We start from the raw sequence: 142862 nt of genomic DNA, 5'->3' as shown, positions 1-142862 counted from the left end.
AACAATCATCTAAGGTTAAAAGGAAATTCAAAACCTAAGAATCCATAATCGAACATGGATTGATTGATAAAGAATGAAACCCTAAAACTCTAATCTTTATGAATCAAAACCATAGGGTAATAGATCAAAAATCCTAATTGAGTAAATCGAAGCTCTAAAAGTTCAATACCCCAAACCCTAAATCTTGTTCCTACATGATTAAAACCCCAAATCGGTTTTTACAAGTTAAAATCCGATAAACTCTAACCCTATATCTATAAACCCTAAATAATATAAGTATCAGAATTAATTATACTCAAATCACATATTAAAACCCTAATCGAATATTTTGAAATCAAAACTGTTTTCGGTTTTGATCATTGAGGTTTTAAATCTGACTGAATCTGATGCTATGTTGCTAGAATTGTTTGACCGTTAAATTGATAGATTTATTTTCTCATCCTGCTTGGTTAATTATTCATCTGATTTAAAATTGTTTAAACCGACCAGCCTGTTAAAACATTGATTGAATTCAATAGGTTGCTAGGTTGCTTTGCTTATATAATTCGATAGGTTGATAGATTGATTGAGGTTTACTTGTTTAAAATCTGAATGATCTGATTGCATGATTCTTGAGGTTTAATATCATCTGCTATGATTGATAGTTTTGTAATCTGATCTGTTTTAAATAGATACCCTAAATAATCTGTATGATAAGTTATATTGATCTGATTTGGATGTCTTTGAGAATTGAGAATCTGTATGCTAGGTTGATAGATTCATGATAAAATCTAATGTCTTGAGGTTTAAGATTGTATGCTAAGTTTGATTAAATTGATTGATCGGATTATATGTTTTCGAAGTTTGATAAATTTGGGTACTAGATAAATTATTTACACATGGTTTATGCTAAATACCAATCAGCCTTGAAACTGATTCATTGAAATTCATGCTTGAAATCTATATTCTAGTATTGCTAAAATCAGCCTTGAAACTGATTCAATGAAATTCATGCTTGAAATCTATATTCTAGTATTGCTAAAATTAGCCTTGAAACTGATTGAGTGATTAATAAATCTTTTTACTAGTTTTGCTAAAATCCATTGATTGTTAAACCATAATTGCATGATTAATTGAATCCGTTTTTGCTAGTCTTGATAAACCATAATATTATGAGCACATAGAAATAGTATTGCTGAGACTTGCTAGAAATTGACTGACTGATTAAATGCCTTTAAGATTGATAGTCTCATTGTCCTCACAAGATTGAAATCTGAATTGATTGTTTTTAAGAGTAAGGCCGCATGAAAATTATACCTAAATATTGAGTGATATATGATTTGAGATGTCGAAAATCAACCTGGATTTTGCTGCCCTAAATCTCTCTGGAGATAACTATTTACGGTGGGCATTGGATACAAAGATTATCCTAAAGTCAAAAAGACCTGGTGAATGTATCATAGAAGGCAATAATGCCAATGAGAAAGATTGATACAAAGCAATATTAATTATTAGCCATCATCTTATTAAGAGTCTCAAAGATCAGTATCTGACTATAGAGAATCATCTAGACCTTTGGACAGAGTTAAAAATCGAGATATGATCACCAAAGAACGGTGTTATTACCAAATGCTCTATTTGATTGGAGAAATCCCAAAATCCAGGACTATAAGTCTGTGGGTGAGTGTATTGCTAGCTGGACAAAATAATGGATTACTGATGAGAAACATTGAATTTAGACTTCCTGGATTAACCCCATTACCTGATACCAATAAGGCCGCATAATAAAAAAAAAAGGTAACCACGTCCAGAATGATAGACCACACGGTCATGGCCGTGGAGGGTGGAAAGGACGTGGCCATGGCCACTATAACACATTTGGCCGTGGGAATCACTATGGCAGAGGCCAAATCAGTGTGCCATAGATGTGGAATGGGGAACCATTGGACTAAGATATGAAGGACTCCCAAACATTTTTGTGACCTCTATCAAAGAGAGTCTGAAAGGGAAGAATCTTGAAACCCACTTGGTCTATAAAGATGGTGAAAATAATTTCGAACATGATCAAGATGATCTTATGGAATATGAGACTTATGATTGCCTAAAAGAATCAAGTTGATAATCTGATTTCGACATCAAACTTGTGTGATTTCTTTGCTTGTATGCTTTCTCTGATTTTTATCTCCTTGAATTTATTTCTATTACATTGCCTGCTTAGATTAAATGAATGAATGATTTTTCTATATGAGTACACTGAAAAACGCCAATATAAGTACTAAAGCAGGTATCGCCAGTCTGAAAGAAGACTATGGCTAGGCTAATATATTATTGCCTAAGGGTATGCTTCTAGAAATCAATGATGCCTTATATTCACCCAGCTCTAAGAGCAAGAGCTGCCTATTAAGTTTTAAATATATAAGAATGAATGATTTCCATATTGAAACAATGGGCGAAGAAAACAAAGAGTTCCTTCAGATATATGTATAAAATCGCCCAAGGCCATAATAAGTCTTAAAGACTATACCTGCATTCTCTACTGACCTAGACTATGCATAGATCAGTATGATAGAGGCTAAAAGCCTGCAAAAATATACACTTTATGGCACGACCAGATTGGCCATCCTGGTCCAAATATGATGCAAAAATTGATATTCAAAAGGCACACATTAAAAGATAAGAAGAGTTATCCCAAAGAATCTCACGTGTGTAGCATGTACACAAGGGAAACTCATTAGGCCATCACCAGTAAAACGGCTACAAGCCCTTTTTTCATAAATAAAGACTATATGTCTAGATAATACTGGTGAATACATGTCCCAAGCGTTTAAATGATTATGGTATGTCCATGGGGGTAAGTGTGGACAATTCTGTGATACATGTCCATACCAAGAACGGCTTGGCCGAAATCTTTTAAAACACAAATAGATGATTGATAGACCATAACTTATGAGGTCAAAACTCCCATTCACAGCTTGGGCCACACGAAATTTACATGCACCTAAGTTAATACACATCAGGCCATTTAGTGAGCATAGATATCCCCTATCACAATTATTAACGGGTCAAGAGCCAGACATACCCCATCATAAAACATTTGGATGTGTTGTGTATGTACTAATTTCTCCATCACAGAGAACTAAGATGAGACCTCAAAAGGAGGATGGGGATATATGTTGGATATGATTCTCCCACAATAATAAAGTACTTTGAGTCAACTATGGGTGATTATATTTGAGGCCAGGTACACTCATTATTTTAAGACCAGGAGGAGAAAAAAATAATAAAGCTGGTAAAAGAAATAGAATGGAATCAACCATCAATGTCTTGGCAAGATCCTCGGACTAAAGAATGTGAAATAGACGTCCAAAGATTATATATTTACAAAGCTAGCTAATCAAATGCCAGACACATTTGCTGACCCGAAAAAGAATGACTAAGTCATATATAAACCAGCTTGTAACGCACCAACGAATTTGATGTCCAAGAATAGACACAGTCAAGTTGCTACAGAGTCTAGACAACGTATGAAACGTGGTAGACCAAATAGGTTCCAAAAGATAAGAATCCCCAGAAACAAAAGAAAGGTGCAGAGAATGATAATCAAAATCCAAATCGGAGGTTACTAAGGAAACCATCCCAGACATGGAGATAAGGCCTGCCGGCTCTAAGGTACAGGTACCAAACAATGTAGCTTAGGACGCCAAGTTGCAAAGTATTAAAGGTCCTGATAATAATGAATCTCAATCGATTATATCATGTCTGGAACATAATGGAACCAATAAGGAATGTCGACATAAGATGATTTATTTGCATACAATGTAGCACTTGAATTTATGAATATAAGCGAGGATCATGAACCCACTTCAATATAAGAGTGTGCACTCGTAGAACAGATTGGATTGAATGGAAACGTGGGGTTAAATAGTTTAAGGTAGAAAGGTGTATTTGGCCATATGATTAAGACGCCATATGATGTTAAAACCAGTGGATGTAAATGAGTCTTGTGAGGAATAGAAATCGTGAGATATAAAGCTGATGTTGCACAAGGATTCTCACAAAGACCAGTAATAGATTATGAGGAGACATACTCCCATATGGTGGATGCAACTACTTTTAGATTTCTCATAAGTCTGGCTATATAAGAGAGAAAATTAGACTTGCAGCAAGTTGATGTAGTGACTGCATATTTATATGGTCCACTGGATAATGAAAGTACTAGAGGGTATTGAGCTGAAAATACAGCAAGTTCTCGAGAACAATATTGATAATCATCAAAGTATATGATCTGAATATCCTAGAAACCTCTGGATACAATTTTCCAAACAGTTGAATATCTCAAGAAAGAGTTTGAGATGAAAGATCTTGGAAAACAAAGTTTTGTTTGGGATTACAGCTTGAGTACATTAACAATGAAATCCTTGTGTATCAAATAGTATATACAGAAAAGGGTACTCAAGAGATTTAATATGGACCAGTCTCACCCATTATCTAGTATATGGGCGTTAGATCACTTGTTTTGGACACTGATCCATTCAGTCCAAAGGTGGACGATAAAGAAGTCCAATTAGTCCTGAGATAGACGATGCAGAAGTCTTGTTTTAGACACTGATCTGATTGGTCCATAAGAAGGACGATGAAGAAGCCTTTGATTTTGGTTTATTTTATACTAACCAGCCCAAAGAGGGGTTATTTGGTTTTGTTGATTTGTTTTCAGACAAGTTATGTTTTACACATGGTGGTACACGCATATCACAGCAACATCATCCAAGATTTCGTGTGTGTGTATTTGAGGTCGATGACTCAATATGTTCGATCAGATTATGGCAAGGCCGATGGTAAAGAAGAACCAACTATCATGTTCGAGGACGAAGCATATTCTGCCCAAGATCTTCATCACCCACGGATTGCAGAAAATTGGAGAGGTCCAATGGACCTTCAGTAATGTCCAAATCAGGAGGGGTAATGTGTGTTGTACTCTTTTTCCTTCACCATGGTTTTGTCCCAATTGAATTTTTCTGGTAAGGTTTTAATGAGGCAACATTAAAGCACATTACAAGCTCTAAATGGTTATGGCATCCAAGGAAGAGTGTTATGAACCAGTTTGTGGATGACTCATAACCAAAATATTATGATTTGTAATATTTCCATTTATCTATGACGGTGTAATCTCCTATATAAGGAACCTCTATGTTATGAATAAAGATAGACTTTTTCTTTACTTTTATAACAATATCATATTAAACACATCTATTTTGGTTTGGTTCATTTTATATACGGTCGGTTTTCGGTTTATTCATTTTTTTACCAAAAAACTTGAACTATATATATTTTTATAACATATTGTCAATTTAACTTTGTATGATTAAAAACTGAATTTATTAAAAAATGCTCTAATTTTTAAATAGAATATATTATATTTTATTTAACTATTAAAATAATTATTAAATAAATGATAATTATTATAGATTCGTAAGATGAAAATAAAAGAGATTAATAATATACTAAATTTTAACACAAATGTATGTCAATGAAAGCCTTTATTTAAAATTAACCAATTATTCAAATTAGTGTCTTAAATATCAAGATCATATCAATAAAGTAAACTATGTATATATAATTATATTATGTAATTTACATATATACTACTATGAATAATCAACATAAACCATATAATTATAATATGTAATTTACATACAACTATACTACTATATTTTAACAAATCTATTTATTTGGTTTATATGGTTTGAGCGGTTTATATACCGAACAATATCCATATACCACGAGTTTTTAAAATAAAATCAATTTGGTTTATACAATGTTATCAAATCCAAACCACTTTTTATATTCGGTTTTCCCCTAAGACAATGCAGTTAGATTCCATTGTCGTATTAGACAAGTAAAACTATAAGAAACACACAGGAGCAGAGGTAGAAAGTTAACATAGTTGAATAAATAGAGGAGAAAGTTGGACAGAAAACCTAAGAGTAAGAGCACTCATTAGAAGTATCTCACACAATTTCTGAAAGTACAAGTGTTTAGTATGTTTGGGTTATTTTGTTCATAAACAATACGATAATATATATGCATGGATCGTTGTTCAAACAAAAAATGCATGGATCATCTGGTCTCTAATACTAGACATAAAAACTTTCTAATGTTTTGAAGTTCAAATGAGCGACTAAACTTGTGTACAAGTAGTAGAAACACTAGAACTGAGAGTTGAATGACACACAAAAAAAACTTACAGATGGTAGTAAGTAGTGACCGAAGTGTTACATAACGACTGATAACGTTTAGAGTTATTCTTGGGTTCACCCCCTAGGGTGAACCTTTAGGTTCACCAACCAATAGAAAATTGTCATTTTAAATCTAGTATCTTTTAATTAAGGAAACCAAATAACTTGTCAAATTATATTATTTTTTCAAAATAAAATTTAAAAATAAATAAAAATAATATATAAAAAACGAATTCAAAAAAAAAAATGTTGTCAACAAAACACTAAACCCTAATACTAAACCCTAAACTCTAATCCTAAACCCTAAATCCTTGGGTAAACCCTAAATCTTTGGGTAAACCCCTAAACCCTTGGAAAAACACTAAACATGTTGTCAACAAAACACTAAACCCTAAACTCTAATCCTAAACCCTAAACCCTTGGGAAAACCTTAAACCCTTGGGTAAACCCTAAACTCTTGGGTAAATCCTAAACCCTTAGGTAAACCCTAAACCCTTGGAAAAACACTAAACATTTGGATAAATTCTAAATTCTAAATCTTAAACACTAAACTCTAAATCTTAAAAATAAATATTTTTTTTAAATAATCTTTTTTTAGAACTATTGTTATTTCTCTTTATTTAATTTTTTATTTTTTATTTTAAAAGCATAATATAATTTGGTAAGTTATTTTGTTTCCTTAATTAAAAGATATTAGATCTAAAATGACAACTTTCTATTGGTTGGTGAACCTAAAGGTTCATCCTAGAGGGTGAACCCAAGAAAAAGTCTAACGTTTATAGTATTACAGTTTGCTGCTGACAAAAAAAAGTATTAAAGTTTGCATATATCAAACACATTCTACACAAGAAAATGTATTAAGTTAAAGACTTAAGAGTTAAAAATATGACCATCATCTATACGAAAAGTACGTCATCACATACCACATCACATATTAATGCATCGAAAATAAGTGACGAAGATGATGTTTAAGTAAAATAAACATATTTCAAATGAAATATATATAAATAATAATATTTTCGTGAATTAATTTTAAACTTTTACGGTGAATAGGGAAAAACAAAAACTAAAAAAATGATTAGTTTTGTGTTTGACCACAATTTTTACGTTACTTTTTAGAGAAACCCCATGATCTATGCCATGAATAATATAATTTGTATGCCATAAATAATATAATTTTTAAAATTATGATCTTGCACTATAGCCAGATTAGAACTTCAAATAAATCTTCGACTTCTATTCATAAATTTATAATCAAAAAGCTAGAAATTTGTATAGCTATAATTGGAAAATGATAATTGTAATAAATGATTTCTTATCAAATTATATGTATAGAAACAATTAGGAAATGTGTGAATCTAAGAATTAAATTCTGTACAAAAATTAAAAATACATAAAACATTGACAAATTAATAATTTCCGTTCAATATTTTTTAATCAATAGAAAAATAATTTTGCGATTACAAAGAGTATGTAAAAATCTAGCTACTATTGAATTCGTTTTAATATTAAGTTGGAAATTAATTCTCTTTAAAGTTTGGTTAGTGTGTACATATTTGGTTTTAAGTTTTTATTAAATTTTGATTCGGGCTTTAAGAGTGCATGGTTAATTTTGTACAAGAAGTATTTATTTAAATTATGAATTTTATGCATGTGTATTTTAGTAAAGTTTGTACATTTTTTTAAAAATAAATGAAATGTGCATGGTTTTTTTTGTTGGTTTTGGTTTAAGCAAAGGCAATAGAGATCTCCATTCACTTTCTAAATGGGATACCGTAAGTCTTGAACCACAAGGTTACTCATTTGTTTTGTGTTTTTAATAACCTGAACCACAAGCAGGGGCGGTCCTGGAAATTTTGGGACCATAAACAAAAATAAAATTGGGGGCCAAATCTATAACTTTATATCAAAGAAGAAACTCGGCTGAAAACAGAAAACAAAAAGGAAGATGAATAAAGAATCTTGAGATAGAGAAATAGAAAGAAAAATAAAGCTTTTATTAAATATCTTAAATTTTTATTTTATTTTTTATATTAATCGTGGATCCTATTTTTTGGTTATGATATTACTGAGTTTTTTTTCATTTGTTTCGTAGCAAAACTTCTTTTTACATAGCATAAGACTTAGTATAATTTTGAAAAATAATTATAACAATTTTTCAAACAAAATTTGGAGGGCTTTTATGAATGGGGTCCCAAGGCCTAAGCTTCAACTCGCTTTGTCCAGGAAAGCCCCTGACCACAAGTTTACTCCTTTGTTTTGTTTTCATATTAAAATTGCCATATTCTATTGCAAGTTCTGATTTGTCCAAACTTAATATTAAAATGCAAATGACAAGAGATAAGAGAGAGAAAACGAGAAACAATTATCGAATTCGCCAACTTTTAAAATATTTTCTTGCGAGTTGTTTTTTTGTTCGTTGGTTATATTTCGCTTTCTTTAGATTTTTATTAATAAAAAATAAAATATACTTTTCTTTTGTCAACGTTTTTGTTTCATAAAAACGAAAACCTAAAAACGCAATTTTACAAACAGACCCAATTACATTTCGGCCCAAACAAAGCCTGTAATTTTAAAGATAATGATGAAGAGCATGTTTGACACGTAGTCGACGCGTGGCTTCGTCTCTTCAACCCATGGAAAAAAGGGCGGTGCCGGAAAACTCACCGGAATCCTGACCATTTTCATCCCAATTTGATTGAGGCTGCTTGTATGTACTTCTCGCCTTCAACCGCCGTCAATCTCCAGATTTTCTTCTCTAGTTGTTAAGAGCTTTAGATGAAACAAGATTAGAATCTTGTCGGAACGCTGACCCTTATGGCAACTCCAACTCTTCTAGATTCCGGTTTCAAGCTCCAAAGCAAGATCCAAATCTCAGGTCTTGAATCATCGCAGATACTTCACTTTAATCACGAAGCGAAGCTTGACACCACTTTTGAGTCAAGAACTAAGCGTTTCTAACAAAGAGAGAACTCCAACCTGTCAATCTAACAGAGTAAAACAATAATCCAGAAGGAGAAGAACTAAGTTAGATCTTTATTTGTGTTCAATCCAAACTAGAGAAAGATAAGAGTGAAAAGCTAATCTTATTTGATTGAAACTAACATCCCAAAATCGTCTAAACGAAAAGAAAATTCGCCAATGGGAAACTAAAAATAGCCTAAAGCTAAGAACAAAATCGATCTAGAGATCGAAAAGATATTTTACAACAAAAAGAAAGACTTTCTCCTCTAGAAAATGTCTCTCTTGTGAAAGATAATATTATAGTATAGTCGAAACTCAAAACTGGTGCTCTTATCCCTAAAAGACAACTCACAGTAAAAATGACGTTCCCACTTAATATTTTGTTGATTTTCTTCTTTTCATCTCTGTGGGGTCAATCAAGGAGTATGCAGCTGAACTTTCGGTGTGATCCAGATCGGTAATGTGAGGAGTGGGAGAGAAATCGCCGGCCAACCGTTGTGAACAGTGACAGTGATGGTGATCAACACGTGCACCTCTCTTCAGGAGCACGTGACTCTGTCTTTTAGTGTGTTTTTTCTTGTGAACCCTGTCGTGTCGAGCCATGGCTTCTACTCCCACAAGGACACACGTGTTTTCTGATTAAAGGGCAGACTATTCCAACGGGAACCACCGCTCACTTCACAGACGCCGGCCAGTCTTACATCTTCAGACCAGTTGGTTCCACGGTTGAGACAAGTAACCATCAGAGAAGTAGAAAAACGTTAACTAATGCAAATTTCATCTCTATATATAAACATCATCATCAAAAGGAGGAGTATAATATCACTTCATAGAAATATAATAGTAAAAGATAACAAAAAAAAAATAGAATGGCGCTACATGGAGATTCTTCCGGCGAGTTTGACACCAAGTCTCCGGCGGACAAGTTATTTACATCTTTCACCGACGACATAAACAACACTTTTGACATCATATGTAAATCATTTTTAACTCTTTCACGTTTCATTCTTATTTATTGATCTTCTTCATCAAAACCCTTAATTATTTGATGTTCTTTCACCTTAGCGAATGAGAAAATCACTGAGTATGTGGGGTGGGAGAAAAGAACAGTGACGCTGAGTATGAGTGGAAATCTTGTCTCGGATAGCTACAAGAAGTTCAAAGCAACCATCACGGTAACTCCCAAGGCATACGAGGCCGATGGTAGCCGCGTGTTGTGGACCGTCGAGTTCGAGAAGATCCGCCATGACGTCGAAGATCCAGTGTGGATCATCGACAGTCTTATCAATTACTTAAAGGAGATTGATGGAGTCTTAATATATAGTCTTTTCTAAATGAACTGGAACCTAAATATGTGTTGTCTACGTTCGCCATATTGGGATGTATGAACTACGTTTGAAGATTTGTAATCCTTCATAATGAACAAATGATTTGGGAATCAAAGACCTCCTTTGTTATCTCCTCTTGGTCTTAGTCTCTTATAGTTTCCATTTTCCATCTCCGTCGGACTAAAATCTGAATTAGAACCAACCCTCAATATGAAACGGCCGGTTCAAGTACCTGGTAAACGTTGTATTACTATATCTGAACCGAATTCAAGGAACCCAAACTGAAGGATTATGTTTCTTACTATTGTTTACTAGGGGTATAACCCCCGCGCAAGCGCGGAGCCGGATAAGTTATTTATAGTTGTGTAGTTTTGTGTACGGGATTTTGTCGTTTATTTTTTTTTCCACTTTTGTTTTCCCGTGTTGTATATAATGGTGATGAACATAACATTTGGAAGTCACACAGTTTGATTAAGTTGATATAAGAATGACCGGCGAATTCATATGCATTATTTTCGTAATGATTTGATCGACCATTAGCTTTATTAGCGCTTTCATGTTCAAAATATAAAGTTTATGAAGTTGTTTAGTATTTACTTAGGTAGTTATTAGTATATAAAACAAATAGTGTAAGGAACAAAATATAAAATTTGAATTCAAAAAATTAAACAATTTATCGAACAATAAATTAAATTATTTTCTTATTTTACCTAAATTAATTTCAAAAATATAGAATTGTAATAAACTGTTTTTTAAAAAAAATTAATAACTCTTGAAAAATTTATAAAATTATACGGTTGCAAAATTATTTATTTTTAGAGTTTTACTCGACTTTGTTAAAAATAGTTTATGGTGGATAAAAAAAATGTCAGAAATAGGTAAACCAAAAAAATACACCACTGGCAAATCTTGTATGAGTTAGAACTCGTCGACGTTTCATTAATAATCCAAAATAGAAATAAAATCTCCGAACAGAGAAAACATGCAAGGGAAAAAATATCCAAAGTTTATGATGGAAAACAAAGATAATAGCAGTTTTTAAAAATGCATAGAAAAGACGTTGACGGGCTGATAGGAATATAATAGATATTTCCAATCACTCACGGCAGCGCTTGCGGTTGTTCTGAGCGTCTGAAATCTCTGGAGGATCTGCTGCAGCACATTCCTCATCGAACTTGTCTCCCAAAACAGACGGGCCCGATGATGCTGCCAATCATACGTCACCTTCACTGCTTGGAAGAATGTTCTCACTGTGCTCCTGAAATACATGAACGTGATGACAAGTAAAATTAGACAAACTTGCCATGGTTCTCTATGATGGTATCTTCAGTGATGGTGGAGATAGTGAAGGTACAGTGATGGTTATTAATGGCTTCCATCAATTTGAGAGCTCTCCATGTTTTGGGCTGGATCTTGGCAAGTAGCTATGAATACATCAAACACTATGTTGCTGGCATGAGATTTGAATCGACCTAGAGAGCCTGCAACAACATAGACGGAGAAGTTCTTGAGTATATTGAGCTCCACCAAGCCAGACACACTCGTTTTCAACACCTTGTTTCCTATCTCTCTTCTAATTATTGCCATGTCCCTCGATGCAGTTCACCGCAGCAGGTTTGTTAATGTCGGAGAAGAAGTTATCTGACCAATAAATTTCAAGTTTTTAAGTCTCAAGATGACACTAAGCTAAAAGGCATTGTTTTAAAATCAAACCAATAACATACAAAAGGAACTCACCAGATATTCCGATCACATCCATGTCAGGGGAATCATCGCTGAGGAACTCAATAACATTATGTACTTCTCGCCTTCAACCGCCGTCAATCTCCAGATTTTCTTCTCTAGTTGTTAAGAGCTTTAGATGAAACAAGATTAGAATCTTGTCGGAACACTGACCCTTATGGCAACTCCAACTCTTCTAGATTCCGGTTTCAAGCTCCAAAGCAAGATCCAAATCTCAGGTCTTGAATCATCGCAGATACTTCACTTTAATCACGAAGCGAAGCTTGACACCACTTTTGAGTCAAGAACTAAGCGTTTCTAACAAAGAGAGAACTCCAACCTGTCAATCTAACAGAGTAAAACAATAATCCAGAAGGAGAAGAACTAAGTTAGATCTTTATTTGTGTTCAATCCAAACCAGAGAAAGATAAGAGTGAAAAGCTAATCTGATATGATTGAAACTAACATCCCAAAATCGTCTAAACTGATATCTTGCATATTTACATTGTCTTATCCATTCACCCATGTGCATTTTGATCATATAAACTAGGATTTAGCCATGTTTAGGTTGCATTTTGCATACATGAGTCCTTATCAGGTATTGGAGTACCACATGGAGTTCTTGGAGACATTTGGTTGCATTTGGAGCTCAAAAGAGGTGATAAAGGTGATCATTGGACGAGCAGTGCATGGGAGCGATCTCACCGGAGCGACACCGTGAAGTCGCTGTGATACCCTTTCAGAGCGACTTGGCCAGAGCGACACCCCGATGTCGATCGCGTCTCCATCGCTCGGAGGCACGAGAGCGACCTTGTAGAATCCCATAAAAAAAATATATATATATATATATATGGAATGGTCGAGTATCTTTTGGGTGGTCGAGTCGCGGACGATCAGATTGTTTTTGTCTGAACCATGAGTCAAGCATACCACTAGACAATGGTTAGACAATGTGGTATATTTACTCAAAGGACGTTTGAAGCATGACACTTTTGGAAGCACAACAGGAAGACCGGAAATTAGGCGAAAAACCCTAATTTCGGTATTATGAAATTTTTCGAAGAAACCGGAAACTCGGGAAATATTTTCCATCAAGTCAGGATTCATTTTGAGTTTATTAAAAATAATCAGATCATCAGAACGGGCGTCGAAAAATATTGGGATTGATCGCGGGACGAAAAATTCACCGGAAATGCCAAAATTGGACGAATGGACCGAGAAGCTCGAGGTGGCTCGATCTATGAGATCAGGACGTCGTAGCAACTGCCTGGAATGGTATGTGGCAAGAGAAGCATGAGGTGTTACAGTAAAAATAATCACAGCATGCGGAGTGACACATAGAAGCACGAGGTGGTTCAGCCAAGCACGAGGTGTTGCAATGCATGCGACCGGGCCATACGGCCAGACATGTGGAGGACGTGGTGTCACCTTGCTTGTGAGCAGGCCATGCATACAGATAGAGGGTGTGGTGTCATCCTGCAAGAGACTGAGACATGCAGCCAGCCATGTGGAGCACGAGGTGTCGCCGCGCATGCGTCCGGAGCCATGCGAAGCGACACACGGGCTGCCACACGGCTTGTTCCTGATTGGTTACTGTTTTATATAAATAGCCCACGACCCCCTCTCATTTGAACACATTCAGAACACTTGAAAGTCTGTTCAAAACGTGAGAGAGAAAGCAAAGAAAGAAAGATCGAGTTTCGATAGTTTTCGAGCGATTTACGCAGTTTTCGAGATCTGCCGATTTTGAGTCAGCACCTGGAGAAGGTTCTGTTCAAGTGAAGGGAGATCAGATATAGTGGAGACAAGTACAAGACCAGTCTGGACGTGGGTCTACTTGAGAAGGTCGAGAAAGGGTTCGGATCGCAGAAGTCGGGTTTGGGGTCAAGGCCACAGTCAACCAAAAACTGTGAGTTATAATCGATTGATTGCTGAGTTGTTTTCATGCAGGATCCCGTTACTTGGAAGTTGGATCATGGCAGGTGACCGGGTCTAACTAAGTAACGGTTTGAATAATTGAGGTTATGTTGATTGAGTTGATGGCATGCTTGTTATTTGAGAACCGTAGTAGCATGCTAATGGTTAGGTTTATTGGTTAGTTAGCGAATGCGGAATGCTTAGATGATATCGCTAAGTTGTGGATAGTTAGGTATTCTGGAATTAGTCTTTATGCTAGATTCTGGAATATGATTGATTGTGTTAATTTGCAATTAATACTAGGAACCTTGTGTTATTTTTACCGGGTTTAGTATTAATCATATTTTGGCCATATAGCATTTGTGTAACCCACAATGCTAGGCATATTTGAGGTGGAATGTGTTGATTGTGTAGTGATTAATTCTAGGAACCTTGTGTTATTTTTACCGGGTTTAGTATTAATCGTATATTGGCCGACAGCATTTGTGTAACCCACAATGCTAGGCATATTGGGGTGAGTTAGTGTTCCTTCAGACCTCGTACCCGGTGGGTTCAAGGAAACCCCTTATTCGCTGGATCGAGAAGACTCAGATAGACGGGATCATGGCCTATGTCTGAGTGATTACACGACTGTGTAATGTGGCAGTGACCCGAAGGACTGTGGGCTGTCGCGCGGTGACCCGAAGGACTGTGGGCCGCGGTCGGTTGAAAGTTCCTTCTTCTGGCCTTTATGGAGAGGTTACGGAATCAGAAGCTATTTGCCAAGTTCAGCAAGTGCTCGTTTTGGAAGAGAGATAGGATTTCTGGGTCACATAGTATCAGGAGAGGGCGTGGCTGCTGATCCAGAAAAGGTCCAAGCCATACGGGAATGGCCTCGACCTACCACTGTGACGGAAGTAAGGAGTTTTCTCGGACTTGCGGGCTATTATCGGAAGTTTGTTAAGGACTTTTCCTCCATTGCAAAGCCTTTAACTAAACTTACCGGTAAAGGAGTTCCTTTCTTATGGGTGGAAGAAACCGAGAGGGCTTTCAAGAAGTTGAAGGAAGCTCTCACGACCGCACATGTGTTAGCTTTGCCCGAGCAAGGTAAACCTTACACGGTTTACACGGATGCTTCACGAGTTGGGTTAGGTTGTGTTCTTATGCAAGATGGACGAGTCATTGCATATGCTTCACGACAACTACGGAAGCATGAGGATAACTACAGTACACATGACTTGGAGTTAGCGGCCGTGGTGTTCGCTTTGCGAATGTGGAGATCGTACTTTTATGGAGAAGAAGTGGAGGTATACACGGACCACCAAAGTCTTAAATACCTCTTCACTCAGCCAGACCTCAACCTGCGCCAGCGTAGGTGGATGGAGTTTGTGGCAGACTACGATATAAGGATTCGCTACCATCCTGGTAAAGCGAATGTTGTTGCGGACGCCTTAAGTCGAAGAAAGTTGGACGCAGACTTAGAGAAAGAAGTGGAGCTGTTGAACCAAGAATTGAAACAAGTAAAGTTGGTCGTTTTGGAAGGGCAAGCGAGCGAGCCATTGGGACTTCAAGCGGTGAACCATGCAAGCTTGATTCAGAGAATTCGAGAAGAGCAACTTAAGGATGAGAAGCTATTGAAGATTGCTGAGGAAATCAAAGGACAAGGTGGGCCAAATAGTACTGGATACTACTTGATGAAGGATGGAACCTTGCTAATTAATGGGAGGATCACGGTTCCTCAAGGAAAAGGGCTGAGAGATGAGATACTAAGGATTGCTCATCATTCTTTACTTAGTATCCATCCTGGAAGTTCGAAGATGTACCGAGACGTGAGAAAATACTATCATTGGCCGAGAATGAAGAGATTAGTAGCGCAATGGGTCACGCAGTGTGCAACTTGTCAACAAGTTAAGGTCGAACATCAAGTTCCAGGAGGATTATTGCAGAGTCTTCCGATACCTCAATGGAAATGGGACTCTATTTCCATGGATTTTATCACTGGATTACCCACTGCTCCAGGTAGATCGAACAACTCGATATGGGTGATTGTGGATAGGTTAACCAAGGTTACACACTTGTTGCCTATGCGGGACACTGATAAAGTTGAAGTGTTGGCCGAGCTGTACATCGACCAAATTGTGAAGTTACATGGTGTACCCTCAGACATCGTCTCAGATCGCAATCCAAGGTTCACGGCATCATTCTGGGAAGCACTGCAAGAAGCCTTGGGAACTAAACTATTCAGAAGTACGGCGTTCCATCCAGAAACAGATGGCCAAACGGAGAGAACCATTCGGACCATCGAGGACATGCTTCGGATGTGTACTCTCGATTGGGCAGGAACTTGGGAGAAGCATTTACCGTTGGTCAAGTTCTCGTATAACAACAGTCATCATTCGAGCATAGGGATGTCACCTTATGAAGCGTTATACGGAAGGCCATGCAAAACGCCTATGTGTTGGACGGAAGTGGGCGAAAGAAGAATGTTTGGGTCACCTATCGTCCAGGAGACCATGATTAAGCTGGAGACGATTCAGGCCAACATGAAGAAGGCTCAGGACCGCCAGAAGAAGTACGCAGACCAGTCAAGAAGAAAGGTAACTTTTGAGATAGGAGATTGGGTCTATTTGAAAGTTACTGCACAGAAAGGGAAGGACAGATTTGGCAAGGTCGGGAAACTTGCGGTCAGGTTCATTGGTCCATACAAGATCATCGGGAAAGTTGGTGAGGTAGCTTACCGTTTGGATCTGCCAGCGGATATGCATCTGCATCCTGTATTTCATGTTTCCATGCTTCGGAAACATATACGGGATCCAAGTACTGTTGAACCCGAGAGACTAGAGGAGTTGAGGATAAACCTTACGTATCTGGAAGGACCAATCAGATTGGGAGAACGGCGTATTCGGAAGCTGAAAAATCGTGAGATTGCTCAAGTACAAGTAATCTGGGGAAGACAAAACAGGATTCATGTTACTTGGGAAGATGATGCGCGATTTAAAACCGATCACCCGGAGTTCTTCCGAGAGGATGTTGTGATGGAAGAAGGAGACCCCTCAGAACCTTAGAATTCGAGGACGAATTCTGTTAAGGGGCGGGGAGAATGTAGAATCCCATAAAAAAAATATATATATATATATATGGAATGGTCGAGTATCTTTTGGGTGGTCGAGTCGCGGACGATCAGATTGTTTTTGTCTGAACCATGAGTCAAGCATCCCACTAGACAATGGTTAGACAATGTGGTATATTTACTCAAAGGACGTTTGAAGCATGACACTTTTGGAAGCACAACAGGAAGACCAGAAATTAGGCGAAAAACCCTAATTTCGGTATTATGTAATTTTCCGAAGAAGCCGAAAACTCGAGAAATATTTTCCATCAAGTCAGGATTCATTTGGAGTTTATTAAAAATAATCAGATCATCAGAACGGGCATCGAAAAATATTGGGATAGATCGCGGGACGAAAAATTCACCGGAAAGAACAAAATTGGACGAATGGACCGAGAAGCTCGAGGTGACTCGATCTATGAGATCAGGACGTGGTAGCAACTGCCTGGAATGGTATGTGGCAAGAGAAGCATGAGGTGTTGCAGTAAAAATGATCACAGCATGCGGAGTGACACATAGAAGCACGAGGTGGTTCAGCCAAGCACGAGGTGTTGCGATGCATGCGACCGGACCATGCGGCCAGACATGTGGAGGACGTGGTGTCACCTTGCATGTGAGCAGACCATGCATACAGACAGGTATAGGGTGTGGTGTCATCCTGCTTGAGACTGAGACATGCAGCCAGCCATGTGGAGCACGAGGTGTCGCCGCGCATGCGTCTGGAGCCATGCGAAGCGACACACGGGCTGCCACACGGCTTGTTTCTGATTGGTTGCTGTTTCCTATAAATAGCCCACGACCTCCTATCATTTGAACACATTCATAACACTTAAAAGTCTGTTCAAAATGTGAGAGAGAAAGCAAAGAAAGAAAGATCGAGTTTTGATAGTTTTCGAGCGATTTACGCAGTTTTCGAGAACTGTTATTCTGCCGATTTTGAGTCAGCACCTGAAGAAGGTTCTGTTCAAGTGAAGGGAGATCAGATATAGTGGAGACAAGTTCAGGACCAGTCTGGACGTGGGTCTACTTGAGAAGGTCGAGAAAGGGTTCGGATCGCAGAAGTCGGGTTTGGGGTCAAGGCCACTATCAACCAAAAACTGTGAGTTATAATCGATTGATTGCTGAGTTGCTTTCATGCAGGATCCCGTTACTTGGAAGTTGGATCATGGCAGGTGACTGGGTCTAACTAAGTAACGGTTTGAATAATTGAGGTTATGTTGATTGAGTTGATGGCATGCTTGTTATTTGAGAACCGTAGTAGCATGCTAATGGTCAGGTTGATTGGTTAGTTAGAGACTGCAGAATGCTTAGATTATATCGTTAAGTTGTGGATAGTTAGGTATTCTCGAATTAGTCTTTATACTAGATTATGTAATATGATTGATTGTGTTAATTTGCGATTAATACTAGGAACCTTGTGTTATTTTTACCGGGTTTAGTATTAATCATATTTTGGTCATATAGCATTTGTGTAACCCACAATGCTAGGCATGTTTGAGGTGGAATGTGTTGATTGTGTGGTGATTAATACTAGGAACCTTGTGTTATTTTTACCGGGTTTAGTATTAATCATATATTGGCCGACAGCATTTGTGTAACCCACAATGCTAGGCATATTGGGGTGAGTTAGTGTTCCTTCAGACCTCGTACCCGGCGGGTTCAAGGAAACCCCTTATTCGCTGGATTGGGAAGACTCAGATAGACGGGGTCATGGCCTATGGCTGAGTGATTACACGACGGTGTAATGTGGCAGTGATCCGAAGGACTGTGGGCTGTCGCGCGGTGACCCGAAGGACTGTGGGCCGCGGTCGGTTGAAAGTTCCTTCTTCTGGCCTTTGTGGTAGGAAGATAGGATATTGCCGATAGTGAAGGAGGAACATAACGTCACCACGGCCCGAGTTTGTTATATATATTATATCGTGTTTCGGGTTGTTAAACCCTGGTTTAAGTCGAGTTTGAGTTTGGTGATGAGCTTGTAATTAGCATAATACTAGTTATCTTGCTATCGTTTACCGCTGCGTATTTCTGATATTGCTTATTGTTATTGAATTGTGTTGTTAGGTGAACCTCTCGCTTTAGATTGTTTGGGGTGGGATAGCGAGTAATGCTAGATTACTCACTCCTCACTCGTTGTTGTTTCAGGTGACCAGTAGCGAGCTTGTAGAGGTCACGGGAGGCAAGGCTGGCTGGTGTAGATTGCATCTTTTTGGTTAAAGCGTTTCAGATATATAAGTATGTACTTTCGCTTTCTTGGCATGCCACCGCTTGTATATTATGTTGTGTGTTTTGAACCATACAATATATAAAATAAATAAAGCGAATGTTTTGTGTAAATGCCTTGTTGTTCTGATATTAGCTTGTCCAAGCTAACACAACGTCAGATCGGAGTACGGGTTGAGAAGCCTTAGGCTTTGGTCTGACGGGACGTGTTAGAGGACGGACTGGCCTAATCACGAATTGCACTTTTCGTGACCATGGCCGGATCGGCCGTTAACCCGTCATGTAGCGCTCCCGATCCTTGGTAGACGGTCGGCCCGTCGGTCATGTTCTTGTTTGATTGTTGGCCGGTGGTTTGACCTATGCCTAGAACGGTTTGGGGGTGTTACAGACCTTACAGCGACGTTCCGGAGCGACACCATAAGGTCGCTCCAACTGGGAGCGACGTGACCGGAGCGACACAGCGAGGTCGCTCGCAAAGAGCGGCCCGGAGCGATGTCTCGCAGCGACCCCTCCAGGTCGCTCCCGAAGCCTGGAGCGACCTCTCGGAGAGACTACTGGAGGTCGCTGCGCGCCTTCTATTTGCTCGATTTCATTTCTACTCAAGGGCCTTTTGGTCATTTCATTATGCACGTTTTTACTTTTGAAAAACCTATGTTTTAAGTACCTTTAGCAGCCACCAGACAGATTATCTTTTGTTCTAAGAAAAACCTTTGGAAAGTTCATCTCTTGAATCATCTTTGTTCATCTAGTTATTGCAATTCTGTGTTTCCAATTCATTGTTGTATCCATTTGTATGATTAATCTGAAATCCAAAATCGGTTTAAGAGGAATCATGAAGAGCAGTGAGTAATCACCATTTGAATTCATGGGTTAGGAAGATTAAGGGTGATTAGGTTACAGCTAGGATGTTTTAGAGTAGATCATTCCAAAACCTTGCTAGTAGAGTAATCATAATGCATCTTCTGAGTTAGCTTCTCAAAAGTTGATCTTTAGGCATTTCCCACCCAAAAGGTGTTCGATGAAATGCCTGAAACAACTCTTCTAAGCTATTAGCATATTTTGCCAAAGACATTTGTTGTTAGAAGTGCTAAGATAGCCTTAGACCTGTTAGTAATGATTGCTTCCATATTATTCAACCAAAGACATTTGTTGTTTGAAATGTGTTAGTAAATGAACATTCATCTAGACATAGAGTTTGTTTAGGATCGTGTCTAAGCTTAAGGTTGATAGTTTGATTGTTCGTCTGCCATCCTTAGTTCGAAACTTGATCATCCAAGGTCTAATTCCTATGCCCATGAGTTCTCATTTTCCTTAGTTAAGAAAGTCAACTCATTTACCGTTTTTATTATTATGAAACTGCATTAGTATTAATCATTAGTTTAGAAAACCCTTAAAATCATCGGTTACACTTAGATTAAGTAAGTACTTGCATTCTCAGTGCTTGAAATCCCTTAGAATTGGTTCGACAATCATTTATACTACAACATTTGTCTTAGGAGCCTTGAAAACTCCTAACATCAAATTGGCGCTGTTGCCAAATTCTGAGTAGATTTGAACATTGAGATTTAGTCATTTGCTTGAGACTAAGTCATTTTTATTTTCTTTAGTTACTGATTCTCCTTCTTAACTTCCCTTTAATTTACAGGTGTATGAACTTGAGGAGCAGGGGTTCATCAAACCTAGTTCCAAGAGCCGCAGACATCAGAGCTTTAGAGAGAGAGAGTGCTAGAAAGAGAAGAGAAGAAGAGCAACAGTCTCACTTGCAGAGATTGGATACTGATATGGGAGACATACCTCAAAATGATGCCAACAACGTTCCACAAAACCAACAGCGAGCAGCTCGACCCATTGGCACTTATGACCGCCCCAACATTCATGGTCATAGATTGGGAATCCGAGCACCAGTTGTAGCAGCCAACAACTTTGAGATCAAATCAGGACTCTTCAACGTGATCGAGAACAACAAGTATCATTGCTTGGCTCTAGAGGACCCATTTGACCACTTGGACAGGTTCGACAGCTACTGTGGGTTGTCAAAAACTAATGGTGTGTCTGAGGATGCCTTAAAGCTGAAGTTATTCCCTTTCTCTCTAGGGGATAAGGCACGACAGTGGGAGAAGTCTCTACCAAGCGACTCAATCACCACTTGGGATGACTGCAAGAAAGTTTTCTTGGAGAAGCTCTTCTCTACTTCAAGAACTGCTAAGCTGAGAAATGAGATCTCCAGCTTTCAACAGAAAGGCTTGGAAGGCTTCAGTGAAGCCTGGGAGAGATTCAAGGGCTACCAAGCTCAATGCCCACACCATGGTTTCTCTAAGGAGATCTTGCTGAGCACATTCTACCGTGGTGCTCTTCCTAAGTACAGGGCCAGACTGGATACAGCTAGCAATGGGTTCTTCTTGGGGAGAACTGAGGAAGATGCAGAAGAGCTCGTTGACAACATGGTAAAGAGTGATGCAGTCTACAGTGGAGACCACGACAGAGGCAGTAGAACAGATGACAAGCAGACGAGGAAGGAGTTAAAGGCTCTCCAGGATAAGATTGATATTCTCATTGCTGATAAGACCACCCAGGAGCAGATGCACTTTGTTGGTCACCCAAACAAAGAAGCCACACCTGTTGTCCAGGAAGTTGATGGTTTGGAAGGGCAAGAAGAGCTTTGCTTCATCAACAACAATGGTAGCTGGTACAAGAAAGAGCCAAATTTTCAGTACAACAACTACCAACAGAGATCTTACCCCAACAACCAACAGAGTGGTTATCAGCCTCGGAACAACCAGCAAGGCAGCTATCAGCCTCAACAAAACCCTCCTCCCGGTTTCAACAACAAAGAACAACAACCTGCCCAACAACAACCTACTACTTCTACCTCTACTCCTCCAGTCAGCAACACTGATGCCCTACTAAAACAAATCTTAGAGTCTCATACAAGAAGTGAGAAGCATGTTGGCTATGAGTTGAAAAACCTTCACGTAAAGATTGATGGAAGCTACAATGAGCTCAACAACAAGTTCAGAACCTTGGAGAACCAGTTTGCTGCCATGAACACTCAACAAAATCGCCAACAAGGTTCTTTACCTGGAAAATCTGAGCAAAACCCCAAGGAGACCATGAAAGCTATCACCCTCAGGATGGTAAGGAGTTACCTCAGAAAGCTCTCACCAAGGATGTTGAGAAACAAGGTGAGGGGGTTGCCATCAACATAGATGATGAAGCGGTGATTGTTGATGAGAAAATCAATGATGAAATCTTGGAGAAGATTGTGGAAGCAAAAGGTAAAGGAAAGGTTGGGGAAGAGAAGAAAACAGTGAAGGATGGTGAAGTTGTTGCTCCAGCAAGTGAGAATTCTTTTGTTCCTCCTCCCTATGAACCCAAACTACCATTCCCCGGTAGATTCAAGAGGCAGCTGCTAGAGAAGTACAAAGCTCTATTTGAGAAGGAAATGAGTGAAGTTCAAGTCACAATGCCCATCATTGATGCTTTCATGCTGATTCCTCAATATAGCAAGTTCCTGAAAGATGTTGTAGCTGCAAAGAAGAAGGAGATGGAGGGCATGATGATTCTCACTCATGAGTGCAGTGCCATTATCCAGAGGCTTGTTGTTCCAAAGAAGCTAGAAGATCCAGGATGCTTCACATTACCTTGTGCTCTTGAACCTATGGTATTTGATAGATGTCTCTGCGATTTGGGAGCTAGTGTCAGCTTGATGCCTTTATTTGTTGCTAAGACGCTTGGTTTCACTCAGTACAAGAAGTGTAGACTGTCTCTGGTATTGGCTGATCGTTCAGTGAAGTACCCTGTGGGTATCTTGGAGGACCTCCCCGTTATGGTTGGAAAATATGAGATCCCTACAGACTTTGTGGTGCTTGAGATGGGTGAGGAAGCTGCAGATCCTTTAATCCTTGAAAGGCCTTTCTTAGCTACAGCAGGAGCAATTGTTAATGTGAAAGAGGGCAAGATTGATCTCCACTTGGGTAAAGGGCATGTTCTTCACTTTGACATCAAGGAGGTAATGAAGAAACCAACAGTTCAGGGGCAAGTTTTCTACATTGAAGAGATGGACTCCCTTGCTGATGAGCTCCTTGAAGAGTTGTCACTAGAAGACCCTCTACAGCATGCTTTGACGATAGAGAGAGAAGCTGAAGTGATTGAGAACCTGGAGAATGCTGCCTATGGGATGATGATGGATTCACACAGAGGATTTGGTAGTAAGGATCTGTATGAGGAGCTGCCACAAGTGGTTCATCAAGAAACCTGTCATTCAACAAGAGGACGCCCAGCAAGACGACTAGAGCGAGCTTAAGGCGCCTAAAGTGGAGCTTAAACCTCTCCCCAATGGTGTAAGGTATGCGTTCCTTAGTCCTAATGAAACTTACCCAGTCATTGTGAGTAGTGAACTTATTGAAACTGAGTTATCTGAACTTTTGAAAACACTTAAAAGATTTAGAAAATCAATAGGTTACTCTCTTGATGACATCAAAGGAATATCACCGTCTTTGTGTATGCATATGATACATCTTGAGGATGAATCAATGACTTCTGTCGAACATCAAAGAAGGTTAAATCCTAACCTGAAGGATGTTGTAAAGAAAGAGATTCTTAAACTCTTAGATGCTGGTGTTATTTACCCTATTCCAGATTCTAAATGGGTATCTCCTGTGCATGTTGTGCCCAAGAAGGGTGGTATAACTGTAATTAAAAATGACAAGGATGAATTGATACCAACAAGAACAATCACTGGTCATAGAATGTGTATTGATTACCGAAAACTGAACTCTGCATCGAGAAAAGATCATTTTCCACTTCCATTTATTGATCAGATGCTTGAGAGATTTGCAAACCATCCATTCTATTGCTTTCTTGATGGATATTCAGGATTTATTAGATCCCCATACATCCCAATGATCAAGAGAAAACGTATTATATAAATGTTTTTGTTTCTATACTAATAAAAGTGACATTTTGAGGCTCTATAGAGCGTCCACATGAATCATTATTCGAAAAAAAGTCATGTGGCATCATTACTATTATTACCTTTTTACATTAAATTACATTATTACCATTTAAATATATAATATACAAAATATAAGTAAATATCGTTTTAAATATATAAATATATAATATACGAAATATAAGTAAATGTAAATTTGAATTTGTAAATATATAATATACCAAAAAATAATAATAAGTAAATACACAATTCAAAAAATAGAAATAGTACATTAAACATCTATCTTAAAATGTAAAAATTAAATATAAGTAAACATACATTTGCATACGTAAATCTATAATATATGAAAAAATAATAATAAGTAAGTACACAATTTAAAAAATGGAAATACTACATTAAAAAAAGTAATATACAATTTAAAAAATGTTACTACTACATTAAACAAAAAAAATGATCAAACAAATAATATGTAAATACACAGTTAAAAAAATGGAAATACTACATTAAACATATATCTTAAAATGTAAAAATTAAATATATGTAAATATAAATTTAAATATGAAAATATATAATATACGAAAAAATAATAATAAGTAAGTACACAATTAAAAAAATGGAAATACTACATTAAAAATAATATACAATTTAAAAATTTAAATATTACATTAGACAAAAAGAAGAAAAAAAAATATTATATAAATGTTTTTGTTTCCTGAACCATCTTTCATGATTCTTAGTGAAGTTTTTATATGAATGTTAAGATTTATACTATTTTCAAGAGTTAAGATTTATACATCTAATTTAATTTTATACTGCTTTGAGCCTGTGAGCCAAGATTCGCGAGATTATCTTGTAGACTACATTGCAGCAAGCACTCGGTCTAAAATCACTCATCTTCTCAGCGCAGTCAGTCTTGGGTATCAGAGATAGAAGAGTAGCACTACAAGAAAACACATGCTTAACGAGGAAAGTTAACGAGGAAAAACAATCCTCGTAAATTTACGTCGATTTTACGAGAAACTTACGTGGAAAAATAATGTCATCGTTATTTCCTCGTAAAGTAACGACAAAAGCGTTTCGTCGTAAAGTCGATGTAATTTGACGTGTCTTTTACGAGGAAATACTATTTCCTCATAAATACGACGTAAACTTCGCATGTTATTTACGAGGAAATAATTTACATGTATTTAGCGAGGAAATTTTGAATCCACCAACTTTGTAGGTGTTACACGTTTTTTTTTGCCACCTAATTAATTTTCGTCATAAATTTATAGGAAAATTACAACTACCAGATTCGAAATTTCCTATAAATATGGATGTTTGAACATCATTTTAAACACACCAACAACAAAAAACGTGAATGTATATGCATAGAGATGCTAACGGGAGAGTGACGAAAGAATACCTTGCGGGCCTGGAGACATTTATGCATCAAGCAGATTCAACACCGCTCGCCCAAGAAAGTGGTAAGATGTTATGTCCTTGTCCATTAGAATCGCCCAGTCTTGCTCTAACTCCCGTAACACGGTCGATGAGCACGGAAACGGGCCGATGCTTCACACTACGGGCCAAAAACCCCACGCCGGTGTCCGTTTGGAAATGGTAATTAAATATTTTATTAAATAATTTTTTAATATATATATTTTTATTCTAACTTTCTTTAATGTTGTTTAGGCCAAAGAGACGGGACATCTCCCGTCTCTTATGGAACTTTACGAGAGGACCCACAAGAACAAGGCGGGCGTATTTGTAGATGGCAAGTCCGAGCAAATCTACAACGACGTGGTTGCTCGGGTTGAAGACCGCCAGACCCAGCTGACCCAGCAGTCTACCGACGGATTACCCGTCACCTTATCCACACTTGAAGTGGATAAAATTTACGAGGAGGTAAATTTTCTAAAATTTTAATTTTTTATTATTCATTTAATTTAACTTTAAATTTTTACTAACAATATTTATTTTTTGTTTTTAAGGTTGTCCCTGTCAACGATGTTCCGAGAGCGACATCGTCTTATGGTCAGCGATGGGATGATGAAGTCACTGAGCTGCGTAACGAGTTGGCCGCGACAAAATCTCGTATGGGTGGAGTCGAGGGCTTCTTGGACGTTATAGCGGCCACAAATCCCGAATGGGAGTCCATGTTGAGGAACATGCGACAACAACATCCCATTCGAGGCGAGTCATCCGACACACATAACGAGGCGGATGTTGCGAGGAGGAGTGATGAATTCTACCAGGCGATGAACGACCCTTAGTTCTTTCTTTCCGGTTGTTGTATTATAAATTCAAAATTTATTTATATATAAAATATTTTCGTATTGATTTATTTTTATTTTAAATTATAATTTTATTAATAAATTAAATAATTTTAATTATTTTTTAATTATATTTTTAAATTCTGTAAAATAATAAAAACGAAGTAAATTCGTAGCTAATGTATGACCTATTTACGTGGAAACTTTATGAGAAAATGACGAGAAAAAATAAATGAGTATTTTACGAGAAAACATTTACGAGGAAATGATGAGGAAAGATAAACGAGTATTTTACGAGGAAATACTTTCGTGGTAGTTACGTGTATTTTGCGAGAAAACACTTTCGAGGTATTTATGTGTAGTTTACGAGAAACACGTTTCGAGGTATTTACGAGGAAATATAGCGACCTCCTTACGTGGAATATTTACGTTGTCTTTACGACGAAATGATGTACTTCGTCTTTACGACGAAATATTTTCCTCGCTAAGTTACGACGAATTGGCGAGGAAATATGTGTTACGACGTATGAGTAACGAGAAAACGTGTTTCCTTGCTAATTCGTCGTAAAGCATTTATTACGACGAACTCACGAGGAAAACTATCCTCGTTAAGCTTATGTTTTCTTGTAGTAGTGTAGCATTTATACTCTGAGGCAGAAGTACAAACAGAAAAAATGATTGCACAACAGTAATCAAGTCTTTGCCTACCACAGTCCACTCATAAATAGCATGCGTCTGAAAATACAATGTTTCAGTTTAATAATCACTTAATCTATATCTTGCGTCACCACCATATGTATATGATTATCTTCTCTTTTGAGATGCTATACAAAGCGTATATGTCCATAGATAAAGGGGTTTGTTCTTAGTGAAAATCAGACTCATCACTCAGAGTATACTAAGATCATACTCCTAAATTATAGTCAAAATCTGTTACAAAAAAAAAATTATAGTCAAAATAGAATTGGTATAAATTAATCTATCAATAATAGGAAACCAAAAGAATGCGAAAGAAATATCTTTTCATTGAATTATTTTTTATGAAATTGTTAAATTTATAAGGATTTATCCTTTTTATAATTAATTATGTGTTTTTCATATTAAAATTAACTTGACTTATTATTGGAGCCCTATACTAATAAAATTGACATTTTGAAGCTCCATACACCGTCCGCATCAATATAAGAAAACATTTTCCAAAAGAAACCATGTGATATTAAAAAATAAATAATAAATAAACATACAATATAAGTAGTAAGTAAATATATAATATCATATATTAAAATATTTTAATCATCTATCGTAATATTATCATTGGTATAAGAAAAACAAAACAAATAAATAATAACTAAATATAAACTATAAGAAAAAACAATTAATAAAAAATATACAATATAAGAAATAAAAATATTACATTAAAATAAATAATAAGTAAATATACAATAACATAAATAGAAATATTACATTAAAACATTTGTCTTAATATTATCATTTGATATAAGAAAAAAAAATATAAGTAAATAAGTAAATATATAATATAAGAAATATAAATATTACATTAAAAATTTATCTTAAAATTTCCATTTGATATAAAAACTAGAATAAGTAAATAAAAAATATAAGAAAAATAAGCAATAAATAAATATACAATATAAGAAATATAAATATTACATTAAATATGTGACGTAATATTAGAATTAGTAAATATATAATATAGAAAAAATAAAAAATAAATAAATATATGATATAAGAAATAGAAAAAAGTACATTAAGTATCTATCTGAAAAATGTATAATAATATAAATAATAAGTAAATATTACATTAAGAATCTATTAAATATTATCATTTGATATAAAAACAAGAAAATTAGAATAAATAAATATACAACATAAGAATATTTAGAAATGGAAATATGCAATATAAGAAATGGAAATGCTAAATTATACATCGTTCTGAGAAATGTATAGTAAATTAGAATCAATAAATATAAATAAGAAATGGAAATATACAATATAAGAAATGGAAACGCTTTAATTACACATCGATCTGAGAAATGTATAGTAAATTAAAATATTATTTAATATAAAAACAAGAAAATTAGAATCAATAAATATATAATATAATAAACAATAAATAATAAGTAAATATACAATATAAAAATATAAATATTATATTAAGCATCTAGCGTAATATTAGAATAAACAAAAATACAATATAGAAAAATATATAATAAAAAGATATATAATATAAGAAATATAAAAAAATATTAACTATTTGTCTGAAAATGTTAAATAAAATAAATAATAAGTAAATATTGCATTAAAATATATTGTAATATTACCATTTGATATAAAACAATAAAATTGGAATAAATAATTATACAATATAAGAATAGTTAAATAATTAATTTGGAAATCAATATAATCCCGCGCGAGGGCGGATTAATCCCTAGTATTTTGTTGATTTTCTTATTTTCTTATCTGTGGTCAATCAAGGACTATGCAGCTGAACTTTCGATGTGATCTAGATCGGTAATGTGAGGAGTGGGAGAGAAATCGCCGGCCAACCGTTGTGAACAGTGACAGTGACGGTGACCAACACGTGCACCTCTCTTCAGGAGCACGTGACTCTGTCTTTTAGTGTGTTTTTTTCTTGTGAACGCTGTCGAGCCATGACTTCTATAGAAACACGTGTTTTCTGATTAAAGGGCGCCAGACTATTCCAACGGGAACCACCGCTCACTTCACAGACGCCGGGCAGTCTTACATCTTCAGAGCAGTTGGTTCCACGGTTGAGACAAGTAACCATCAGACATGAGAGAAGTAGAAAAACGTTAACTGATGCAAATTTCATCTCTATATATAAACATCATCATCAAAAGCAGGAGTATAATATTAATATCACTTCATAGAAATATAATCGTAAAAGATAACAAAACAAAAAAAATAGAATGGCGCTACATGGAGATTCTTCCGGCGAGTTTGACACCAAGTCTCCGGCGGACAAGTTATTTACATCTTTCACCGACGACATAAACAACACTTTTGACATCATATGTAAATCATTTTTAACTCTTTCACGTTTCATTCTTATTTATTGATCTTCTTCACCAAAACCCTTAATTATTTGATGTTCTTTCACCTTAGCGAATGAGAAAATCACTGAGTATGTGGGGTGGGAGAAAAGAACAGTGACGCTGAGTATGAGTGGAAATCTTGTCTCGGATAGCTACAAGAAGTTCAAAGCAACCATCACGGTAACTCCCAAGGCATACGAGGCCGATGGTAGCCGCGTGTTGTGGACCGTCGAGTTCGAGAAGATCCGCCATGACGTCGAAGATCCAGTGTGGATCATCGACAGTCTTATCAATTACTTAAAGGAGATTGATGGAGTCTTAATATATAGTCTTTTCTAAATGAACTGGAACCTACTACGTTCGCCATATTGGGGTGTATGAACTACGTTTGAAGATTTGTAATCCTTCATAATGAACAAATGATTTGGGAATCAAAGACCGCATCCTTTGCTATCTTCTCTTGGTCTTAGTCTCTTATAGTTTCCATTTTCCATCTCCGTCGGACTAAAATCTGAATTAGAACTAATCCTCAATATGAAACGGCCGGTTCAAGTACCTGGTAAACGTTGTATATATCTGAACCGAATTCAAGGAACCCAAACTGAATCTGAACTGAACTTTAAGGTTATACTAGAATTCGAAAACGTGGATTATGTTTCTTACTATTGTTTATTTACAAAATCAACAAAACAAATTTAATGTGTTGTATTAATTTATTTGATAAAATGTTTAGTTAGCTAGAGTTATTTTTCTTCTTTTTCGAATATTTCATTGTTATGTTTCCTTTGTTTTGAATTTTGTTTGCTTTTTTTTATCCATAACAACAATTTTATATAGTCAATATAAATTATTGTGTTATTTTATTTAATATTTGATGTCATATATTATGTAATATTAATAATTTATATTGTTCAACATTAATTAGAATTAATATATGATAATATTTGATAAGTGATATATGATATTATTTGAATTGATTAAAAATAATTCAATGATATTATTTCAATATCTATACTATATGATAAGTAAGACTATTTAGATTTCTCACTTAGGCTAATCTGGTTTGTATGTGATTTTATTGATATATGATCATATTTGGACTCTCAACGTTATAAAATTCTTTACAAAATATGCATAAAAAGTAAGTTGATCATTTACTGTTGATACAATTTTTTTTAGTGGTTTGTAGCCGAGATTAACGTAGAAGACTAATATATAGTGTATCGTTAACCGGTTTGCATGATAACCGCTTATATAGGGATCGATAAGTAATAAAATTGGATAGGCATTGGTTTCTATAAAAATTAATAAAGGTGGCTTGCACTTGATGATCAAAGATAGTTAACACGATAATTTACATCATTATTTATGTGTGAATTAATATTGATTAGTATTGGTTATAAGAATAGACTAGATCTTGAACCGCACGAGTGTTATTTTTAATTTTATATGTATATATAATTATCTTAGATCATTAGTGGTATACATTTTTAATTTTAATCATATATTTAAATGTTTATATAACTATTTCAAAATAATAATTTATAGTTTACATATTGTAAATAATCAACTGTTTAAAACCATCACATGTATATGTTGCTTTTTATGATATATTTATCTTATTGTATTTACGTTTAGTTATTGAACAAACTAAAATATGCATGGAAATATTTTTTTGAAAACTATTTTGTATTTAATTTATGTTACTTTTTTAACCGTCATTTAAAATTGGATTTAATTTTAGTAATATTTTTACGTTTATTCATTTTACATAATATATTATTGTATATACTAAAATCTAAGATATGTTAATTTTTATACATGTATTGTAGTCTGTCATCATATTATATCTTTAGCATAAATGTTTTATATTTTTGAAAATAAAATTTATAAATCTATCAATTTAATTTAATTTTATCATATGTAGTTCAATATAATAATTTTATTTTAACATGATTGATTATGATTATAAAATAGATACAAGTATATAAATTTTATAAACAATAACTGCATATATATTAATGCATAATAATATTTCATTGCTAATTACGAAATTAGTGAAAATATTTGAATAAACGTTTTGAAAATTAATATATTGTTAAAAAATTTAGATCAACATAATAATTTTCTTTTAATATGATTGATTGTGATTATATAATTGATAAATGAGTATATTAATGTATAGTAATATTTCAAAGCTAATCACAAAATTAGTGAAAATATTTACATTTATTTTTTTTAAACTAAAATATTTTTAAAAAGATTTTTTCAAAACTTTTAATATATATATATATATATTAAATGAAAAGATATCAAAATATATTATGATTTAAGTATTTCAAAGATTCTATATATTATTAGTCTTATTAAAATATATTTATTAAAAACATTTAAGGGTGGTCCAACTTAAAAATCACACATGAAATGAGGTTGTGACTTCTATATAATTTAAGGGTGGTCCAACTTAAGAATACTAGATTTTTATCCGCGCTAAAGCGCGGGATAATTTTTTGGTAAACTTTTTATATAATCGCATTTTTTCTTCATTTAAAATAGGTTTGGACAAAAAATCTGTAACCCAAAGTCCAACCAAACTCAAACAAAAAAAAAGTGATCAGTACCCAATCTGAAATATAAGAAATACATCAAATATCCGAACCCGGAGTATTATTAGCCGAACCCGAATGGAAAACCCGAAAAACCAAAAAAAAAATCCAAAAAACCGACCAAAATTCTAAATCAGTTGCAAGTATAAATATATGAAACATAAATATGTACTTCACATATTCAATTCTATATTTATTTTGAAATTATATATAAAAATAAGTATTTAAATCTTCAATGAGTACCTTAAATATCCAATCCTATTTCTTATGTTTTGCTTTTCAGTTTTTGGATTTAACTTCGGATATATTTGAACCCATATAACCTAAATCGGAACAATATATTGTTACTTTATGGATTTTAGATGTGATACAATTTAGAAGTAAAACCTATGTGTTATATCCGAACTTGTTCTCTACTTACAAATTTAACAGAATGAGACCTAAGATGTGAAATAAATTAGAATCAAATTCCAAAAACCCAATCCGTATCACAACGGGTACCTGAACACTCAAGCATAACTTTAAGTATGTTTTATGTTTTGTTCAATTAATTTTATATTTGATAAATATTTTATACGTGTTGGAATAACACGTTTTTATACGTGTTGGAATAACACGTAAAACTATACTCATAAAAATATCAACGATAACATGTTCCAACATATCATTAAATGTTAACGACTATTACTATATATATATATATATATATATATATATATCTAATTTTAATACTTTATGTAGGAAAATTATATTATTATGTATTTGGTGAGGGTTATGCTAAAATAGTGACTTTTATTTTAATAGAATATAGATAATGTATTGGAGGGTGGTCCAACTTAAAAATAAGTAGTTCAAAGATTCTATATATTATTAGTATTATTAAAAAATTTAAGGGTGGTCCAACTTAAAAATCACACATGAAATGAGGTTGTGACTTCTACTTTAATAGAATATAGATAATGTATTGGAGGGAAGTGGTTATGCTAAAATCGGGAATCTATACGATATATATATCAACAATTTCAACTTTTGTAATGGTATTTATATGTATCATTAATGAAACTAGGTAAACACCCGCGCTACGCTGCGGAAATTGTTTCCGTATGTTTTATAAAAATATTTTCAATTTGATAATCGTTATTTGTTATTTGTTATTTGTTTAAATTTATTAACATTTGAAGATCGTTTTTTTTGTAAGTGTCCAAGATCCAATAAAAATATATATATATGATAAAAAGTTCATAGCTATGTATCATGTCTCTTTGAAAATCAACAACTTTAAAAAAAAAAATGACATGGATGTGGGTTTTAATCTTAAAGAGATCACTGAGATTAGATCATTGATTGTCGAGTTGCTCCTCCTACAGACACCCTTTCCATCAAAGTTGTTGTGGAATTTTTTTAACAATTAGAAACTTCTATAAACTAAAAGCTTATGATACACTTGAGTCACTTAGTTTTAGGTTCATGCCTGACAAAAAAAAGAATTATGAAGTAGGCTTCTTGGGTTTGTTAGGGTCAACGTTTTTGTTCCTCTTATTCTTGGTCTCTTCGTCTTCTCCAAAAGACATGATTATGATCTTGATGCATTTTAGTGATCAGTTAAAAGGGGAAAGTGTGAGTCAATGAGTGACCTTGGTCAGATTGTCCGTTTCTCCTTCTTAAGCAATTGGAGAGCTTCTTGTTTATGGAGTTTCATGGCTCCTCTTCTTCTTCTTTTTTTTCTTTTTTTTTTTTGATTCATGCCCCCTTCGTTCTTTTGTATTCCTCCATTGCTTCCATGTATGTCTTCTTGTTCTTCTTTGCTACCTGTTAAAATACCCCAGTTCATTCACTCTGAAGTTTTTAAATAGCTGTCGATGCAAGCATATATACAAATAAATAAATAAACCTCTTCATATGGTGTTTTTTGTTCATCTGGCAACTTCTTCCAGTTCTCCCGTCATCTTTGTGACCTATTAACAAATCTTTTTTTATGCTCAGAGTGAATTAAAATACTTAAATTTACCTCCACTACATTTTTATTCTCTTCACGGAAAGCAGCTCTCCTCTCGTTAGTATAAACCAGGAAGGGAGATATTGGATGCTTTGACTTCAGAGGATCCTTATGCTTCCTGTAAACCAACAATAGCTCTAGTAAGTTTAACCATTAATAATCTCTTGATTTTGTCAACTGAAGGTAATCTGTAGTTTTATTTGTTCTTCTTCTTATTGTCTTGTTTAGCTTCATGCACAAGCTGGAGATACTAATCAAGTAAACCTATTGCAATTTTCAGCTTATCCTCATAGTCCAGAAGCTTCATGGCCTCTCTCTCTCTCTCTCTCATGTTTTTCCATAGCAATGCTGGTAAGAAGTATTAGGGTCGGTGATTCGCAAATTCAAATGTTTGTGTCCGATCAGAAAACAAACAAAAGATGAGGGACCATCATGCAATAAACATAATCAGATATTTGATAGAAAATATTACACCCAAATGCAGTTTTAAGTTATTTATAACACAATAAGGCATTTTATGCTACATACACATTTTTTTTCTAGCTTCACTTATCGTTCAGTTTTTCAAGTTAAAACTAAACTGTATTGTAATTAGTAGTACCCATTTTCATCTCTCTCTCTCATCTTCTTGACCCACTTTCATCTCTTTTTTATCTTTATTTCTCTGAAACTTTTGCATCTTCTTTATTTTAAAATTTTTGATTTCCAATCTTTTTTTTCAAAAGATTATCTTTACAAACTCTAGACCGAGACACAAATTGATCTAAGTTGACAAGTTTTCCACCGCAATTCACAGATACGACGAGCTCCACTACCATCTCCTTTCTTCTACAAAGATCTTATCTTATGCAGTATCTCAAGTTCCATGGGAAACCTTAACGCGGTGCCCTCAGCCTCTCTTCCATGGTGTCCCAAGATGTCTTTGTGGTGATTTCAGCCTCTCTTCGTGCCTCCGGTGGACCGTAAAGGGAAGCTGCCGCCGCATCCGAGATTAGATCGCCATTGTTGAACCTTGAAATTAAGTTTCCTTAATTTTCATATGTGGTCCTTGTAATTTTAAATAATTTTACTATTGTCTTAAAAATTTCATATTTGCAAATAAGTCCTCTTCAGTTTACCTATAACTTCTAAATTGTCATTTTAGACCCTATTGAATGAAATGAAGAAATAAATTAACCGAAAACCTCTATATACTTCTTTTTAGCAACTATACTCAAAATCATTAAAAGTATTAAAATATCATAATTTGATAAATTTACAAATGAATCCGTGCACATGTATCATTTCGTATAATATTGTACACATGGACAGTAAAATATATGTGTACATGTTGACGATATTTGACATACCGAGTACCTTTCAATTATCATTCAAAATGTGATTTTGGGGTTTTAACTAGACAATGTGATTTGCAGTTTTAGTGGAAAAACATGATATTTGATTGTGATCTAACCAGACAATTTTGTTTTAATTGTGATCTTGTATGCAATTGTGGTGCAGTTTGTTTATATTTAAAGAACATATGTAGTGTACACATGTACACTTTGAAGTTTATGTACATTTGTACACTATGAAATAGATGTACGTATACAATACGAGCACTTAGATATTACTATTGCATTTTAATTCGTTAATTTAGATTATTTAAGTAGCATTTAATTGTTAATATTATATTTACATACATAATTGTATAACGAGGTCTGGAATGCATATATGTGTACATGTGTACATTTGTATACATGTTTATATGTGTTTATGTGCACATCTCCACTTGTGTACATTGTGTATCATTAAAGCAATGTACTGTACAATCATGTTTTCCACTAAAATCGCAAATCACATTGTCTGGTTAAAAAACCCAAAACTCGAAATCACATTTTGAATGATACTTGAAAGCTACTCAGTGATTCAAATATCATCAATGTGTACACATATATTCTATTGTCTACGTGTACAATATTATACCCAAAAATACATGTACACCGATTCATTTGTACATTTCTCAAATTATGATATTTAATAATTTTAGGTACATAAATGTTATATTACATTTTAAATTTATATTTACATATTATAGTAATTGGATTGAACAATTAAAAGTTTTTGGACAACTAAAATGGATGTATATGAAAATTTGATAGTTTGGGCCAAATTGATAATAACCTAACAAATAAATGACCAAATGTGAAAATGTGAGAAAAACTCCATTGTTGCCCGAGCTTCACCGTGCCCGACCATCACACCCACCATGACATACTGTCACAGCGCGAGGCGGATGAGTTGTGGAGTACGACGTGGAGAAGGAAGCTTGGTCGTGTTGATTTATGGCGAAGGAGAAGACGAACCGCAATCGAACTGAGGTTCATCAGAGTCACATATGAGGACTAGGAAGCACGGTGAAGAGGAGCTGTAAAAGAAAAGAAAATGAGATTGTATTTTTGTTTATGAACTGAAAATAAATAAAATCTGAAAAAGAAAAGAAGAGAAAGAAGATGAGAAATTAGTGGGTCTTACATATTATATTCTAGTTATACTTTAGTTAGTAATGAATGTAATATGTTAGGAAAAGTTAAGAGAAAATGTCTTAAGAGCAGAAACTGTCTTATTGTGATATAAAAAACGTAAAACTGTCTTTTAGTGTTAATAACTCTATTTGATATGACTGTGCATGCGCAGAAGTTACTTTTTATTTTCTTGATCAAAATTTTATGATAATGTATAGTGAATTTGTTTTATATATTATTAAAAATCTGGTGCTATATAGTTTTAGACTTTTCAACAATTATCATATTGACACTACAAAAAATGATCTTTCTTAGCGTAAGGAAAGAACTATTATATGTTATTGTTAGTGTTACTGAAACCGCTATGTTTGCCCCGGCTATAATAAGTCTTCCTTCTGTTATATCAGTTTTATAAATGCTATAGTTTATGAATCATATAATAGCATTTATTGCATTTTGCTATTATAAAATGCACATTATAATTAAAAGTAAAAAAATTATAACGAGAATTAATTTATAATTAAAATGAAATAAATTTTATTGATAAATTAAAATCGGTTTACAGAATTTCTGGTTTACAAAACTAAACCAAAATTTAAAAATAAAGTAAACCAAATAAACCTCAACTAAACCAGAGAAACCTAAACCTAATCCTCTTTGCCGTCAATGATTTATCTCCGCCGTCAATCTCAGCAAGCGTCCTCCTCCTTCAATCTCAGCCTGCCTTTACCGCTGTCAATCTTGCCACACCGGAGCTTCTTCTTAGGCGGTTGGCCACCACTGCACCACCGCCAATGTAACTGCTACTCGCCTTGAACACCAATCTTCTCAGCCGTAACACCAACAAACACCATCTTCTTCTGCCTCATCAACTTCTGTGTCAGAATCAAAACACAAAGAGAGAGAGAGAGAGAGAGAGGTGATGACAGAGAGAAGTTGGAGACAAGGTGGATACAGGTGATGAATGAGACCACCTTTACGCTCCGTGAATCACCACCACGAGCACCACTGCGTTTGGTTTGTTGTTGCTGCGTCTCAGAGCACTAAAGGAAAGTGAAGAAGATAAAGTTTTGTTTTGATAAACTTTTATTTCCTTGATTTGTTCTCATACAAAGTTGGTCTTTTTATACAGGAAAATGCAAAACCTTAGAGCACGCACAGGTGTCATCATCAGGTGTCTATGAGATCATCTAAGGCTGAGAATGGATTCGACAGCTCGATCATATGCGCTCGTTCAGTCGTACGAGTAGCAGCTGGCTTGTGTACGCTGCTTTTAGCAATCTTCGACCGTTGGGATCCTTGTTGACTGGATGATGACAAAACCTTGGCGAGTTGGTTGATGGGCTTTTGCGGAACTTGGGCTTTACCATCTGATTGGATCAGAATGGCCTTGCCCTTCTGCTATGCAGTGAAGCGCAGTGGCAAAACAGTGCCGTTTTGCTCACTTGACTGTTGCGTTCCTATAGCCCCTCTCAAACTTTGCGACGGAGGTTCGACGACGCCAAGTTTGTATCGGAGACTTTGAAACGCCGCTGCTGGGAGAGACTTGGTGAAGATATCGGCGAGCTGGAGGCGAGCCGGAATGTGGCGAACGACGAGAGCTTTGAGAGCCACACGCTCTCTGACATAGTGATAGTCAATCTCAAAGTGCTTCGATCGCTTGTGGAACGCCGGGTTAGCGGTGAGATGCACAGATGAGAGATTATCACCATACAAGTTCCGGAGTAGTCTTCATAGGAATCCCAAGTTCACGCATGACAGAACCAATCCAATGGAGTTCTGTTGCGGTTTCAGACAATGATCTGTATTCAGCTTCAGTCGAGCTGCGGGAGACTGAATTTTGTTTCAGAGACGACCACGAGATGAGATTCGGGCCAAGGAAGGTGCAAATGCCTCCTGTGGAGTGACGAGTGGAGGAGCAACCGCCCCAATCACTATCACTGTAAGCCTTCACCGCAAAATCTGTTTCACTTGTGAAGTTAATTCCCAGTTTTGTCGTTCCCCTAATGATTTTGAGGATTCGATTGAGTAGATAGAAATCCGAGATAGATGGAGAGTGCATTTTCTGACATATGTAGTTGACAGAGTATTGAATGTCAGGTCTTGTTAATGTCAGGTACTGGAGCTTCCCTGTGAGACTCCGAAAGTAGGTTGGATCCGAGAACAGCTCCATATGTTGCGGAATCTGATTGAGCTGAGTGGGTAGTGGTGTGGCCACAGGGTTGCAATCTGACATTGCTGCTACAGCGAGTATATCTTTAGCATACTGCTGCTGATTGAGAAAAAGGCCTTTAGCGTGGAAGGTAGCTTGGATACCAAGGAAGTAGTGCATTTGCCCCAAGTCCTTCATCTTCAATTGTTTGCTGAGTTCATCTAGGAATGTCTCCATAACTGATGAGTTGTTTCTGGTGATAAGCATATCGTCAACATAGAGAAGGAGCATGATGACATTCTTTCCATGAGAGTAGATGAAGAGAGAGGGATCTTTGTAGCTACAAACGAACCCAAATTCGATGATATAGTTACTGAACTTATCGAACCAGGTGCGGGGTGACTGCTTTAAGCCGTACAGGGCCTTGTGAAGAAGGCACACATGATTTGGGTTAGCCTTGTCCATGAAACCGGCTGGTTTCTTCCTGTAGACTATTTCATTCAAGTCGCCATGAAGAAAGGCGTTTTTGGCATCAATTTGTCGTATTTGTCATTTCATGACCGTAGCTGTATGCAAGATCATACGAACCGTGGCAGATCACACAATAGGACTGTATGTCTCGAGGTAATCAACTCCTTCTGATTGATTATATCCTTTAGCTACTAATCTTGAGCATAATGACTTAACTGTGCCGTCAGCGTTGAGTTTGACACGATGAACCCAACGATTGCCTAACACATTTGTTCCTTCTTTGTAGGGAACCAAAGACCATGTCTTTGTTTCTTTGCAGTTGCCAATTTCCTCATGCATGGAGTTGTTCCATCCAGGATGATTTAGTGCTTCAGACAGCGTTTTAGGTTCTGAATAAGACGTCTTCTGTGTAAGTAACGCGTAACGTGGATTTGGTTTAACAATTCCATCCATTGCTCTTGTAATCATAGGGTGAGAGACTGGTGGTGTAGTAACCACAACTGGTGCTGTCCTGCCTTGTGTAGGAACATAGATGTTGCCTATAGAAGCAGGGTGAAAGCCTGACGTACACTCAGAACTTTGCCCTACACAAGGAGTAGAACCAGAGGAGGAAGCTACAGACAATGGGGAGATGGGAGTAGCGGTTTTTGAAGACAAAGATGGAAAGTCTGAAGCTGTGAAGGTAGGCACTTGCGTAAACTCTTGCTGAGGAGCAGAGGAGAAAGTCGCACTGGCTAGCATTGGAGCAGGAGATGGCACAAGCAAAACACTCTTCTGCCAAGCCGTTGATAGAGGGGTCTTGGGAGAAGGATGCAGGCCTGAGTATTCTGTACTGAAGGGGAAGTGTTTCTCGTCGAAGATCACATGGCGGGAGATATAAACTCTTCCAGTTGTGGGAAGTAAGCATCTATACCCTTTGTACTTTTCATTATAGCCAAGGAAAATACATCTGAGAGACCTTGGATCAAACTTATGATGAGCATAGTCTCGTAGCATTGGATACCAAGCACATCCAAAAACTCTAAGTGATCTGTAATCTGGTTTTCTCTGATGCATGAGCTCAGAGGGAATGGGGGGGACTTTCAAGAGCCGTGTGAGGTAGAAGGTTGCTTAGAAAATTGGCGGTGAAGAAAGCTTCGACCCAGTACTTCTGAGGTAATTTGATGTGAAACATCAGAGAGAGACCAAGTTCGGTTATTTGTCTGTGTTTACGCTCAACTAAGCCGTTCTGTTGTGGCATGCTGTTGGATTCCACAGTTCTGAAGAAGAGTGAGGAAGGGGTTACTGATGAATTCACCTCCACCATCGCATTGAAATGTTCCAATAGTGGTTTTGAACCAGGGTTTGGAACTTGACAAAGGTATGATAAAAATCTGATTTATTCTTCAGAGGGAAAAACCAACAGAATCTTGTGAAATGATCTACAAAGATGACATAATATCTAAATCCTTGTACAAACAACACCGGTGATGGACCCCAGAGGTCACTATGGATACGCTCTAGCGGTCTTGTTGCTACAAAGGACGATGCTTCAAAAGGTAAACGAGAACTCTTCCCAAGTTGACATGCCTCACAGAGACCCTTGGTGCTTTTATTGATAAAGATAGACTTGTTTGCAGATAGTTGCTGAAGAACGTGAGGGTTGGGGTGTCCTAACCGCTGGTGCCAGATCTCATCTGAAGCAGAGACTTGTCGCGAGGAGAAGAACACTTGCTTAGGAGATTCTGGCAGCTTATAGAGACCCTTATTACGGCTTCCTCGAAGAAGAAGCTGTTTGGTTCCCTTGTCAAACACAGGGACATCATCACAATCAAAGACAAATGCACAAAGATAATCCACAGTAGCCTTTGAGACTAACATAAATGATTTCGCAATATCAGGGAACCCTAGAACATCAGTGAAAGGAAGAGTACCTGACGTGGTAGCAATGGATGCAGAGCCAGTGTGAGTGATAGGCAAGAACTCTCCGTTTCCAACCATTACAGAGTCAGAACCTGTGTAGGCCTGAGAGTACTGCAGGTTGTGAGGAGAATTCGTGACATGAGAGGTAGCACTGGAGTCTGGGAACCACTCGTGACCAGGAGAGTTTGTAACATCTGTGATTCGAAGAGCAGCCAGCGCGTTGTGGACGTCCTCCGTCTGATAGCTATTATCAAAACGGTGCCAGCATTTTAAAGCATGATGTCCAACGCGACCACAGATCTGACAGACAGGTCTGCCCTCAGATTCAGAGGAGACAGAGGAGTTGGAGGAGGGAGACAAATGTTGATGAAAGCCTCATCCTCTTGTGGAGTAGTTTCCTCTGCCTTGACCTCTTCCACGGTGAGAGTTTCCTCGTCCTCTCTTAGAATAGAACACCATATGAGGGCTAACAGAGCTCTGACTTGTGTAGCTCTGAAGGCGGTCATCATAGCTGGTGAGACGTGGAACAACTTCTTCATAGTTTGGGGTTGGGAAAGAATCCTTAGAGCTCTCAATGGTGGTTTTGATAGGCTCATAGTCTTTGTTTAACCCATGAAGTGCAGCAAACACTTTCATGTGTTCTGGAACGGGGCTACCAATGGAGGAGAGCTGAGAGCAGATGTTCTTGATTTCCTTCAGGTACTCATCCATTGGCTTCTCTGCCTTCGACATGGTTTGGAATTTACATTTTGTGGGTTTTAAAAACAATGTGAATCTCGAAATGTTAAAACGGCATACTGATAATTAGACGAGAACAACCGACGCGGCAACTCTAACGTAATGTATCTTTGGACATTGAAGAGTCACAGACACACGGTGGATGAGTTGGCGAAACATATGCAAATATGGGTTGCACTTGCATGCCTTTTTCTGATGTTTTTTTCCTTTTTGAAAATTATTTTCGATGATACTTATGACTTTTTTTGTTGACTATGGATTCAATCAAAGATTCAAGGAGTAATACAAGATCCCCAAAAGCAACACACACCTCCAAAAGGAGGATTGGGGAGTAAAAAAAGAGGAATAAAGGCATAAAGATAAAACACTAGTAGGTGCTGTAAATAACTTCAGAAGATTCGATTGGGTAAATCAGCAAAGGTCCTCCTCAGCTAACTCTCCGCGATTCTACGAGCGAACCAACGAGCTCAGCTCCTCCTTTCGCAGCAGGGAACTCAGCCAAGTATGACCAACTGTAGCCACGTAAGATTGGTAGCGATGATCGCTAGTCACACTCTGCGCAATGGAACTGGCGATCTTGTTTCTGCCAGCAACTACATGTTCCAAAATCACACCATCAAATTCATTCAATAAACCAGTAATGGTATCAATCAGATGTCACCATTCCAGGTGTTCATGAGGTTTAAGAAGCGCCTCTCTAACTTGAATGAGTGAGGACTCAATGACCACAGACTTGATTCTTAAGTCAATAAGTGCTCGGATACTCCACAGAAGAGACTGAAGTTCTGCTTCTATAATCGAAGTATGACCAAAGAACGCTCTTCTACTATGAAAAAGAGGAATACCACAATGGTCTTGAACGATCCATGCTGCACCTCCTTTACGATTATGAGACCCACAAGAAGCACTTACATTGCATTTCAACCAGTTCCTCGGTGGTCTACACCAACGCACATGAGGCACCATAGGAGGTTCAGCTGGGTGACTCGGTAGAGCTTGTGTCGAGTTCAAGCCTTGATATCTTGCATATTTCCATTGTTTTATCCATTCACCCATGTGCATTTTGATCATATAGACTAGGATTTAGACATATTTAGGTTTCATTTTGCATACATGAGTCTTTTTCAGGTATTGGAGTACCACGTGGAGTTCTTGGAGACAATTGGGTGCATTTGGAGCTAAAAAGAGGTGATAAAAATGATCATTGGACGAGCAATGCATGGGAGCGACCGCACCGGAGCGACACCGTGAAGTCACTGTGACACCCCTTCAGAGCGACTTGACCAGAGAAACACCCCGATGTCGCTCGCATAGAAACAACGAAAACGCGCCCGGAGCGACCAGTCGCAGTGACCCCTCCGGGTCGCTCCCGAAACCTGGAGCGACCTTACCACAGCGATGTGGAGAAGTCACTCGCGTCTTCATCCCCCGGAGCGACCAGTCGCAGCGACCTCTCCAGGTCGCTCCCGAAGAAACGACCCGGGAGCAACTTCTCCCAGCGACTACTGGAGGTCGCTCCCGACCTATTGTTTACCCGAATTCATTTCTACTCAAGGGCCTTTTGGTCATTTCATTATGCACATTTTACACTTTCTAAACTATGTTTAAGAATCCTTTGTAAGCCATTTGGAGGCAGATTGATCTGGATCTTAAGAAATACAACCAAAAAAACCTCTTGAAAAGTTCATCTCTTTGGATTCAATCGATTTTCTGTTATTGCAATCTTGTTGTTTTCATATCGATTCTCTGTATTCCTCTACATGATTAATCTGAAATCCAATATGGGTTTAAGAGGAATCATGGAGATTAGTGAGTAATCACCTTTTGAATTCATGGGTTAGGGAGATTAAGGGTGATTAGGTTAGAACTAAGATGTTTTAGTGTAGGTCATTCTTAATCATTGCTAGTAGAGTATTCATAATGATTCTTCTGAGTTAGCTACTCAAAAGTTGACATTTAGGCATTTCCCACCCAAAAGGTGTTTGATGAAATGCCTGAGACAACTCTTCTAAGCTTTTAGCATATTTTACCGAAGACATTTGTTGTTAGAAGTGCTAAGATAGCCTTTAGACTTGCTAGTAATGATTGCTTTCATATTATTCAACCAAAGACATTTGTTGTTTGAAATGTGTTAGTAAATGAACATTCATCTAGACATAGAGTCTGTTTAGAATTGTGTCTAAGCTTAAGGTTGATAGTTTGATTGTTCGTTTTGCCATCCTTAGTTCGAAACTTGATCACCCGATGTCTAATACCTATGCCCATGAGTTCTCTTTTCCCTCCTTAGTTAAGAAAGTCGTTTCATTTATCGTTTTTATTATTCTGCAACTGCATTAGCATTACTCGTTAGTTTAGAAAACCTTTTTAATCATCGGTTGCACTTAGATTAAACAAGTACTTGCACTCTCAGTGCTTGAAATCCCTTAGAATTGGTTCGACAATCTTTTATACTACATCATTTGTTTTAGGAGCCTTGAAAACTCCTAACATCAAATTGGCGCCGTTGCCAAATTCTGAGTAGATTTGAACATTAAGATTTAGCCAGTTGCTTGAGACTAAGTCATTTTTATTTTCTTTTGTTACTGATTCTCCTTTTTCACCTCCCTTTAATATACAGGTGTATGAACTTGAGGAGCAGGGGTCCATCAAACCTAGTTCCAAGAGTTGCAGACATCAGAGCTTTAGAGAGAGAGTGTGCTAGAAAGAGAAGAGAAGAAGACCAGCATGCTCACTTGCAGAGACTGGATACTGATATGGGAGACATACCTCAAAATGATGCGGACGTTAATGGAGCTAACAACATTCCACAAAACCAACAGCGAGCAGCTCGACCCATTGGCACTTATGACCGCCCAAACATTCATGGTCACAGATTGGGAATCCAAGCACCAGCTGTAGCAGCCAACAACTTTGAGATCAAATCAGGACTCCTCAACGTGATCGAGAACAACAAGTATCATGGCTTGGCTCTAGAGGACCCATTTGATCACTTGGACAGGTTCGACAGCTACTGTGGGTTGTCAAAGACCAATGGTGTGTCCGAAGATGCCTTAAAGCTCAAGCTATTCTCTTTCTCTTTGGGGGATAAGGCACATCAGTGGGAGAAGTCTCTACCAAGCGACTCTATAACCACATGGGATGACTGCAAGAAAGCATTTTTGGAGAAATTCTTCTCTACTTCAAGAACTGCTAAGCTGAGAAATGAGATTTCCAGCTTTCAACAGAAGAACTTGAAAGGATTCAGTGAAGCCTGGGAGAGATTCAAGGGCTACCAAGCACAATGCCCACACCATGGCTTCTCTAAGGAAAGCTTGCTGAGCACATTCTACTGGGGTGCTCTTCCTAAGTACAGGACCAGACTGGATACAGCTAGCAATGGGTTCTTCTTGGGGAGAACTGAGGAAGCTGCAGAAGAGCTGGTTGACAACATGGTAAAAAGTGATGCAGTCTACAGTGGAAACCACGACAGGGGCAGTAGAACAGATGACAAGCAGACAAGGAAGGAGTTGAAAACTCTACAGGATAAGATAGACATCCTCATTGCTGATAAAGCCACCCAAGAGCAGCTGCACTTTGTTGGTAACCCAAGCCAAGAGACACCACCTGTTGTCCATGAGGTTGAGGGTTTGGAAGGTCAAGAAGAACTGTGTTTCATCAACAACAATGGTAGCTGGTACAAAAAAGAGCCCAACTTTCAGTACAACAACTACCAACAGAAATCCTATTCCAACAACCAACAGAGTGGTTATCAGCCTCGGAACAACCAGCAAGGTAGCTATCAGCCTCAACAAAACCCTCCTCTTGGTTTCAACAACAAAGAACACCATTCTTCCCAACAACAAGCTAATCCTTCTACCTCTAATCCTCAAGTCAGCAGCAATGATGTCCTACTGAAATAAATCTTGGAGTCTCAGACAAGAAGTGAGAAGCATGTTGGTTATGAGTTGAAGAACCTTCACTTAAAGATTGATGGGAGCTACAATGAGCTCAACAACAAGTTCAGAACCTTGGAAAACCAGTTTGCTGCCATGAACACTCAACAAAATCGCCAACAAGGTTCTTTACCTGGAAAATCTGAGCAAAACCCCAAGGAGACCATGAAAGCTATCACCCTCAGGAGTGGTAAGGAGTTACCTCAGAAAGCTCTCACCAAGGATGCTGAGAAACAAGGTGAGGGGGTTGCCATCAACATAGATGATGAAGTGGTGATTGTTGATGAGAAAATCAATGATGAAATCTTGGAGAAGATTGTGGAAGCAAAAGGTAAAGGAAAAGTTGGGGAAGAGAAGAAAACAGTGAAAGATGGTGAAGTTGTTGCTCCAGCAAGTGAGAATTCTTTTGTTCCTCCTCCCTATGAACCCAAACTACCATTCCCCGGTAGATTCAAGAGGCAGCTGCTAGAGAAGTACAAAGCTCAATTTGAGAAGCAAATGAGTGAAGTTCAAGTCACAATGCCCATCATTAATGCTTTCATGCTGATTCCTCAATATAGCAAGTTCCTGAAAGATGTTGTAGCTGCAAAGAAGAAGGAGATGGAGGGCATGATGATTCTCACTCATGAGTGCAGTGCCATCATCTAGAGGCTTGTTGTTCCAAAGAAGCTAGAAGATCCAGGATGCTTCACATTACCTTGTGCTCTTGGACCTATGGTATTTGATAGATGTCTCTGCGATTTGGGAGCTAGTGTCAGCTTGATGCCTTTATTTGTTGCTAAGAAGCTTGGTTTCACTCAGTACAAGAAGTGTAGACTGTCTCTGGTATTGGCTGATCGTTCAGTAAAGTACCCTGTGGGTATCTTGGAGGACCTCTCCGTTATGGTTGGAAAATATGAGATCCCTACAGACTTTGTGGTGCTTGAGATGGGTGAGGAAGCTGCAGATCCTTTAATCCTTGAAAGGCCTTTCTTAGCTACAGCAGGAGCAATTGTTAATGTGAAAGAGGGCAAGATTGATCTCCACTTGGGTAAATGGCATGTTCGTCACTTTGACATCAAGGAGGTAATGAAGAAACCAACAGTTCAAGGGCAAGTTTTCTACATTGAAGAGATGGACGCCCTTGCTGATGAGCTCCTTGAAGAGTTGTCACTAGAAGACCCTCTACAGCATGCTTTGACGATAGAGAGAGAAGCTGAAGTGATTGAGAACCTGGAGAGTGTTGCCTATGGGATGATGATGGATTCACACAGAGGATTTGGTAGTAAGGATCTGTATGAGGAGCTGCCACAAGTGGTTCACCAAGAAACCTTAGTCATTCAACAAGAGGACGCCCAGCAAGACGACTGGAGCGAGCTTAAGGCGCCTAAAGTAGAGCTTAAACCTCTCCCCAATGGTGTAAGGTATGCGTTCCTTAGTCCTAATGAAACTTACCCAGTCATTGTGAGTAGTGAACTTACTGAAACTGAATTATCTGAACTTTTGAAAACACTTAAAAGATTTAGAAAATCAATAGGTTACTCTCTTGATGACATCAAAGGAATATCACCCTCTTTGTGTATGCATATGATACATCTTGAGGATGAATCAATGACTTCTGTCGAGCATCAAAGAAGGTTAAATCCTAACCTGAAGGATGTTGTAAAGAAAGAGATTCTTACACTCTTAGATGCTGGTGTTATTTACCCTATTTCAGATTCTAAATGGGTATTTCATGTGCATGTTGTGCCAAAGAAGGGTGGTATAACTGTAATTAAAAATGACAAGGATGAATTGATACCAACAAGAACAATCACTAGGTCATAGAATGTGTATTGATTACCGAAAACTGATTTCTGCATCGAGAAAAGATCATTTTCCACTTCCATTTATTGATCAGATGCTTGAGAGATTTGCAAACCATCCATTCTATTGCTTTCTTGATGGATATTCAGGATTTTTCCAGATCCCCATACATCCCAATGATCAAGAGAAAAGGACATTCACATGCCCTTATGGTACCTTCGCATATCGAAGAATGCCATTTGGTATATGTAATGCTCTAGCCACCTTTCAAAGGTGCATGATGTCAATTTTCTCTGATCTAATTGAGGATGTTGTGGAGGTGTTTATGGATGATTTTTCTGTCTACGGATCTTCGTTTTCTGCTTGTTTGTCAAACTTGTGCAGGGTCCTACAGAGATGTGAAGATACCAACCTTGTGCTGAATTGGGAGAAGTGTCACTTCATGGTTAAGGAAGGGATTGTGCTGGGACACAAGATTTCAGAGAAGGGGATTGAGGTGGATAAGGCCAAAATCGATGTTATGGTTGGTTTGCCCCCACCAAAGACAGTGAAAGACATCTGAAGTTTTCTTGGTCATGCTGGGTTCTACAAAAGATTCATCAAGGACTTCTCCATGATCACTAGACTATTGACCAGGCTGCTGTGCAAGGAAGCCACTTTCAGCTTTGATGTGGAATGTCTACAAGCCTTCAAGAAGCTGAAAGGTGAACTCATCAGTGCTCCGACTATCCAGCCACCTGATTGGGATCTCCCCTTTGAGATCATGTGTGATACTAGTGACTATGCTGTGGGAACTGTTTTGGGGCAGAAGAAAGATGGCAAGACCCATGTGATCTACTACGCGAGCCAAACCCTGAATGATGCTCAGATGAGATATGCCACAACAGAGAAGGAGATGTTAGCCATTGTCTTTGCCTTTGAAAAGTTCGGAAGCTACTTGGTGGGATCTAAAGTCATTGTCTACACAGATCATGTTGCGCTGAGACACCTTTTAGCAAAGAAAGATGCAAAACCCAGGCTCTTGAGATGGATTCTTTTGCTTTAAGAGTTTGATTTGGAGATCAAGGACAAGCCAGCAGTTGAGAATGGTGTAGCTGATCACTTGTCCAGGCTTAGAGTAGAGTGTGGCATTCCTATTGACGAAGGACTTCCTGAGGAACAGATCATGGCTATTGGAGCAGTGATGGCAGTTTGTGAGACTGGTAGGAAGCTTGAAGAAGTCAAGGCAACAGAGGAGAAAGAACCTTGGTATGCTGATTTGGTAAATTACCTAGCCACAGGAAAAGAACCTTTGAATCTTGTGGGCTTTGCCAAGAAGAAGTTCTACAGGGATGTGAAGAGATACTACTAGGATGAGCCAGGATCAACTTTATAGGAGAGTGGTTGCTAATGAGGAGATTGATGGGATCCTTACACAGTGTCATGGATCATCCTATGGAGGCCACTTTGCTACCTTCAAGACTGTTGCGAAGGTGCTACAAGCTGGATTCTGGTAGCCACATATGTTTAAGGATACACAGGATTTTGTTTCAAAGTGTGATTCATGCCAAAGGAGAGGGAACATCACAAAAAGGAATGAGATGCCTCAAAATCTAATCCTTGAAGTTGAAGTGTTTGATGTATGGGGTATAGACTTCATGGGGCCATTACCATCATCTTTTGGTAACAAATACATCCTTGTAGCTGTTGACTATGTCTCCAAACGGGTGGAAGCTATTGCAAGTCCCACCAATGATGCTAGAGTTGTAACCAAGATGTTCAGGAGCACCATCTTTCCAAGGTTCGGGGTTCCAAGAGTTTTAATCAGTGATGGAGGGTCTCATTTCATCAACAAACTGCTTGAGGGACTTCTCAAGAAGAACAGTGTTAAGCACAAGGTGGCAACTCCTTACCACCCTCAAACAAATGGTCAAGTTGAGATTTCTAACAGAGAGATCAAGTCCATTTTTGAAAATATTGTGGGGATTACAAGGAAGGATTGGTCAATTAAGCTTGATGTTTGGGCTTATAGGACAGCTTACAAGACACCTCTGGAGACCACACCCTTCAACCTAGTGTACGGGAAAGCTTGCCATCTGCCAGTGGAGATTGAGTACAAGGCACTATGGGCAGTAAAGTTGTTGAACTTTGACATCAAGAGTGCCAAGGAGAAAAGACTTCTTCAGCTACATGAGCTTGATGAGATAAGAATGGATGCTTTTGAAAACTCAAGGATCTACAAGGAGAAGACTAAAGCTTTCCATGACAAGAATATCTTGAAGAGAAAGTTTAAAGAAGGAGAACAAGTTCTTCTCTACAACTCTAGGCTGAAGTTGTTTCCAGGAAAGCTTAAGTCAAGGTGGTCCGGTCCTTTCAAGGTCAAAGAGGTTAGGCTATATGGGGCAATAGTTTTGTGGAGTACTGATGGGAGAGAGTTCACAGTCAATGGGCAAAGGGTTAAGCTCTACATGGCTATTGCACCAGAGGAAGATGGGGTTTCAACTCCACTTTCTGATCCTACCCCGACCTAATCTAAAAGGAGGCAAAGTCAAGCTAGAGACTTAAAACAAGCTCACTTGGGAGAAAGTCTCATGTATATCCTTGTACATATTTCATTAGTATTTTCATTTTCATCATATTTTCAACAAAAAAAAAAAGGGAGAATTGAAGTTGTGCGCAGGTGCTCGATTGATTCGGATTGATCAAAGAATCATGCGTGGAAGCGAGGACCTGGAGCGAGGATGAAAGTTCGCTCCATATGGAGCGAAGTCACCACAGCGACAGCCCGAGGTCGCTCGTGTTTTAGACGTTTGGGTGCGCAAAAAATAGACCGGGAGCGACGTCTTCGGAGCGACAAGGCCAAATCGCTCGCGAATAAGACGACCCGAGAGCGACTTCTCACAGCAACAAGGCCAAGTCGCTCGTGAATAAGACGACACGGGAGCGATCTCCTAGAGCAAGCACATGAACTCGCTCCAGCTGGGAGCGACGTCTTAGGAGCGACACAGCTATGTCGCTCGCGAAGAACCATTTCGGAGCGACGTCTTCGGAGCGACACCGCTAGGTCGCTCGTGAAGAAATGACCCAGGAGTGACGTCCCGCAGCGACACCCTCAAGTCGCTCCCGAGCCGGTCCAGATAAGTTTTCTTCGTTTTAAAACCGGTTTAATTTAAAAAAACCAAACCCAAACGCCCCCAACCCTACCCAACACCCACGATTTCATCTTCCTCATCCTCTCCTCCTCTCATAAACTCTCATACTCTCTCAAACTCACCCACACCAAAAATAACCTAACTTTCTGAATCCTCAACCAAATCAACAAGTTCTTGTTGCTAAATCCAAGCTTTCGCCCCTGTAGTCTATTCCTCACCATCCATTCACCATTTCCTTTCATCCAAAGCAAGGTATTGAGTTTTTTAATTCAAATTCGTAGGTCCATGAACCCTAGAATTTGAAAATCGAAATTTGGTCATTTTCTTGCTAGATTGTGGTAAAATAAACTAGGAAAAGCTTATCTATCAAGTTGGGTTGTTGAATCAATGGTCAAATTGAGTTTAATTTGAACTTTGGCAAAAATTAGGGTTCATGTATTTGGGGGTTTTCAAAATTGACCCAAATTGAGTGTACTAGTTGGTAAGTTAGTATGTTAAGGTGTTGAAAGGTTTCATTAAAGAATCCTCTCGTTCTAGAACCTCTTTGAATATTGAATTTTACTCTTGCCATTTTCTTTTGCAAAGTTCATCCACTTATCCCTTTCCAAGTTTAGAATTTTTCAGGTACCAATGGTTAAGAAAACTAAGGGAAAGTCAGATGCTGAGAAGCAAGAAGCGGAGAGACAAGAATCGGCATTGAGAGAGAAAGATTTATCCTCGGAACAGACTGGCTCGAGGACTTCTCGGAAGCAAACCTTGGCTGCAAAGAAGACAAAAGAGCAGGAGAGGAGGGCAGGAAAAAGTGTAGCAGTTGCCACATACGAGGAGAGTGGCGATGAAAGTGCGGATGAGCAGGCTCCTACAAAGAGGGCCAAAATGTCAAAAGGGAAGGAGGTTGCCATTGATAGAGACAGGGCGAAAACTCTATCTGAGGAAGAGCTGTATCATCATTTGCTGAATGGGGTAACTTGGACTCCAACCAGTTTCGCTGACCTTGATTTGCTGAAGGAGGTGGGTCTCGATTCTGATATTGAGGCAATGCTGGGGCACCTGAAGATGCCCAAACTCCTCACCATGGCCTACCCTGCCTACCGGGATGTCTCATGTCAGTTCTTGTCTTCCCTTGAGGTCACTTACCATGACGCTCCGCACGTGAGGCAAGGATGGGGCAAAATAAAGTTCAAGGTCAATGGGAGAGAGTACAACATAAACTTCAAAGCCATTGGGAGAGTCATTGGTTTCCAAGACTTGGTAGACTACTCCCTTCCCAAGTGTGAAAACCTCCCCACTCAGCTTTGGAAGTTAATCACTGGAAACAAGCACTCTACCGGGGCTGACAAGAACTCACATATCTGGCACCCGTCTGTACGCTACCTCCATAGGATGCTCGTCCATGCATTCTACCCACGGAAGCAAGCTGGTAATGTCACCGAGGAAGACATGCGACTGCTCTGTCCGGCTATCCGCCCCTACGCCCCACCTTGAACGTTGCCCCTTCCAAGCAACGACATCTATGCTTCCTTCGGGATGGTCAATTTCTTCGTAAATCGTCTCGAGCACTACAGAGACTGGGCATGGTACACAACTGATTCGCAACCAAAGGTTGGGATAGGCGGATGATCACACCACTGCTCCAATTTCTGAATATTCCCTTGGGAAAGGACGCAGCAGGGCCTAAGTTCATCGATGGCACTTACTTGAGGATTGCCACCTATTTCAGTGGGATGTATGGGAAGGACTACGTCTACCACTACTACTTGCAGGGCAAGCCGGTCGAAGTAGTTCTTCCAAACCAGAACCTGACGAGCTTAGAGAGACTTGGAGCTATCAGCTTCAACATATCCAGGAAAACTTTCTTGGAGAACACGGGTCTCTCGGTCCCATTGCTCCACCAAGGAAAAGGAGTGTTCCGACGAGACATTACGAACCTCCTAGGGAAGCATCTGTACCCGTCTATGGACCTCCGCGCTACTACTTCAAGCCACATGATGGGGTTCTTCGTCCTTGTGCGCTTCGTAACGCTCATGAGCATAATGGTCGACTTCAGAGATGGAACAAGGCACAAGACAGGACAATAGAAAATCTGAAGGACAAGTGCAAGGCGCTGAGCAAGACGGTGAAGAAGCAAGAAAAGACTTCAGCCAAGTTCATGAAGAAAGTGGCTGATGTCTTGACCAGAGGAGGCATAGCTGGATGTAGCTCAGCGGACTTCTCTTTCGCGAACACATCAGTACCCCAGCCCCAACCTCAGCCTACTGATCTTGGTTTCCCTCTCACTGATAGACAGCTCCAGCGAACATGGAGGAACCCACCCATTCAACCCTCCACCTCAGACAACAAGTCTCCATCCCTAGCCTCTTCAGATAGTGAGGCTGAGATTGACGACGTTTGTGGGAACCGAAATTCGCACTGTCGATTTCCGTTTAAATAAGGAAACTAGGAAAAACCTAATTTCCCAGAGGTCCTGTATATCTGCTAATACCACACACCAAGCAATCAGAACACAATAATGACAACGATAAAGTATAAGAAATCGAAAACAGAGCACAGTAGATCTTATTCCGAATTCGCGTTTGAGCGTTACAACAAGGTAAGAGCCTGGGCTACGAGAGCTGTCGGCGAGATTCCTAGTTCTAAAACCCTAAGACGGCAATAACCTAGTTGAGTCACAGCTCGAATAACAAAAATGGAAATATGCCTAATTGCTCTAAGTGCTAAGTGTTGCAGTACCCACAACTGAGGTTCCCATCATCCGCAAAGGTCCTACCACAAGGTCTGGTTCAAGGGCTATAAGAGCTGGATTTTCCAAAGCTGTCCAGGAGTTGCTTGCACAGGAACAAACCGGATTCAAGCAACTATTGATCCAGGAGTTGGCCGACTTAAAGCTTGAAGACACCAGCGAACCATTAGAGGTTCCAGACTTCTTTCATTCAAGTCAGTTCTCCTCCATTGACCAGAATGAAGCCGGCCTGACCATTTCCACCTTCATCCTCAATCCATCCAACCAACTTGCCTCCGGTTCAGAGATATAGCCGCCATCAGAAGGAGTAGTATGCTGTTGTACTCTTTTTCCTTATCGGGTTTTGTCCCACTGGGTTTTCCCGAAAGGTTTTAACGAGGCAACATGCAAGCATAGTATGAATTCTGATCCGGACTTCTCAAACCGTGACCGGTCCATTGTTTTTCTTTAATTTATTTTGGTTAAGACTTTGGCCATTTGTGTAGGCCTTTTTATCTTTAGAGTCCAATAAGGAACAACTATTTAAACCCTTGTATTTGCCAAATTTTTGGCCAAGTCTTTTTATGATATTGTTTTGCCTTAGCAAAGAAACCCTAAGTCTTTCAGTTGTGTGAAACCATTGAGAGCAGCCGCCTGACATATCAAAGAACCGATCCATTGTTCTTTGTGGAGTCCTTCGATCCAGTTCATCCCCTGTCCGATCTTGAGAGAGACATACGTCCAGCAAGAACCGGATCCATATCTATCCTTCAAACCATTCCCTGTTCTTGTTGAGAGAGACACACGTCCAGCAACTTGAATCCATCAGCCATCTCTATCCTTCTCTTGTTTATTTGTTTCATTGCATCTATTATTTCAGAATCGGCCACTAGAAATAAAAACCCATAAAAATTCATATTTGTTTCTGTTCTTTATTTCTCAGTTAATATACTCTCTGTTCTTCATTTTTAATCCATAAAACTCATAAAAATCACTCCCTCTTGTTTCAGGTACAAACCGGCCGATCCTCCTCCCCCCCATCGCACTCGTCTAGCCGCTCCCGTGGCCATCCGTTCGACCTTTCCAGTCCGAACTCTTGAACCTCAGTCAAGCCTTTGAGTAGTCTGGATCTCTGCCTGCAACATTTGGTATCAGAGCTGAAGTTCCTAAACCTTCAGTTCTTTTCTTAGTTGTTTATCTTGTTTTGAACTTTCAAAAAAAAAAAAATTTAGTTTGATTCTTCAAAATTCGAAAATTCCAAAAGGCAAAGTGTTCTTTCCTTAATTGGATGTTTTGATTTTAATTGGCATTTAGTGTTAGAATTGTTCACCAAGTTTTCTATTTTTTTTTTTTTTTTTTAAAAAGGGGATTTCACTTTCCTTTTTGAAACAAAATCGATTTGCCTTTTAAATTTTTCATTTACTTCTTTGCTTGGTCGATACTCTTGTATCCAATCCAAGTTCCTTATTTAAACTACCCATACCCCTTTGCCTTTGATCTTTTCCTTGAGTTTTCTTTTTCAGGAAATATGGGAGATGTAGGTCAAGACCAAGCTGCCATAAACGCTCAACTCCTAGCCGCCAATGAAGAGCTGAGGGCGAGTCTTAGGGCTATCACCGCCGAGCTTACTCAGCTAAGGCAGGGAGGTCGTCCCAATGGACCTCGACCACCCGGAAGGAACCAGCCGGATCCGCATGACACTGACTCGGACACGGACAGTACTGATGATACGCGCAGTCAGGACGAGGATAGGCCTAACCAGGGAGGAAGGAGGAACGCGCAAGGACGCCGGGCCCATGTAGGAGGAGGCCGCGATTATAGAGGGGGGCGAGATCAAGAGGATGAAGAGCCATGGCTGGGAGGCAAGGCGCTTAAGCTGAATCCCCCAACGTTTGCCGGCAAGGTTGATCTGGATGCTTATATCGTGTGGGAGAAGCACATGGAATACATCTTTGACTATTACCAGTATAGCGAGGCCAAGAAGGTCGCCCTAGCAGCAGCCCAGCTGACGGACAATGCTCTTTCGTGGTGGGATCGAGACGTCGCCAAGTCTGGACCAGTGTGGAGAGCGCGTAATTGGACCGAGATGCGGACCAAGCTTCGCACGAGGTACATTCCATCATACTACCAGCGTGATGTGCAAAAACGTTTTCGTAAACTTACGCAGGGAACTAAGACCGTAGAGGAATACTATGAGGAGTTCGAGGCACTTAGGAATAAGCTAGATACCGACGAACCCGAAGAGACGATGATGTCCCAATCCCTGGAAGGACTGCAAGATCGCATTGCCCGCAAAGTGGAGAGACAACATTATGAAGACTTCAACGACCTACTGCACTTTGCTACGCAAGCCGAGCACCACATCAAGCGCAAGACGGCCAGTAACAGTCGCAGCAAACCCGCGTGGACTCAACCGGGTGCAAAACAAGGCGACAAGGGCAAGGCGATTGAGGTCGAGAGCTGATTCAAGACGAACCAAGCTGACTCGTCCAATGCGCCCAAAATGGAGCAGGGTAAGACTCAAGCCCAAACTTTGCGTACTCGTGACATTGTTTGTTATAAGTGTCAGGGCAAGGGACACTACGCCCGGGATTTCCCAAACAAACGAGTAATGGTCCTAAAGGGGGATGGCGAGTATGAATCCCAAGATGAGGCAGAGACCGCAGCCGTGATCTCGGATGAGGAAGTGACCGACTACCCAGAGACAGGCGAGCTACTAGTGACCCGGAGAGCTCTTAGCACCCTCTTTGATCCAGAAACCATCCAGCGGGAGAACATCTTTCACACAAGATGTAGTATTGATCACAAGGTATGTAGCTTGATCATTGATGGTGGTTCTTGTACTAACGTGGCTAGCAAGTATCTTGTTGATAAGTTGGGATTAGTCAAAACTGCCCATCCTCGGCCATACCGTCTCAAATGGCTCAATGACGAGACTGAGCTTAAGATTGCCGAACAAGTTGTTGTATCCTTCGGTATTGGCAAGTATCATGACCAGGTCAAGTGTGATGTTGTACCCATGCAAGCCGGCCATATACTTCTAGGAAGGCCATGGCAGTTTGACAAGGAGACTCTTCACCATGGGCGTACCAACATCTATAGCTTCACCCACAACAACAAGAAGCACAGCCTAGCACCTCTCAGCCCCCAAGAAATTCATGACATGCAGAAGGCCATGGCACAGTCCAGCCAGGTAAGTAATACTAACCTTTACATGACTTCCGGACAAGTGTTTAAGTCATTACAACGTGAGACACAGGTGCTACTAATGATCTTTAAGGAAGGATGTTTTGCAGGTTTTGAGGCTCCTGAAGTACCAGATGTAGTGCAAGACCTCATGGGACGTTACAAGGATGTCTTTCCTGATGAGATCCCAGCCGGCTTACCCCCTGTCTGTGGCATAGAACATCAGATCGACCTTGTACCCGGCACGCCCCTACCAAACCGAGCTGCTTACCGTGTCAACCCCGAGGAGGCTAAGGAGTTGGAGCGGCAGGTCCAAGACCTCATGGACAAAGGCTACATCCGCGAGAGCCTTAGCCCCTGTGCGGTCCCAGTTCTACTAGTGCCTAAGAAGGATGGGACGTGGCGTATGTGTGTGGACTGTCGAGCCATCAACAACATAACCATCAAATATCGGTACCCTATACCTAGATTAGATGATATGTTGGATGAACTGAGTGGGTCTGTTGTGTTTTCTAAGATTAATCTCAGGAGTGGATACCATCAAGTCCGCATGAAGGAAGGAGATGAATGGAAAACCGCCTTCAAGACCAAACAAGGACTGTACGAGTGGCTGGTGATGCCATTTGGCCTTACCAACGCCCCTAGCACATTCATGAGGCTTATGAACGAGGTCCTCCGACCTTACATTAGTAAATTCATGGTTGTGTATTTTGATGACATCCTGATTTACAGCAGGTCTTTAACTGAACACCTTGGGCATCTAGAACAGGTTTTGAAAGCCTTGAGGCAAGAAGGCCTTTATGCTAACCTTAAGAAATGCATTTTCTGCACTGATCAGTTGGTATTTTTATGTTTTGTTGTAAGTTCACAGGGCCTGAAGGTTGACGAGGAGAAGATCAAGGCGATACAAGACTGGCCGACCCCGACCACGATCGAACATGTCCGCAGCTTCCATGGACTGGCCAGTTTCTATCGACGATTTGTGAAGGATTTCAGTACCATCGCCGCCCCAATGACCTCCGTGATCAAGAAGAATGTATCCTTTACTTGGGGTCCTGCCCAATAGGAGTCTTTCAACCGGCTTAAATATAGTTTGACACACGCACCGGTCCTAACTCTTCCTGATTTTGATAAACCTTTTGAGATTGAGTGTGATGCTTCAGGGACAGGAATAGGAGCCGTACTGACCCAAGGAGGCCGGCCAGTGGCCTTCTTCAGTGAGAAATTGAGTGGAGCCGCCCTCAATTATCCCACCTATGATAAAGAGCTATATGCTCTAGTAAGGTCACTTGAAACTTGGCAACATTATCTTCTGTCTAAAGAGTTTATTATTCATACAGATCACGAGACTCTTAAGCATTTGAGGGGCCAGACCACACTCAAGAAGAGGCATGCTAGGTGGCTGGAATTCGTGGAGACTTTTCCCTATGTGATCAAGTACAAGAAAGGAAAGGACAACGTAGTGGCAGATGCTCTATCCCGGCGCCACACCCTCATTACCACCATGGAGGCTAAGATCTTGGGTTTTGAACAACTTAAAATGTCTTATGAAACTGACCCTGATTTTTCTGAGCTTTACAGTAACACGGCTAAGGGAGCCATGAGTCCATTCTATCAGCAGGACGGGTTTCTTTTCAAGGAGAAACGCCTGTGCATTCCTCATGGTTCCATGCGAGACTTACTGACCCGAGAAGCTCATGGGGGGGGGGGGTTGATGGGGCATTTTGGTCGAGACAAAACCCTGAGCGTCCTGTCCGACCACTTCTATTGGCCCCGGATGAGGCGCTACGTCGAGAGCCTTTGTGCCAAGCGCACTGTATGTCTCAAAACCAAATCCAGGTCGCATCCTTATGGTTTACACATGCCTTTACCTATTCCTATTACACCATGGGTCGATCTATCTATGGACTTTGTGCTGGGCTTGCCCAAGATAGAACACAAGGATTCTATTTTTGTTGTAGTGGACAGGTTCTCCAAGATGGCACATTTCATTCCGTGTTCCAAGACCAATGATGCAAGCCAAACCTCTGATCTCTTCTTCAAGGAAGTGGTGCGCTTACATGGAGTGCCTCGTACCATTGTGTCCGACCGAGACACAAAATTCCTCAGCCACTTCTGGAGGACCTTGTGGAAAAAGCTTGGAACCAAGCTCCTGTTCTCGATCACTTGCCACCCACAGACTGATGGTCAGACCGAGGTAGTAAACCGTACACTCCCTCAGTTTTTGAGGGCTACGGTGGGTAAGAATCTTAGAAATTGGTTGAGTTGTTTGCCTTTCATTGAGTTTGCTTATAACCATGCAAGACACTCTATTACTAATCTCTCCCCTTTTGAGATCGTGTATGGCTTTAGACCAGAGACTCCCATGGACCTATCCGCACTGCCCCCAGCCATGCAAGTTAGCCAGAGTGGTGACAAAAAGGCTGAGTTTGTGAAGAACTTGCACCGGCAAGTCAAGGAGACTTTGGAGAAGAAGGCTCAACGGAACCGGATCAAGCTCAACAAGGGGCGCACATAAGTTATCTTCCAACAAGGCGACTGGGTGTGGCTCCATATGAGGCCAGAGAGGTTCCCGGAAGAGAGGAAGAGCAAACTATCCCCACGGGGGGACGGACCATTCCGAGTGCTCGACCGAATCAATGACAATGCCTACCGGCTAGAGCTGCCAGGTAAGTTCCAGGTTTCCCGAACGTTCAATGTGTCTGATCTGTCTCCTTATATTGCAGATGACGGAGATGTTCTGAGGACAGAACCTGTTCAAGAGGGAGGGGAAGTTGCAGTACCCACAACTGAGGTTCCCATCATCCGCAAAGGTCCTACCACAAGGTCTGGTTCAAGGGTTATAAGAGCTGGATTTGCCAAAGCTGTCCAGGAGTTGCTTGCACAGGAACAAACCGGATTCAAGCAACTATTGATCCAGGAGTTGGCCGACTTAAAGCTTGAAGACACCAGCGAACCATTAGAGGTTCCAGACTTCTTTCATTCAAGTCAGTTCTCCTCCATTGACCAGAATGAAGCCGGCCTGACCATTTCCACCTTCATCCTTAATCCATCCAACCAACTTGCTTCCGGTTCAGAGATATAGCCGCCATCAGAAGGAGTAGTATGATGTTGTACTCTTTTTCCTTATCGGGTTTTGTCCCACTGGGTTTTCCCGAAAGGTTTTAACGAGGCAACATGCAAGCATAGTATGAATTCTGATCCGGACTTCTCAAACCGTGACCGGTCCATCGTTTTTCTTTAATTTATTTTGGTTAAGACTTTGGCCATTTGTGTAGGCCTTTTTATCTTTAGAGTCCAATAAGGAACAACTATTTCAACCCTTGTATTTGCCAAATTTTCGGCCAAGTCTTTTTATGATATTGTTTTGCCTTAGCAAAGAAACCCTAAGTCTTTCAGTTGTGTGAAACCATTGAGAGCAGCCGCCTGACATATCAAAGAACCGATCCATTGTTCTTTGTGGAGTCCTTCGATCCAGTTCATCCCCTGTCCGATCTTGAGAGAGACATACGTCCAGCAAGAACCGGATCCATATCTATCCTTCAAACCATCCCCTGTTCTTGTTGAGAGAGACACACGTCCAGCAACTTGAATCCATCAGCCATCTCTATCCTTCTCTTGTTTATTTGTTTCATTGCATCTATTATTTCAGAATCGGCCACTAGAAATAAAAACCCATAAAAATTCATATTTGTTTATGTTCTTTATTTCTCAGTTAATATACTCTCTTTTCTTCATTTTTAATCCATAAAACTCATAAAAATCACTCCCTCTTGTTTCAGGTACAAACCGGCCGATCCTCCTCCCCCCCATCGCACTCGTCTAGCCGCTCCCGTGGCCATCCGTTCGACCTGTCCAGTCCGAACTCTTGAACCTCAGTCAAGCCTTTGAGTAATCTGGATCTCTGCCTGCAACACTAAGTTTGCCCTGAGAAAAAGTCCCTCTCCATGCCTCTCGCCTAGGACCCCTTATATACTGGCTCCAATGTCGGTTTACGCCTTTCCTCTTCTGCCCTTAAGCCGCCATAGCATAAAAATGGAGATATTCCATTTTTTCCGATCTTCGTAATTATCTTCAAAATTTCGTATTTATCCGCGGAAACTTGACATTTATCTTCCCTTGCGGACCAAGCGTAAACCGACATGCGGTTTACGGGCTGTTGGTTAAGAAATCATAAGTTGGGCCTCGAGTCGTGTCTTAGGTCCCTTTGGGCCGTCTTTCGACTCGAAGCGATTATTACGGCTTCTTTCGATAAAGAATGAACTTTCCGCGGTTTTTACGGTAAAGTTTGATTGATAACTCAGAAATGGCGGGGAACGTAAGATGGGTTCGCTACGGTATTCGGGAGATAGCATCTAAGGGTAGACGAGAATGCATGGACTAATGTCGTATCGACGTTTCGGAAGAGCTCGGTCGCTACGTAGCGACCAAACTTTGGTTCGAGCTCGGTCGCTACGTAGCGACCGAGTGGAGCACGCGTTTGGTCGCTGCGTAACGATCCTTCTCGAGCTCTTGTCTGATGATTCGCGTTTCTTCCACAAAGGTTTTTCGTAAAGAAGAATCTATTTCAAAAATATATTTGTCGAAGAATTTTTCTATGTTTTACTTCTTCGGGGATTTGGACGTTAACTTCGTCGTAACCGTTTTTGACCCCAACAGTTAGCCCCCCAGCACATTGGGAACGTAGATTTCTAGCGAGGTCCCAATGCGTGGTATGGCGAGTTTGGACGAGATTGGTGTATTTGGGCGAAGTTCGTGTCCAAAAATTCGCAAGTAAATAGTAATTTCTCATGCCTATAAGAAGGGAGGTAACTTCTTCATAACCTTCACACATACTCATTCTCATACTCATTCTCATAGAGAGGTTTTTCTTGAAAAGTTCTTTCTCTTTCTCTCTGTCATTTCGTCCTTGATCTTAAAAAAAGAAAAACACGAGATGTCGAGTAAGAAGAGGAATTCGAAGAAAGGGTCTTTGCCCGCGAATGTTTCTGAAGAGCTTTGAGTGCCGAAGATGGAATTCGTTCCTCATTCGGTAGACCCCGCCGAGAACGAGGCATGGTGGGTGGCGTGTTACGGTTCGATCACGCCTCCCATAGAAAAATCGATCCCGGTCATGAACCATCGTCCGGTGGAGGCAGGTGCGCCGAGTAGGAGCACTAGCGGATTTCTCGAGGTCATGCGGTCGTTCTACCATATTTCGGACGCGGTGGAATTCAGGATTCCTTGTCAAGGAGAGTGTGCTAGTAGTCCCCCGGAGGGCTTCTTTACTTGTTACGAGGCATTTGTAGTGCCTTGCCGTTTATGGTTTCCGATCCCCGAGATCATCGTCCGTGTGTTGGGTCGTTTCGGGGTGCGATAAGTCAACTGAATCCTCTTAGCATCCAGTACCTCATAGGGATCCTGGTCCTGAGCTACGAGCATGGTCTCTCTCTCACCTTTGATCATTTCGAAGCGCTTCTTCGATTATAGATCATCCGGGACACGGACACGTACAGGGTATTTCCTCGGAACTTCATGTCAGTGGTAAAGGGGTTCACTTCTAACTTCAACTCGTGGAAGAAGTTTTTCTTCTTCGTTCGTGTAGACGCAGCGTCCGTTGAGGAGAGTTGTATCCCACTGTTTCGGAGGTTGCCGAACGATCGTCCCTTTATCAACCCTCTTGCTCCGTTTCCTGAGGACATTATTGCGATAAGGGATCTGCTCAGGAATGGTCCTTTTTTCTGGACTTCTTTTACGCCGAAGAGAGTTCGAAAGGCGTTGAGGTTTGTGCATCCTTGTCCTACTTTGGGCGGAGAAACAAGGAGTGATTCCGAGCCTGAAGACCAAGGTCCCAACGCCGGTCCCAACGCCGCTCCTACTATTGTGTCGGGGCCGAATTCTTCGAAGGGGAAAGATATTGATCTCGACGACCTGGAGTTTTCGGTGGACGATTGCATGCTTCCAGGATGGGATCCGAACCTTGCTTTCGGCGATGGAAGTGGTACGAGCGAGGTTCATATTCCGGACTTCGATGATTTCTTTGCTGGTCTTCCGTCGGGCTTTGACGCTCCTCACGCCATGAGCGAGTCAGGGAGGCCGAAAGTTGTTGCGGAAGGATCTCGCATCATTAACGGGGTATAATTTTTAAGAATTCTGAAGATCGTTATTATTATTTTTTGCTTATAACGTGTCAATCGGCTTTACAGGGCTTGAACTTGCTTGGATCGGCCATTGAGGCGAGCCATAGAGATGCCATGATCTATCGCTTTAAAGCGGAGAAGGCGGAAAAGGATCTTGCTCGCATGCGAGACGAGATGTTGGCGCGAGACGCTCAACACGCTCGAGATCATGCCAGGTCTGTTCGCAGGGCGGAACAGAAGGGCAAGAGGGAAATTATTGAGGTGATGAAGACTCACGCTTCTCAATTTCAGGTTGAGTACGGGAATCTTAAGGGTGCTTTCAACTCGCTGGGCGACTTCCGTGAGTGTCGCCGCTCCGTCGGGAGCCTTTGGAAGACGCAGGAAGATGACTACGTTTTCGAGAGGGAGATGGAGTTAATGAAAGGTGGCATGAAGGATCATGCTCACGCTGAGGCGACCATTCCTCCGATCGACGGGAAGATCCAGGGATTCTGGGATCCCATCCCGGTTTCCCCTGATACCGTAGAGACTACGGCTGATTTTGCTGGTGATGATGAGGAAGTGAACTTTCCCGCGGATGCATTCAGGGCTTCCTTGTCCAGGAGTTTTAACTTTGACCTGACAGTGTTTTGGCGGGAAGGAGCTTTTCCCTTTATTTAGTATTTAGCGGCCGAGTGTGGCCTTTGTTCATATATGTCTGGCCGAGTGTGGCCTTGAACCCCTACCGCTATGCGGTTTATATAATGGATGTCTGTTTGGGTTTACTTTGTTTAGAGTGGGTTTGAAGTGAACATGAGTTGTCGTCTCATATTTATCTTCGTTGAGGCGTTCAATCTGTTAGTTCGTTTGAGAGGTGAGTTTTCGTAGAAATCATTTACGATTTTTCGGGAACGTTGAGTTATGAATGAAGAGACATGTTTTAGGAATCTCGTATCGTTTAGATATCATGTCTTTGAGATGTTTGAGACCACTGCGATGGGTTTAGGGCAAGACCTAGGTTTACTCTCGGTTTTAAGGTTTGTGCGGTTACTAGCCGGCTATCGGTTTTCCTGTTGCGATTTCTACCTGATTCGTACCGATTTAAAGTCCGCGATAGGTTCTCGGCTTATACGACTTGTATGGTACGAATCGAGCATCTTTCCAGAGACAATTTTTAAGCCAACTGGAAGTGCTAGACCAAAATTTCGGATTTATTTTGTAGCGCGCTTTTGTCCTTGTATTGGACGTTTGAAGATCAAAAGAGTGATCAGGTTGCGTTTGTTTAAGACGGCTGATGTGTTCGTCGGGGCCAATCGACGAACGGAGTGTAAGATTTGTAGTGGTCGCGTTCGGACAATTTGTTCGTATCATCTCGATTTTTAACTTGGCGACATCTCGCAGTTATTTCGAAGACTATACGTATATTGCTGAAGTGAGATTGTTTTGTGATTTTGTCTTAAAAAAAAGTGACGAATATTTCGCAAAAATTTTTGAAATCTTGATAGAATTCGATTACAATAACGCATTTTTCCTATGTGGGAGTATACGAGTATACGCACCCACTCCCCCCCCCCCTTTTGGAGAGGGGGATAGCTGAACTCGTCCTTCGACGAGCTGCCTACGTACCCCTTTCGAGGATCAAGCCATCTCGTAGTTTTGTTTTATGCCGCGAGCGTTTTTATTCGGCGGTTGTCGCCGTGCTGACCGTCTTGATCGAGATGATTGTGGCAGGGTCAGTGTTCTCTTCCGGATGTTCCGGTTGAATTGTAGTGTTGGCTTCGGCCTCATGTTGAGTTTCAACGCCCGAAGCATCGGCGTCGGTAGACGATATGAAATCGTCTTTTCTCGAAACGTTGTTGGTCGAAGATTTATCGATCTTCGTGCGTTTGCGATTAGCCGTTGCAGAGGTTGTCACCTGTCTTAACTTGTGTTCTGTGAGGAAACACAGTCGCGACTGTTTCTGACATCCCCAGATAGCTGCGACTCCGTTTGGGGTCGGGAATTTGATGCCCATGTGGTACGTCGACGGAACGGCTTGCATAGCGTTGAGCCACGGGGTCCCCATGATCACGTTGTAGATGGCAGGATGATCTACTACCGCGAACTCTACGATTTTTGTGACCTCCTTGGCCATGACAGGTAGCTGAATTGATCTGAGGGTCATTGATACTTCGCCAGAAAAACCTGTGAGCGGTTTCGGAGTTGGAGTTACTTCTCCGAGTTCAATGCTCATCCGATTGAGAGTGTCGCAGAAGATTACATTCGCCGTGCTCCCCGTGTCAATGAGTACTCTTCCGACTTCCATATCTCGTATGACGAGGTCTATGACGAGCGGATCGCAGTGAGGCTGATCAATCCCGCTGGCTTCCTCCTTTGTGAAGGTGATTGAGCAGTTCTGATCATCTTTGGTAGGAGACCATGTAGGCCAGTTTGCGCTCGACTCCGCCTTCCGCTGGTAAGCCTTGATGGCGGAGACCGTATCGTTGCAAAACTGCGATCCTCCGATGATCATGTTGACTCTACGACAAATGTTATCGTTCCCTTTGTCGTCTGGCCTCCTGCCGCGTTTATCCCCGGATTGGTTTCTTTGGGGAGATCTCTCCGCGGGAAAATTTTTGTCCGGCTTTGGGGGGCGATTGGTCTCGAGGATGAGATCTTTCACGCTGGTCACTTCCGAGAGTTCTCCGGCTAGTAGCTTCGCGGCCAGCCTTGCTCCCAAGACCTTGCAGTTACTCGTGGAGTGTCCTCGGGACTGGTGGAACTCGCAGAAGGTGTTTTCATCATATCCTTGATTGCGAGTCCACGTATTCCCCGTGGTTCGGCCCTGGTCCGAGCTGATCGCGTAATTGTCTGCTCCTTGGAGTTCTTCCCCCTCGTGATGGACATACTTGTCGTTACGAGAGTTCTTCTTCCTCGTTTTTGGGTCTACATCTTTTGAGGACGACCTCGCCGACTTATGCTTCTGCGATAAGATTTTCGTTTCTTCCTCGATCATGATGTAGTCCGTCGCCTCGTGGAGGGCGTCTTGAATCGTCCGTGGTTTTTCAAGTGATATCCATTTTCTGAATTTCGACTTGTACCAGAGCGCCTTTCTGAGCGCATCGATGGCCACCTTGTTGCTTATCCCGCTGACCCTGGACATTACCAACCGGCTGATGAACTCGCGGAGGGGTTCCTCTTCCCTCTGGGACAGACTCCAGAGATCGACAACGGAAGTTTCTCTATCTATGAACATAGAGTATTGCTTGAGAAATTCCGATGCGAGCTGTCGGATGTGGAAAGCCTGAAGGTGCGCGAACCATTCGAGGGCTGCTCCTTCTAGATTCTCGATGAACAGGCGGCAGTAGCCGGCGTCTCTCTCGCCGTCCTTCAGCCCCGTTCTTCCCATCGTGATGTGGAAAGCCTGAAGGTGCGCTCTCGGATTGGTCGTACCATCATACTTCGGTACTTTGATTTTTCCTGGATCGGATACCCTCGTATCTGAGATGCGAGCGGTGAAAGGGGTCTTCCGAGTCCCTTCCAGCAATCTGTCGATCTCGGGGGCCGCGCTCGTAGCGTGACGGATTTGAGATTTTACGGCTCTTACTTCTGCCGCAGTCTTGGTGATATAGTCGCGAAGATCGCGTATATCCGACGTCTCGTCAGCAGATTTCCGCGCTTGTCGGCGTTTACTGCGAGTGAGCTCGGTTTGTTTTTCAGCCAGCTCTTCCTGTTCGTTCCAATAGAGGATTTCCTCCACCTCTGTCATTGGTTTGTCGAACGGAGAGATTTCCCGAGTGAATTGGCTTCTGGTCCTTCTTGGATGTCTGTCGGCGACTTCATCAGTATTGTTGGAGACATCGCAAGGATCCAGGTCGACTTGCTCGACTCCGTTGTCCTCCGAGGCCTTGTTTGGTCAAGGTGCTCACGGGCTTATCCTGTTCTTCCGACCTTTTTTCGTAGGTGGCGAACATCTTTTTAAACTCCTCGAGCGCCACGGCGTTGGCTGGTGTGTTGGCCGCGGATACGTCCGCTGCGGGAGTGTGGAGATCAGTGCCGCTGCCTCCGTTAAGAGGAGTCTGCACGTTATCCGTGTCGTCAGTTGACATGTCTGCTTGAGCATGATGTGGTTGAGAGTTAGATTGATACGTACCCCCCCCCCCTCCTTCTAGCGCCAAACTGTGGGAACCGAAATTCGTACTGTCGATTTCCGTTTAAATAAGGAACCTAGGAAAAACCTAATTTCCCAGAGGTCCCGGAAATCTGCTAATACCACACGCCAAGCAATCAGAACACAATAATGACAACGATAAAGTATAAGAAATCGAAAAGAGAGCAAAGTAGATCTTATTCCGAATTCGCGTTTGAGCGTTACAACAAGGTAAGAGCATGTGCTACGAGAGCTGTCGGCGAGATTCCTAGTTCTAAAACCCTAAGACGGCAATAACCTAGTTGAGTTGCAGCTCGAATAACAAAAAAGGAAATATGCCTAATTGCTCTAAGTGCTAAGTTTGCTCTGAGAAAAAGTCCCTCTCCATGCCTCTCGCCTAGGACCCCTTATATACTGGCTCCAAGGTCGGTTTATGCTTTTCCTCTTCTGCCCTTAAGCCGCCATAGCATAAAAATGGAGATATTCTATTTTTTCCGATCTTCTTAATTATCTTCAAAATTTCGTATTTATCCGCGGAAACTTGACATTTATCTTCCCTTGCAGACCAAGCGTAAACCAACATGCGGTTTACGGGCTGTTGGTTAAGAAATCGTAAGTTGGGCCTCGAGTCGTGTCTTAGGTCCCTTTGGGCCGTCTTTCGACTCGAAGCGTTTATTACGGCTTCTTTCGATAAAGAATGAACTTTCCGCGGTTTTTACGGTAAAGTTTGATTGATAACTCATAAATGGCGGGGAACGTGAGATGGGTTCGCAACGGTATTCGGGAGATAGCATCAAAGGGAAGACGAGAATGCATGGACTAATGTCGTATCGACGTTTCGGAAGAGCTCGGTCGCTACGTAGCGACTGAGCTTTGGCTCGAACTCGGTCGCTGCGTAGCGACCGAGCGGAGCACGCGTTTGGTCGCTGCGTAACGATCCTTCTCGAGCTCTTGTCCGATGATTCGCTTTTCTTCCGCAAAGGTTTTTCGTAAAGAAGAATCTATTTCGAAAATATATTTGTCGAAGAATTTTTCTACGTTTTCTTCTTCGGAGATTTGGACGTTAACTTCGTCGTAACCGTTTTTGACCCCAACAAGGTTCAGAGCCAACAATGGTATGGAGACTACAGCTCAGCACATGGGAGTTACTACACCACGTTCCCACCGGACGACGACGATGCTGGGGCCTCTGCCCCTACTCACTTTCCTTGAAGGTACTTCACTATTTCCCCTTGTATATACCATCTCATTTTTGCATATTAGCTTTTTCTTGTGGGTATCTCCCTCTACTTGACAACAGAGAGACTGTGTAACTTAAGTTTGAGGGAGGTACCAAGTATTTGATCATGTTTGCTTTGATGAATTTGCATTGAGTCTTGCACACATACCTTTTTGCAAAAAAAAAAAAAAAAAAAAAAGAACATATAGATTGCATCACTTGCATTTTTAGGAGAGTCTATAGCATATAGGTTGCATTCACTTGCATTGGTGATATCTTGTGAATTTACATGTTTTTAACTTCTTATTCTTGCATGGTTTGGTCATTTAGAGCATCATTTAGGCACATTTAGGTTGCATATCATTGCATTTGTACATATCAGGTGTTGGAGAGCACCATGGATGAGTTAGAGGACCATTGGTGGGATTTTCAGAGGCATCTGGAGCTCAAAAAGGAGTGTTTAGAGTGGTCATTGGGCGAGCAAGGCATGGGAGCGACCAGTCCGGAGCGACACCACCAAGTCGCTCTGATCACCCTACTGGAGCGACCTTACTAGATCTACAGGGAAGAGTCGCTCGCGTATTGATCACCCGGAGACAACGAATCCGGAGCGACCTCTCACAGCGACACAGCGAGGTCGCTCCCGAATCCGGAGAGTGAAAGATGAACACGGATGAAAGCCTTAAAAATCTCTTCTGAAGCTCAAAATTTGTGGAGACACTGGAAATTGAGTTAGCTTTCCAATGGAAGTGGTTTCAAGTCATTTGAAGCTGTATTGGACAAGTTATGATCGATTTACTATAGGTGTATCAATCCTTGCCGGGGACCACTTGAAAGTTGATGGGATCAACCAACTTCCCACTATCTTCCACCCACCTTTCCTTTGCACGATTTTTCCTACTTTTCTGTATAATATTTGCTTTCTTATTATCAAAAGAGTGGGCAAGAAACATATTATCCAACTTTGTAATAATTTAACTTGTCAAAACTCTCTCTCTTTGAAATACCATTGTTCTTGGTGTTCTTGAGTGTTCTTCATTGTTCATCATCTGTTCTTGAGTTTTAATTTCGTTTTGCTTGTTTAAATCCTTGTTTATCTTTATTCTCTGTTGTATCTACTTGAATATGCTTCAATCTATTATGAGATTAAGTGTTTTCATGGAGATTAGTGAGTAGTTTCCTTAAGAATTCATGGGTTAGGGAGATTAGAGTAACTTAGTGAAGATCTATGGTGTTATTGTATTAGATCCTTGTATGAACTTGCTTGTTGAGTATTCTTAATGCTTGTTTAGTCTTGATCACTCTAAACCTGATTTCTAAACACTTCTCATCAGACATGATTAGATGAAGTGTTTGAATCAACTCAACTAAGCTCTAGTGAGATTAGCCAAGGACACTTGATGTTAAAATTGCTAGATAGTTATTGAACTTGAAATTAAAGATTGCTTGATTGAATTAAGCCAAAGACATTTGATGTTTAATGATTTCTAAGCAAATGGGCATTTACCTAGACATAGGACTTGTCTAGAATTGTGTTTAGACTTAAGAGATTACTTTGATTGAAAGCTTGTCACCTAGATTGGATCTTAGTTACTTGAAATCAATTCCCTTAGCCCATGGATTCACTTGTTTATATTTCTAGGATATTAGTTTGTTACAAATCATCTATCTTCTTGTTTGCTTAGATTAGGAAGGTTTGTGTATTCTTGGTGTTATAAGTCTCTAGTTCTCTGTGGATTCGATCCTAAAATGCTACAATGACATACCATTCGATTGTGGTATTGTTGGCACATTAGGTTAATTGGTGTGTGCTTAAACGCGTAATCAATTGGGAGCTATGATTTAAGATGCCTTGTAAAGAACACTATCTCACACTCGAGTAGCTATTGCATCTCTCAAAAAGCCTTGTATGTTTCGAGCCTTGAAAACTCTTCCTGAATCTCATTAGTTGCTGAAACTCAATCTTTGAAGCCAACTACATCATTATTTGAATTGAACAAACTTAATGCTTCTTGCTTATGGTCCCTTGTGTACTGAGTCATGGATATACACACTTGAGTTGTCACATCCTTTATGCCAATCTTTTTGACAAACTCGAGTGGTACACCACTCCCAAAACCCCTTCCTCCTTTTAAGCTTTCATTGTTTGATGAGTGAGGCCTTTTTCGAAAAGTCTTACATGTGCATAATGTTGAGAGTATCGGGAACGACAATGCTTGATCTTCATTCTTGCTAGATTAGGCACTCTATTGTCTAGCTATAGGTGGGGGTGAGTATTGTGATTATGATTTGGAAGCATGAAAAGTTCGAAGGAAAAGAATAGACTCTTTGTGTTTAAATGGATAATTTTATTGGAATTAGCAGATAAACATCTAGCTCGAGTTTATGAAAAGTCTTGGCCCCCGAAAAAAAATAATAATAATAATAATAAAAAAGAAAGAAAAAAATATATATATAAAAAAAAAGAGAGAAAATGGGGCTAGCAAAGTTGTTAGGAGCTAAGATTGTTTTGAGGTTGAGGAAAATCCTTTATAGATTTCAAAGAAAAAGAGTTTTATGTGCAATGTGTTCTTGGGTTCTTTTGGTGAGAGATGTGAGTTGGGTTTGACATTGGGAAGTGATTGTGTAACTTGAATGTTTGGGAAAAGGGTAGAACAATGGAGATTGAGCATTGTATACATGAGTTGGTCCCTTTCTTAGATATATCATGTGCAATGTCAAGGCTACTTGTTTCGAGAGTAAACCACCTTAAAGATCATATATCTTGAACCTCTTGACTCACTTGAATAAAAAAGTCTTCCCTTACCCAACCAAATGATTTGGACCAATTGACCATTTGCAAGAATTCACCTGATGTTTTATGCTTAATGAATGTGAGAGTTGGTTGATTTGAATGTGTGGATGCTTAATGATGAGTGTAAGGGCAAAATGAGTTGAGATAGGCCTAGAGAAGCTAGAGTGTAATGAGAGAGTGTGCTCTTGTTGGGTTAGATGTTGAATTAAGTGCTAGTGGTGTTTCTTTTGGCTATGAGCTCCCACCTTCAACCCTCTCTCCCTATGAGTTCTAGAAAGTTCACTTGTGGACAAGTAAAAGAACAAGTTTGGGAGAGTTGATATCTTGCATATTTCCATTATTTTATCCATTCACCCATGTGCATTTTGATCATATAGACTAGGATTTAGACATATTTAGGTTAGATTTTGCATACATGAGTCTTTATCAGGTATTGGAGTACCACGTGGAGTTCTTGGAGACAATTGGGTGCATTTGGAGCTAAAAAGAGGTGATAAAGGTGATCATTGGACGAGCAGTGCATGGGAGCGACCGCACCGGAGCGACACCGTGAAGTCGCTGTGACACCCCTTCAGAGCGACTTGACCAGAGCGACACCCCGATGTCGCTCGCGTAGAAACAACGAAAACGCGCCCGGAGCGACCTGTCGCAGCGACCCCTCCGGGTCGCTCCCGAATCCTGGAGCGACCTTACCACAGCGACGCGGAGAAGACGCGGAGAAGTCGCTCGCGTCTTCATCCCCCGGAGCGACCAGTCGCAGCGACCTCTCCAGGTCGCTCCAGAAGAAACGACCCGGGAGCGACTTATCCCAGCAACTACTGGAGGTCGCTCCCGACCTATTGTTTACCCGAATTCATTTCTATTCAAGGGCTTTTTGGTCATTTCATTATGCACGTTTTACACTTTCTAAACCTATGTTTAAGAATCCTTTGTAAGCCATTTGGAGGCAGATTGATCTGCATCTTAAGAAAAACAACCAAAAAAACCTCTTGGAAAGTTCATCTCTTTGGATTCAATCGATTTTCTGTTATTGCAATCTTGTTGTTTTCATATCGATTCTCTGTATTCCTCTACATGATTAATCTGAAATCCAATATGGGTTTAAGAGGAATCATGGAGATTAGTGAGTAATCACCTTTTGAATTCATGGGTTAGGAAGATTAAGGGTGATTAGGTTAGAACTAAGATGTTTTAGTGTACATCATTCTTAATCCTTGCTAGTAGAGTATTCATAATGCTTCTTCTGAGTTAGCTACTCAAAAGTTGACATTTAGGCATTTCCCACCCAAAAGGTGTTTGATGAAATGCCTGAGACAACTCTTCTAAGCTTTTAGCATATTTTACCGAAGACATTTGTTGTTAGAAGTGCTAAGATAGCCTTTAGACTTGCTAGTAATGATTGCTTTCGTATTGTTCAACCAAAGACATTTGTTGTTTGAAATGTGTTAGTAAATGAACATTCATCTAGACATAGAGTCTGTTTAGAATTGTGTCTAAGCTTAAGGTTGATAGTTTGATTGTTCGGTTTGCCATCCTTAGTTCGAAACTTGATCACCCGAGGTCTAATTCCTATGCCCATGAGTTCTCTTTCCCTTAGTTAAGAAAGTCGTTTCATTTATCGTTTTTATTATTCTGCAACTGCATTAGTATTAATCGTTAGTTTGGAAAACCTTTTTAATCATCGGTTGCACTTAGATTAAGCAAGTACTTGCACTCTCAGACGAAAATGCCCTCTTACTTTATCAAAAACATGTAGCTCTATATTTAGCAGGCACACATTATGTTAACTGAATACTAAGAGATATTTATCAATTTTCACACAATCTTTGAATTTCTCAATCACCGCCGATTCTATTTTTTTCATCTAATCCTTCGACGAACTCTGCTCAGTTCTTAATATCACATTTATCGGTTTGTTAATAACTTAATATAATAAATAAATTACTTAGTTGTTATTTGTTAAGGATCATATCAGTTGGATAAATTATCAATTATTTAAGAAATATATAACAATTGGACGACCAGTGACCACTAAGAAAATATTTATCAATATTAAAAGAATCAATTACTTAATAATGAATATTTATTATTTGATATCAAATAATGTATCAGCTAAATATTTACATATCAGGTAACAATCTACATACCAACTAACATATCAGCTAGGCCTGGGTTCGCGGGTCAACCCGCCCCGCACGACCCGCCAACCCGCGGATCGTTTCTTTTTTTTTAGTTAAAATTTCGACCCGCTCAACCCGCAAAGAAATAAACTAATACCCGCACCCGCCCCGCTTTATTTTGCGGGTAACCCGCGGGACCCGCGGGTTATATTTTTAATTAAAAAAATAATCATTTAATTAGTTTTTCTATAAAATAATATATTTATAAGTAATTTTTTATATTATTTTTAAAAAATTTAATTATTATTTTTTAAATTAATTATTTTTCTAAAAAAAGTCGAATTTTTCAAAAAAAAATGATTTTTTTTTATTTTTTATTTTATTTTGCGGGTTGGCGGGTATCCGCAAATCAAAATCCACCAACCCGCACCCGTCCCGCAAAAAATAGTCTTGACCCGCACCCGCACCCGCAACTTGGGTCAAATGAGGCGGGCCCCGCGGGCTTTGATTTAAATTCCCAGGCCTAATATCAGCTAATAATTCATGTATTTTCTAACAATCTATGTATCAAACAAAAATGTATTGACTAACAAATCATATATCAGTTAATGAAACTATTAACAGCTAATCAGTTATCTATGAAATAGCCCCAAACAACTAACACTCCATATATCGATTAAGAATCCATTAAAATATAAATAAGAGCATGTAAGTAATGAAATACCTACTAACGTATATGTTATCTAAAGAAAAGAATGTAGATTTCAAGCTTTCTTCTTCCTGAGATCTCCCGATCCTTTTCTCCATGAATCTGCAACAGAGATAACAGATTCTTCGATGAGATGACGAACTCGTCAAGGTCAGCAAGTCACTCAACTACCTCAGGAAAATGCCACGACACATAATTATTATTGGGATTGGAAGCTTATAAAAGTTGATTGTAATTCGAAATTGGAAACGGTGGAATTGGTGGTGAGATAATAAAATTAGTATTATGGGTGTCAATGGAATCAGAGTAAAAAAAATAGAGAATTGTGATTTAATTTAAGCTTGCATAAAGAAGAGATGTCCGAGAGATAAATATATTAAAACATAGAAAAGAGAGAAGAAAGAGATCTAGAGACACAAGGGTATTATGGTTATGAAAAATATTTTTTTTAAAAATGGTACATCGCAAGTTATGTGAATCTTTTGGCGTATCCACACAAATTTCTCTTAATTTGTAATACATACACAAGTTTTTTTTAGTACATATACAAGTTGAAGTTTACAAAATATTTGTTACAAAAAAATTATTGCTTTTGCAAATAGTTATTAATAGCATATTGCAAACTATAGTCTTGAGAGTCGGTTTTATGAAAAAGGGTGGCGAGTTACGCTCTAATGTCGGATCGATCCATATGAGAATGAGAAGGCTCCGTGTCCTGACGGGCGAAGTCTGAGCCAACCGGATCTGCATTTATCAAAGACTGCTGATTATATTATGCATTTGGAGTTGAGGATTAGATTTCTCGAAGCCCTCTCCGTTATGTACTCACCACACTCTCGAAATTAATTATTTTTGGTTCGTTTGTTAGTTTTCTTAACCTTAATCTTTTCGTTGTTGTACTTTGTAATTCATATGATTTTTCATGATTTAGGTGAAAGGGGTGAAGCTTATTAGTTGGGCATTTTGTCGCAAATATTATCATAATTGGGCCCTTATATCCCATACATTTGTCATAAAGCTTTTCTAAAAATGTGGTGATGACAGGCTTTTTCTTTATTTTACCAATTCCAAATTCCGATGTTCACACTTCACAGACTCGAATTTTGTTGTAAACCATTTGTTGACATGACCATGTGGATAATGATTTCCTCCAAAATTCAAAATAATAGAACTACTTTTTTTTTGTCAACTAATAGTACTATTTTCTACTAGTTGATTTCTTGTTGTGTTGCTTCAGTTTATTTAACGATTTCCTAGAATATTGAAAAATTAACTTGACCTAAAAAAAAATATAGCACTACTACAATTTATTTTACTATTTCTCTACTTTATTTGAGTGATTTCATAGATAAATGACAACGATGAACGATTATTCCCTTATTAGTTGATAATTAAGTGTGATAATTGGCTTTTAGCTATCGAGGTCTTACTACCAAAAAAAAAAAAGGAAGCCATAACTTAATTCATTAGCCTTTTTCTACGTTCTTCGAAACTGCTAGGTAGCACTAGCTCCCGGAATCAAGCATTGGCCACCACACCAAGATTTGTAATTTTCCAGTAAAAGATTTTATTAAAAATAAAACAAAAAAAGTTAGGTGACCTAATAAGAGAGACCTCTCCTTAATAACTCAATGATCAATTATAAGTGATTAATCATTTAACTAAGCCTTAACTAACACAACTACTATATTTTTCCCTTGCATGTTTTAAGCAAATGATGGTAGGCGCTCGCTCTAGTCGTGCCAAATCTCTTTAGCAATCATTCCTCCTACGTTTTTTGACAGTGAAATCGATTTTAAATTTTTATTGAGCTCCATAGGAAAATATAATCATAAATTGAGGGGTTTTATGGTTAAATCTGAGAGAGAGTAGCTTAATGGTGCCTCTGTTCTTCATCACATACCAGAAAAAGAAATGATTCATCAAATCCACCTCAAAAACGAAGACTCAATCCAAATCTCACCTGCTCCTCCTCCGCTCACCGCGAATCACTCGTCTAATCGAATAAGCCCAATCCTTCTCTTCATCATCGTTCTCCTCTCCGTCGTCTTCTTTATATGCAGCATCCTACATTTAACGGTCAAATGTTACTTAAAGAAGAAAAGATCGAGACTTTCTTCCTCGGCGGCGGATTCCGATCGAAACCCAGAACTCTCGGACTCCGACACTTACCAGAGACAGCTCCAGCAGCTGTTCCATCTCCACGACTCGGGTCTAGATCAAGCCCTGATCGATGCCCTTCCCGTGTTTCTCTACAAAGAGATCAACGGGTCCAAAGAGCCGTTCGATTGCGCAGTGTGTCTCTGCGAATTCTCGGAAGACGATAAGCTCAGATTGCTTCCGATTTGCAGCCACGCTTTCCACATCGATTGTATCGACACGTGGCTTCTCTCGAACTCGACGTGTCCGCTCTGCAGAGGAACCCTTTACCCTCTAGGGCACCAATTCGAAAACCCGGATTTCAATTTCGGGTTTTTCGCCGGAGAAGATGGAGATAGGGCTTCTCCGGGGGAGAAACCGGCGGAGAGTGATATCATGAGTGGGAAGAGAGTGTTCTCAGTGAGGCTTGGGAAGTTCAGGAGCACTAATATTAATGAAGGTGAAGGAGGAGAGACAAGTGGGTGTGTGAGTGTGAACAGTAGTCTTGACAACAGGAGATGTTTCTCAATGGGGTCTTATCAGTACATAGTGGCTGAATCAGATCTGGTGGTGGCTTTGTGTCCTAATAATGAAGGTTTGAAGAATGTGAAAGGAGAGACTGAGAGTAATGTTGAAGGGAAGAAGCTAAACATGAGAAATAAAGGTGAGAGCTTTTCTGTGTCAAAGATTTGGCAATGGTCTAATAAAAGATCAAAGTTTGCAAACCAAGCAGAAACCAATCTAGTGGCTTCTTCTTCTGCATCTTCCTCCTCTTATGCTTGTTCTGGTAGTACAGTTGGTGCTGGGTTTTCATTGAATGGAAGGAGATTTCAGGGGCCATGATAAAGAGAGAATGGGGTTAGGTACAGATCAGGGTGTAGCTAATTTTCTGCTGTTGATTTAATTAAATCATTGATTTTGAGCTTTTTTGAAATTCTTTTTGTTAACACTATATACTGTAGTGGTGGTCTTTTGTGTCTTTGTAGCTGAATCTCTTTGTGTTTGTTAAGAGGAGAATAAGCTTTGTTCTTTGATTAAGTTTTATGTGATGCTTATTTTAATCCCCAACAAGTTCTAATTAAATTATGTTCCGAGATGGAACCTCGAAGATTTGCACAAACTTTGATGATTTTGTTAGCTGTATTTTGTCTTTAATGTCCAAACTTTTCAAACAAAAAGAATATCATTCTTATGGCAAATCACATAAAAATGAAATTGAAATAAAAGAAGAGAAGTCAAATTTTATATCTTCGGTGGGGTTTGATACTTGTAAAGAGCATCCAAAATGGGTAGGGGGTGTCAAATGGGCCGTCTGGACAGATTTGGGTATGTCCAGATGGACTTTTTTTTTTTGGCATTTTGGCCGAAGCCCAAATAATTTCATTATCACCGCCAACCCATCTTGAACAATCAGGTTCAGAATGTGTGCTGCGCATCTTACATGTAGAAACTCGCCATTACACACCAAAGTTCTGCGAAGTTGTGTCTTTAGAACCCCTTGCATATTGTCGTTTGAAGAAGCATTGTCGACAGTCACTGTAAACACTTTCTTCTCTAATCCCCATTCTTTCACTAACTCCATCACCTTCTTAGCAATACTATAACCAGTATGAGGTGGGGGAAAAGCGCAGAATGACAGTATCTTCGCCTTTAGCTTCCAATTATCAACGTAATGAGCTGTCAGACATAAATACCCCTCCACGGTGATTGCCCTCCACAAATCAGTAGTAAAACAGATCCTCCCAGGAACTTCACTCAAAACCTTCCTAAGAGCAGCTTTCTCATTCTCATATATCTTACGAACATCAGACACAGCAGTGTTTCTACACCAAAACTCAATACCAGGATTCGCATACTCAAAAGCTTCTCGAATTCTTCTAAACTCAACAAATGAGTATACAAGATCATGCTCAACAATAGCACCAGCAATCATCTCACAGAAGACCATCATATCAAACTTCCTACTTCTAGGTGTGCTTCCAGGATTCTTTGAACAAACTCTACTATGACGCAGTAAAGTATTAGTTCCATTGCTTAGATCTATGAAATATGAATACTCACAATGCTTGCAGATAACTTTAGTAGTCCCATCAGGCAATTTATCTCCTATAATTTCAAAATGCTTCCAACACTTTGAATGCCTCCGCTTACGTCCCCGCCTTACTCTATTCCCACCCGCATTTGTAGAATCATCTTGTACAGAATCATGACCATCTTCATTCGGATCCATCATCTCATTACCACTCAAATAGTCATCATCATCATCATATAGGTTCAAAGTTTCATCATCCATCTGAACAAAAGAGATTAAAGAAAACCATTAGAGACAACACATTTACTCGTAAATGAGACAACACATCTAAATGAGACAACACATTTACTCGTAAATGAGATAACACATCTAAATGAGACAACACATTTACTCGTGTCACTATATACAAATGAGCAAAGAGAAGCTAAACAGTGAGAGAGAGTGATGAGTGACTACCTTGATTTAGAGAGGATAGAGTGGGAGCAGTGAGTTTAGCGTTTGGTTCCAAAGCCTGAGTGACAAGCCTGCATAAACAAGATGATAACAAAGCTTAGCGTTTATTTCAGAGACAAACCCATATCTAGAATCGCAAACCCATCACGCAATAGTGATCTCTTTCAGCTAACGTTCTAATACAATCCATCAATCCATCATCTGAGAATCGCAACTCTACAACTCTTAAAGAGCTCGCAAACCCCATCAAATCTAGAATCGCAAACCCATCAAATCTAGAATCACAAACATCAAATCCAGAATCGCAAACATTGAATCTAGAAAAACCCATTACACTTTAGAGGCTTAGATCGATATTCCCAAATCCCAAAATCCCTAATCCCTAAATCGAGAGAGAGAGAGAGAGACTGTAACAAACCTGAAACAAGTCGGCTTACGAGAGAGAACGTTTGGGTTTGAGTTACGAGAAAGAGATTTGGGTTATGAGAAAGAGATTTGGGTTACGAGAGTGAAAAAGATGAACTGAAGAAGATGAAGTGAAGAAGATCGAGCTCTCTCTCGTGATTCACGAAAAGAGAATTCTGATTTTTCCCCAAATCGATTAACCCTAAACATTTTAAAATTTTGGGCTGTCCATGTCCATTTGGTTTTGCCAATTTGGACCATGGGTTTATTTGGGCCTCGTCTATTTGGACATACATTTTTCCGGACGAATATGGGCTATCCATATTAGTCCATATTGATTTGGACATGGGCTATCCATGGACAGCTAGCCCATTTGACATCCCTAAAAATGGGATGAAATCATTATTGGTAGGTATGATGACCCTTATTTGTTATTATGCTCCAAAAGAGCATTCAAGAAAGAACACTCATGGTGTTTCAAAAAAAAAAAAAAAGAAAAAAAAAAAAAAGAACACTCATGAAGTTATCAATGATCTCTCAAGTCACAGTTTGTCTTCAAAATCATATCCGAGCAGGTGACATAATTACATTGGCCAGTAAATTAGCAAATAAAATACAAAACCTTTTTGTGCAAAGACGAAGCTGTAACTGTAACTAGAAATACATCTCGTGGGCAATCAAATCTCTTTTAAAGTTTTATACACGAGACAAACTTGTGTGCTTCTTCCTCCATCACTTTCTGACTCAAAAACATATGAAATTTTGTTCAAAAAGAAACACGAAGAATCTCAAATCCAAAACAAAGCCAAAGTTTCAGGAAACGGATGAAAAAAGTAGGAAAATAAAAGCTGATTTTGTTGCGTCAGCTGCTCGGGTAAGACATATCTTTCTTTCCTTTTTTTTTTTTTTGGAATAGGGATGCTGATAATAAATACTCAAAGTTCCTTATGCTGAAAATACAATCAGCCTCACAACCCACGAGGGAAGTTGTTGATCTGTCCTTCCTCCAATACATCTTTTCCGTTCACTTTGTACCCAATCCTCATGCGCATCACAAGAGATTTCTGCCATATAAACATTAAACCAATTTAGTGTCAAGTCACTTAATCCAGAGGATCAACCAATCTTTATATGAGCATATACTGAGTTCTTGATCGTTGAGTGCTAAACAGAATGTTGACGACAAAAAATAAAAAAAGGAAGCTGAACAGAGAAAGTGGATATATACCTTGCCGTGCTGGCTGTTTGTGACTCTCAGATTCTGCGTGATGTTACCGCTTGCCGGGAGTGTGTTACTGCTTGCTGGATCCAAGTGCAGCTGGAGGAACTGGAGATTAAATGAACGAAAGACAATGTTAAAGAAATTTTGATAACTGGATAATAAGGGAGAAAAAAAGAAAACTGAAATGACCTTTGGAACAGCAGCCTGGAAGATAAAATCTGTGAAAGTATTAGGAGATAGATTTATAAAAGTGGCCTGGACATTTGTTTCTTGTGGGTTCCCTGATGACTTTGAGAATGTGAACTCAATCTTCAAGGTGCTGCTCTCGTATGCAACAATAGGTGGATATGCTGGACCATTGGTTGCTGCAATCAAGGAGGAAAACAAAGTTATTCATCTTCGTAAAAGAGTTTCAATGATTTGTATAGATTTTGTTTCAGTGATTACATAGACTTTTTCTTACCTTCCTTCGATGGGCTAGGAGTAAGACCATCTAACAAATCGAACATACCACCAGCAGAAGCAGTCGTTGCTATGTGAGGTAGAGCTGGTGAAGAAAGTGTGTCTAGCGCATTAGAAGGATTCTTGTTAATGCCAGGTGTTGATAACAAATCAACTGATGATGTGTTGTTTTGTGCCGGGGAAGGTGTCCCAATTGATAAAATATCCATCAACAGATCTGCACCGGCTTTTGGACCCGGGGTTGCACCTGAAACATTGCAATGCCATAAGAGGAAAAGATTGCTCATTCGACACAATATCATAGCTGAGTACACCATAAAATGAAAAAAAAAAACAGTTGTAGAGACGCCAAAGAACTAACCAGATTGTGCTGACGATGATCCTAAGTCAACACCCAGAAGATCCTGAAGGAAATCTGCACCAGATGAACTAGGTGCAGCCATGATATCGTCAGAACCCAGGTCCAGTAAATCCACTAGTGGAGCTGCAGCAACACCATTTGGAATACTAACTGAAGGTTTGGCCATTGTTGAAACTGACGCAGGTAAAGAGCCAGCCCTCCTCACATTGAAGGTAGCCTCATCTAGCACCGGCATTCTCTCAACTAGAGAAGGCCTATATGCATAGAGACCTCGTTTTCATGAGATTTGAGGGGAAAATAAATTTTTAAAAAATACACTAGAAGATGGATGACGAAAAGGCAAAGATGGAATTTATTTAACCACCTGATATTTTTATGCCTGTCAACAATAGAATTGAATTCAATAGCTCTCTGCTGCATTTCAAGGAGAAGGCTCCCTTTCTGCTTCACAATTATATCTTTAATCCTCCTGCCATTGAATTTTAGAGAACTGTTTAGTTAGCAAAAGAGAGTTGAGGACACGAACAAACAGGTATCAGAAGGTAACACACTACAGTTTCTGGTAGACAGCCAAAATTCACTATTCATATACTCGGTACAGATATAAGATAAACGAGTTGGGATAAAACACACACTGAGATTGAAAAAAACTCGAACATACTCTGAGATAGAAGGAAAGCGGGATGACAGCTTCAGCAGAGCAACCAATGCCATAGCTTTGGTAGTCATATCTGAGTTATGGCGAGTAATGGCATCCTCGACAACGTCAACTGCATCACTTTCCGTTACCTGCCCAAGGCAGTCAACCAGTCATTGCATGTTTTTTCCGTCAACAAGAAATCCCAAGAAGCAAGATCATCTGCATATCACATAAAGAGAAATAATGAATTAAAATTGGTACGGTAATGCTCACCGTTATTGGATCTTCAATACCAAGCATCCCCACATTGTTAACCAGCAAATCACCATATTCCCCAATGCACCAAATCGCCACTCGGACAAGGGTCTCCTGTTTGAAATCTCAAAGAAACCATATTAGAAAGGATTACATTAATTGAAGAATGGATCAATCGAACATAAGAAAAATAAGACATACCTGTTCCGAATATGTCAGGACTGCTTTGTATAATGCTCTGACTGTATATCCATGAAGCTCTGATGCATTACTTATGACAACAATCAGTGCATGCCACACATCATCTTTCACAAACTTTCCAGCCTACTAACATGGAATAGGAGTAAGGTTAAGACCGATACAAAAAAGCAATTAAAAAGAGCTAGGCAGATGTCTCGCATTTCAATCCATACCTCCGACAGAACCTTGAGCATCTGATCAATGTACCAGATTTTCTCTGGAGAAAACCTACATCATCGAAATTCTTAACAAATCAAAACAAAATCCAATTAACCAGACACTCACACCTCTAGTCTTGAACATAAAAAGGGGTAAAAGCAAGTGGTTCTTCACTTTCTCAAACAGAATACTTACTTTTCAACGATGGAACAGATTTTCGCACTAAGATCCTCCTTAAAATCTTCATCGCTGATTTCCAAATAATCAATCAGCTCCTTTGTCAGTTGTTTGACATTGTTCTCATTTACCAAAAGAGAGACGAGCTCAAGAGCTCTTTTCCGGATGGAAGCATCTGGGTCCTAAATTGTTGATGGAAGCAGAAGGTAAGTTAATATGTATTCTTTCTCTGAGAAAACTATTACATACAGTTGTTCTAAAAATATTTTTCTGGTAGTTATAAAAACAATACCTTAACACATTCTAAGATTGTAACTCTGTGCCTTTGCACTGCTTGATCATCAAACGCGATTGCTTTCATCAGCATGTTTAATGCAACATATCTGAGAGAACGAGAATATGATATAAGGGGAAATCAACATGTCTGAGAAAACAAGAGTGAGAAAACATAAAATAAAACGAATACTAAGAAAGAAGCGCTGGGTGATAACAAGAGCGCAAGGTGCTTCATAGGGTTAACCAGACAAGATGAGAGACAGAAAAAAAACAAGCAAGCTAGTTCTCAACATATAATAAATTGAGGTAGAGTCGAACCTGATATTGTTGTCGCGGTTAGATAAGAATCTTCCCAAGATATTGATAGCAAGCACACGCAAGCTACTGGTGTCTTCAATGGCCATGATTGTTTCAACACACTCATAGAGTACGGCATTTCCTGCGTTTTTGTTTGATTCAGTTTTTGTGGCCACCTACAATAGCATGAAATCAACTAAAATAAAGACATCTCTCATCATAACAGTAAGGATCAAGGACCCTGGAAGATTATGTAAACTACATTAGATCCCTGACTCTAAACTGAAAAGATTTTAACAAAGCATGTAACAGAAGCGGCATCAAAAGAGGTAAAGCTAAATCTGGCTAAAGGTCCAAGTAATCTCAGTACTAACAAGTCTCGTATCTACCAAAGAAAATGATATCCGAGCACCCCTATCAACTAAAGAAACTTATTTCCCAGTTATGCTACAAAATAAGTTCCAGCACATGAGATGGCATAGCTACCATACACATTTTTTTTCTTCCTACAACATTTCTCCAAATTATATATTTACAGCAACTGAAAAGAAATAAAAGACAAATTTTATGGTTCCTACGGGAATTCCATCGCAAATGTGAAAATGGTGAGCGAGATCTAGATTGCTAAATTATGACTAACCTGGGCAAGTATATCAGTCATCAAATCACTAGCATCAGCGTCACCATGGCCTAAAACACGCAGGAGCTTAAGTAACCGTATGTGAAGAAAAGGATCTGTGATCCCTGCAACATCATACTCAGGCTGATATGCGCTATTAGTAATATCCCTCAAAGTTTTTATCAGCCCCTCCGTGCATTTCTGCACATACAACAGAATGACAAGAGAGAGTAAATTTACTGCAGAAGAAATATAGTACACAGACGCATAATACAAGTAATAGAGGGTGCACAGAAGATCATTAAACTACTATACGGCAATGCTCATGTTTGCATAAATTGAGTGTCTAAAGAAAATTATGGAGCCACCTTTCGGAAGTATTCTAGGGCCTCATCATTGATCGTGCAGAGTTCATAACAAAGTTGAACTCCTGTTATAAGAACCCCATGATGCTTTTCTTTAAGCAAGGAAGAAGCAGCATTTATAAAGTTCTCTGCAAGATCTGGAACCTTCCTTACTATTCTAGTGGAGCAAAGTGCCGCCTGCAGAGAATACAACATAAATGGTCAAAGAAATGAAGGAACAGAACCAACAGCGCTCAAAACTCCATCAAACCATATATATGTGAACTAGAAAACACTTCACCTTCTTACGGATATTAGGGTCACGAAACTGGATCAATCTTTCTACTTCTGGCGCAAGATCACGAGCCATTTCTGCAGAGCAAATATTCCCTAAAGCACAGAGCGCGAGCCCTACAACGTACTGGTTCGTGTGGTTAAGATCTCTGCACGTGAGTTAAGGCTAAACTGGAACAAATCTATCACTATATTTACCCCTTCCGAATTCTCATCACAGCAATGCAACCCAAAATCACTTAGTTATACGTTTTCCCACTAACACGGAGCAAGAATATATATTAAAGGATACTGTTTTAATGAATTTGTGACGAGCATCAACACTTCCTGTCTCTCATCAAGAAGCAACATCAGCCCGAGATAACCAATCCTCTTCTCTGGGAAGCCAGGAGACGCAATAAGCTTCAAGCACTCCATCTGACCAAAATGCGTCGGGTAACCCAGCATGTGTATGAACATGAGCTTGGCGAGGTTCCGGTGCCTATCATGAGGGTCATTTTCATTAATGGATGCTCTGATATCAGCACACTCTTTCCTCACAACGCCACGCTCCTCCGCAGCTGTTTTGCACGCTCTTATGGATCGAATCATGTCCCTGAAAATCAAATCCACATGTTACCCTAAACTTCAGAATCATAAAATACAATTACGCAAATTTTCAAACTGATCTAACTTCCAATATTCAACACAACAAGCAAAAGGGTGCCAAAATCAAATCGAATCAAATCATGAAATGAACGAGCTCGATTTCTTCAAATCCTCCTCCTCACACTTGTATATGTTATATCAAATGCATCGTTGATCAATAATAAACAACATGAAACAGAAATGAAGAGGATCCAATTACCTTAGACGAGTACCGGAAAAAATTGAATTCATGATTGGGTGTGGAAGAGCTGTCCCTTCGCCCGCCGGCAACTTTAGGAAGAATCTACAAATCAAGTTAGCCGCGAAGCAGATTTCTCCGCCGAATTTGTCCCGGATCCGTTACCGGAGCTCCGACTAGCGATCAAAGACGAGAGATCAAAACGAAACTGAGATTTGGATCTCGATGAACGACAATGCTCGTTTTTTTTTTGTATAACATGACTTTAGCTTACATTAAAACGGCTGCGTTTCGTCAATAGTCATAAAACAAACCGGGCCGTTATTGGGCCGTTTAAATATAATTGGTTGTTCCCCAATTCTCTTCCCTACACTTCACCACAGCAGATTATTTTTCTCCTAGGGCCCTAGCAATCCCCCAATTACACAAAGAAGAAGTGCGAGTCACACTTTAGTAAAAGGAATGAACTTTAAAGATGCTAAGCAGCAACATTAAGTAAAGAGATCCGCACAGTAGCTTTCTCAACTCCCTCATCGATTCCGACATGGCTTGGTCCTTTTCCTCCCTGTTACTCTTCTCGTTCTTCGTTTTCAATCTGGGTAAGTGCTCATTTGATATAACTGCTACCTGAGGTTTACTCTCATGGTTTTGATTCTGTTTTACATACAGTAGAGGGTAAGCCAGTTTTAGAAGACGGGTACGAGGTTACCACAGTGGTTGATGGTCATAAGTCTGGTCTGAATCCACACACGGTTCATGCTCTACCAGGATCGTCCAATATGATCGTCCTTGATTCGTCTGGAAGCACGTTCTACACTACTTCTTTTCCTCTGTCCGTAGGTAAACACACTGAAAGCCAACCCCTTTTTGTATGAATCGGATCGTCGTGACTGTGTTTGTGTATTAGGGCTTGTGGGCTTTTGATTGTGTGTGTGAAAGTCTTAAACTTTAACTATCTTTATGTGGAGATTTTCAGATGTGTGTGTGTGTTTGTGCAGATAGTGTGATAAACCGGTTTGCTGGGGATGGGAATCCCGGTTATTTAGATGGCAACGCTGGAAACAGCCGGTTCAACAAGCCGCGTGGTTTCGCTGTGGATGCTAAAGGGAATGTCTATGTTGCTGATAAGAACAATAAAGCTATACGCAAGATCAGCTCTTCAGGTGTTTAATCAATTTGTACTGTGCCCCTTTGCTTCAATGCTTGTTTGGTTAGAAAATATATTTATCTTTTGTTTGAATGAGCTTTGTAGGTTATGTAACCACAATTGCTGGAGGAACCTCAAAGGAGTTTGGACATAGAGACGGACCAGCACAGAATGCAACTTTCTCTAGTGATTTCGAGATAACTTTTATTCCTCAAAGATGTTGTTTGCTTGTTTCTGATCATGGAAACGAAATGATCCGCCAGATTAATCTAAAAGAGGAGGATTGCCTCCAAAGCTCTCATTCTAGTATGTGTTTTTTTATTTGATACTCTCTGCTTATAGAAACTTCAACGGTTCTTCTTTTGATGTTTTCAGATTTGGGGACATACTCTCTTTGGTCAATAGGGATTGCCCTTTCATGCTTTCTCGGTGTAGCCATTGGCTTTGCTTCTCGCCCTTACATCATTCGTCATGTAAGTTCACATTAATTGTAAGAACTTCATTCATATTGAGATTCTCTTAACCAAATCGTTAATAGACAGGAAGAAGTGAACCACCTCTCGTTCATCGCGACGTGGAAGCTTCTCCTAATCAAATTGGGGGAACAAGTTCGGACCTTCTTCTCCTACACTAGAAACCTAGTCGATGGATCAACCCTTTCTTCTCTACTAAGTAGACTAGTTATGATGATCGTTTCTCACCTTTCCCTCATGTATTCCGCAATAAGTAGATTAGTATGGTCAGTGGTATCTCCTCTTTTCTTCATGTGTCAGCCCAACAATGTAGCTGTTTTAGACAAGACAGTCTCTTTGCCTGATCAGGAAACCCCAAGTCAATCACAGCCGCAGCTTTCTCTGAAACCCTCTGATGATCTTATGGACCTGATTACGTTTGATGACGCAGAAGAAACTAATAATGCTGAAGAGCGCACTGATCAGGAAACTGTCACTGCTACATCTTTTGTAAATGTTGTGTTGTAGGAATTAAAGTAGCTTTGTGCTGAACGTTTGCTTAAGAATCTTTATGGAAGTGCTCGTCGTTTTCTTTTATATCACGGAATAATAACTAAAGTTTGCTACTTTTTCTTACAAAATCTAAATAACCATCTCAAAACCCACCTGTACCCAAAGCTACAATGCTCTTCTTATGTATAGGAATAGTAACCGTATGGGTAACTCACAGATTGGTGTGCTCTGTAATGAAGATTCTGGTGACTATTCATCTGATCTTCACACTCCATAAGCTTAGCAGTACCTGCTGCTGCCACACGCTTCTGGTCTTGCTCCTGGGCCGGTCCAAAAACAATCTCACTAGTCTTCCCACTGATCTTCTCATAATGAGTGTGTGGGATAGTTGAGTGATGCCTACGGTGATGCTGCTGCTCCTGTTGGAATTCAGGGTCCAAGCTTCTGAACAAGGAACGGCTCATGCGAAGCTGTTGAATACTCTCAGCGTCTTTGGACATGAAAGGGTAAGTCTTTTTGGGAGTGGGGTTTCTGGTCTCGATGGGAGGTGGTGGTTCGTCTTTGTTGTGTATCACAAAGCTCTCTTGAATTGGCCATGGAGCTGTGCTGTAAGCAGAAGAATGATTCGTTTCTTGGTGGTTGAAGCTGAAGCTTACTGTCTGCTTCTTTTTGAGACCAGGAAACATTCCACTGAACAGCTCCGCTATAAACAACCGAGCATTCGACATGAATACCCGTAACGGCACGAGGAAGCTTTCTTCTTGCTGCTCTTGCTCATCTCCGGTTGGAATCAGAGATGATCGTACTGGTTTCAAAGGCTTTTGATCAGGAACGGCTTTGTATATTTCTTGATCCTATGTCCAACACAACAACCACAATTGCTGGTTACAGCAGAAGATGGTAATGTTTAAGATGTTAGGATGCGATTTGGACACTTACAGTGTGATATGAAAGGATAGAACCGAGCCTACGTTGCAACAGAGCCAGCATGTAACCAAAGAAGCCTGCCGCTATAAGAACAGCAATCCCTGCAACATTTTTAAATTACAGCATTGAGTTCAGAGATATAAGATGATTTTAGTAAGGGAAGGAGACATCAACGCCTTACCAAGAGGAAAGTCACTTCCATATTCATAAGCACAGTCATCGAAATGGAGTTGGATCTCTCTGATAGCTCGGTTTCCACGGTCAACAACCAGCAAGGAACAGCTGCTTCCAACATAAATAACATCGAAATCATTTGAGAACTTTGCATCTTCACTCGGACCATCCACATGACCTCCTCCCCCACGAACCATTTTCCCCCCAGCAATGGTTGCGACTCCTGCCATCACAATTTTTTTTCTTTCTCAAATCTGATTCTTACCAAGCAACACTTATCCAAAAAGGAAACCACAAAACAACAGGAAAAGAAACACACCTGCTTCACTGATCTTCCTGATAGCATTGTTCACAGTATCTGCAACATAGATATTCCCTCTATCATCCACAGTAAGCCCCTTTGGATTGTTCAACCTCGCGTCTCGTAATCTACCGTCCACATGACCTGGATATCCTTCAGGTGAGCCAGTAACAAGCCTTGGTCTACTATCTGCCATATTGCAATGTTAATGGTGCAGTTAAAAGCATTTCTTGACCATCTATTAAATCATGAACAAAGAAGCAGCAAAAATCTCCTAATTTTCAACATTTTTAAACCTAAAAACAGCAATAAGTAAATAAGTCCATGTGCAGAGTGTACAGCGAATAGGTAAGAAAAATAGTATCTTTTTCCACGTGAAGGGTAGAGAAAATACGTCCGTATACACAATCCTTTCACACGATCATCAAATATTGAAAACCCACGTTGGCTGACGCGAAATCAAACAGTACAGCAATGTGACACACAAACCCAAAGTTTCGAAATGGGAAAAAAGTTGGAAGCTTACATAAGGAAAGAGAAGATGAAATCTTGTAAACGTTGCTATTCTCGGAGTCCAGAATAAGAAGCTCGCCATTGGGCAAGACCTGGAGAGAATAAGGCTCGATGCCGAGTTTGCTTCCGTCTAGGACCGTCTCCACCGAATACCCATTTTCGAATTTCACCATCGACTTCGTGGAAACCGCTGATTAGAAGAAGAAAGTTAGATAAAAATCAAAACTTTATAATCGGATGAAGTAGTGGTTTTGGAAACCTGTTTTTTTGGAGGTGGTTTTGAGAGACCATAGCCATTTCATGAGGGAAGTTCCGTGATTTGAGATGAACCCACTAACGATCTCTGCGGAAAGAGGATGAATAACGTGAGTAAAGATCGAAAAACGACCCATTGTGAAGAAAAAAGAAAAAAACAGAGTGAGACTAGACTAACTCGCTGGTGAAGTTGATGAAGGAGCTGAAGCTACAAGCCCAGAGAAGAGGAGAATGATGATACCCAGAAACAGAAAGTAGTCCCTTTTCATTACTTTTAGTTTCGGGAGAGACGTGAAGAGCTAAAACCCTAGTTCATATCTAAAAACAGAGAACAATGTGAATGATAGATACTTATGCTGAAGAGGAAATGGTTATCAAAGGAAATAGTGATGGTGTAAATGGTGAAGGAAGTAGGGACAATTTGTGAGGAAGGGAGGAGAAAAAGGTTGGAGACAACAAAAGTAGAGAGAGACGTAGACGAGCGACACACGTGTCATGTCATCAAACGTCGGCACAACAGCTTTTTTTAATGCCAGAAATTATTAGCAGCATGATATTATTGAAGACGTTGTAACAAACGTCCAAGGGACTGTCAACTGTGTTATCTATTAGTGTGATAGAAAATGCTCACAAGATTATTATATGTCATATACAAAACCAACTTGTTCATTTGGTTACTCTGTTACGAGTGAATACACCATTGAGATCTTCAAAAGATGATTCTATACAAAGAGATGAAAGAGGTAGAAGAAAACACCATCCCCCAAGCTTGGTAAAACAAAAATAATTTCTTTTTTTTTGTTACTCACACTCTGATACATTTCTTTTTTTTGGTATCAGATGATGCTCTCAGACGCCACATGTGTATGTGAGGAAGAAGTTCCTTGTTGATGCTCAGGCTTGGAGCTGCTCGATGCAGTAGCTAGTCCTGCTAGGAGCTTCAATACGTCAGAGACATCATCTAGGAAGTACTTGGCTTTCTTCGCACCGTGCAGGCAAAGATCTTTGGTCGCATTGGGAGGTCCGGGTTTGTCACTGTGCTTAATATGCTCTCAAACATCACCGTGTCAGGTGAGTTTCCATTCTCTACCATTCGGTGTATGACTTTCTCCACGGCTAGGCCTTTGCTTACTCCCTGCATCAGGAAGAATAACAGATTCGATCACATAAGAAGGTAGAAGGAAGCTTTTGCATTTGATTAGCACAAATGTTAGTCTTTAGCTTACCTGTGGTTTGACCTTTACAATGTGTTGGCCTTTCTCGAAAGACTTATTCTTGGTAACCTCACCGACCAATAAGATTGTGTTATTTCATATTCGATATCTTTTAAAAAAGAAAATAAAATATTGTCAAATTATATTATTTTTTAAAAATTAAAAGGTAAAAAAAATAAAAAAAAAAATAGTAGTAATTACAAAAAAATATATTTTTAACGTCGTCAGCAAAACATTAAACCCTAAATCTTAATCCCTAAACCCTAAATCCTAAACCCTAAACTCTTGGGTAAACCCTAAAATCTAGGATAAATCTTAAACTCTAGGATAAATCTTAAACTCTAAATCAAAATCACTAAACACTAAAACACTCAAGGGTTTAGGGTTTAGAATTTAGGGTTTAGAGTTTTAGGGTTTAGTGTTTTTATTTAGAGTTTAGGATTTATCCAAGGGTTTAGGGTTTACCCAAGGGTTTAGAATTTACCTAATGGTTTAGGGTTTACCCAAGGTTTAGGTTTACCCAAAGATTTAGGATTTAGGGTTTAGGGATTAGGATTTAGGGTTTAGTATTTTGCTGACGACGTTAAAAAGATTTTTTTAATTCTTTTTTTGTAGCTGCTATTTTTTTTTTACTTTTTTTATTTTAAAAACATAATATAATTTGATAATATTTTGTTTCTTTTTTTAAAAGATATCGAATTTGAAATAATGAAATCTTATTGGCTGGTGAGGTTCACCGTAGGGGATGAACCCAAGAATAACTCTTCTTGAAATAGATATATAGAGGTTATCCTATAAAAAAGGAAAACAAAAACTAAAATCTTACCATACAAGAGAAAATACCAGAGCTCGATACGCATCAGATAGACAAAATAGTTTGGTGAGCTACAAGTTCGTGTTGAGTCTTCACTTGAGTCATGAGGAGTCTCAAAACCAAATCAGATGGGCCGCTGGGTATCGATATATACACTATTTTTACACTGAAGCAATTGAATAGAATCTTGCTTATATATCTTTAAGAAACAAATGAACCACTAAGAAATATGTAGTATTGATTCACTGATTCCTTGAATCAACATATGCAACTTGCTGAACAGTGTTGGATAGTAAGAAACCTATGAAAGCAAGTTCGCCAACATCTAGACTAACATAAAACAAAAGAGGAGAAAAAATCCATCTATACTATTAAAGTAGGATCTTATTGTCCTTTTTACCTTAGCCTGCCATTTTCTTTACTAACATTGCATGTTTCATTAAGGGTAATCAAGTAATATTAATAACACATCTATATTGGGTCATTTTTTTGGATTCAGCCCACTGTCCACTTCAGATCTCTATTGGGCCATTTGAGCCGATTAAGAAATCAGATTCAATTCTCACATTTTTTTTTCTTTTGGCCATTGAGTCCAAATTCAAATAATTTTTTTCAACCATTCTTAATTATTTTTTTTAATTTTCTTAATATAATTTAAGCATTCATAAAAAAATAAATTTTTTCATTGAAAAGTATAAATCTTTATTAAAAGTATATAATTTTTTTTATTAAAAAAATTAACCACATAATGAAATTAATTTATCAGAGTTATACCAACTTAATTCATTAAAGAAATAAAGTTTAATTTTTTAAATATAAATAGTCATTTAAAATGAAACACGATAAAGAAAAATAAAAAGTTTAAGTCTTTTATAAAATAAAACACAAATATATGAAATATGACATTTACTAAATATTTGTCAATTGAAAAAAAAAAGGAAAATAAATATGGGCTTTGATCAAAATCTAGTTGAATGCTTAAATTAACTCCTTTTGTGAAATATCAGACTTCTTGTGAAAATTTCTTTCAAAGAAGGGACTTACTTGTAAAATTCTTTCACTATAATTAAACTAACTTATCAGTCCTCGAACATTCGTGCTCTCTTTCCTCTCCCAAGTCTGAACCCTAATACATCCTCCCCACTCCGCCGTAAGACCTCGATTCTCAGGTACCATACTTCGATTTCTCAGGTTCGATATCTTCTCATCAAGTCTCTGTAACTGACAATTCGGGTTCGTTCAGATTTGTCTGATTTGGCAACATGACAAGGGTTTATGTCGGGAATCTGGACCCCCGGGTCACCGAAAGGGAACTCGAAGATGAATTCAGGATCTTTGGCGTCCTTCGCAAGTAAATCTCTGAGCTATTTAATCTTTTAGTCACTTTTGTTTTCTGAACAGTGGGCTAATTTTGACGGCTTGAGATCAAATCGCAGTGTTTGGGTAGCTCGTAGGCCACCGGGCTACGCTTTCCTCGAGTTCGATGACGAAAGAGATGCTTTGGATGCAATCAGGGCTTTGGATGGTCAGTGTTAATCTCAATCTCATACGTTTGTGATTAGTTTTGTTGCTTTGATTTTGATTTAATTTTGTTGCAAGATTGTAACTTTTTTTCTTTTGTTAACAACTGAGACATGGTCTTCAGGGAAGAACGGGTGGCGTGTGGAGCTTTCTCACAAAGATAAGGGAGGTCGTGGAGGTGGTGGCCGTCGCGGTGGTATTGAGGACTCCAAGTGCTACGAGTGTGGAGAGCCTGGACATTTTGCGAGGGAGTGTCGCCGTGGTCGAGGAGGCTATGGGAGGCGTAGAAGCCCTAGCCCTCGCCGTAGGAGTCCTGATTATGGATATGGACGCAGGTGAGTTTTTAACTAAAACATTGCTACTTCAATAATATTCTTGTTCTTTAAAGTACTGCCAATTGCTAGAAAAAGCAGTGGGTTGATTCTTGATATGCATTTTTTGTTCATTGGGGAATCCATCTTGTTCGTTCAGGAGCATCAGCCCTCGTGGAAGAAGGTCTCCTCCAAGGCGTCGCAGTGTGAGTCCACCTCCACCCCGCCGCTACAGCAGATCCCCACCACCGTATCGTAGCTCAAGACGTGACTCCCCTCGCCGCAGAGACTCGCCCTATGGCAGACGTTCACCATATGCCAATGGGTAAGTAAGTTCACAGTTTCCTTAATATGATTGATATCTAAACATTCTCAACTCCGGCTTTGTCTCTACATATGAATGAACTATATATCTGAACTCTAGATCTCAAGACCAACAACCCTATAATCTACCATGCCTAATCATTTTTTGTAAATCCCTCTAAAAGTCAGATAGTCTAAGCTGACACAATAGGCTTCACCTCTACTACATTCAGTCTTAGGTTAGTTACAGAAGATCACAATTAGGAATGTTTGCAGCTTGAGCAGCTGAATTTCTTGAGATATGAAACATCACTTCCTCTATCATAATTCTCTGAATCCTCTTTTTTTTTTTTTGTCGGTGGCTCATATTCTCTTCGCATTTATCTTGCAGGGTGTGAGACTCTTACTGAAGAAGAAGGAACGATGAGTGTTGCTGTGCCCGTTAGGATATGTTTACTATGCTATTAGTTCTTCTAGGGTTGGTTGTTGAGCATGGACTCAGTGGCGTCTTATTAGACTTTTCTGTGATTTGGAACTCTCCTTCAAGCTGTTCTCCAACGGCTCTCTGTCTTGTTCTTGTTATCTTGGACTACTGTCGACCGTCTTGGCTTGCTGTCTTCAGCGTGCTTGAACCCTAAGGTCGTTTTCATGCTTTATTTGACTACAATATTACTCATATCATCCATATATATATATATATATATATATGCTTCTGGTGTGTTTTGTTGCATACATTTTTCTTATATCTCTTCCGTGTGATATACCTAAAAGATTCAAGTGTTTTCACTTTTTTCTTTCTTGTGAGGTATGATTTCTGGTAAGATACTGGGATCTCTCGGCAGCTGCGCTGCATCTTAGTCTCCCACAACTTTAGCTTTGTCATCTTCAACCCATCAATCTGCATCATCATCATCTCAACCATCATCAGCTAGATTTGCTTGTTGTCACTTTTTAAAAGATTGCATTGTTCTTCACTCATCATTCTTACCTTGATCTGCAATCAAGCTTCTAATGAAAGATCCTCTACCTCGGTCTCTGCTCGCCACGCCAATAGTTTTACACATCACTTAGGTTCTCTGCACACTTTTTGGTCACTCTAGTTTTCAACATCTATTGGTACTATTAATCTTTCTTTGGGGGTTAGTTAAAGTTAAAATTACATGTAACCCTTTGTGGATGCTTCCTTTTGTATTTCTTGTGAAAATGTGTTGAGTCTTCTGTGATCATGATTTGATTTTCCACTGACGCTTTCCTTTATCGTACATACGTACCCATGACATGAATATTCTTCCTCTGCCAGAATGAATTGTAGCCAGACTTGTGGACCAAGTCAACGTCAACGTTAATTGAAAACGGCCATTAGCTGCATATCAACTACATTATTACACAAACTGTGACCTCCCCATCTTCTTCTTTGGTGAGAAATAAGAGAGAAACGCAAAAGGAGATGAAGATTCAGGAGAATCTCGAGTTCGTTGATGTACTCAAACGAGCAAGGAAGCTAGTCTGTGGTAACATAAACCTCCTTCTCTTCCTCTTCATTTGCACTCTCCCTCTCTTTTGTTTCTTGATCTTCTTGGAGCTCTCTCTCCAAACCACCGTCTTAGTCGCTTCTGAATACTTCTCTCGAGAAGTCAAGTTTTGGGGTTACTACTACACCGCTCCTCGAGATCATGCCTTGTTGAAGAACCTGATTTCGCTGCTTCTCCCGACATTTCTCTTATACTTGTTCCCATACAGCCTCTTAGACCTCCTCACCACCACAACCATAGTCTCCGCATCTTCACTAGTCTACACAAGCGAAGAGGAACCTCTAGGACTACGACAGTTGGTTCGGAGAACCGTGGAGATATGTCAGAACAGAATAGAAGGTTGTCTGATCACTTCTCTCTATATCCTCCTCATGTCAACCTCTGTTTTCTTCCGTTTCTTCTTCGCAGCAACGAACTATTTGTACATAGTTTCTCTCATCAGAGTTGGTGATTACTCGTACTACTATTACATTAGTATTGGGAGATGGTGGCAGTTATACCACACGCAGCAGCTTCGAAGATCTAAGTCCAAGTAGGATCTTGTTCGACTCGGTGATGGCTCTCTTTCACGGTGCTATCTTCATAGTTTTGCTTGCCAAGTTCAGCAACATGGGTTTGGTTGTTTCCATGTTAGAAGAATAAGAAGATGGTCAAGGCATCTATGGAGCAGATGCTTTAAGTTTGTCTTCTTACTATGGAAGAGGACACGAGAAGAGTGGTCTCTGGGTGATGCTTGTGTTCTTGTTATTCGCTCTTGCGACGAGGATACGGTATTTATGCCTCAAATGCAGTGAGAGTTCGAGTAGTAATGGAAATGGAGTCTTGTACACAAGTTTCTACGTGGGTTTGATTTGTGTTGGGAATATAATCAAGTGGGTGGCTACTGGCTAGTGTCGTGTTATACTGTGATTGTAAAACGAAGGGTTTTGGAAAAGAAGTGTGATGTGGAGACTGGATCACTAAGGCTTTTGCTAAGTAAGAGAAATAGCTTCTCATCACCAATCATCTACATACTTTTGGTCTGATCGTATTTGCTTTCCTTGTAGTAAAGTTTGGCATCTTTGTCACACATTTACTTTATCCAACAATAAGAGGGCTATTTACATTTGAGTTTAAGCCCTTAAAGTCATTACCTTTTAATGTATTGTTCTTTGACCTATCAATGTTCATAATCTTGGCCATTAAGTCACGATGGCCAATTTTTTTTTTTTTATCGGGGATATCCGATGGACCGAGGTCCAACCGACTTATCTACGAGAACATGTCCACCGGTGTTAAAAAAACTTGGGTGTTTGCAATGTAAGTTAGATATCATATACCACACAAACAAATAAATCTGAGTTTGTTAGATTTCAAAATAGATGCTTAGCACTTCCAAATCTGTCAAAATGGATGCTTAGCACCTTTCCAAACCACTCAACCACACCTGTGTGGTTAAATATAATAGTTTAATAAGATTTTTGCACATTCACATCTAATTTAACTACAAATATGTTAGTTTAATAATTCAACTTGACTCAGACGTCGCCCATAAAATAGAATTGAAGCTTATCTACTTAATCCCCACTGCTATTTGAACATTTCACGGTGACTTGCAGATGAAGTCAACCTCAATGAGGGACAACGACCGTTAATGGAAGACTAATTGGCACTTACATGTTTAAAAACATCAGATTTTTGATTGCATTGTCATCTTCTTATATTGAGAAAGGGAGCACCAAAATTGATGGAGATGAAGATAGATGAGAAGCTAAGCGTCATGGAACTACTAAAACGAGCTGCTAAGTTACTCTTCAGTAACATCAGTTTCCGCTTTCTTCCTCTTTCTCCTCTCTCTCTCCCACTGTTTTGTTTCTTGATCTTTTTCGAGCTTTCCCTCCAAACCACCATCTCCCTCGCTTACCAGTTCCCTTCCCATAAACTAAATCTTGGCGGTTACTTCCTTCTTCAAGATCAGATAAATTTTCCAGAGAATGATCTGATTCCATGGTTGATTCAGACATCTTTGCTATACTTTTTCCCCTACAGCCTTCTTGACCTCTTTACCACCACCATGATCGTTGCAGCATCTTCCACGCACGAGGAAAAACTCTTGGGGATGCTTTATTTGGTACGGAGATCTGCCAAAATATGTCAGAACAGACTTGTAGGTTGTCTGATCACATCACTCTATGTCCTCCTCTTGTAAACATCTGTTTTCTTCAGTTTTTTTTCAGACTCAGTCAACTTCTTGTTCATTGCTTCTCTGACACGCCAAAGCTTCTACAAACTGTTCTACGCGGTGGTGATTCTGATTCATGGTACTATCTTCATAGTTCTGACTGCAAAGTTCATCAAGTAGAGACTATGGAGTGCGGGATGGAACATGGGTTGGGTTGTTTCACTCTTAGAAGAAGAAGAAGAAGAAGATGGTAAAGGCATATGGAACCAACGCTCTTGTCTCTTTCATATTGGTATGGAAGTGGACATGAGAAACGTGACCTTTGGATGATGTTGATGTTCTTGGTCTTCGCTATTGCGATGAGGATGCCATGTTTATACTCCAGATGCACAGTGAGAATTCGAATGGAAATGGAGTTTTGTACACTGGTCTCTATGTTGGTTTGATTTGTGTTGGGAATGTGGTTAAATGGGTAGTTTGCGTTGTTAGTTACCATGCTTGTAGAACTAGGGTTTCAGAGAAGAAGGATGATGAGGATCAAAATCTAAGGCTTTTGCTACATAGAAATTGTATATGATCAAAACACAGTAAGGAATAAGAATCTTTAACAATGTATCTGCTACCAATTGTTTTTGTGACACGCCTTTTTTTTCACTGAATATTTCATTTAAAAACTAAAAAGAAGAAATGAAACCAAAACGATGGCTCAAATCATGATGTCCGTAACAAAGAGAAATAAGCTTGAAGAACTTTTTTGCTAAAACATCGGCAACTAAGTTGTCCGATCTAGAAACATAATAGAAAGAAAATGCTGCAAACCCAGAGGAGATTGTTCGGATGTCGTACACAATTCTGATAATTTCTTTAGACTGGAGGTTGCCGGAAATAGCTCTGATGGTGAAGTCGTTATGCCGATCGATTGTGAGGCCAAATCCCTTGTATCAGCTTCTTCAACTCTGCTAGGCTCTCTAGATCCATACTGTTCATCATCTTCTGCCATATATTCCAACAGAGATCTCATCTAAATCTCTAAATTTGCTGCTGCTTCATAGATAAATTTATTGAAGAAGGTGTTTGTAATGTCCTCCTAGCAAGTTAGAGATCCTGGCTGCAGCTGTCTGAACCAGCGGAATGCATCTCCAGAGAGAGAATAAGGGAAGATCTTACAGGGTATGTAGTCTACAGATATTTCATTCTGCTCACTCCTTGAAACTAGATCCTCAGGCTTTTCGATGTGGTTTCTGGGATCTTCACGAAGAAGATCCTGGAAGGGGTCTTGACCTACCCAATCATACCATTCTCGGCTCAGATCAAAATCATTCATCTCAGCAACATCAATAACATCAGGGATCACATCACCCTGAGCATTAATCAACTGTCATGCGCTGTTGCGAGTGCGACCTTCTTCGTCTAACATCCCATTCTCATTGACCTGAAGTATGAGCACTTTGACTTTCTCTGTCTCCACACAAGTGGTGTCGGTCATCAGATGAACAATACCATGATGAACAGTACCATGATGAACAGTGCCGCGGTGAGCAGTGTCTCGATGAGCAGTGTCTCGATGAACAGTGTCGTGATGAACATTGTCGCGTTGAACAGTGTCGATCGGCGGCAGATTAACAGTATCGATCGACGGCGGAAGAATAGTGTCGATCGACGGCGGAAGAACATTGTCGATAGACGGTTGATGAACAGTGTCGAATGACGGTTGGTGAACAGTGTTGAGGTGAACAGTACTCGTATGAACAGTGTCGGGATGAACAGTATCCGAATGAACAATGTCGAAATAAACAGTACCCAAATGAACAGTATCGATCGACGCGAGATGAACAGTGCCGATCGACGTCGGGTGAATAGTGTCGATCAACGCGGGATGAATAGTGTCGATCGATGTTTGGATTTCTACGCTGCCAATCACTGCTTGGAGGGTGTCGACTGCCCTCTTAGACTTATGGATCACGCGTTCCAAATCCAGTGACTCTACTAGTAAGAGCCTTATTCCCTTGCTGCTTCTGGTACTCATATGTATGTACCTGAAACAGAAAAAAAAAATTTATGAGTTTTTTAGAACAATAGGAATAACCTAGATTAAATCTAGCTAGACAAGATCTAATGGCGATCAAAGCTCCTCGGCAACGGCGCCAAATTTAATCACTCAAATTACCCTAAGGAGTGACTTTACTCTCTCAAATTAGAGGTTCGGTGTAGTACTTAGGGATCGAATCCACAGAGAGCTAGGACACACAATAGATCTAAGCAGTTTATGATTAAGCTAGACTAGAAATTTAATAATGCAGTAAATATAGTAAACTAGGTCGAACAAGGTACTTGTCCTTAAGGGACTGAAAGTTGTTTGATGGAAGGATGGTTTCCTAGATCTAGGGTTTAGGTAATCAGGATTATAGATGTATAGAGACTAAAGCATGTGATATTAAAGAACTCAACTTAATAACAATCTATCAACTTTCGTTTGTTTGGATTATCTATTGATAGGATCTCGAAGTCTCAGCTTTCGCTCGTTGAGCCGAGCAAGCGTCGATCGATGTTACCACTTGGTAATCGATCGATTTGCCTTTCAGAACATCGATCGATTTATCTATAGGATAATCGATCGATGGCTCCTTCCTATCAAGCTTTACCAGCTGGTTGAACTAATGTTCACTAGATTGCTAAATCAACTGTCGTTTGTTTCTAACAGATCTAGCTTAATAAGGACTTATTCAGGTTTATAACAACTTAGATCAATAGTCTAGTTAGATACTCTAGAACAAGCTAATCCCTCATAAACCCTAAATCTAACAGGTGGATCTATTCAGACATGAAGTTTATCACAAAAATCACAGATGAATAGATGAATAACATAAAATATAAATAAAACCAAAACCAATGGAGTTCCAAGAGTACTCTCAAGGAGTTCCCCTCTTCTCTCCAACCCCAAAACTAAGAAAGAACAATAGAATAAAGCTTAGATAGCCTAGCCGTCAACAATGGCATATAAATAACAAAAGTAGGGTTTTAGGTCGTCCAAGGGTATTCTGGTAATTTTTGGTTGCTTCTGGGCTTCAGTCGGTCATAAAATATGCTAGGCCCATATTCTGGCATCACCATCGATCGACACCAAGGGTGCACCGTCGATCGACAGTTCTTCATCTCCTCGACAGCTTCCTCTCGCGAGGCAGACTGACCACTCTTCGGTAAAACATGCATAACTTCTGCTACAGGATGCTGATTGACCTCAAACCGGTGGCATTGGAAAACTAACTGAAATCTTTATCTTCTGTTAATATATGGGCTCAATCTAACGGTGGGAAGGTCTCCATCCATATCTAGACATCTGACGCGTCTGTGAAGCTCTGCATTCAAAAGGCTCCAAAAGACACTAAAAGACACCAAAATCACCAATTTCCTCCAAATCATCCCTGAACCTGTAAATACTCTAAATAAACTCTATATCTTAGTAAATATATATTAAAACACTTATAAACAATGGCTAAAAGTGGATAAAATCTATGGCCTATCAATCTTCTTACTATCGAAGAGGACACAAGAAGAGTGGTGTTTAGTGATGTTTGTGTTCTTGACATTTTGTTATTCACTCTTGCGCAGGGCCGAACTTGAAGATTAATAGACTCAAGCCCAAAATATTTTTGGCCAGTAATTATTAATTAATATGTTAAGAAACAATAAAAATATGAATAGGGAAAAAACTCAAATTATGTATGAAAAGAGAAAATCAGGTAAAAACCACTAGTCCTACAGTAAAATATTTATAAAATTTGATCCCTAACATCTTTAATATAAAATAAGGCCCTGCATATGATGACCCAGCTCTAAATGTCATATAAGATGTATTAATATAAAAAAACTAATTCACCATAAAATTATTATATTTTAAGAATGAAACTTTGTTTCTCAATATAAAAATAAAATTATTATATTTTAAGAATGAAACTTTGTTTCTCAATATAAAAATGAAATTTTAGAATCTTCATTAGATCGAATGATCAATCAGACTCTAGTTTAGTAATGTTCCTAATTTTTCAACTCTTTGACTTTAGTCAAATCTATATATATATAGCAAGATTTTCTAAATAATCTATAAGAAGAAAATATATATACACATATGTTAGGTAAAGCAACAAAAAAAAACTAGTCCAAATGGTAATTAATGGTTATATATATTACCTCTTTAAAATTATTTTGACACAACATACTTTATATATATATCTTAAATATTTTTATTTTGTATAATAACAAGAATATAAAATCACACTTTTCAATAGAAGCACATCACAAGATTGTTTAAGACATCAAAACCATGAAAATACATGCATCCTTGATATTCATGTTCATCCTATCTTTCTTTGCTTTACATCAGTGTATGTATATATTTTATCGTTTTTATTATTTATGTTTCTTTGTTTTTTCCCTTTTTCTCAAAATGTTTCTTATTTTTCCGTCGTTGATGGTTGGTTGATGTATGATTTATATGTGAAGGTGCAAAGATGAATGTTAGAGGAATAGAGGATTCAAACATAGTCATACCATCAAATTGTGTTCATGTTATGTGTTCTAGAATATTTGTAAGAGATTGTTGGTGCTGTCCAGGACCAGATCGCAAATGTTGGAAAGACGAAACTTCATGTGATGCTATATGTCCTCGCCCTCATCTTCCTCCAAAGTAATGTTTGATAAATCTTAATGTATTAGAAATTGTTGTTCACCTTGTGACCCAAATTAAAGTATTAAATAATAAAAAGTAATTTTGTTTTACCTATATTTAAATTTCTTATTTATAACTTGAAATTTTATTTAAATATTTAAATTTGTTTTAGGAAATTAAGAGTAATTTTGTCATTAGATTTCATCACATTCGTTACATATATACATTTCCAAAGTATGCAATCCGATTATGTTTCAGTTATGAACAAATTCACATTTTAATTTAACAGAACCTATTAAATTAAGAAACATGCAATATTAATGTTATTCATACAAAATAAATTATTTTTAAAATTTTAAATCGCCTTAAGTTATTGCATATTTTTTAATTTAAATTCTTCATTCTCAAATTAGATAAAAATTATAGTTCACCATTAGCTTATATTTTCATTAAAATTGTTAATCCATTGAATAAGAGTGGAGTTATCGATAGTAATAAAGATTTTTTTGTTTAAATAGTTTTAATAAATTTGTAAAATGACAGAATCTCCATAGTTGAAACTATCATTGGAGAACGACACTAAACGGCAAAATATCATATTAGCAAAGGTATCCGTAATATGCATAAAAATGTCAAAATGTTTTTATACATTAAAATGAAAATTTGATAATTTTAATCAAATATTATAATTAAGTAGTTTTTAGGATTAATTAATGTTTTTTTTTGCATGTATGACTTTTGCAATAGCCGAATGCATGACGCATCTTAATTTAAGGAATAGTGGTTTAGTTTAGGTAGTATTTTTGTCCTCGTACAAAACGTGCATTGGACCTCCAGGTTTAATTTAGCTTTTAATTAATTTATTATTATATTTTGGTTTTATTCAGTAATAATATTAATGTTTTAGTTTTTTAAATTAAAATTTTAAATTAAAATTTTAAATTATTTTATTCTATATTTTATTTGTAATTTTATTTAAATTTTTTTTATTTGATCGCGAACTAACTCATTTAACTTGTGATCTAGATTATCTGAGTTCGAGTTTACATATGAAAACTCATATAATAAATGAGTTGAACTGAGTTAATTAGCTTATGAAAGATACGAGCTCACTACGAGCTGAGCTGAGTTGAGGGAGCTAGCTCATTTTGACACCCTTACAAAAAACATGCATAGATTTTATATAGTCATATAAATAACATTTGAAACATTTGATATGGTTTATGTCAAACTTTTATAAAATCTCGATCTTTTCTAAATGCATTTGAGTGAAATAAATGTGAGTTTACTAAAATGTAACAAATTTTAATTGTTGCTATAAATGGGGTCAGCGAAAATATTTAGTTGTATTTAATAGGTTAAACTAACAAATGAATATGTCCAAAAAACTTTTTAAAGTAGGTTTTTGGGAATGATTTCCTTTTAATAGTATAGATTTAAAAAACTATCTCGCAATAAAATTAGTATATTTTAAGAATGAAACTTAGCTTCGCAATATAAAAATAAAATTTTGTAATAGTCATACTTTATAGATCGAATGGTCAATCAGACTCTGGTTTAGTAATGTTCCTAATTTTCCAACTCTTTCATTTTTGTCAAATATATATATATATACACATATGTTAGGTAAAGCGAAAAAAAAAACTAGTCCAAATGGTAATTAATGGTTATATATATTACCTCTTTAAAATTATTTTGACACAACATACTTTATATATATATCTTAAATATTTTTATTTTGTATAATAACAAGAATATAAAATCACACTTTTCAATAGAAGCACATCACAAGATTGTTTAAGACATCAAAACCATGAAAATACATGCATCCTTGATATTCATGTTCATCCTATCTTTCTTTGCTTTACATCAGTGTATGTATATATTTTATCGTTTTTATTATTTATGTTTCTTTGTTTTTTCCCTTTTTCTCAAAATGTTTCTTATTTTTCCGTCGTTGATGGTTGGTCGATGTATGATTTATATGTGAAGGTGCACGGATGAATGTTAGAGGAATAGATGATTCAAACATAGTCATGACATCAAATTGTGTTCATGTTACATGTTCTAGAATATTTGTAAGAGATTGTTGGTGCTGTCCAGGACGAGTTCGCAAATGTTGGAAAGACAAAGCTTCATGTGATGCTATATGTCCTCGTACTCATCTTCCTCCAAAGTAATGTTTAATAAATCTAGATGTATTAGAAATTGTTGTTCACCTTGTGACACAAATTAAAGTATTAAATAATAAAAAGTAAATTTGTTTTACCTATATTTAATCTTCTTATTTAAAAGTTTTATTTAAATATTTAAATTAGTTTTAGGAAAAAAAAAATAGTTTTATTTAAAGAAAATTTGATCATTTTAATCAAATATTAAAATTAAATAGTTTTTAGGATCAATTAATGTTTTTTTTGCATGTATGACTTCTGTAATAGTCGAATGCATGATGCATCTTAGCTTAATGGAATAGTGGATTAGTTTAGGTAGCATTTTTGTCCTCCTACAAAAAATGCATTGGACCTCTATGTATTACTTGACAACTTAGCATACCCAAGAAGATTGGTTTTAGAAAGCATGAGAACAAAAATAAGGAATTTTCTTTTCTAAGGCTATAAGATGCTTAAATCAGTAAAGTGTTTGGGGCTAATGAGTAATCGCGTCCATAGATCAGGATTCCTATCTGATGTGAGTGTTTGGTATAACAATAATTCTAACAATAACTAATGAACTGTGTAGAAGTGGGATTATAACTCTTTATGTGAGTGTTTCTTTATAAGGATGTATTATGCTCATGACTATAATGAGCCTTCTCCCCTCCTCCCTTGCTTTTTTTGGCTTGTCATCACTAAAAATTAAAGTGAGGGATCGGTAGCTGCAAGAAGTACTCAAATCCTGCAGTTACACAAATCCAAGTTTGCTTTTTGTTCACAAATCATGGACCTCCTCATGGTTCTACTCATATAGTTTTTTCTTTGAAACATAACTTCTTTTCGTTACGATACGGACATTCGGACTACAACGTGAGGAGTTAAAGATATATAACTGTACAATCATTATAATAAGGTCCTAAAGCAGCATACAGAAAGACAAAGTCTTGCGATGAGGATAGACCGTGTTTATGCCTCAAATGCAGTGCGAGTTCGAGTGGAAACGGAGTCTTGTACACAAGTTTCTTTATGGGTTTCATTTGTGTTGGGAATATGATCTCAAGTGAGTGGCTACTGTACATACAGGGATTGTAGAACTAGGGTCTTGGAAAAGAAGTGTGATGTGGAGATTGGATCAAAAGCTACATAAGACATTGTTTAGGATCAAACCAAAGACCGAACCAGTAGCCTTTGTCCTCTACATACTTTTGGTATCTTTGTCACACATTTGCTTTAATTTATTGTTGTTTGATGACCTATCAACAATGTTCATATACTATGGCCAAGATGTTTGCTCATTCACATCTAAATAACTACAAAAGTGAAAGTTTAATAAATCAACTTGACTCAAGAAGTCGTCTGTATAATAGACTTGAAGCTTATCTACTAAAAATCTCCCGCTACTATTCGAACATTACATACGTTGTGAATTACTTATAGATGAAGTCAACAAGTCAACGTCATTGGTGGACAACGACCATTAATGTAATGGAAGACATTGTTACTTACCTTTTTTAAAAACAAGAGATCTGTTGTTTGCCCTTCTTCTACTTTGAGAAAGATAGCAAGATGAATGAGAAGCTAAGTGTCATGAAACTACTAAAACGAGCTGCTAATCTACTCCTCAGTAACATCAATCTCGCTTTCTCTCCAAACCACCATCTCCCTCACTTACCAGTTCCTCTCCCAAGAACTCGCGGCTACTTCTTTCTCCAAGATCATAAAGATCTGTCGGAGAACGATCTCATTCCACGGCTGATTCAGACATCTCTGCCATACTTTTTCCCCTACACCCTTGACCTCTTTACCACCACCGTGATTGTTGCAGCATCTTCCGTTGCTTACACGTCAAAGGAAGAAGAATCGTTGGGGATGCTTCATCTGGTACAGAGATCTGCCAAGATATGTTCGAACAGATTAGTAGGTTGTCTGATCATATCACTCTATGTCCTCCTCTTGTCAACCTCACTGTTCTTCGGTTTCTTCTCAGATTCAGTCAACTACTTTTTCATTGCTTCTCTCGTGATTACGAAAGCTTCCACAGCACAGCAGCAGTGCTGTTCCATGCGGTGGTGGTTTACTATATTCATAGTTCTGGCTGTCAAGTTCGGAAAGTGGAGCGCTGATGGAACATGGGTTTGGTTATTAATGTATATAGTTGGTTTATACCGGTTTAGGGTAGATCATACTTTATTCTATTGATTGTGGTTTACTATGGTTAAACGTAAGTGTATATAAACCTCCATGTAAGCTACATTCTCGGTTAATGAGAATAGAATTCATTTTCCCTAAACAGATTCTGTTTCTCTAATATGGTATCAAAGCGATACTTTCGCTTCGTCTCTTGATTCTTCTCGATTTCTCGATCTTCTTTGTGTTTTCTAGCTCCGATTCATCTCGCAATCAATTCTTATCCAATTGATTCTTCTCTTTTGAGCATGATCGGATCGAAATGGTGAAGCGTGGTGCAAAACCGAAGAATCGGACATCCAACGATGAAGACAAAGGCTTTGTAGATCTTACGGGTCGGTGATGCCGAATCTCAATGAACCTGAAGAAGTTTCTGCAAAACAACAACAATTTCATAGCTCGGTGGTTCGCGATGGTGCTGGTTCGTTGCTGATGCTAACGGAATCATATGACAATATTCATACTCCCTTCTTTCTTCATTCCACCGATCATCCAGATCTATCTATCGTCCCTCACACTCTTGATGGAACGAATTACAATAGCTGGTCCATAGCGATGAAGATTAGATTTGATGCTAAGAACAAAATACGTTTCGTAGACGGATCTTTGGTTAGACCTTCTATTGATGATAGATACTTCAAGATATGGAGCCGATGCAATAGTATGGTGAAATCGTGGCTTTTGAATGTTGTTAACAAGGAGATCTATAATAGTATTCTCTATTATGAAGATGCAGCTGAGATGTGGGAAGATTTGTTCAGGCGTTTCAAAGTTAATAATCTACCAAGGAAGTACCAACTTGAACATGCAGTGATGACTCTCAGGCAAGGTGATTCAGATCTATCTACATACTTCACCAAGCAGAAGACGTTGTGGGAGCAACTTGCAAACACCAAATCATCTATTGTGAAGAAATGTAATTGCGATCAAGAGAAGGAGTTGCTTGAGGATGCCGAAACAAGTAGAATCATTCAATTTCTTCTGGGATTGAATGACTCTTTCAACAACATCTGTGATCAGATATTGAACATGAAGCCTCATCCACGGCTAAATGAGATGAGAGTCAACGACTGATTGGGAATAATACCAAAACGATTTCTGCTCATGCAGCTTTTCAAATGGAATCTGTTGCTCCGGAGAATAGCCAGATTATGCTAGCTCAGGGAGTCTTTCAGAAACCAAAGTGTTCCCACTGTACCAGAATTGGTCACACAGTTGATAAGTGCTATAAAGTTCATGGTTATCCACCTGGACATCCCCAACGAGGCAAGAATAACAAACAGACAGTGGGCACTAATCTTGCAACTTTTGTACTCAGGAATCTCATGTAAAGGAGACTGAGAATAGCATGTCTAAAGATCAAATTCAACATATGATCGCGTATCTCAGTATTCAACTTCAAGGATCTTATGTTGTTACACCAGAGTTGAACAGTGCACTACAAGAAATATCGGCATTAGTAACACTGTAAAAATGCTACCATATCGTTTTCGTAGCGTTTTTGTAAACGCTCTGACAGCCGCAACTATAATAGACCCCCCCCCTTTATCGTAGCATATTTTCGTGTGCAATAAATAGACATATTGTTGCGTTAATGTTGAGCTGTAGATTCGTATTTTATAGCATTTGATTCGTGCTATAAAATATTTTATACTAACATATATATAATGCTATAATTATATATAAATAATCAAGATTAATTAATTAAATAAGTTAATTATGATTAATTAATTGAAAATAAAATAATTAAAAAATAAATCAAAAATTAATTTATAATTCAAATTTTATTTATTAATTAAAATCAGTATACAAACAAAATCTGTTGAACAAAACTAAAACAAAATTTTAAAAAACAAAGTAAACCAGATCCGGTTTACTAATCTAAACATGAAACAGTTTAACCTAAAAAAAATTAACCCTGCATCTAAAGTCTAAACTTGTCGCCATCAACTGATTTCTTCTTCTTCTGCCTCATTGTCTTTGAACAGCCACCATCAATCTTTGTCATTTGTCATGACTGGTCACGACCACCTTTCTCTTTTTCTTCTTGCTCGGCTCCATCTCTACCACCACCGCTACCGGTATCTTCCTCTGCCATCTCCACACCACATCTTGTTTAAAACCTGCAAAAACCCAAAACATGTCAAGTATGAAGGAATATAAGAAACACTAAATAAATTAGTTCACTCGCATTCATACTAACCTATTCGATTTAAAGATAAAAACTTTCGATTGGATTAAGAAGAAAAAGGAACGAACTTGCAGCCTGAGGCTTCGAGCCAGAGTAAAGCTTGAAGAGGGGGTTGAATTGTGCGTCCAATCAGAAACGAACACAACAAAATCTGGACCATTGATTAAATTGTGATCAACGGTCTATAATTGCGATCCTGGACATTATTGTCTCAGTCAATAGAAAATAAGGACGAGGATAGACAAGGATATTGATTACCTTTGATCCAACTAAATCAATAGCTCAAGAAAAATAATAGAAATTACTTTTTATTTATTTATAGTTATTATAAATAGCTTAAAACTTTACAATTATTTATGACTTATATTTATGACTTTGTATGCAAGGTTTAAGTTTGGGGTTTGGGGTATTAAAATTATTAAATATATATTTTAAATATGAATATATGGTTTGAAGTATGTATATGTAAGGTTTTGATTTTAGGGTTTGAGGTTTGGATTATTTTTGGGGGGGTTTGGTGTTTGAAATATATGGTTTAAAGTTTTAAAGTTTAAAATTTGGAGAAAAGGTCTGAAATTTAAGAAAGTGTATAGAATTAATTATATGATTTGATTTTTTGAATATATGGTTTAGATTTATGACTTTGTATGTAGGGTTTATGTTTGGTTTTAGGGTTAAGGGCGTAGATTTGAGATTTACTGTTTTGAGGTTTAGAATTTATATTTGAGGTTAGATTTTAAAATAATTAAATTTTGAGTTTAAGTTGAAGATCGAAGTTATATATAAATCTATTTTTTTCTTAAGTAGGTACTTTATAAATATTAATGTTTCATAATTTAATTTTATGATATGTGTTAATATGAGTTATGTGGTTTGTGGTTTATGGTTTAGGGTTAAGATTTTGAAAAATTCTATAGTTTGAGTTTTAGAATATAATGGATTTTAAGTTTAAAATTTATATTATAAGTTTGAAAAAAAAATATTGATAACTTTATATGCAACGTTTAAGATAGGGGTTTAGGGTATTAGATTTAGGGTGTATATTTAAGACCTAGTGTTTGAAATTTAGATTTTAAATTTGATAATAGATTTAAATTTTTAGTTTAAGTTTAAAATTGAAATTCTATTATGAAAATATTTAAGTTTTAAAGTTTATGTTTAGGGGTTAGAGTTTAAACCCCAAACTAATCATATACCCCAGGCCAACTAAAAATCTTAAAACTCTAATTTTCATAATTTAATTTCAAATCATAAATTTAATCTAAAAGTCTAATTATTATTTATACATTGCAATTTCATCTATAAAAATTATATTTCATAAATCATTTAAAATACACATAAACCAAAATAATAATAAAAAAAAAAACAAAACAATTTCTAAGATTGCTAAGTCTAGGGACTTCATCTTCAACCTGCAAAACAATTCCTAAGATCGCTGGAACCTGTTCAGTCAAATGTTGAGAAGCAATTTTTGCTATTACCGCAGTCGCCTCCTTCGCTCATGACCACTGCCGCTTCCATTGTTTGTCAAGCAAATGCCAATGTCTGTTATAGTCCACAAAACACTCTACATTCTTAAACAAAACTAAAGTGAAGATCTTTCTTTACCTTACTATTTTCAGTGTGCTCCACAAAGCACTACACACGCCACAAACCAAAACTGCAAGTTCATTAGTTCCATAAAAACTGCAAGTTTAGTTAGTAAGTTCTCTTTGAATGGCTAACCTTTGCACGTTTTGCTAAGGACGAGAGTATTCCGTCTTTCTCTGCTATGTACGACTCGAAGTACTCATCACCAGGCTGATCAAATTTCACAAAAGTTGTTAAAACTCAATTATCATTATGCAAGCTCCAGCCACTCAAGTGAAACCAGTACACAACGTTATTGCCATTGAGTTCTATAGGTTTTGTAAACATATCAATAGCAATACTTAGCGAGCTGCTCTTAAACAAAAGAGATAATGATAATGTTTTAAGCAAAACTACAAACCTTTGATTCTTCATCTCCTCACCTTGCTTTCTGAACGGCCCCAGCTCTGCTCTTTGCCGAAAAGATCAGATGCCTCAGAGACTTGGAGCCTGCGCACAAGAAGCATGGTGAATGACTCAAGTTCAAGTTAAGAGCCATTCATCTAGGGTAACTAATTATCTCTTTAAGCTGAAGCATTTGTTCTCTGGTGAAACGTAAAATCTAATGACCCTCAAATCTCGAGTCTCCTCTCGACAAAACATAAAAACACAAAACATAAGCATGAGCATGAGCATGAGCTCAAAATCAAAAAGCTGTTTGGTGATCGAATGTAATACCCTAACGGCAGAAAAGGGAGCATCTCCACCATTGGCAAAATCGGAAGAAGAGGAGGACGAAGGGCGATGGGCAAAGAGTCTAGCCTTTGATGGCCATGAGAAGGGGGGCTTATTCGTCTTCTTCTTCAAATTCTACAGACTGATAGAGCGTCGCTGACAACGAACCCAAACAGAGACGTTCCAGGAAAACTACTCGCCGGAAAAGAAACTGGTCCACTGTCTCCGCCGAACCATCCCTCATCAGCCACCTCTTACCTGATGAGATCGGAATCGCTGTCCCAGAAATCATCTTCGACAACCCAAAAATCTTCGTCGAAATCCAGAAGAAGAAGAAGATAATTTTAATTTTGAGAAAAAGCCCCACAAAGAAATAGAGAGAGATAGAGAGTTCTATTGTCCCGGAAATCGTCATCTGAGTCTTTGATTAAGCAAACCTGATGATGATGTTGGAGAAAAATAAGAATCAGAGTATAAAAGGTTATCGATAATGAGAGAATAAACTGTTGGAAAAGAAACTGTCTAGGCGATGAATGAAGTTTTTGGAAATCACTTAACAAGAAGAATTTTTTTCCACAAATTTGGCCAAGTTGTTTCGGCTCTAAATGAAATTTCCAGCTACCAAAGGCATTTTTGGCTTTTTCGTAACACTAATTAAATGCTACCAAATAGTTGGGATCAGATTTTAACACTTTTAGTAGCCGTTGGTGAATTCGTGCTACCGTGAACTGCTATCAATACCCATATTTTTTGTAGTGGTGTCAAGATCCAAACTCATTGTCCTATATCCGAAAAGAATTTTTCCTCGACTTCTACTTCTGTGCCATCTATCTCACATATAACTGGTACATTTCTCACTTTCAAATGTTCTACTAACGACATGTTAATTTAATCTACCTCTAAAGAAAACAGTGTGTCTCTTAGAGCTTGGGTAATAGATTCGGGAGCTAGTCATCATGTGACTCATGATAGGTCTTTATTTCTAACACTACCCTAGATAAGACTTATGTTACTCTCCCAAATGGTTATGATAGGCGATGGATTTTATCCACTTTTAGCCATGGTTTATAAGTGTTTTAATAACTAATTATTATGTTTTAGAGTCTATTTAGTATATTTATAGGATCATGAGTGATTTGGAAGAAAGTGATGATTTTGGAGCATTTTGGAGATAATTGGAGAAAGCATCTGAGCTAACCATGTCTAAGTAGTTCTATTGTTAGGTTTAGGGTTTAAATATGTTATGAGGTATTAGCCCCAACTATAGATTGCTAAGTTGTGATATTAATCATTAGGATTGTCATTAATGCATGTTTCTAGTTTAGCTAGCTAGAACTTGCCCTAGGAGTTGTAGACTCAAGTCATCACTTGCATCTCACCTTGAATCCGTCCTAATTGAGTTACGATTGCTAGAGTAAGACGAAAGCTGATCTAGGAAGCCTAGTGAGCATAATTCAACCTGCGCGTAAAGCTTGATTAAGAACGGGTCGATCGATATTCCTATAGAATAATCGATTGTCGGTACAACGAGTGTATCGATCGATATTCCTCTAGAATCATCGATCGACACTTATATCTGGTCAATAGACAATCCTAGAAAGTGAACGCCGATCGGTTTGTTTTTAATTGTTTGAGCTCTATAATATCACACATACAACTTGTTAGGCATCTGTAGGATTATAATCCTGATTACCTGAATAGAAATCCTAAGTCTAGCTATTTCATCTAAGTACCAAAAACCCAATCAAATCAATCAAGCAACTGCCTTGCTCACAAACCTGCTTTTTACATTTAATCATAATCAACCTAGCTTAATCACTCTAATTAGATTTATTAGGTTCCCTAGCTCCTCGTGGATTCGATACCTAAGTACTACAAGTGAACCTCTTATTTGAGAGAGTATTTCACTTCTTAGGGTAATTTGAATGAGATCAGGTTACACTGTCAAGATAGAAAGAACTGGTTTTGTTAAGTTGACTGATGCTATCTCTCTCTATAATGTTCTTTAGTTCAAATTCAATTTGTTGAGTGTTAGTGTATTGACTAAAACATTGCATTCTCAAGTTAGTTTCACTGCTGATGAATGTTTTATCCAGGATCGTACTCAAGACCAGATGATTGGTCAAGGTATTGAGATGGCAAATCTATATGTTCTGAATTGACCTTATTCGGATGATATTCTATCTTTTCAAGGTATGTCTCCTGCTTGTTCTAGTTTACATATAGACTCTGCAACTTGGCATAAACGTTGGGGTCATCCATCAATGTCTAAGATTGATTCCTTATCTGATGTATTGATTTTACCTAAACATAAAAGCAATAAAACTCATGAACCATGTCATGTTTGCCATTTATATAAACAGAAACATTTGTCTTGTACATCTCGTCGAAGCATGTGTGAGAAACCATTTGAATTGATTCATATTGACACATGGGGTCCGTTCTCTGTTCCTACTAAGGAAGGGTTTTGATTTTTCTTTACAATTGTTGATGATTTTAGTAGAGAAACTTGGGTTTACTTACTTAAACAAAAATCTGATGTTCTTCATGTGTTTCCTGGTTTTATTACTATGATTGAAACACAATACAACTTGAAAGTTTGTTATGTTAGATCTGATAATGCTAATGAACTTAATTTCATTGATCTATATCATAAAAAGGGTATTAAAGCATATCACTCTTGTCCCGAAACTCCTAAACATAATTCAGTAGTAGGGAGAAAACATCAACATCTTTTAAGTGTTGCTAGAGCTCTTATGTCCAATCAGGTATATCTTTAGAATTTTGGAGAGGTTGTATTTTAACGGCTACCTTTATTATCAATAGGTTACTTTCTAAAGTCCTTATGAATCAATCCCCTTATCATAAACATACTACTAAAGTCCCTAATTATCAGAACTTGAAAACTTTTGGTTGCCTTTGTTATAGTTCCACTTCGTCGAGTCATAGAAGATCCTAGATCTAGAGCCTATGTTTTCTTAGCATATCCCAATGGTTACAAAGGATATAAGCTACTAGATATAGAGACACACTCGGTTTCTATTTCTCGATATGTCATTTTCTATGAGGATATTTTCCCCTTTGTGTCCTCTAACATCAAGGAGGATACAAGGTCTTTCTTTCCTCATATTCCTTCTCATGAAATTTTTGATACATCAAAATTTTCTTTTGATACTCATCTACCAAAAGATGAGATATCCTCCAAGGTTTTGGTTCCTTCTGAACCAAAATCTCTTCGCCCACACAAAACACCTTCTCATTTGCAGAACTACCATTGCTATAATACTTCTTCTTCTACTGATAATACTCGTATTATTACTCCATATCCCATTACCAACTATATCTCTTATACTTCTATATCTGAGCCTTTCTATGTCTTTCTTAATATCATCACTAAAGCACTAATACCACACAATTATAAAGAGGCACTGGAGGATAAGGTATGTGTTGATTCTATGGGTTTGGAGATTGATGCGTTTGAACAAACAGATACTTGGAAGATTACTGAGTTACCACCAGGGAAAGAAGCAATTTGATGTCGTTGGATACATACAATTAAATATCGTGCAGATGGTACAGAAGAGAGGAAGAAATCTAGGCTTGTCGCAAACGGATATACTCAACAAGAGGGCATTGATTTTCTTTACACCTTTTCTCCGACAGCGAAGATGGCTACGGCAAAAATCCTTTTGTCTATTGCACCTAAGTTGAAGTGGACTTTGACGCAGCTTGATATTTCAAATGCATTCTTGAATGGCGATTTGGATGAAGAGTTATACATGAAGTTACCACCTAAATATTCTTAATTGAAGGGAGTTGAAGTTTCTCCAAATGCAGTTTGTCGTCTACAAAAATCAGTGTATGGTTTGAAGCAAGCATCATGACAATGGTTTGTGAAGTTTTCTATGACATTACTTGATTTTGGTTTCGAGACGTGTACTGGAGATCACACAATGTTTGTGAAGTTTTTGAATGAGAAGTTCTTAGTGATATTGGTGTATGTAGATGACATACTCATCGCCAGTACTGATGATGCTATGGTGAATGAGTTGAAACAGAGGTTGAGCTCTGCCTTTAAACTTCGTGATTTAGGAGCTCCTAAGTATTTTCTTGGTCTCGAGATAGCAAGATCTACTGAATGGATTTCCGTATGTCAGAGAAAATATGTGCTCGATCTTCTGGAATCAACTGGTTTCTCCGGTTGTAAACCGTCTTCAATACCTATGGAACCGAATCAATTGTTGTATCAAGATGATGGTACTTTAGTTGAAGATGCTAAGCAATATAGAATATTGTTGGGATGATTGCAGTATTTGACTTTTACAAGACCATATATTAGCTTTGTTGTATCAAAGCTAGCTCAATATTATTCTGCACCAACTGATGTTCATCTTCAAGCAATTCATAAAGTGTTACGTTACTTGAAGGGAACGATCGGTCTTGGATTATTTTATGGTACATAGGTTAACTTTGATTTTCATGGTTATTCTGATTCTGATTGGAGTGGTTGTCCAGATTCCAGAAGATCAGTTACCGGCTATGAAATGTTTGTTGGAAATTCTCTTGTGTCATGGAAGTCGAAGAAACAAGACACAGTCTCATGTAGTTCAGCAGAAGCTGAATACAGAGCGATGTGTATGGTTACGAAGGAGATGATATGGGTGGTTAAGGTCTTAACTGATCTTTGTTTACCTTTCAAGCTTCCAACATATCTCTATTGTGATAATACGTCTGCTTTGCACATTGCAAGTAACTTGTTGTTCCACGAACGCACCAAACACATAGAGAATGATTGCCATAAGGTAAGGGAGAAGATGAAAGATGGGTTTCTCAGGACAATGTATTTGCACACAAGTGATCAACTCGCAGATGTTCTCACCAAAGCTCTCTACCCTACTCCTTTCCGAGAAAACATACGTAAGATAGGTTTGCATAAAATCTATGCACCTTCATATTGAGGGAGGCTATTAATGTATATAATTGGTTTATACCGGTTTCGGGTAGATCATACTTTATTCTATTGATTGTGGTTTACTATGGTTAAACGTAAGTGGATATAAACCTCCATGTAAGCTACATTTTCGGTTAATGAGAATATAATTCATTTTCCGTAAATAGATTCTGTTTCTCTAATATTGGTTGTTTCAGTCTTAGAAGAAGAAGAAGATGGTAAAGGCATATACGGAACCAACACTGTCTCTTTCATATTGGTATGGAAGAGGACATGAGAAACGTGACCTCTGGATGATGTTGATGTTCTTGGTCTTCGCTATTGCTATGAGGATGCCATGTTTATACTCCAGATGCAGTGAGAGTTAGAATGGAAATGGAGTTTTGTACACTGGTCTCTATGTTGGTTTGATTTGTGTTGGGAATGCGGTTAAATGGGTGGCTTGCGTTGTTAGTTACCATGCTTGTAGAACTAGGGTTTCAGAGAAGAAGGATGATGAGGATCAAAAGCTAAGGTTTTTGTTACATAGAGATTGTTTATGATCAAAACACAACAAGGAATAAAAGGATCTTTAACAATGTATCTGCTACCAATTACTTGTGTGACACGTTTTTCTATACTATATCCGACAATAATTATTTACTTTGGAGTTTGCTATATTACATCTTAATTTATTGTTCTCTCATCTATTGTTGATGTTCATAGTTTTTTTTGGTAACTCTGGTATCTGGGCAGCCACATTCCCAACTATCCCTTCGTAGGGGGTCCAGCGCCCCAACGGAAGGGATGTTAAATCCGCTGTGGCCGGGGCTCGAACTCGTGATGGCGGACCCCTCAGCCGAGGTTCCTATACCACCAGACCACGAGGCCCGGTTTTGATGTTCATAGTTTGGCCAAGTAAATATATAATCAAATTTCTAAGAAAACTTCGAACCTCGAGGTCCAAATTAGAAGTCTTTCATTTATCGCTGAAGCTTATTAACGTGATAAACCCTAATGACCATTCAAAAATTATATACAGTGATATACATGAAGTCAAGAAGTCAAGGAAGGACAAACATTAATATAAAATAGCTTATTTTTATTTTTTTAATATTTATATTGAAAAGTAATTAAGTTTTTTTTGGATTTTAAAATGCAAATGCTAGCATCTAAACTTTATATTTTTTGGCATCTCAAATATTTAAATTTTTTAAATAGTTGTGAATTTTGCATCTAGATTATATTCAGGACCGACTATGGGTCAAACCCATTGAAACATTTGCCTTGGGCACCCATTTTTCATAAGCCCCCATTTAGAAAAAAATCTAATATATTGTGTAACATAAAAATTTTAAAACTGGATTACACAAACTTGACAACATCGCATGGGTTTTAATAACCGAAATCAACATTATAATGAGCCAGTTTCAAGGCTCCTCAGCGCGCCACGTCAGTATTTAGTGGGTTTCTCCTATAAAAAAAAGTGAAATAATAAAATGTCAAGCCCATGGCTCGAACCCGGGTTATTGACATATAAACACCAACATTTATACCACTAAACTAAAGGATACTTTGTACATTAATGACCGAAACTAATATATATTTATGAATGTCAGTTTAATAATGTCCCACAAATAAATAAAATGATTTACAAATCATGTTCTCTATTATTTGCTGATTGATTTATGGGCTTATTTTTTTAAACTCGCTAGCCCATCTATTACACCAGCTTATACATTTGATTAATGCCTAAGTCTATCTTAATAAACCATAAAACTGGCCCTAAAAAGCCTGCAAGTCGTCAGCTCTTCGTCTTCGACTGAGACCTATGGTTTTCCCAATCATGCGCCTCCCCTCCAATACACAGACGCTACTGTCTAAACTTCTCCAATCAAATCCATGGAACTCTTAGTCTCCCTCTATCTCTTCATCTCCCCCTCTTTAAGCACACCATCAAAATCGCTAGCGTCTCATAACTGATACGAACGGCTTCGCTATATATAGGTCATGCTAGATCCAGGAGTCAAACCTCTCATATCTACGAGCACTGTATGACTGACGATGATGCGGCCCCTTTAGGGGTCTTATGAACTCAGATGATATAACCCAGTTTGTCATGGTGGTCACCACGGTCAGTCCAAAAAATATTTAGGGATAGTCATCTATTTTTTTCTCAAAAAACATGTTGATGCTAAACAATTTCTGCTGAATATAGTACTTCCATGCATATATTTAACAGAATAACATCATCTAATATAACACACACGTACAACTGTGTTTCAGACTGCCAGCCGCAACAAAACTCCAGACGTGGATTCCCAATCTATACTACCAGCAGCAACTATTAGCTACACGGTTCATGTGCCCAGGAGAGCCGAAGAAGTTGATGAAGCAATGCCAAGCTTTGAAAACGAAGAAAAGAGGCATGTGAGTGATTGTTTCAAGTCCATCAAACCGTCATCCCCACTTAGCTTATGTGTCAATGAAATAACCATTTTCGTATGTTTTTTCCTACTTTCAACTTTGGTTGTCTTTAATTATCTGTAAACTATCTCACACCAGGAGAAGAGTTACTTGGTTTTTAAATAAAGGGGAAGGTTGATGGGTCTATGCATTTCGTGAAAATAAGCATGTCTTTTGCTTCATGCATGAGAACATGTTCAGATAGTTACATGGCATCGACGTTAAACAATGCAACAAAGAAACCAACTAAAATCCAATAGCCACCAAAACAAAACAAAAACAAAAGTGACAAAAGCACACCATCATATGCTCCTCGGTGGGAATTGGGATGCATACAACTAAATACCAAAAGTATATATGTATCAACTGGTCTTCGTTCACAAAGCGTCCTACACGTAATCAACAACAAACAACTGTCTCGCTACTAATTCCACCACCTCCGACCCTCTGCTTTGCCAAATAATTGCACGCACCAACACAAGTGTAAGAACAACATAACTAAGAACGCTAACACTAAGTAAAACTGAACAACAACAGCATACACAAATAACTCCGCGCTTACGCGGGGCTCGGCCTCTAGTTCATTTGAATGGGCCAAAATACACATGAATGCAATAGCCCAATAAATTAAAAAGAATAAAAATCCACAAAGCTAAAAATCTTTTTTGGAATAACGTGTTTCTTTGTTTTTTTTTCTGCACTCTTGCAATTTTTTTTGTTCGTTGAAGAAGACTCTTATGAACACATAGGCCCCCATATTTCATTTTGTTTCAAGCCCCCAAAATTTCAGGACCGGCCCTGATCATATCGTAATTGTGTCATAACGAACAACGTCTGAAACCAAATGCAGTATCCAGCATCATAAACGAACTGCAAGAAAAATAAAACTGAATCAACATGATGAAAAAAGACTAGAATCTTCTCTAGTCTTTGGCAACAACAAACTTGCACTCTTCCTCTTCTCTGGTATTTCTCTCGCAATTTGGTTTCATAATTTCTTTGAGCTCTTCCTCCAGTTCACCACCATCTCTTTCTGATAGACTATGACTCATTTTCATCCATGGTTTATAGGTGTTTTTACTAATAACTATTATATTATAGAGTCTATTTATTATATTTATAAGATCAGAAGTGATTTGGAGATAAGTGATGATTTTGAAGCGTTTTAGTGATATTTGGAGCAAGCACCCGAGATGACCATCGAGCTCGACCATCGGTCGATATTGGAGAGGAATAATCGATCGATACTCACATCTGTGTATCGATCGACAGCGAAGCGCGCAGAAAGCCTGTTTGGTCACACCCAAATTGAAGCCCAACTCTTCACCATTTTACAAGATTACCCCTGACGAGTTTTACCCTAATTATGTAAGATTTGCCGCCATGTTAGAGGCAATGTGTGCTTTTCTAGTTTTATTATTTTCACAGCAAAGGTTTTTAGGATTTTGATAGATTGGAGAGAAGATCCTAAGTTATATTTCCATTAATATCTATTTACTATTCTAATGAAGTTTTTATACTTAACTGCTGTTATGAATTGCTTAGCCATGCCTGAGGAGTTCCATTGTTAGATTTTAGGGTTTAAATAGGTTAGGAGGGATTAGCCCCAACTATAGATTGCTGAGTTGTGATAATCATCTTTAGGATTGTTCATTATTGCATGTGTCTAGATTAGCTACCTAGAACCTGCCCTTGGATTTGATTAATAAAAGCAAGAGCTTTATTCTCATCCTGAAAACATTCTAATAGAACTATGTTTCTTGCTATGAGCAAGGCGAGAGATGATCTAGTGAGCTTAGTAAGCTATTATTCAACCCGCGCATAAAACTTGACTAGAGCGCGTCGATCGATATCATACTTGAATAATCGATCGACGGAGCAAAAGGTGTATCGATCGATATCCCTATAGGATTATCGATCGACACTTTCTATTGATCAAAATACGACAGTTGAGATCAATAGATCTAGTTAATAGACAAGTCCAAACATTGCGAACGCTGATGGACTTGTTGACTAAGTAGTTTAGCTTTACATTATTATGCATGCAACTCATTAGGTATGTGTAGGATTATAATCCCAAGTTTCCTGAATAAAAACCTTAAGTCTAACTATTTCCCTTCTAAGCACCAAAACCTCAAACCAGCTATTGAACAAATACTTGTTCAATATAAAACTGCAATTTATATTTAAAAACTCTAAAACCATCTTGCTTACCAAATTATATTAAATTTCCTAGGTTTCCTAGCTCCCTGTGAATTCGATCCCTAAGTACTACAACTCGACCTCTTATTTGAGAGAGTATAAATCACTCCTTAGGATAATTTGAGTGGTATCAAATTTGGCACCGTCGCCGGGGAGCTTTGATCGCCTATTTATCTAATTTTTGTGAAGTTTCTGACATAAAATTTCTCTTGGACTTTCAGGGACATGTCCAACAGTACCAGGAGCAACAAGGAAACGCAACTGATATTCTCACTAGATCCTGCAAGTTTGGAACGTTCAATCCGCAAGGAAGCGCGCTCCTCATCGACCGACAACACCACTTGTGTGTCGCTCGATTCTGCTCAACCACCGTCGACCCAGACACTAGTTCCGTCGACCGATACTCGCTCACCACTGTCGACCGATACTCTCTCACCACAGTCGACCGACAACACTCACCTTCCGTCGACATCGATCGATACTTAGCCGCGAGACATGGTTGTGCCTTTGATACTTGTACGGGATAACAATGGAGACTTGCATAATGCAGCAGGTCAGAGGATATATGCTCAGGAGGCTGCAATCCATGAGCCTGATGCTAATACTATAGGTACAACTTTACCAGTAGATGAGGCTGCGCAACCAAGAACGTTGGCTGACTACAACCGTCCAAATCGATACTACACCAACAGATCAGCCATTCGTCCTCCCACTATCGAGAGGGATTTTGAGTTGAAAGCGCAGTACTACACGCTTGTGGGACAGTTACCCTACCATGGATTATCCCACGAGCATCCTATGGACCATCTGGAGAGGTTCGAGGATCTGATTTCTGCTATTAGAGTCGAGGGAGTCTCTGAGGACTACCTGTTATGCAAGCTCTTCAGGTACTCACTTGCTGGAGAAGCTCTGCATTGGCTCAAGTAGTTACAACCAGGATCTCTTAAATCCTGGAGCGACATCAAGAATGCATTCTTATGCAATTTCTTTGATGAAGCGCGTGCTGAAGACTTGAGGAGCAAGATTGATACATTCACTCAGGAGCCTGCAGAATCATTTAGGGGCTCGTGGATCAGATTCAAGTCATATCAGAGAGACTGTCCACACCATGGATTTAATGAAGTACAACTGCTCAGTACTTTCTACAGAGGCATCACGGTCCAGTACCAGTGACTCTTGATGTTTCCAGCAATGGAAACTTCAATACCAGAAATTTAGAGGAGGCAGTCAAGGTTATGGAAAACCTAGCATCCAGCAACATCACCAAGAACACTGATTTTGAGAGGAAAAGATCTGCCACCATCCTTGGGAATGGTAAGATGGATGAGGTGAAGGCATAGCTGGATAGTGTTCACAAGCTTCTCAGGAAGCATGTTAGTTTTGTTGAAGATGCAGAAGCTGTAGAGGGTAGAGCAGATGAAGAAAAGGTGAACTACATTGGTGGAACTGGATTCCAAGGTTCTGCAAACCAGGGTGGAAACAAAAAATCCTATGGAAATAGGAGTAACTTCAACCAAAATTCACAGTACCAGAAACCTTGCAACAACAACATGAATTATGGAAGTTCCTACTATCAGAAGCCACTGCCGCCTACTTAAGAGAGCAAGATTGAAGAGATGCTCGATAGGGTTCTTGAGGCACAGCAGCGAATGACAGTGGACTTTAATGGGAAGATAGGTTCTATCTACACCAACCTGAACACAAAGTTTGAGACTTTGAGCACTCATGTGAAGAAGCTGGAGATGCAGATTGTATAGACATGAGATGCTGTTAAAAGGCAGGAAACCTCGACAAGAGGAGTAGGGGATGATGTGATGAAACACCACGTGAATGCCATCATTCAGGATGATTTTTGGCAAGTGGTGAAGGAAGAGAAGCTGTAAGAAGGAGATTTCTAGGTACAAAGTTTGATGAGTTTTGTCGGATCGCAATGGTGTCGATCGACGCCAGATCTCGAACATCGATCGACATACACCAGTCCATATCGATCGACAGGACCTCCAGAGCATCGATCGACGACGCCTACGGAGTCAACCGCGTCTTGCAATACCGTGAAGATTCTAACTCACGAGGAGTTTGCAGCAAAACACCCACATCCGCCCAGCCCTGATAAAGTCAGAATCACTCGACGAGCTGATTCCTCCATCGATCGACACGGAGAATCCTCCATCGATCGACACTCAGAGGCCGCCAACGATCGACAACCTCCAGCGCCTATCGATCGACGAGCACCTATTACCTACCGAGTGCAGATGTCAAAGATAGATGTTGCATGAATTAATGAACTCAGGCCCAAACCCAAACCTTCAGAATACCCACCAGAGGCCGTCAGTACACCTTCAGATGATGGAGAAGATCCTATGGAAGAGGATAGGGTTCCTACTGTAAGAACCCTAAGGAGAAGAAAATAAAAAGTGGTGAAACATCTGAAGAGGGAGACCAATGATAAGGAAAAGGAAAGTTTCCTGAAGAGAGTCTTCAGGATTCCTATAGATAAGCTATTCGAAGATACTTATTATACCCACAGATTCTGGCCCATTTTCATCCACAGTTTATAGATGTTTTTACTAATAACTATTATATTATAGAGTATATTTATTATATTTATAAGATCAGGAGTGTTTTGGAGACAAGTGATGATTTTGGAGCGTTTTGGAGATATTTGGAGCAAGCACCCGAGATGACCATCGAGCTCGAACATCGATTGATATTGGAGATGAATAATCGATCGATACTCACATCTGTGTATCGATCGACAGCGAAGTGCGTAGAAAGCCCGTTTGGTCACAGCCAACTTGAAGCCCAAGTCTTCACCATTTTACAAGATTGCCCCTGACGAGTTTTACCCTAATTATATAAGCTTTGCCGCCATGTTAGAGGCAATGTATGCTTTTCTAGTTTTATTATTTTCACAGCAAAGGTTTTAGGATTTTGATAGATTTGAGAGAAGATTCAAAGTTATAATTTGTGATTGGAACTCCATTAATATCTATTTACTATTCTACTGAAGTTTTTATACTTAACTGTTGTTATGAATTGCTTAGCCATGTCTGAGTAGTTCCATTGTTAGATTTTAGGGTTTAAATAGGTTAAGAGGGATTAACCCCAACTATAGATTGTTGAGTTGTGATAATCATCTTTAGGATTGTTCATTAATGCATGTGTCTAGATTAGCTACCTAGAACTTTCCCTTGGATTTGATTGATAAAAGCGAGAGCTTTATTCTCATCCTGAAAACATTCTAATAGAACTATGTTTCTTGCTATGACCAAGGCGAGAGCTGATCTAATGAGCTTAGTAAGCTATTATTCAACCCGCGCATAAGGTTTGACTAGAGCGCGTCGATCGGTATCATACTTGAATAATCGATCGACGGAGCAAAAGGTGTATCGATCGATATCCCTATAGGATTAATGATCGACACTTTCTATTGATCAAAATACGACAGTTGAGATCAATATATCTAGTTAATAGACAAGTCCAAACATTGCGAACGTTGATGGACTTGTTGACTAAGTAGTTGAGCTTTACATTATTATGCATGCAACTCATTAAGCATGTGTAGGATTATAATCCCAAGTTTCCTGAAATAAAAACCCTAAGTCTAACTATTTACTTTTTAAGCACCAAAACCTCAAACCAACTATTGAACAAATACTTGTTCAATATAAAACTGTAATTTATATTTAAAAACTCTAAAACCATCTTGCTTAACAAATCATATTAGATTTTCTAGGTTCCTTAGCTCCCTGTGAATTCGATCCCTAAGTACTACAGCTCGACCTCTTATTTGAGAGAGTATAAATCATTCCTTAGTGTAATTTGAGTGGTATCACTTTCACTTCCCAATTCATCGCTAAAATAGCTCAGTTTTAGGACTCGTAGGAGAATGATTCTCTAAACCATTTTCTCATGTCTTTGCTCTTTGATCTATCCCTCTAAGCAGCTTATGAATAATTCCCACAAGAAGTCAAGTTTTGGGGTTACTACTACAACGGTTCTCTAGATCATGTCTTGTTGAAGAACCTCATCTCGTTGCTTTTCCAGACATTTCTATTCTACGACCACTCGTTAACCACCTCCGTATCTTCAACTACCTACTTGTGCCAAGAGGAACCGTTAGGGCTCGGTAAATTAATTTAGAGAACCGTAAGGATATGTTTGAACGGAATAGGAGGTTGTTTGACCACTTCTCTCTATATCCTCCTCTTGTCGACCTCTGTTTTCTTTGAGTTCTATTGGGATATATTGAAATTATGCAATAGTTATGGACTAAGACTGTAAATATTCCTTATATATATTGAATCTGGCACGAGTTTTGAGGTTTAAAGCGAGTTTGCCTATAGATTTTTGGGTTCACTGTGTGTTGGGTGCATTACATTAAATCAACAAGACTTCGTGTGAGATACACAAGGGAAGAAGCCCTTACGAGATTTTGTTTTGAAAGGCTCCTACATATAATGATTTACGAATTTTTGGATGTCTCGCAAATGCTCACAATCAGAAGCGTCATGGCGACAAGTTTGCTAGTTGTAGTAGAAAGTGTGTTTTTATTGGTACCTCTATGCAAAGAAAGGGTGGACTATGTTGGATTTAGAAACAAAATAAAAATTTGTCTCTCATGATGTATCTTTCTTCGAAGATAAATTTTCCTTCTTTGAAGCTCACAGAGAATCAAACGTGTCTATACATGATGGATTGAGTCATATTTCTCGTTTTATGCATGAGTCTGGATTTGAGAGAAGTGTTGAAGAAGCTGTTGAAATAAGTGATATAGTGTGTGACATAGTGCTAGAAAAGTCACAAGAGTTGTTGCAAATGATGTGTAACAACAAATAATTGTGTCAGAGGAAGCAACAGAGACTGGAGCAGAGTGTATGACATAACCAGAGCTTGTAGTTTTGACCCATGGTGAGACATGAGCACAATCTGAACATACATTAGATATGTGGAGACTGTTGCATCAGATACAACGTTAGGACGAGGTATGAGAAAGAAAGAAGCTTTTGTCAGATTACGTGATTATGTGGTTAACACAGTGGCTCATGTTTCTATGTATTTAGCTACTGTGAATCCAAATGGAAGTTCAGAATATGAAATTGAGAAATTTGTAAATTATTATATATTTTCTGAGTCACATAGAGGGTTGTTGGCTAGTGTAACTGCAGAGACTGCGCCAAAGACATTTGCTGAGCAATAAAATGTCCAAGATGGCAAGAAGTAATGAGAGTTGAGATGGAGGCTCATGAGAAGAACAAAATATGGACAACTGATATGTTGCCCTATGGCAAGCGGATGATTGAATGCAAGTGGGTATTCACAATAAAGTATAATGCAGATGGATTGATTGAAATGTATAAGGCTCGACTTGTTACTTGTGAAGGAGTTGATTACAAATAAATAGATAGGTTCTTCAGGTTGCTGCAAGGAAGAACTGAAAACTTCATCAAATGGATGTACATAATGTGTTTTTTCATTGAGGCTGGATGTCCAATTACCAAGAGGTATTTGAATGGATGGTTAGTATAATGAGATCTTCTCATATATCTTGGAAGTCAAAGAAGCAGGATGTAGTGGCTTTTTCGTCAGCCGAAGCAGAATATATGGTTACAGTACTGAATGAGCTGAAGTGGATTAAGGGTGTGTTATTGCACACTCGGGTGCTATGGATATATGTGGTAGTAAATCTGCTCTTCAACATTGTAGTTAATCATGTGTTTTATGAGAGGACGAAACATGTGGATTCGGGTTTTCACTTCATCAGGCATGATATACAAAAATGGATTTTATGCACGAATCATGTACCAACAACGGATCAATTGGCAGATGTCTTTACGAAAGCGCTTGGAGGAAATCCTTTTTAAGCGATCTTGTCCCAGTTGGACATTCAAGATCTCCATGCTCCAACTTATGGAAGGTTGGAATATATTAAGATTATGCAATAGTTATGTACTAAAATTGTAAATATTCCTTATTATTTTTAGGGTTTTGTATATCTACTTCATAGATCTTTTTGTAAAAGTTAACGAGAAATAATACAGAAAAATTTCAGATTTTTTAATTTCTTCTTTGCAACAACGAACTGTGGATACAAATATCTCTGATTGGACTTGGTGACAAATCGTACTACTATTATGTTAGTATCGGAGAAGATGGTGGCAGCTATACCACACGCAGCAGCTTCGAAGAAGATCTAAGTCCAAGTAGGATCTTGTTTGACTCGGTGATGGCAATGTTTCATGGTGTTATCTTCATAGTTTTGTTGGCTAAGTTCAGCGAGTGGACTGCAGGGTGAAACATGGGTTTAGTTGTTTCCGTGTTAGAAAAAGAAGAAGACATCACTGCATTTATGGAATAAACACTTAGTTTGGCTCTGTCTTCTTACCATCGAAGAAGACACAAGAAGAGTGGTGTTTGGGTGATGTTTGTGTTCTTGACATTTTGTTATTCACTTTTGTGCAGGTCGGGCTTGAAGATTAATAAACCCAAGCCTAAAATATTTCTGGCCAGTAATGATTTATTAATATGTTAAGAAACACTAAACATATGAATAGTGAAAAAACTCGAATCATGTATGAAAAGAGAAAATCAGGTAAAAATCGCTATTCCTACAGTAAAATGTTTATGAAATTCGATCCCTAACATCTTTAATACTCTCTCCGTTTTAAAATAGATGATGTTTTGGAGAGTTTTTGATGTTTCAAAATACATGATGTTTTGACATTTTATATTTGTTTTAGTTTTATTGAAAACTGTGTGACCAATGATGTTTTATAGTTTTTTGATGATCGGTTGAATTAATTTTATTTTATATTTTTAATGCTACTTTTTAGATAAAAGGTGAATATCTTAATTCATGTGCATTTAACTAATACATCAGCTATTTTGAAACAAATGGAGTATAACAAAATGCCATGCATACATGAACTAGCTCTGAGTGTCATATAAAATGTATTAATGTAAAAAAAATAACTCGCCATAAAATTATTATATTTTAAGAATGAAAATTTGTTTCTCAATATAAAAATAAAATTTATAATATTCATACTTTATAGATCGAATGGTCAATCAGACTCTCGTTTAGTAATGTTCCTAATTTTTCAACTCTTTGACTTTTGTCAAATCTATATATATAGAAAGATTTTCTAAATAATCTATAAAATATAAGTGATGATTGGTTCGACCGTGCCTGTGAAAATTTAGCTGTAAAACTTTAGCCGTAAGTAAGTTGGTTGTAGTTGTAAAGTTATTACTGTAGATTTTTATGTAAAAAATTATGATGTAGTTAAATTTGATGTAGCTGTAAGCTATATGCTGTAGATATTTTAAAATAAAATATGTGAAATATAAGATGTATGTATAAATAATTATTTTTATTAATTAAAATAATTTATATTATATTTTTTTTTATAAATTATCAATTTTTACAGTTATTTAAAATGTGACATGTATATAATATTTCTGTTATTTAAAATATTTCAATAATTTAAAAAAAATACCCAAAATTAAATTAAAATAGTTATAGATGTTTTTATTATGATTATCTAATTTATTTTGATATTCTAGATATTTTGTATTTTATAGATTATATAGCCTATAAAAGAAAGATGTAGATTCTTTGCCTAAAATACGTAAAAAGCAAATTTGCTTTAATTTTTTTGTTGTAACTTTAAAAGTAAAGCTAAAACATGATTGGTAAAATTTAATAAAAACTTAATGTAGATTTTATCTTTTAAAAATAAAGCTACAACATGATTAATAAAATTTAGTGCTCTAAAAATAAATAAAGTTAAAGTGGAGAAATAAAGTCCAACCAATCAACCTCGTATATACACATATGTTAGGTAAAGCCAAAAAAAAAACTAGTGAAAATGATAATTAATGGTTAAATATATTACATCTTTAAAATGATTTGGTGACACAACATACTTTATATATATCTTAAAGATTTTATTTTGTATAATAACAAGAATATAAAATCACACTTTTCAATAGAAGCACATCACAAGATTGTTTAAGACATCAAAACCATGAAAATACAGGCATCCTTGATATTCATGTTCATCCTCTCTTTCTTTGCTTTACATCAGTGTATGTATATATTTTATCATTTTTACTATTTATATTTCTTTGTTTTTTCATTTTTTCTCAAAATGTTTCTTATTTTTCCGTCGTTGATGTTTGGTTGATGTATGATTTATATGTGAAGGTGCAAAGATGAATGTTAGAGGAACAGACGATTCAAACATAGTCATAACATCAAATTGTGTTCATGCTAGGTGTTCGAAAATATTTGTAAGAGATTGTTGGTGCTGTCCAGGACGAGTTCGCAAATGTTGGAAAGACCAAGCTTCATGTGATGCTATATGTCCTCGTCCTCATCCTCCAAAATAATGTTTAATAAATCTTAATGTATTAGAAAATGTTGTTCACCATGAGACATAAATTAAAGTATTAAATAATAAAAATCAATTTTTTTTACCTATATTAATCTTCTTATTTATAACTTGAAATTTTATTTAAATATTTAAATTAGTTTTAGGAAATTAAGAGTAATTTTGTCATTAGATTTCATCACATTCTTTACATACATTTCCAAAGTATGCAAGCCGATTATGTTTCAGTTATGAAGAAGTTCACATTTTAATTTAACAAAACCTATTAAATTACGAAACATGCAATATTAATGTTATTCATATAAAATAAATTATTTTGAAAATTAAATCGCCATAATTTTTGCATATTTTTATATTTAAATTATTTATTCTCAAATTAGATAAAAATTTATAGTTCACCATTAGCTTATATTATCTTTGAAAATGTTAAATCCATTGAATAAGAGTGGAGTGAAATAATATTAAAAAAAGTTGCTCCACGAGCAGTCAAGAATAGTGAGCAAATATGAGGCAAAATGTTGAACTGCTATGAACAGTTGAAACATCCAATATATGGAGTGTAATGGGCGGATCAATCTTTTATTTATTTTTAATTAGTTTTATTTTCTTAAATATTATTAATCACAATACATGAAACAATTCTAATATATAGTAGCACAATAGAAATATCACTTATATTTTTCTAATGTATTTTTAAATTAATTTTTACTTTGAACTTAGAAGATATATTTGGATTACTAATTTTTAAAACAATTTAAATGGATATCCGAACTCAAATAGAATATGTAAAAATCTGACACAAAAAAATAAATTAAAATTTATAAATACCAGAATGGAATTTAAATTTGTAGTCTCCAATACTTGAAACCTTAATAGATCTAAATCAAATCCAAAGTTTGCTTTTTGTTCATAAATCATGGACTTCCTCATGGTTCTACTCATATAGTTTTTTCTTGAATTTTCTTACATCTGGAGTCACTTTTTCACTTTCCTATTACATTTCAAGTCACTTTGGACGGGAGGCACACATTGTCATGTAAAAAAGACTCCAATATCCCTAAACTAAAACACCTCAGCTGAAACAGCTTTTCGTTGCTTTTTCCTGTTGTTAAAGCACATAAAAAAATGCTACACTAAAAAACACTCGTTGCTCGGTACACACAATCCCTCTTTCTAAGGTGTGCTTTGTACTAATATACCCTTAGATTTGTGTCAATGAAATAAGAAAGTAGTGGGATGTTTAGTTCATGTGTGACTAAGCGAGAAGGTGAGCTGGTTTTGATTTTAAAATTATTTTGGTTATTTTTTATTTTCTTAATCCAAAAACTAAAAAAAAAAATTAACAATTCTTTTCTCAATATCAAATACCAAAACACGAACTGTTATAATCTAAACAAACAACCAGTCATAACAGTCTCAAACCCAAATCTAATTACCAAACACCGACTTCTTTCGTACCCTCCGCCTTCACCACCTCTGTGTCACCAACATCTCACATATTTCACCTCCACCGTATTCACCACCACCTCCTCCTATTCAATAGCAACCTCCACAACTACTGTACCACCCTCACGTCTTCCACCTCCGTATCTACAGACACCACCACAGCACCCACCACCACCACATCCACCACTACGGCATCCATCACCACGGCATCCACCACCTCCTCCCTCGAGTAGCCACGTCCACCACTGTATTCACCCTCACCACATCCACCACCACCTCCTACTCACGATCAGTAACGGACGAAACTCTTTATCTTCAGCTTTATCAACTTTATCTTCTCCATCATCACCTCTCTCTCCTACAACATATCAGTCATAATAGTCTCAAACCTAATCTAATTACCAACCACTACAACCTCCACTGTGGTATCCACCACCTCCGTATCTCCACCCTCACGTCTTCTACTTTCACCGTAACCAACACCTCCTCCTCTCGAGTAGCCATCTTAGCCACCACCGTATCCACTCACATCTTTCACCTCTGTATCCACGACCTCATCATCCATAACCACCCTCCATAACCACTACAGCCACCACTGCGATATTCACCGCCACCTCCACTGCCATATCCCTCACCCTCACGTCTTCCATCTCCACCGTATCCACCCACCACCACTGTATACAACCTCATGTCTTCCACCACCGCTTCCCCATAACCATCGCCTCCACTGTGGTATCTACGGCCTCGGCCTCACATTTACAGTCCTAAACTTATTTTGATATGAAATAAGATTGGAAATTTCAAATCTGAATGAAAGATGTATGACACCAATAGCAATTACAATCAACAGCAAAAAAGCTCGTTTTCAGAGAGAAACTAGAAAGTTGACTCACATGTGTGGTTAGGTTATTAAACCATCACACAATGTCTAAAAATGATTACTCTTGTTTCAAAAAAAAAAAAAAAAAAGATTACTCATGCCAAATAAAAAGAAGTAAGCCTGAAAAAAAAAGCCTAAACATAGCTCCTAAGAAACTTCCAGATAATTGCAACGTGTAGTAAAAAGATTAATAAGAAAGAGACAAAAACCCGATCCACATTTGAATTCTTATCAGGCTACAAGCCTACAACAATTTATGAAAAAGAAACACAAAGGAATGTGAGACAAAAAAGTATAGAGTGACCTTTCCTGCTGTTCTTTTTCAACTTGCATGCGAGAATGTTCGGCTAAATGAAGACTGTAAACAGAAAATTACGTATGAAAATCGAAAAACACCCAGACTTTACCCTCTTTTGACCCAACTGTATTGTAGTACCCAGCAGAATATCCACCACTAGATACACCCTCACATCTACCACCACCGCCTCCTCTGTATACACCCTCTTTGCCTTAGTCACCGGAACTAGTCTCGTCGGAACTCACATCCCCTCTGCGACTCCACCACAATCCCCAGATCACCGCAAAAGCTTCGAAAGCTCGTCGCTCTCAGATTCAGTCTCATTTCAAACCTCCTTAACGGATTAATTGCATGTCACCGGAGCTGGTCCGTCGGATCTCACGTTTCCTCTATGACCTCACCGAAAAACTTTCTGAATCTCCTGCTCAAGCCCAGAAAACTTTCAATGAAGGTCAATGTCCGTGAGATTCGGCTCCAACTCGCTAAAAGCCTCCATTTAAGAAAGCTAGGGATTCAATTGAAAGTTAGGGTTTGTGAATTGGGACAACATTTGGGAAAGTTTTTTTGTCGGGGTTTGTTCATTTTGATTTTGAATGAGCGTGAGTTGGAGAGAGAGTATTGAGACTGAAGCCTTGTTCGTTTGGTTGCCGCAGGTTTCGGCGTCAGCGGCAGCGTCAGCGTCAGCGGCGGCGGCAGCGTCAATGAGGACAGTTGTTGTTCGTTTCGCAGACGCTGACGCTGCCGCTGACGCTGCCGCATACTATATCGCGACCGCAGGTTTTATCGGCGTCAGCCGCAGGACGCGGCGTTCGGACGCGGCGTCAGACGCAGCTTCCTGCGTCAACGAAACGAACAAGAGTTGACGCAGAATGTTGACGCTGCCGCTGCCGCCGGTACCTGCGGCAACCAAACGAACAGCCCTTGAGATGAAAAAAGGTAAATGAAAGAGAGTTGGAGAGAATGTAACGAGAGTGAGTTGCGTCACTAGGGTATTATGGTCTTTTGATGATGAGAAAGTGTGTAAAGCACAATGTGTCTAATATTGTTAATACAAACACATCAAGTCTGTTGTTCTTCTCTTTTAAAGGAACTATATTAGTTTGTCTTTCTTTCCAATGTTATTTTGTAAATGGTTAGTTGTTTTAGTAGACCATGATCATCATCTATACGAACCACAACGTACACTTCCACATATACGTCATCTATAATTCATTTTTTCAAATTGCACCCTCCACAACACATTATTCATGATATTGTGTCCACTTAATTCAGTTTTAAATTTTATTAAAATAAAAATATGAATGTGTTCAAATGGTACCGTCCACAACACATTATCCATGATATTGTGTTCACTTAATTCAGTTTTGAAAAAAATTAAAATATCAAAATAAATATATACATATGGATCTCAAAACAAAGAAGAAAAAAAATTATGATTTACTATCTATACTATATATCAAATTTAGTTACCATAATACAAGACAATAACAAATAAAATCTATTGAGGGAAGCAAAAAAAAACAAAAAAAAAATTGAAGTGGTTGGAGACTAAAAAAAATACGTAGAAGTCAGAATAAACTCAAAAGTGGTCCATATTTCCAGTTTGTCTCATCAAGAGCAAAATAGTCCAAAAACTCTCTTGATCTTCGTAAATGTGTTCTACAAGCGGGAAGTGTCTCTGAATGCAAATGAAACTCAAAATGTGGCACATTATGTAATCAACTCTTTTTTTTTTGAAACACAACTTCTTTTTGTTACGATACGGACATTCAGACTACGACGTGAGGAGTTAAAGATAACTATACAATCATTATAATAAGGTCGAGCATACATAAAGACAAAGTCTTGCGATGAGGATATACCGTGTTTATGCCTCAAATGCAATGAGAGTTCGAGTGGAAATGGAGTCTTGTACACAAGTTTCTTTGTGGGTTTCATTTGCTTTACTATATCTTATAATAATCAAGAGTACTATTTACATTTGAGTTTGCTAGGTTTAAGCCATTTATAAAGTCGTTACAATTTAATTTGGGAAAATGATCATTTAAATCATCAACTTTCGAATTTGGTTGAAAAAAAAGCATGAACTTCTTCATAGATCATTTAAAGCTTCAATTTATCTCGATTAACCATTTAAATCTCTAATCTATTTTGGCCTAGCCATTTTAAACACGTCATTACATTGGTTAACAGATTAATTAACTGTTTCTAATTTCCGTTAAATCTTTATGAAATTCGTTTTAAAATAAAAATAACGTTCATCCACGGGTTCGAACCCGTAACCATAGGTAATTAACCTTTATAAGATACTAATAGGTATTATTATTATCTTCATCGTCATCTGAAGACAATAAATCGAAAATCTTCTCTTCGTCCGAGTCCCTTCTCCACGAGCATGTCTCCATGAGCCTCTGCTTCACTTCCTTCACCCACGGATTCCACATTCTTTTTCTTTGGTCGTTGAAAGGATAATTTGTTTCTTATCATCCTCTCAAAGCTCTGGTCACGTTTTTCTTTTTCTCAGGATTAGAAATTTAGGTTTGAAGAAGAAAAGATTTGGGGTTTTATTAGATTTGGAAACGATGTTATGTAGTTTTAAAAAGACTAATATCTCTTTCAAGTTAATAAAATTGTATGTAATCAAGTGGCTTAGCATTGTTGTCATTGAAATTTGTTCATGGGTTCGAATCCTTAAAGGAACACTTTTTAAAGTTTTAAAACGATATTATTTAGTTTAACAGAGATTAGTATCTATAAATGTTAATAAATTTGTACGTAGCCTAGTGGTTAGGTTGTGCCGTAATTGTACCTCTGGTCACGGGTTCGAACGTGTGGAGGAAAGGATTTAACGGAAATTAGAAACTGTGGTTAACAACCAAATTTGAAAGAATCGGTGATTTAAATGATAATTTCCCTTTTTTAATTTTATAAATCAACTTGACTCAGGTCGTCTGTATAATAGACTTGAAACTTATCTACTAAAAATCTCCCGCTACTATTGGAACATTACATACGTTGTGACTTTTACTTATAGATGAAGTCAACGTCAATGGTGGACAACGACCATTAATGTGATGGAAGACTAATTGTTACTTGACACTTTTTAAAAACAAGAGATCTGTGGTTTGCCCTTCTTCTACTTTGAGAAAGATAGCAAGATGAATGAGAAGCTAAGTGTCATGGAACTACTAAAACGAGCTGCAAAGTTACTCTTCAGTAACATCAATCTCGCTTTCTTCCTCTTCTTCTCCTCTCTCCCACTGTTTTGTTTCTTGATCCTTTTCGAGCTCTCTCTCCAAACCACCATCTCTCTCACTTACCAGTTCCTCTCCCAAGAACTCGATCTTGGCGGCTACTTCTTTCTCCAAGATCATAAAGATCTGTCGGAGAACGATCTCATTCCATGGCTGATTCAGACATCTCTGCTATACTTTTTTCCCTACACCCTTCTTGACCTCTTTACCACCACCGTGATCGTTGCAGCATCTTCCGTATCTTACACGTCAGGGGAAGAAGAACCGTTGGGGATGCTTTGTCTGGTACAGAGATCTGCCAAGATATGTCGGAACAGATTAGTCGGTTGTCTGATCACATCACTCTATGTCCTCCTCTTGTCAACCTCAGTGTTCTTCGGTTTCTTCTCAGAATCAGTCAACTACTTATTCATTACTTCTCTCGCACGTGATTACCAAAGGTTCCACAGCAAAACAGCAGTGCTGTTCCACGCGGTTGTGGTTCTGATTCGCGGTACTGTCTTCATAGTTCTGGCTGTCAAGTTCGGAAATTGGAGCGCGGGATGGAACATGGGTTTGGTTGTTTCGGTCTTAGAAGAAGAAGAAGATGGAGAAGATGGTAAAGGAGGCATCTATGGAACAAATGCTCTGTCTCTTTCGTATTGGTATGGAAGGGGACATGAGAAACGTGATCTCTTGATGATGTTGATGTTCTTGGTCTTTGCTATTGCGACGAGGATGCCGTGTTTATACTCCAGATGTAGTTTGAGTTTGAGCTCGAGTGGAAATGGAGTTTTGTATACTGGTCTCTATGTGGGTTTGATTTGTGTTGGGAATGTGGTTAAATGGGTGGCTTGTGTTGTAAGTTACTATGATTGTAGAGCTAGGGTTTTGGAGAAGAAGGATGATGTGGAGATTGGATCAAAAGCTAAGGGTTTTGCTACATAAGAGATTTGTTTTTGCTTTTGGCACACGTTTTGCTTTACTTGTATCCGACAATAAGAAAAGTAGTTACATTGGAGTTTGCTACATTACATTTTAATCTATTGTTAATGTTCATAGTTTGGCCAAGTAATTTAATAGTTCTAAAATCAAATTTCTAATATAACTTTGAACCTTGAGGACCAAATCAGAAGTCTTTCATTTGATAGATAATTACAGTGATAAGCCCTAACGACCATTCAAACATTACATACAGTGACTTGTAGACAAAGTCAAAGAGTCAACGACAATGAAGTACGAAGATCATTAATTTAGTTTGAATGGGAAGGGAGTGATGTACACTGCTCTCTATGCAAGTCTGATTTGTGTTGGGAATGTGCGTAAATGGTTGACGTGTGTTGTGTGTTAACATGATTGTAAGACTATGTCTCTGAGGAAGAAGGCTGATGTATAACAAACTGAACTTTGGGCTACTTAACAGAGTTTGGCTGAGATCAATTCAAAGGTTTCAGTCTTTATATAAATGGCAAAAGGGAGAAAGGTTTTCCAGCTTAAACATGCAGTAGTGTCACAGAAAAACATGCTTAAAACAAAAAGTAACAGTCTAAAAACTGTGAAAATGTTTTATTTTGATAAATGCAACAATCCCCCAGATGACTTGTTTCCCTTTTCAATTAGCTTTTGACTCTATTACCTTCTTGGCGAAAGAAGGCAAGCAGAACGCAGCTGAATGAATCTGAAACACAGAAGAAATGGGAATATAAGTTAAAGATTTTGAATGTCAAGACGCATGAAATGGTATATTGAGAGTTTTTGTTTTGTTTTTGCCTCAGCGTTGTAAAACTTTAAGGGTCCATTTGATTTGCTGGAGCTGTCATCAATTGGGTTCACAGGGTTCTTGAAGTCAACGTCAGGCCCTTCAGTTGAACAGAGCATAAACCCGATAACCCCACTGCAGTAAACAACCGTCAAATGATACACATTCAGGTTAAAGTTATGTAATCACCAAAATAGAGACTGAGATTGAATGTTCAAAGGTAATGAAACATGCCTCGGGTATGTTGGAACACTGGTCCACGCGTAGTTCACAGAACCCTTGAAGATCTCACGGCAATTGTAAACAATGTCTTCGATGATGTCCATGTGAAGCCACAAGCTTTCAGCTTGAGTGCACACAACTCCACCAGGTCGAAGAGCTCTAGCCACAGATTGGAAGAAGGGCTTCTCAAACAGCTCCTTTGCTGGACCTGACACACACCAATCACGCATTGTCAAAATCAAAGGCTGCTTACATCAAGGGTTAATCTTATTGCTGAATGAAAAGTTTGATGGTACCAATTGGATCTGATGAGTCAACAATAACTGCATCGTATGATCCTTCAGCAGCATTCTTCAAGAAAGCAACACCTGCATTAACAACCCACCCAACCATGAATTCTAGAAAGGACAATTACAGAGAGATGAAAGCAGCAGTGTGTACCATCGCCAATGACGAGGTTAACGCGAGGATCCTCGAATCCAATTGCTACATTAGGGAAAAACTGCTTAGAGACCTTAAAGATTCAAAGAAAGAGGAAAGAAATTAGACATATATATATACTCTGATAACAAAGCATTCATCTAGATAGAGATGGAGGAAAGGTAAAAAGTATGTAACTAGTACTCACGTCGACCACCATTTTATCAATTTCACACATATCAATCTGCTCAACAGAAGCATGGCGTGCAGCTTCCCTCAGGACACCTCCATCTCCTCCTCCAATGACCAGCACCTATGGAAAGAACAAGAAGGGCACTGATCAGATACACTCTAGGGCTAAAAGCATAAACAGCATTCTAAGCCGCTCCACTAAACCATAACCTCAACTTGTTTACATTACCCAAAGAAACTTTATCCACCTTTTCTCAAGCAATCTCAAACAACAAGCTAGATGATAATCAATCAAGCTAGTTAAAAGCATTTTCCTTTCTTATTATTAATATTACCCAATAAAGTAAACTTGAGTTCTCTAACTCTGCCAGAAGAGAACGTGTGACAATGTACCTTTATCCTCAAGAGGCCATAACCAATGTTTGTACAGCAAAAAAAAAAAAAGCTATAAAAAATGTTCATCATCTACCTTTTTCTCTAGTGGACACTACTATCACCACTATGTAAATGTAATCATTCTATAAATCTCATATCTGATTAAAATTGAATTCTGGCTTTACTCTATTTCTCCACAAGTAATGATTTAATCACCCTACTTTACCGGAGAAGAAGAAAAAAATCTGAGCTTCCTAAACTTTCATTAACATTCCAAAGCAATAGTCTTTACATAACTCCGAATAGATGTAATAAAGAAAGCAATAGTCTTTTGAGTAGTTAACCTTCTTTGGGTTAGGGATAGAGCACAAAGGAAGATGAGTGATCATTTCCTGATAGGCGCATTCGTCTCTCTCCGTGAGTTGGATTACTCCATCCAAAACCAAAACTTTACCATATGTCGCTGACTAAAGATACCAAACCAAAGATAAGTGTTCATAAAACAGAGAGGTGATTGCAAGTTTAGGACAAAGTCATAGTCTTTTTTTTAGTGTTGTTTGTGTTTACCTGGAAAACAATGACATCCTGGTAATCAGATTTCCCTTGAAACAAAACCTTCTCGACCTTCAAAGAGTGTGCCTCTCCTGCATCATCAGATGAAAAAACTCATCTTTTAATCAAAAAGGAGCTCCTTTTTTTTAAAAAAGATTAAACAAGAAAGAGAATGGACCTGGCCACATGGGACTCATCTCGGAGAACCACCCGGGAATCACAGAGGAGAAACAAGCAGGCTCCTTGGTCTGATCCCCGTTCTCTGTCTCCATGGAAGCGGCGGCGGCGGCGTCATCCTCTTCTCTCGGTCGCTTCAAATCGGTGGCGGAGGCTTCTTTGGCATCCATGGCTGCTCGGCGAAGAAGCGGGTGAAATGAGAGAGAGGGATTAGGGTTTTTGCAGGGTTGTTTTGATGTGATGTGAAGTGAAGCGGAAGATATAAGCAGTGGGGGAGATTCGCTGTATCAATTTCATTTTTTAATTGTTTTTATTTATAATTCCAAGAAGGAGAAAAGAAATTGGTGAATTATTATGTGATGATAATACGACGCTGCTTTTGCCTCGAATATATCCATCCCCCTTCTCCTTTTGGCTTTATCTCTGTTTTTGTTTTTCGTTCGAATCTAATGCTCACTCGTACTTAACATACGTTCATACCACGCGCAACCTCACGTGCAACGCATGCCAGGTTCGAAGCTCCACCAAATCACATTAGAGAGGATTAGCAAAAGAGGGCACACATAGATTCTTCATTCTTGTTATGGTTTCACACATTCTTGTAATTTCAATAAATTTTGTTAGGGAGCAAGATTCCAGATTGAAATTACGAAACAAAATGTGATGATAAGATAATATAAAGAAGTACAAACTTTTGAAAATCGATATGAAAATAAACGAATACGTGGAGTACTTGTGATATGATCATTTTTTTAACTCGATAAATAGTCCTTAAGTGAGACGATATATGTACAACTTTTGAGTTTCAAGATAAAATCATGTCATACTATTTTGCATCACCCAAAATAAAATCTGCGAATTTAACAACCACACTATATTCTCGAGACTTACTTTGAAAGATTTGGAGTATTGCCAAAACTTTGTATATTGAAGCTAATCTTTAAGATTCTTATGTATGACTGAGTTTGTGAGTTAGCAAATGTGTTTTTAATGGAAATATAAGATGTTTAATTATTTATAGGAGAGATTCACAAAGTTTTAATCATAAAGTAACATGGACATTTGTCACTAAGTTTATTAAGCTTTGTCCTTTTGTTACTAAGTTACCTTGGTTAGTCATCAAGTATACTTTAGTTTTAGTCATTTGTCACTAAGTTGCTTACCTTGGTAATAAGATAATTTAGTTCCTAAGTTTACTTAACTTAAACCATTTTTCACCAAATAGATTTAGTTTATTCATCAACTTAGTGAAAACAAAATTTCCATCATTTTATTCAGTTCATGAACTTGCGAAATGCGATAGATTTTTTTCATATAAAGTATAACATTTGTTTCATATTAGATTAAATTTTTACTCAGCTCAATATACTCGTAAAATTCTATTCACGCACACTTTATTTTCACTCGGTCCAATAGAATTATAAAAATAGTTCCAACAAATTTAACCAATATTCAATTGTTATGCAACACACATTATCAAACATAACAATCGTCTAACGTTTATATGTATACAATCAATTCAAAATGGGTGGATTTACAAGGAATAAACAAGACCCATCTTACATAACAAAAGGCTACTCTCAAAGATAAGATATAGACCACCACAGAGGAACGTGTTATGATATAATTGCAAGACTCGCCATTGTTCAAAAATAAGGTGTAGAGTTTGTCCTCAAAGCAAACAAACCCATTATGCTCCAGACGTCCACTTCACGAAGCATTGTTGAAAGAGAAGAGAAATACTTGAATAATAACTTGTTCTTTACTTCGTATCACGTTACATCATATATATACAACACGATATTGAGATCTTCTCATATCTACTTGGACTTATCTATAACAATATGTCCTTATCTCTTATATAGATTTGGATCTAGAACCCTCTAGATCCTAACACTCCCCCTCAAGTTGGAGCGTGTAAATCGCACACTCCAAACTTGGACAACAAGTAACTAAATGCAGAACTCCCCAACGCCTTTGTTAATATATCATCCAGTTGCTCAGTCGTCCGTACATGTCTCGTAGCAATGAGCTTGGCTTTAACTCCATCTCTTACACTATGACAGTCCTTTTTGACGTGTTTAGTACGCTCATGGAACACTGGGTTTGCTGCGATGTAAATAGCCGACTTGCTGTCACAAAACAGGTCCATAGGTGCATCGTGCTGAACTCCAATGTCCGCTAACAGCCTCTTCAACCACTGAAGTTCCTTCAATGCGTCAGACATGGCCCTATACTCTGCCTCCGCCGATGAATGCGACACTGTGTCCTGCTTCTTTGTCTTCCAAGCTATCGGTGAGGTTCCCAACATCACCATATATGCAGATAGAGATCTTCTAGTGCGTGGACATGATGCCCAATCGGAGTCACAGTATGCTCGTATACGCAAGTCACAATTCGCTTTCAACATTATACCTTGACCAGGAGAACCTTTGAGATATTTTATAACTCTCATTGCTGCGTCCCAATGTGCTTCCCTTGGCGCATGCATAACCTGAGAAAAAACATGAACTGAATAACACAGGTCTGGTCTAGTTATCGTCAAGTACACCAGGCGTCCAACTACTCTCCGAAACTGCATTGGATTCTTACACAATGGACTCTTATTTCTCAGAAGTTGATGATTCACTTCCATGGGTGTGGCCACCGGCTTGCTCCCCAACAGACCCGCTTCACTAATAATATCCAATGCGTATTTTCTTTGAGAGAGATACATTCCCAACGGTCCTCTTGCAATCTCTGTGCCAAGGAAGTACTTCGCCTTACCAAGATCTTTCATGTGAAAAATCTCACTCAACTTCTTCTTGAACTTCTTTATCAGTTCAAGATCATTCCCTGCGACAATTAAGTCATCCACATAAACCAAAACTCTTATACTCTTCTCTCCCTTTACGTAATAGAACAGTGAATAATCCTCATACGACTGCACAAATCCAAGCCTCTCAAGCGCCTTTGATAACTTATCAAACCAACACCTTGGCGCCTGTTTTAACCCGTACAAGGACTTTCGCAACTTACAAACCTTGTTCGGATCGTCTGACTGGAACCCCGGTGGCAATCTCATGTACACTTCTTCTTCCAAGTCTCCGTGCAAGAACGCGTTGTGAACATCCATTTGGTGCACCTCCCAGTTATTTGCTGCAGCAACTCCCAGTAGTGTACGCACGGTATCCATCTTTGCGACAGGTGCAAAGGTCTCTTCATAATCTTCTCCTTCAGTTTGTTGATTGCCACAACAAACCAGTCTCGCCTTGTATCTTTCTATTGTTCCATCCGCATTGTACTTAATAGTGAACACCCATTTGCTTCATATAGCTTTCTTTCCTGCAGGAAGATCAACCACATCCCATGTCCTGCTAAGCTCAAGCGCAATTACTTCTCCTTTCACTGCTTTGTTCCATCGCTTATCTCCAAACGCTTCTTTGTAATTTTTCGGTATCACACCTGCACTGACCGCTGCAAGAAATGCTTGATGGTGGTCTGAGAATAAATCATCAGTCACATAATCTGTGATAGGATACAAGGATTGTTTCTTACCTGACCAGTTCGTAGAGGCCTCTGACTGCAGACCGGTGACTGTGTTATGTTTATCGGGGCACATTTGAGCATTATATGTAACATAGTCGCGCAGCTTAACTGATGGGATCGATCTCCTATGGCCACGGCCCAAGAGCTCTTCACTCTCCCCCTGAATACTCTGTTTCTCAACTTCACTCCCTACCGTCTCTGCAATCCTCTCGGTAATATCAGACACAATATGTTCACTGCCTACCGCTATCTGGTCGGTAACTTCAGAACTTCTCTCTATGTCAACTATCAAATCCCCCTGCTCTTCCTCATTGTAAAGTTCACACCCCACCTGAGGCACCACTGGTGTTGCAGGCGTTACTCTCTTCTCGGCATAAGGATACACTTCCTCATCTAACACCACATCCCTTGAGACAAAGAACTCATCCTTGTCTAGATCATACAACTTCCAACCTTTCTTTGCGTAAGGATATCCCACGAACACACACCTCGCACTGCGTACTCCAAACTTATCCTTATCTCTCCTTGACTTGTGCGCAAAGCACAAGCACAAGCACCCAAATATCTTGATATCATCATACGAAGGAGGTTTTCCGTACAAACATTCATACGGTGATTTACCTTTGAGCAATTTTGTTGGTGTTCTATTTATAAGGTGAGCTGCCGTCAACACACTCTCTCCCCAAAACCTTACAGGAAGATTAGCCTGAAACAGGATCGATCTGGCCACATTCAAAATGTGGCGATGCTTTCTCTCCACACGTCCATTCTGTTGGGGTGTCGCCACACATGAAGTCTGATGCACGATCCCTGCTTCTGCAAAGTACTTAGAAAGGCACATGAACTCACTCCCATTATCGCTTCTCACGATCTTCTCCGTCTTGCTAAACTGACGAGCTGCAAGAGCAATGAAGTTCGGAAGAACTGTTTTGACTTCGCTTTTCTCTAGCAGGAGATGAATCCAGACAGCCCTGGAAAAGTCATCCACAATCGTAAGAAAGTAAACGGCTCCACACGA

The 142862-nt window shown here is 38.4% G+C and overlaps 12 protein-coding genes, 3 long non-coding RNA genes, 2 other non-coding genes and 3 pseudogenes across 22 annotated transcripts; 13 read left to right on the top strand and 7 right to left on the bottom strand.

Moving 5' to 3' along the window:
- The first annotated feature begins 981 nt into the window (after positions 1–981).
- Positions 982–10012, top strand: LOC125587806 (annotated as a pseudogene).
- Positions 9876–11098, top strand: BNAC05G19070D (uncharacterized protein At1g24000). Its single transcript, XM_013840691.3, has 2 exons — positions 9876–10154; positions 10245–11098. The coding sequence occupies exons 1-2, from the start codon at positions 10049–10051 to the stop codon at positions 10511–10513; spliced, it is 375 nt and encodes a 124-aa protein (XP_013696145.1). The 5' UTR covers positions 9876–10048; the 3' UTR covers positions 10514–11098.
- A 10560-nt stretch (positions 11099–21658) lies between these two features.
- Positions 21659–21765, bottom strand: LOC125587996. Its single transcript, XR_007324392.1, has one exon. It is a non-coding gene; the product is annotated as a small nucleolar RNA R71 (small nucleolar RNA).
- Positions 21766–29611: 7846 nt separating this feature from the next.
- LOC125587107 (uncharacterized protein At1g24000-like) lies at positions 29612–30076 on the top strand. Its single transcript, XM_048757253.1, has 2 exons — positions 29612–29717; positions 29808–30076. The coding sequence occupies exons 1-2, from the start codon at positions 29612–29614 to the stop codon at positions 30074–30076; spliced, it is 375 nt and encodes a 124-aa protein (XP_048613210.1).
- A 7284-nt stretch (positions 30077–37360) lies between these two features.
- LOC125587805 (uncharacterized mitochondrial protein AtMg00810-like) lies at positions 37361–39544 on the bottom strand (the record flags this gene model as incomplete). The annotated part of the gene is made up of 1 exon (XM_048758999.1): positions 37361–39544. A coding segment is annotated over one exon (996 nt), but the record flags the coding sequence as incomplete, so codon positions are not given.
- A 5753-nt stretch (positions 39545–45297) lies between these two features.
- LOC125588011 lies at positions 45298–45404 on the bottom strand. Its single transcript, XR_007324407.1, has one exon. It is a non-coding gene; the product is annotated as a small nucleolar RNA R71 (small nucleolar RNA).
- A 10772-nt stretch (positions 45405–56176) lies between these two features.
- Positions 56177–57925, top strand: LOC125587106. The gene is made up of 4 exons (XM_048757252.1): positions 56177–56866; positions 56954–57223; positions 57416–57628; positions 57731–57925. Exons 1-4 carry the CDS (start codon positions 56177–56179, stop codon positions 57923–57925), a joined length of 1368 nt encoding a protein of 455 aa, XP_048613209.1.
- Positions 57926–75182: 17257 nt separating this feature from the next.
- Positions 75183–77130, top strand: LOC106397659 (RING-H2 finger protein ATL47). The gene has a single exon (XM_013838285.3). It carries the CDS (start codon positions 75843–75845, stop codon positions 76908–76910), a length of 1068 nt encoding a protein of 355 aa, XP_013693739.2. The 5' UTR covers positions 75183–75842; the 3' UTR covers positions 76911–77130.
- A 2428-nt stretch (positions 77131–79558) lies between these two features.
- Positions 79559–85406, bottom strand: LOC106401170 (AP-1 complex subunit gamma-1-like). Of its 2 annotated transcripts, XM_048758996.1 has the most exons (18): positions 85151–85406; positions 84596–84898; positions 84311–84452; positions 84034–84207; positions 83687–83866; positions 83068–83222; positions 82766–82856; positions 82492–82655; positions 82311–82365; positions 82099–82221; positions 81916–82011; positions 81664–81791; positions 81367–81471; positions 81003–81256; positions 80643–80888; positions 80369–80544; positions 80186–80284; positions 79559–80021 (listed from the first exon to the last, which is right to left on the bottom strand). In XM_048758996.1, the coding sequence occupies exons 1-18, from the start codon at positions 85180–85182 to the stop codon at positions 79926–79928; spliced, it is 2619 nt and encodes an 872-aa protein (XP_048614953.1). In that variant the 5' UTR covers positions 85183–85406; the 3' UTR covers positions 79559–79925. The 2 variants fall into 2 exon arrangements, with proteins under 2 accessions (XP_048614953.1, XP_048614952.1); XM_048758995.1 differs by having other exon boundaries at positions 80186–80544.
- A 97-nt stretch (positions 85407–85503) lies between these two features.
- On the top strand, positions 85504–87354 carry BNAC05G19040D (RING finger protein nhl-1). 4 transcript variants are annotated; one of them, XM_013842082.3, is made up of 6 exons: positions 85504–85728; positions 85799–85969; positions 86128–86292; positions 86382–86582; positions 86652–86749; positions 86815–87354. In XM_013842082.3, exons 1-6 carry the CDS (start codon positions 85674–85676, stop codon positions 86908–86910), a joined length of 786 nt encoding a protein of 261 aa, XP_013697536.1. In that variant the 5' UTR covers positions 85504–85673; the 3' UTR covers positions 86911–87354. The 4 variants fall into 4 exon arrangements, with proteins under 4 accessions (XP_013697536.1, XP_013697535.2, XP_048614955.1 ...); XM_013842081.3 differs by having other exon boundaries at positions 85549–85728; positions 85802–85969; positions 86819–87354; XM_048758998.1 differs by having other exon boundaries at positions 85549–85728; positions 85802–85969.
- Positions 87355–87404: 50 nt separating this feature from the next.
- On the bottom strand, positions 87405–89903 carry LOC106401544. Its single transcript, XM_013842079.3, has 7 exons — positions 89590–89903; positions 89416–89499; positions 89170–89346; positions 88662–88832; positions 88350–88565; positions 88181–88269; positions 87405–88095 (listed from the first exon to the last, which is right to left on the bottom strand). The coding sequence occupies exons 1-7, from the start codon at positions 89678–89680 to the stop codon at positions 87421–87423; spliced, it is 1503 nt and encodes a 500-aa protein (XP_013697533.2). The 5' UTR covers positions 89681–89903; the 3' UTR covers positions 87405–87420.
- Positions 89904–92433: 2530 nt separating this feature from the next.
- Positions 92434–94248, top strand: LOC106401895 (serine/arginine-rich splicing factor RSZ21). Of its 2 annotated transcripts, none has more exons than XM_013842505.3 (6): positions 92434–92608; positions 92683–92790; positions 92876–92964; positions 93085–93295; positions 93432–93596; positions 93966–94248. In XM_013842505.3, the coding sequence occupies exons 2-6, from the start codon at positions 92702–92704 to the stop codon at positions 93970–93972; spliced, it is 561 nt and encodes a 186-aa protein (XP_013697959.2). In that variant the 5' UTR covers positions 92434–92608; positions 92683–92701; the 3' UTR covers positions 93973–94248. The 2 variants fall into 2 exon arrangements, with proteins under 2 accessions (XP_013697959.2, XP_013697961.2); XM_013842507.3 differs by having other exon boundaries at positions 93432–93600.
- A 317-nt stretch (positions 94249–94565) lies between these two features.
- LOC106400481 lies at positions 94566–96265 on the top strand. The gene is given in 4 exon segments (XM_048758994.1): positions 94566–95584; positions 95586–95991; positions 95993–96028; positions 96030–96265. Coding segments are annotated over 4 exon segments (1107 nt in total). The 5' UTR covers positions 94566–95021; the 3' UTR covers positions 96132–96265.
- A 404-nt stretch (positions 96266–96669) lies between these two features.
- Positions 96670–97903, top strand: LOC106398752 (annotated as a pseudogene).
- A 3555-nt stretch (positions 97904–101458) lies between these two features.
- On the top strand, positions 101459–102020 carry LOC125587803. Its single transcript, XR_007324179.1, has 2 exons — positions 101459–101649; positions 101768–102020. It is a non-coding gene; the product is annotated as an uncharacterized LOC125587803 (long non-coding RNA).
- A 3632-nt stretch (positions 102021–105652) lies between these two features.
- On the top strand, positions 105653–116327 carry LOC125587105 (annotated as a pseudogene).
- Positions 109758–111586, bottom strand: LOC125587802. Its single transcript, XR_007324178.1, has 3 exons — positions 110772–111586; positions 110455–110543; positions 109758–110264 (listed from the first exon to the last, which is right to left on the bottom strand). It is a non-coding gene; the product is annotated as an uncharacterized LOC125587802 (long non-coding RNA).
- Positions 116328–128262: 11935 nt separating the features above from the next.
- Positions 128263–128851, top strand: LOC125587801. The gene is made up of 2 exons (XR_007324177.1): positions 128263–128457; positions 128576–128851. It is a non-coding gene; the product is annotated as an uncharacterized LOC125587801 (long non-coding RNA).
- A 5633-nt stretch (positions 128852–134484) lies between these two features.
- On the top strand, positions 134485–135680 carry LOC106401472. The gene has a single exon (XM_013841998.3). It carries the CDS (start codon positions 134545–134547, stop codon positions 135565–135567), a length of 1023 nt encoding a protein of 340 aa, XP_013697452.2. The 5' UTR covers positions 134485–134544; the 3' UTR covers positions 135568–135680.
- Positions 135681–136050: 370 nt separating this feature from the next.
- On the bottom strand, positions 136051–138678 carry LOC106401473 (spermidine synthase 1). Its single transcript, XM_013841999.2, has 9 exons — positions 138318–138678; positions 138155–138231; positions 137932–138054; positions 137229–137333; positions 137042–137114; positions 136897–136968; positions 136613–136808; positions 136390–136513; positions 136051–136297 (listed from the first exon to the last, which is right to left on the bottom strand). Exons 1-9 carry the CDS (start codon positions 138484–138486, stop codon positions 136232–136234), a joined length of 1005 nt encoding a protein of 334 aa, XP_013697453.2. The 5' UTR covers positions 138487–138678; the 3' UTR covers positions 136051–136231.
- Between the last annotated feature and the right edge of the window lie 4184 nt (positions 138679–142862).

The sequence above is a fragment of the Brassica napus genome, chromosome C5 (assembly GCF_020379485.1).
Source record: "Brassica napus cultivar Da-Ae chromosome C5, Da-Ae, whole genome shotgun sequence".
NCBI lineage: Eukaryota > Viridiplantae > Streptophyta > Magnoliopsida > Brassicales > Brassicaceae > Brassica > Brassica napus.
This window is presented reverse-complemented; position numbering and strand designations above follow the sequence as displayed.

Bases quoted from the DNA above. Each gene is read 5' to 3' on its own strand.
- BNAC05G19070D (XM_013840691.3), top strand. From the start codon at position 10,049: ATGGCGCTACATGGAGATTCTTCCGGCGAGTTTGACACCAAGTCTCCG. The intron at 10,155-10,244 runs GTAAATCATTTT...CTTTCACCTTAG, and splicing joins CAACACTTTTGACATCATAT to CGAATGAGAAAATCACTGAG.
- LOC125587107 (XM_048757253.1), top strand. From the start codon at position 29,612: ATGGCGCTACATGGAGATTCTTCCGGCGAGTTTGACACCAAGTCTCCG. The intron at 29,718-29,807 runs GTAAATCATTTT...CTTTCACCTTAG, and splicing joins CAACACTTTTGACATCATAT to CGAATGAGAAAATCACTGAG.
- LOC125587106 (XM_048757252.1), top strand. From the start codon at position 56,177: ATGGAGCAGGGTAAGACTCAAGCCCAAACTTTGCGTACTCGTGACATT. The intron at 57,224-57,415 runs GTCCCAGTTCTA...GTCCGCATGAAG, and splicing joins AGAGCCTTAGCCCCTGTGCG to GAAGGAGATGAATGGAAAAC. The intron at 57,629-57,730 runs GTTTTGAAAGCC...GTAAGTTCACAG, and splicing joins ACCTTGGGCATCTAGAACAG to GGCCTGAAGGTTGACGAGGA.
- LOC106397659 (XM_013838285.3), top strand. From the start codon at position 75,843: ATGATTCATCAAATCCACCTCAAAAACGAAGACTCAATCCAAATCTCA.
- LOC106401170 (XM_048758995.1), bottom strand. From the start codon at position 85,182: ATGAATTCAATTTTTTCCGGTACTCGTCTAAG. The intron at 84,453-84,595 runs GTATCCTTTAAT...ACTCACGTGCAG, and splicing joins GTCACAAATTCATTAAAACA to AGATCTTAACCACACGAACC. The intron at 82,012-82,098 runs GTATGTCTTATT...GATTTCAAACAG, and splicing joins TCCTGACATATTCGGAACAG to GAGACCCTTGTCCGAGTGGC.
- BNAC05G19040D (XM_013842080.3), top strand. From the start codon at position 85,674: ATGGCTTGGTCCTTTTCCTCCCTGTTACTCTTCTCGTTCTTCGTTTTC. The intron at 85,970-86,127 runs GTAAACACACTG...GTGTTTGTGCAG, and splicing joins TTCTTTTCCTCTGTCCGTAG to ATAGTGTGATAAACCGGTTT. The intron at 86,583-86,651 runs GTATGTGTTTTT...TGATGTTTTCAG, and splicing joins CCTCCAAAGCTCTCATTCTA to ATTTGGGGACATACTCTCTT.
- LOC106401544 (XM_013842079.3), bottom strand. From the start codon at position 89,680: ATGAAAAGGGACTACTTTCTGTTTCTGGGTATCATCATTCTCCTCTTC. The intron at 88,566-88,661 runs GTGTGTTTCTTT...TTGTGATGGCAG, and splicing joins CAGGAAGATCAGTGAAGCAG to GAGTCGCAACCATTGCTGGG. The intron at 88,270-88,349 runs GTAAGGCGTTGA...AAAATGTTGCAG, and splicing joins TGGAAGTGACTTTCCTCTTG to GGATTGCTGTTCTTATAGCG.
- LOC106401895 (XM_013842505.3), top strand. From the start codon at position 92,702: ATGACAAGGGTTTATGTCGGGAATCTGGACCCCCGGGTCACCGAAAGG. The intron at 92,791-92,875 runs GTAAATCTCTGA...ATCAAATCGCAG, and splicing joins ATCTTTGGCGTCCTTCGCAA to TGTTTGGGTAGCTCGTAGGC. The intron at 92,965-93,084 runs GTCAGTGTTAAT...CATGGTCTTCAG, and splicing joins TGCAATCAGGGCTTTGGATG to GGAAGAACGGGTGGCGTGTG.
- LOC106401472 (XM_013841998.3), top strand. From the start codon at position 134,545: ATGAATGAGAAGCTAAGTGTCATGGAACTACTAAAACGAGCTGCAAAG.
- LOC106401473 (XM_013841999.2), bottom strand. From the start codon at position 138,486: ATGGATGCCAAAGAAGCCTCCGCCACCGATTTGAAGCGACCGAGAGAA. The intron at 138,232-138,317 runs GTCCATTCTCTT...CTGATGATGCAG, and splicing joins GATGAGTCCCATGTGGCCAG to GAGAGGCACACTCTTTGAAG. The intron at 137,115-137,228 runs GTGAGTACTAGT...TGAATCTTTAAG, and splicing joins TTGATAAAATGGTGGTCGAC to GTCTCTAAGCAGTTTTTCCC.